Here is a 144179-nt window from a genome sequence, read left to right as displayed (position 1 = left end):
TCAAAAATTAAAAAATATGTTTCTTTCTTTTTCTTATTCACTCCCTATGCTTTTGTCCATTGAGGACAATGTACATCTCAAGTGTGGGGAGGGAAATATCCACTCTTGTGAATATTTGTTTATATTTGTAAATGCTTATAATTAGATAAAATGCCTAAAAATTGAAAAATTTCTGAAAAATTCAAAAAAAAATTTGCATTGTATATATATGTCTTGTCTAACCTTTGGCATGGCGCATTGACCACTTGAGGCAAAAGGAGCTAGAAGAACGCTTGGTATAATCCTTCCTATCTCTTACTCCTTTTACTATTCTTTCTTTTTGGTATCTTGGATATTTTGAAGGAGAATGGGAATTTTGTTGCCTTGGGTGTCTTCTTGGGAGACCGTTTGGATTGTTGGTGTTGATGTACTGCCAGGATTAGCCAACTTGTTGCACGTTTCGTATCATGTTTGTTTAAATTTCCGCATGCATTTGTTCACATGTAATTATATGTTGAATTTCCTTCATTTTGCATTGAGTTTGTATATAAAATTTTTAAGGAAGAACATGGTCAAGGAAGGGAACCAAGTACCCCCATGATGAGCCAATGTGCCCAATTGTGCCTTTCCTCTCCTCGTGACTCGCACCCGTGGCCTCTTAGTTATCCGAGGGAGGAGGGCTTGACCAATGAGTTTGGACCGATCTTGTGAGACCTAGGGCCGTAGACTAGACCTTTGGCTCGACTTAGCTACTCAAAGGTAAGGGTAGAGCCTCCTAGGGTGGGTACATTCATACCCCGCCCTCATCTAGGTTCGAGAGTAGGTCTCCTCGCGAGGCGTGTCACATCATTACGCATAAGTGTGTCGCATCGTCCTTAGACCATGAAATTGCATTACATTTTTTTGTGCATATGATATGAAGCAAAAATCAGTTTTTATGAGCCTCACGTAGCCAAATAGCCTTGTTTTCTCCCCTACATTGTTTCCCTTTTTGATTCACCCCCTTTGAGCTTAGACTTTTCATTTGGCAAACCCACCTAAATAGCTACATTCCCATAACCACCCTTCCTTAATCAAGAATTGGTCGGTTTTTGTAGTTGTGTTGTAGGAGGTGATTTGGGGCATAGTGATGGATAGTATACATATCCATTTGGGTCGGAATTTGGTATGATTTGGCATTATATATAAATAAGAGGTTTTGAAAAAGAAATAAAAAACAAAATAGAAAAGTGAAAAAGTCATGAAAAATCAAAAAAAAAATGAGTTGTGTTGTATATATTTGTTTGTTGTCAAGAAAAAGAAAAAGGCAAGCAACACCCCTACTCATCATTTAAAGGGGTAGAAAGAGCCGTTGCTAAATAAAAGGGCAAATTGATGTTTTTCCAAAGATGAGTCGGGTTTACACATTTTTTTGCATGGCTTGGGAAATCGAGCCGTTGTTACGGTGTAGACGTTACCACTTGTTGAAATAAAAGGAGCTTTATCGAATTTTTCCTACTTGAGTTGTGTTCATGCAATTTTTGCATAGTTTTGGTCATCAATGCTATGTTAGGGCATAGACGTGTCTCATGTGTTGCAATAAGAGATGGGATGTGATGTGTCGATGATTCTTGATTTGAGCCCCACATGTCCAAATGGTGCTTGCACCAATCCCGTTTCGACCTCCTCCTTAGCCCCGTTTTAACCCTTGCTTCATTTCGTGTGCATTCTACCATTGTTGCATTTCATAGGACATAGGACGATCTTACACATTAGATTGCGGGCACGTTTTCGCTAGTTGAGTTAGTCGAGTGATTTTGGTTACTATTTGTCACAAAAATCACCCTGTTCTTTCATTGAGTGACGAGTGAAAACCGTGAGGATGTCGTTGCCTTAGTCCCCTTAGTCATGGGTCCTTTGGTCGAATCTTGTGTCGGCTTTGTAATTCTCGGCGGTTTTGTCCTATTTCCCCTTACCCCGCTCTTGAATTTGTTTCTTGAGCATTGGTCACACAAGGGTTGCTTTTGTCACATTTAGGGGGTTGGCACCTCAATTGGCACTTCTGAGACGGTACTCCCGACCAAGACCGTGTTTTGTTGCTTGAAAAAATTCGGCCACTTAGATGAGGAAAGTGGATCATTTTGTTAGATGCATTCTATTTATTGATTACGTGCTTTCATGATGAATGTGTCGAAAGTTTTGTAGCAAGACCCAACTTGCCTTGCAATAGGGCACTCTCCCCTCATGGGTGTCAAATTGTGAGTTGAAGGGGCTTTGAGTGCGCTAATACTCGATCGGCTTAAGTAGTAGTTTAGTTGAGTGATGCTTATATTGTGCATCCACTCTCCATATCTATCATAATAATGCCTTGTACATTGATTTTGGACTTACTCGAGGACGAGTAAGGTTTAAGTGTGGGGAGGTTGATATGCGACTTATTTACACCTCATTTCCCTCTTTCTTTTATGCATTCCAGCTCATATCGAGTCGGTTTCGTGTGCCTTTACTTGCATTTTGTGCCCAATCCCCGTACTTGTTGTTTCGTGTATCCTTTTTGCAGGAATCGAGTCGAGTATAGAGGAATTGGGGCAAGAAAGGCATTTTAATGCCTTTACATGAAGAAAGAGGAGATGAAGGAGCTGAGGATGATCCTGCTGGCTGTGCGGCCCGCCCCACCGGCGGGGATGTGGCTATGAGGAGAAAAAGGAGGAAACCAATGAGAAGATGTTCTCTGCACGGCGGGCGCGGCCAAGGCCTGCCCACGGCAGGAACACAAGTCCAACACTTAGGACTTTTGAAGAAGTTTTTGGGCAAGATTTTGTAGGACGCTGGCTGCACAAGGCATAGGCAAAAAGCGCACGGCAACCTAACAGAGGGGCGCTCTTATGAAGAAATTGAAGAAAATTTCAAGAAGAAGAATTCTCTGCCGGCAGTAGCCTACCTGCGGGGATTACGCAACCTTTATTTTCCTCAGTTTTTGAAGAACGCGCTGCCGGCACAGAGGAGGCGGGGCCCGCCCGCCGGCACAGGAACACGCAGCACGCAAAATGGGCTTTTTCTCTTTTCCTCCCTTAATCCAATGATAGCCTATAAATACCCCCTCCTTAAACCCTTTGTACACACAACTCTAGATCTGAAAAACATTCCATATTTATTGTAATCTTTCCTTAATCAAGTTCTAATCTTTCAATAATTATTAGTAATATTTAGTAAGAATTAGTTAGTTCTAGTAATTGTCAATTGTTTACACTTGTTTGTTGAAGATTGTATTGGGGATTTTGAAGGGTTTTCCTTCTTATTATTCAATCAAGCAATCATCTTTCCTTGTGTTGGTATATTTCTTCTCTTATTCACTTGTTAACCATTTGTTTACATTTTCTCTTGTCTTTCATAATTGTTATAATCATCATCATGTCTTCTCTTTATGTTAATTGTCCTTCTTCTCTTATTAGCATGATTATCGTCAATATGAGTGAGTAAATACCCTTCTAGGGTTTAGGGGGGGTCTATATGGAATTTAGGGGCATGATTGTATGATTATTTGGGTCTTGGGTGAATTGTTTATCTTTCTTGTTCATGCACACAAGGTGTTTGATGAATCGCATGAGTGAAAGTTTATGCCTTTTTTCATTATTGCTTAATTCCCCCATTGAATGAAAGTTTGTGGTGGTCTTGTTGTATGATTAGGAGAAGCGTGATACTTGACGAGAGTTAGTTGTCACCTTCGAGATAATCAAGACATTGATTTTATATCTTAGGATGAACTCTTATCATTGACCCCTTGATTCATCATGTTTGCCCTTAAACCATTTAGATGACCCCGAAAGCCCTAGCCTTTAATTAATCATATTCATTTTCATCAACTTGTTTGTTCATTTGCTCTAGTAATTAAAACCAAAACCCCTTCTTTTAGTATTGATTAAACTTGACTCTAAATTGAACCTAGTAGCAACCCCCGCCGTCTGTGTTCGACCCCGACTAAATACTACGCTTTTTCGGGTTTTACAAATAGCTTTGATAGAAGGAAACCGCGACAATTTCTTACCTATCAGCAGTCGATCGACTGGACTGCAGTGTACAGTATCTCCTGGAAGGCGTGGTACGGTCGATCGACCATAGGTAGCGGTCGATCGACTTCTTTAGCTGACACTTGACTTCTAAATTCTCGTGGATTTGTCTTTCGGGCCTCGAAATGCGCACCAATCTCGTTCCTTGAGTAAATACTTCACGTCAAATGCAATGCAAGATACTCGGGGACGGATTTGGCTTAAAATTCTACTTATTTCCGCATAAATCTGCAAAATTACATAAAAATACGAAAGTAGACGAAATGGGGCAAATAGTAGCATAAAACTACACAATTGAGCTCTGAAATGCGTGTAAAATAGGGTGTAAAACATCATATAAATGACACGCATCAATACCCCGTTCTTCTTCATCATAGAGACCTTTCTCTTGAACTTTCGTAGGTGAGCATGAGCATCTTCTTCAATGTGTCCCCCGAACAAGTCTTTTTCAATCAACCCGACTTGGGCGGGGTACATCTCAAAGTTGTTGGGAGCCAAAGTGCCAAAATTAATAGGGTTACAAGAATCATTATGGTTAGGGCGGTTGTGGTCACGTAGAGCCATTGAAGGTATTTGAGACGTGGTGATTGAGGTGGAGTTGGAATTTGAATATTGTGAAATGGGTTTTCTATTGGGGTCTCAATTGTGTCGTTTGGTTGAAGTGGGGTTGTGGTGTCAATGATTGGTAGGGTGTGTGGGTTTGTTTGGTCTATGTTTGCTTGAGGAGGGTTCCTAACTCTAGCAAGGGTCCGGGTCCTTAAGGTCCTAAAGAGCCTCTCGGGGTCGGAGTTGAAGAGAAGAGCTTGATGATTCCTCCTAGGCATGCACTCAATAAACCGTTAATCTCCTAGTGTTTTTACACACTAGGAGAAGACAAAAATCACACATTATACAATGAATCACACAACTACTAAAGAAAACTAGCAAGTGAGGTAAAACTAAAGCTAAGACTATTAATAAACTAAATATAACCTAACGCCATCCCCGGCAACGGCGCCATTTTGATGAGTAAGAAATATGTTGTATATAGTATCGTCGTTTCTTATCACCAACGAAATTTGTAAACCCAATTTAGTAGTATAAATTGGGGTCGAACCACGAGGATGGTGGGGTTTCTACTTAGCTTAACACTAGTCTAGTTTAGTCGGGAAAATGAAGGGAGTTGATTCAAACTTAAACAACTAAATGTAAATTAAGACAAACAATTAAGATGAAGTGTAAACGAATAATTAAAAGACTGGGGCTTTTGGATTCATCTAAATGGGGTAAGGATAAACATGGTGATTTAATGGGTTGAAGGTGAGGATTAGCCTAGGAAAATAATCAATGTCTTGATCTTCCTAAAGATGACACATAACTTTCATTAAGCATCAATTCTTCTCCTAAACATACAACAAGACCCTCTATAAACTTTCATGTATAGGGGAATTAAGCAAATAATGAAGAAAGGCATGTGCTTTCACTTATACAATTCATCAAACACCTTGTGTACATGCATAAGAAGGCTAAACAATTCACCAAAAACCCAAATATTAATCATCCAATCATACCCATTAATCCCATTTAGACTCCCCCTAAACCCTAGGAGGATTTCTACTCACACATATTCAAATGATACATGCAAATAATTGGAGAAAGACAAATAATCAAAATAGAAGACATGGTATAAATTTCAACAATGATAAAAGACAAATTGAAATGTAAACTATTAATTAAACAAAGTAAATAAGAAGAGAAATATATCAATTGCTAGTAAAGGTTGTTACTTTGATTGAATTAAAGAAGAGATTCTTCAATATCTCCAAAATACAACCCAAGGATTCAAATGTAAACAATTGAAACTAAGTAGATCTATAATAATTAAGTAAGTAATTAAGGTTTAATTAGAGAAAGATTAATACTTGATTTATAGTAATGCATAAATATTAGAGAGTTCTTCAATCTAGGTTAATGTGTTACAATGATTAAGGGAGGGGGTATTTATAGTACCCCTTTTAATTCAACACAAATGAAGGAAAAGAAGCCCAAAACTGCGACTGTGCTCCCCTGCCGGCACACCGGCTGCCGGCCTCCTCAACCGGTAGCGCCTTCTTCAAAACTTGGACAAAAATCTGACTTGGGGATCTCTCTGCCGGTGGACCGGCTGCTGGCCTGCCGGCAGAGAGTGCTCCTTCTTGGCTTTCTTATTCCTTTCTTCAATAAGGGAAGTGTGTGCCGGTTGACAGGCTGCCGGTAGCGCGCACTCAAAATTTTGGCATCAAAAACTCATCTAAAATTTGGCTAAGTGTTGGAGGTGTTCCCTGCCGGTGGACCGGCTGCCGGCTTACCGGCAGAGAACACTTCCTCAACCTTTCCTTCACTTCTGTGGATGGGAGGGATGTCCCTGCCGGTGGACCGGCTACCGGCCTGTCGGCAGAGATGTCTTCTCAACATTTTTCCACCTCTTCTTCTCAAGTTGACATGATCTTAAGTACAAGCTTGCTCCTTCTTTCGTCTTGCCTTATCTTAGGCCTATTCCCTACAAATTGAGACGGGAATTCATAGTTTTCGAAGATATAGGATAAAAGGGCAAAATGCAAGCGACTCAGGGTCAAATCGTGCCAAATGGGGTCAAAAATCATGAAAAGGAAGAGGCGAATTGGTAAAAAATAATCAATCATCACCACTTTTACAAAACCTAAATCATTTCTAATCACCTCTCTAATCATCTTAATCACCTCCTAAGAAAGTTTGTCTGACTATTGGGCATCCGGGATCCTTAATTCCGTATCAATCGCATTGGTAAGTCTTTGTCATCCTTAATCAGTCTTTATAATTGTTTTCGGAGATTTGTCTAAGCCCTAATTTGATTATTTGGGGGATTTTGAGTAATTAGTTATAGATCTTGATTAGAGTTGCATGTATGTCATTGTATAGGTGACGATTTCATAGAGGAGCGATTCCAGATCGTCTTTCTTTGCCTTTTGGATTTCGCGAATAAGGTAGGGTTTCCCTACACAGTGTGTTTATGCAATTAGTTGCTTGGGTCTTATTGATTGAGTAATTGTTTACTATAATCTTGTGATTTGTATATTGTGTTTGTGGTTATTGGAGATGTTGGGTTGGATATTGTGAGCCATGTCCGGAGATAGTTTCACCATCTTGTTCGCCTCTTGTGACTCCTGTCACAAGGGAGATGTGCACATTAATGAGATTGGGTTCGCTCGTTGTGATGAGCAAGAATTTGATGTCCATGATGCGGTTTGGCATCGGTTGGGGTGGGTTACCTGTTGCAATGGGAACTCGGCTACTCGTTGCGATGAGAGCCTTTTGTGGATCTTAGAGTTTGGAGATGGTAGATTATTGATTGAGTGGCATTGCTTTGTTATTCTTGTGTTTGTAGTGTAATTAATTGTGTAAATGTACTGCCCCTTCAATGTTTTCAAAACTATGGCCAACGAGTTTATCACATGTTCAGCTTCCACTGTCATCTAGTAGCACGATGCCAAATCTGGCAATCAATAAGGAGCGTATCACAACGGTTTAATGCATTTAATAACGACACTTAGATTACCGTTTTCCAAATATTGGCAGAAACCTAGACCGTGATAATGAGAATAACGGTTTCCTACGAAAACCGTTGTTATTATAATGTGACAACGGCTACTTAACAAACTGTTAACAAAAACGTATAACGGTTTCGAAAAGCTCGTTATAGAATCACTCTTATCAACGGTTGTTAGACAACCGTTACCAGTTTACGAAAACGGCATTTCGAAAACCGTTACTTAATTAGCACCAACAACGGTTTGTGGTACCCGTTGTTATGTTATAGATACAGATTTCTTGTAACCGTTATCATTTTCAATTATGAAAGAACGGTTTTTCAATTCAACCGTTGTCACTATTTGATTAGATTTCTCAGTTTGACCACTGCATGCAAAACTTTATCAGAACTTTAATAAATATTCAATTTGACCAAAATAATTCTATAAATATGTCTTTATAATGTTTTAGGTCAAAATTTAAATTATCAAACATTTACTCTTTAATTTCTCTCTAAAAAAAATATGGTTGGTGTATCGGAGCTACAATCACATTCTCGTTACGGACAGCCTTTTACTTGCATTCTCCATAATCTCCCGGTTCGTTATGATGTGAATGGAAAGGGTTTAAACCCTAATTTTGGGTGGTTGACGCAAATGCTTCATGACTTTGGTTTCACTGCGGTTAAAAAATTGTACCCTGTGTCTACAAACAAGTAACGTTTTGTAGGCTTTGCTTTTATCGAATTTGACGAAACCAACTGCCATGATAGTTTTCGTCAGACAAGAAAATTAGGGGCTAGATTTGCGGGGGAAGATACGGGGAAAGAGGACTTCTATTCGGATGCTAGACAAATGAGCCCTTATCTATGAGTTGCGACCCATGTTGATCATCTTGTGCTGAGACATTATATGAGGCATCACATTCTTTCCACCGTGCCTGTGTCATGGGAGAAAGATGTCATTCCACCTGCACTGCCCGTTGATGATGAAGAGTCAATCTACGTCTTGATCTATGTCGAAATTGGGCATGAAGATTATTCTAATACTCCATCAGATTCTAATTAAGTCTTTGATTATTATCTGACATTATGAGTTGTATTTGGATTTTGGTGGTTCTTTGAATTAAAGTTTAATTATTTATGTTTTTTGTTACGTTTTTTTTACCCCATCCTCTGGAATCCAGAGAGAATATCACCAAAAAAATTCTTATGTCCTTCGGGAGTATGGTACTCCTTACACTCAAAGGCGATCCACCAAATAAAATATTATAATGACTAACTTTCTACTTATAATAATAATAAAAAAGAATGAAAACGGCATAATAAGTTAATAAGAATTGAAACCGCTATAATAATAAGACAAAGTGATAACAGTTCTTTGTTAAGCCGTTATCATATAACATATATCAACAACGGTTATTTTAAAGCCGTTGTCATATTACACCAATTAACAACGGTGTTTCTTAAAACCGTTGTAAAAACAGATCCATTGTGAAAATTGAAAAGTTTGTGATTTTAGTTTACCAATGCATGCCCTATTATTATTGGTTGTTTGACCATTATTCACCTCATGCATGCATGCATGCACAATTATAACGGTTCTTATAAGAACCGTCTTAGATTATGCAACTCTAAAAATAAATGAAATTTCAAAGGTATTAATAATAGAATGACTGATGGTGAAGAAGTCATCTTTGTCGTCGTCGTCGTCATTAATCTTTATAGCTTAAAAAAGGTAATTTCATTTTCATGGCTACTGGCTTATATATGGGTCGTACATGGATGATTGATGGTGAAATTGGTGATCCCATTTATAATGATGGAATTGCTGAATTTTACAATTTCGTTAGTGAAAATTTTCATCTCCACTCATCAATCCCTGCCCTTGTAATAGATGTGGTAATATTAGGGTTTTGCCTATCCCAGATGTCAAAATACACTTAGAAAAGAATAGTTTTAGTAGAGATTATAGGTGTTGGATTTTTCATAGAGAATTAGAGGGTGAAGATGGGGAATCTGATGTAGAGGTAAATAATCATACACTTAAAGCTGCTGGTTTAGATATAGGGGATAAGGGATATGATGTGTGTGTAAACAATCGTTCACCTACACCTGAAGTTGTTTTAGGTGAGAAGTTTGCTGAAGATGATGGATTCGATGATTTTAAAGCTACCGGTGATGGGGAAATAAATGTTGATGATTTAAGTGAGAAGTTGAGTCAATCAGAAATGTCTTTATTTACTGGTTATAAGAAGTATACCAAATTGTCCGCGGTGGTAAAGTTATATAACTTGAAGGGGGCAAATGGGTGGAGTGATAAGAGTTTTACGGATCTTCTAGCTTTGCTATGTGACATGCTTCCTGACGATAATGTTCTTCCGAGTCAGACATATGAGGCTAAAAAAATGATTAGAGAATTGGGCATGGAATATGAGAAAATAAATGTTTGTCCCAATGACTGCATATTGTACCGCAAAGATTATGAGAAATTATCATATTGTCCACGCTGCTCTATATGGCGTTATAAGACTAAGGGAGGGATCCCAGCTAAGGTGTTGTGGTATTTTCCAATAATACCAAGATTCATAAGAAGAAGATGCAAGAATGTTGACTTGGCATAATAGTGGAAGGATTGAAGATGGAAAATTAAGACACCCAGCGGATGGTCAACAGTGGAAAGAGTTTGACGCTAAATATCCTGACTTCGCCAAAGAAGTAAGGAACTTGCGTCGAGTGCTCTCCACAGATGGAATGAACCTTCATGGAAACATGAGTACCCAACACAGTACTTGGCCATTTGTGTTAGCCATCTATAATTTTCCCTCATGGGTTTGCATGAATCGGAATTATCTGATGTTGTCTTTGTTGATATCTGGCCCTCGACAACCTGAAAATGACATAGATGTGTATTTGGAACCACCTCTAGTCGATCTGAAGATTATGTGGGAAAGAGAGATACCAGTGTTTGATGGTTATAAGAAGGAAAGTTTCAATCTGAGAGCTATGTTATTGTGTACAATAACTGACTCTCCGGCGTACGACGATCTTTCTGGACATACTATAAATGAGAAAGAGGCTTGCCCATTGTGCCGGGGGCGGGGGGGATGTTGAATTAGAATATTTGAAGCATTCTTGCAAGCATGTTTCCCTTACGGGAAATCTTCGATGGTTATGCCCTGGTCATCATTATCGTAAGCTTCAAAAGACGTTTAATGGGTGTCCTGAGCAACGTGGGAGTCCTCAGATTTTGAATGGTCATGAAGTATATGAGAAAGTGAAAGATATTGAGATAACGTATGGGAAGAAGGGACCTAAGTTGTCTACTCGTGGTTATAAAAAAAACCATATTTTTTACCAAACATCCGTACTATTGTAACCTCCCGGTTAGACATTGCCTAGATTTTATGCACATTGAAAAGAACGTTTGTGATAATATAATCAATACTCTGCTGAATGTTTCGGGTAGGACAAAAACAACAAGGCAACTAGGGATGATATGGTTGAGATGGGTATTAGGCCCGAGATGACAGCTAAAACAAAAGGAAATCGGATTTTTTTGCCGCTTGCAGCTCATACGCTTTCAAAAAAGGAGAAAAAAGAGTTTTGAAAATGCTTGCATGGTATTAAGGTGCTAGAGGGCTATTCGTCTAATATTAGAAGCCTTGTTTTGTTGCAGGACCTAAAACTTACTGGTTTAAAGTCACATGACTGTCATACATTGATGCAACAAGTACTAGTTGTGACCGTTCGTTCCATTCTACCTCTAAATGTTCGACATGCTATAATTAGATTTTGCTATTTCTTCAATCAATTAATCAACAGTAAAGTCATTGATCCCGATGAAGCGAAAACTTTGCAGGACATCCTCGTCAAAATTCTTTGTCAGTTTGGAATGTATTTTCCCCCCTCATTTTTCACTATCATGGTTCATTTGACTGTCCACCTAGTCCGGGAGGCTTTGTATCTCGGGCCAGTGTATTTGAGATATCAGTACCCATTCGAACGATTGATGAAAGTTTACAAGGATTACACATCTAATGGCTATCTTCCATAGGGGTATATGGCTGAGCGAGCAATTATCGATGAAGCTTTTTCGTATTGTTACGTGTACCTCTCCTTGGATGAGTTAATTGGAGCTATAACGAATCGTCATAGTGACTGGATGAATGAAAGGGGTGTAAGGGGTCGTGTTTCCAAGGATATGTCATCTGACATGCGACATAGAGCTCTTACATACGTTCTTTTTAACGATGATCATGTCCAACCTTACAGTATAGAATACCAGCGTTACCTTAAGGGAAAACACCATCATAAGAATGAAAGGTGGTATGCAAATGAGCATTACAAGCAATTTAGTGACTGGTTTAAGGATACTATTTACGATGATGATAACCCAATTGATGATTGCTCACCCAGCCTACGACATCTCGCTTTCGGTCCTAATGCCAGTGCAACTTTTTATAACGGATATGCGATCAATGGGTACACTTTCCACACCCGCATTCAAGATGAGATGATCACAATGCAAAATAGTGGAGTTTGCATAGATTCTGAGGCAGTATACTTTGCTAGTTAAAGGATAAAAATCCTATTTTGGGTACAATGCAATATTATGGAGTTATTCAAGAGATATTGGTTTTAGACTACATGGATTTTGAGATACCTCTATTTCGGTGCAAGTGGGTTGACAACAACAATGGTGATAGAAAGGATGATTTAGGATTCACATTAGTAAATTTTGACAAGGTTGAAAATAAGGACGATCCTCTTATATTAGCGTCATAAGCAAAACAAGTGTTTTATGTTATTAATCCTGTGAATAAGAAGTGGTCAGTTGTTCTATCTTGCTATCGCCAAATTCCAGATGATGAAGACATCGAATTTGAAGGACTTGATCACATTGATATATCGCAATTTGGTAATGATGTTGAAAATGTTAACATTCCAAACATATATACACAAGATGATCATGATGAAGGTATTTGGGTTAATGAAGAGACTAGCAAACCCAAAAAACATTCCCGACAGCCGTGAAAATATCAGGCAATCCAAACAAGATATCTTACGTTATGTGTAATTATTGTCTTGTTGTTATATATCGAACTGCTGTTGTAAACTTTTTCTGCTGTTGCAGCGGGCGGGTTAGGGAAAAATGGTACCAAATGATGCTTTATTTCTTGGCGGTAAAATCAAACAAAATGAATTATAAAATACAACGGTTATACCTAAACCGTTGTTCAGGACGTGTACAGTTATAACGGTTCAGGCCGTTGTTATCTATATAAAAATGATGCTTTATTTCTTGGCGGTAAAATCAAACAAAATAAAATATAAAATAAAACGGTTATACCTAAACCATTGTTCAGGACGTATACAGTTATAACGGTTCATGCTGTTGTTATGTATATAAAAATGATGCTTTATTTCTTGGCGGGAAAATCAAACAAAATGAAAATATTTAAGAGAACGGTTATTTATAACGCGTTGTAGATAGTACTAATCAATTATTGTTTCAAACAAAACCGTTGTTTGTTTATAAACAAAATACAACGATTTTTCTTATACCGTATTTATTAGTTTCCATTAAACAAGGTCTTGAAAGTGTTGTATTATTCACATATATATACTCTGAGCTTCCCCTCCCTCACATAATATCCTCAAACATTGAGCTTGCCCTCAACCACCAGCCTACCCCATCGTCGTCGCAGTCATCGCCATTGCCGCTGCCAGATCAATCCGGATACTCCTGTTTAAAGAAGTAATAAACCCTCCTCTCTAGAGATTTGTTTGTTATTATTTGTTTATTGATTTCTGCTTTAGATATGGTCGAAAAGTGGAAAATAAACGATGGAAATACGTCAGGCGACGACTCAGGTGATGAGAATAATTTGCAATACACTGCAGGTCGAATGCGCCACATGCTTTCCCTAGAAGCAATAATTTCAAAGATACCTAATCCTTTATAATGGGATAAAGATACGGGGCTGCCATATGGTGAGAATGCCGGGTATTTTGCGAGTTGGATTGGTTATTGTGTAAGACAGTATGTGCCTCTCGGTACGCCGTGTATCAGTGAATTGAGTAAAATACGGAACACCATGCCAATAAACAGAATAAAAGTATGTATATACAACAATAAATGCTTTATCTGAAATTAAGTTACTACTTGATATGTGTATTAGCCGAAACACTTGTACCAACTATGCTCATCATATATGTAGTTAGCTTACGTTGTCCCCGAAAAGTATGATAAGTACCTAAAAAAAAAGACAGGGAAAGCCTTCAGATCTTGGAAGTTGAATATTGCTGAGAACCACTTATTCAACAAGGAAACCGGGGAGATGAACAAGAAACCACCAAAAAAGAAGTATCCGTATGTCAGTCAGGACCATTGGGATATCTATATCGCTTATAGGCAGCCTGACAAGTTTAAGGTAACTTAATAATAATAAGTCAAGAAGTATACTTAGTTTAGTGTTTGGTCATACTTACGTTTCTCGATACAATTTATTTGATGAAGGCTATGAGTGAGTGGAACAAGGCGAACATTTCAAAGAAAAAGACCGTCTTTTACGGCTCCTGAGGTAGTTATAGATTGATTAAGACGAAACTTATAAGTACATATTTCTTATAGTATTAGACTATTTGTAATACTACGGTTTTATGGGTCTTAGGGTACTCTATCGAGTGGGGCTTACTCTGTCGAGTAAGTATGGTTTTACGCAAAATAGTAGTCTGTCTGATGGGTACTCGATCAATTACGCTTGGCACTCGATCGAGTAAGGGTCACTTGATCGAGTAAGTGACTTACTCGATCGAGTAAGTCGATTAACGGGTGATTTGCGACGGGTTTGTTAATAATGCGGATTGATATATAATATTCCGTCACCTTTTTCCTTAAACACTTTTTATAACCTAAAATCACAAAAGAGAAGATTCAAGTTACGTTGCTTCATCCTCATCGCATTATTAGCAAATCCCGGTGCTAGGAGTGTCGGTTTTCGTCGTTCTTTACATCTTTGTGATCCTTGTGTCGAGGGTAAGCTTTACATATAATTTTTATATCGTTTTGTTTAAGTTGGTTAAACCCTAATTGGGTAATTTGGGGGTTTTGGCGATTTTTGTGATTGTATGCATGTATGTATGTATAGGAGGAGGTTTCGTTGAGGAGAGATTCTGAGTTAGCTGCTTGATCATCTTTTATCAGTGTTTGTATTCCAGGTAGGGTTTCCCTACTCGGTATTAATTACATGGCATGGTTGATATTGATGTTGTTAGTATTGTTGTTGTTGAGTAATTATTGTATTGGATTCTTATTTGGTGGTTGTTGATAGAAGTATTGCGATTACTGTATAACTGTATGTGATCTTCGAGGTGCGTCCCTGGCTGAGTGGAGTCACTTGCGGGAGTGGCTTCACGCCCTTGATTCGCCTTTTGTGGAATCCGACACAGAAGGGATGTGCTCATTAATGAACATGGGTTTATCGCTCGATAAAGATGAGCGGGGCTTAGGTGGGAACGGCTGCGGTCCCCCACTGGCGGCGAGGAGTACCTGTTGCGATGGGTACTCTGGAAGGGCTACACACTTTAGTGTGTAGTCAGTTATTTGGAGATTAGAGATGGAGACTGGGTTGTGTTGAGCTGTTTGAACTGTTTGTGTACTTGTTTCATTGTGGCATTGTTTTCGTGTAATTAGTACTGACCCCGTTAATTGTTTTAAAAACTGTGGTAATCCATTCAGGGGTGGTGAGCAGTGGTTGAGCAGGTATGAGGAGATACGCTTGGGTCAGCTGGGATGAGTCACCACGCTGCAGTCTTAGAGTCTTCCGTTGTTTTGGACTAGTTGTTTAGTACTTTTGGATTTGAGAACGTTGTATTTCACTTTTATCAGTTTTGGCTTTGGACATATAATCATTTAAACTATATTGTTAATTAAATATGTTTCTTCATTGTCATTTGAGTATCATTGCCTCAGGTAACCGAGATGGTGACGTTCTCATACCGTAAGTGGTCCTGGTAAGGCACTTGGAGTATGGGGGTGTCACAAAGTGGTATCAGAGCGACGATCCTGAAACCTGTAACCAATGAACCTAATGAACATAGGGAGTCAAATTAAAATGAACCCGGGGTAGAAGTTGTAGGAGCTAATGCAAAGGCTTGGGAGATGTCCTAAAGTTGCGAACTCACCCTACAATTTTGAACCGATCACATGGGGTACGTGTCGGGATCGTTATGTATTATTCTTGTGCTTTGCATATCTATATAGTAGTATGTGGTGTGAATTGGTGGGTGTATGTATGTGGAAGGTGGGAATGTGAGATGAAGGATGATAGTTATGTGAATTGTGTGTTGGATGATTATAAAGCATGAAAGTATAATGTTTGATGTGTAATGTGGCATGTTAGATTTATGAGAAGTGCTTTGTTGATATATATAAATTGATGCGTAAGTACATATGTTGTTGTTATCGTTTTGCTCAGAGTAGAGAAAGTTAGGAGTGTGAGTTGAATATGCGGGTAGTGTATACGAGTCTGCATGACTCGATCGAGGGGGGGGCACTCGATCGAGTAGGCGAGAGGCTTGATCGAGTGGGTGTGACTCGATCGAGTAGTTAGTTTTAGTTTTCTGGGCAGAAGTAAGTTTTTGGGCGCTCGATCGAGTAGGGGGTGGCACTCGATCGAGTAGGGTCGACTCGATCAAGTGGGTAGTCAGCTCGATCGAGTACGTTATTGGGAGCTTCTGGTCAGGTTCTGGAGTCGAGGCACTCGATCGAGTGGAGGGGGTAACTCGATCGAGTGACCTCAACTCGATCGAGTGGGTTAAGGGGCTCGATCGAGTAGGTTCTATACAGGTCGTATGCGTGTTTGAGATGTGGGATGTGTGTTTATGTTTACCTTTCTCTTATATAGTTACAAGATGCCGCCAAAAAGAACCGCGTTGTATGCTAGAGCTGAGAGTATGACCATTGATGACATAGTGAAGATGTTGGAGCACCAGGATGCTCTCACAGAGGCTTTGAAAAGGGTGGGAAAGGATAGAGATGTTGATCCTTCCAAGATCAGCATTCACATATCGAGGTTCAACCCTAAGGAGTATAAGGGGACAGGGGCGCCAATATTACTGGATAATTGGCACAGAGAGATGTAGAATATACTCAATCTGGTTCATTGCCCAGATGAGCTACGAGTGGAACAAGCTGCGTTCCACTTAAGGGAGGCAACTGGTGAGTGGTGGGACAAGGTAAAGGTGAGTACTTTGGATATATATCAGAAACAGGGGTTACCTGCGATACCTTGGGATGAGTTCAAGAAAGCGATGAGGCGTGAGTTTGTACCTGAACATGTGCGTAGTAAGCCGAGGGAAGAGTTCGATGATTTTAAGATGACCTCTGAGATGACCGTTGTTGAGTACTACCATAAGTTTAATGACAAATCGAGGTATGCTGAGGACATGGGACTGAGCCAAGAGAACTTGGCATTGAGGTTTGAGAAGGGGTTGACCCCCAAGATTATGGAAAAGTTACCGGTGGGAGCTCTTACGGATGTGAAGGAGGTTTATGAGCGTGCTGGGAGGGCTTAGAGGTTAGTTGAGATGACCAAGGAGAGAGGCTCTGAGAAGAGGAAAGCTGAGAGTGAGGGAGGAGGTCAATCCGGTTACAAGAAGGGTGGCCATAACCAGGCAAGGGTATATTCATCGGGTTCGAGGTTTAGTGCCAGGGCTTCCTTTGGGCGTGGTCGTGGGAGTGGTAGTAGCAGTTGGGTTATGACTTTTTTTAACTGTGGTCGTGTGGGCCACAAGAGGCATGAGTGCACCAGTGCTGTGAGTGGGGGTTTCCAGAGACCGTCACAGGGTAGTTTCTCTCAGGGTCCTTCGCAGAGCTATGATAGTAACAGGTCGGCTGGGTCGTGGAACAACAGGGGTGGTCAGAGTAACAACAACGGTGGGGCTAACCGCAATGGCGGTAATTCATAACAAAGACCGGCGACGAACAATAACAACAACCAGGAGTCGGCTGCTAAGCCGTCTACCTCAGCTAGTACTGTCCTGGGAGGTGGACAGAAGTCTAGTGGCAAGCTGTTTATGATGGAGAAGAAAGCAGCTGAGGATGATGCTCATGTTATCACCGGTACATTTCTTGTTAATGGAGTTTTTACTTTTGTTTTGTTTGATTCGGGAGCGTCACAGTCGTTTGTATCATCGAGTCATGCTAAACGTTTGGGTTTGAGTGAGTATGGGTCTGTAAGAGAGGAAGTTTTTATACCTTCTGGTGAGTCTGTGTCTTGTGAGCGGTTGTATAGAGGTGTGTCTATGATAGTCGGACAGGTTGACCTACCAGTGGACTTGTTAGAGTTTCCTTTGGAGGGTTTTGAGATGATAGTTGGTATGGACTGGTTGGGTAAGTATAAGGCTAAGATAGATTGTCATCAAAAGAGGGTTTCTTTGAGAGGTCCTAAGGGGATTAGTGTGTCTTATCGGGTGTTTGTTGTCAAACCCAAAGTCAAGTTGATTGCAGCAGTGACCTTGAAGTCCTATCTGAGGAAGGGATGCCCGTTGATCTTATGCCATATGAGAGATGATAAAGTGGAGAGTCCGTCAGTTATGCAGATACCAGTGGTGGGAGAGTTTCCAGATGTCTTTCCTGTAATACTACGGTTTTCTATGTCTATGGGTACTCTATCAAGTGGGGCTTACTCTGTCGAGTAAGTATGTTTTTATACGAAACAGTAGTCTGTCTGATGGGTACTCGATCGAGTATGTGTGGCACTCGATCGAGTAAGAGGCACTCGATCGAGTAAGTTACTTACTCGATCGAGTAAGTTAGTTTACGGGCTGAGTTTTGACGGGTTTTGTTAATGATGTGAGATTAATATATAATGTTTACCATCACTTTTCTTAAACCTTTTTTAACAAATCTAAAAACCTAATTGAGAAGAAAGAAGTTACGTAAGTTGATTCATCGTATCATTAGCAAATCCCCAAGGCTAGGAGAGTCGGATCATCTTGTTCTTTACGTCGTTGTATCCTTGTGTCGAGGGTAAGCATTTCATATAAGTTTTATAATGTTTTGTTAAAGTTGGTTAAAACCCTAATTGGGTGATTTGGGGGTTTTGGGTGTTTAGTTTATATGTGGTTGTGATTGTATGATTGTATGTTTGATAGGAAGTAATTTCAGTAAGGCGATGTTGATTAGCTGATTTTGACGATCTTGGTGATTGCTGTTCCAGGTAGGGTTTCCCTATTCAGTATTAGTTACATGATTGTGTGGTGATTATTGTTGTGACTATTGATTACGTATAATGTTGGTTGATCTGGTTGGTTGTGGATTTTCTACTGTTGATTGGTTTGTATCTGTCTGTGATCTTCGGGGTGCGTCCCTGGCTGAGTGGAGTCACTTGCGGGAGTGGCTTCACACCCTTGATTCGCCTTTTGTGAAACCCGCCACAGGAGGGATGTGCACATTAATGAACATGGGTTTATCACTCGATGGAGATGAGCGGGGATTTGGTGGGTACGGCTGCGGTCCCCCAATGGCAGTGTGGAGTACCTGTTGCGATGGGTACTCTGGCAGGACTATACACTTTAGTGTGTAGTCGGTTGTGTGGAGATTGATTATAGAGACTGGGGTTTGTTGTGTGTTGAGCTGTTTTGGCATTTGATTTGTTGTGGCTTGTTTTTATGTAAATAGTACTAACCCCATTTAAATGTTTTAAAAACTGTGGTGATCCATTCGAGGGTGGTGAGCAGTTATTGAGCAGGTATGAGACGATGCGTATGGGATAACTGGGATGAGTCACCACGTTGCAGTTTAGAAGTCTTCCGCTGTGTCTGACACTTGATAGTATTTTGACAGTAGACAGTTTTGCGAACTTGTATTTCTTTTAACAGTTTTGGTATTGGCATGTAATCGAGTTAAACATTATTTACTTTTAAGTATGTTTCGTTATTATCTTATGATTATCATTGCCTCGGGAAACCGAGATGGTGACGTCCTTATACCTAAGTGGTCCTGGTAAGGCACTTGGAGTATGGAGGTGTCACATTTCCAGAAGATATTTCGGGGTTGCCACCTAAGAGAGAGATAGATTTCAGTGTTGAGCGGAAACCGGGAACAGGGCCAATCTCTAAGGCACCGTACCGTATGGGTCCTAAGGAGTTGGAGGAGCTAAGGAAGCAGCTAGATGATCTGATTGAGAAGGGATACATTAGACCTAGTGTATCACCGTGGGGAGCACCAGTTTTATTTGTTAAGAAGAAAGATGGGAGCTTGAGGTTGTGCATCGACTATAGGGAGCTGAACAGAGTGACAGTAAAGAACAAGTATCCTTTGCCAATGATAGATGATTTGTTGGATCAGTTGAGCGGTGCAGCAGTCTTTTCCAAGATTGATTTGAGGTATGGGTACCATCAGGTGAAAATTAGAGAGGAAGACATACCAAAGACAGCTTTTACGTCGAGGTATGGTCATTATGAGTATGTGGTGATGCCGTTTGGGTTGTCTAATGCACCTGCAATGTTTATGGATTTGATGAACCGGGTCTTCAGTCAGTTCTTGGATCAGTTTGTGGTGGTCTTTATAGACGATATCTTAGTCTTTTCTAAGACTAAAGAGGAGCATGAGGAGCATTTGAGGATAGTGTTACAGATTTTGCGAGAACATCAGCTGTATGCAAAGTTGTCTAACTGTGAGTTCTGGTTAGAGGAGGTTGCCTTTCTGGGGCATGTGATTTCAAAGAAAGGGGTAGTTGTGGATCCTGCAAAGATTGAGGCAGTTACCAAGTGGGAAGCACCAAAGAATGTGGCAGAGATCAGAAGTTTCTTGGGTTTAGCAGGGTACTACCGACGATTCGTGAAAGATTTCTCAAAGATAGCTAGACCTATGACAGCTTTGATGAGGAAAGAGAATAGTTTTCTTTGGGATGAAAGTTGTGAGACGGCGTTCCAGACCTTAAAGGAGCGTTTGACCACAGCTCCAATCTTAGCATTACCTGAAGGGAGTGAGAACTTTGAGGTGTATACAGATGCTTCAAAGCATGGGTTGGGTTGTGTGTTGATACAGAATGGGAAAGTGATTGCCTATGCTTCTAGGCAATTGAAACCTTATGAGGAGAACTACCCTACACATGATATGGAGTTGGGTGCAGTTGTGTTTGCTCTCAAGATTTGGAGGCACTATCTTTATGGGGCGACCTTTAAGGTGTTTTCAGATCACAAGATTCTTAAGTACATCTTCACTCAAAAGGAGTTGAACATGAGACAGAGGAGGTGGATGAAGCTGATTGGTGATTATGACATGGATATCATTTACCATGAAGTGAAAGCTAATGTGGTTGCAGATGCCCTGAGTAGGAAGAGTGTGCATTCTCTATGCACAACTATGTCTTTGATGAGGCTGAGAAATGAGGTGGGGAAGATAGGGATACATATGATCCAGAGAGGGGATGCTAGAGGGGATTTGATAGTGGAGCCGGACCTTTATGATGATATTCGCAGGAAACAGGCTTTGGATCCCAAGATTGAGGAGTGGAGAGCTGGGGTAGAGAAAGGGACAGTGTCTAGATTCTCTATTCATACAGATGGTAGTGTGAGATTTGATGGGAGATGGTGTGTTCCTAGTGATGAGGAGTTGAAGAAGATAATCATGACAGAGGCTCATTGCACACCATACTCGGTACATCCAGGTGGTGACAAGTTATACAAAGATTTGAAGAAGACTTTCTGGTGGCCGAGGATGAAAAAGGAAACAGCTGAGTTCGTGGCTCGTTGTTTGACATGTCATAGAGTGAAAGGAGAGCAGCGACGACCACGAGGTAAGATTCAGTCTCTTGAGGTACCTTAGTGGAAGTGGGAGTCCATTTCTATGGATTTTATAGTTGGTTTGCCGAAAAGTCAGCAGGGTAATAACATGATATGGATTATAGTAGACCGACTGACGAAATCAGCTCACTTTGTGCCGATGAAATATAATTGGACCAAGATGCAGTTGGCTTTGGCTTATAGGAAGCATGTGGTTCGTTTGCATGGGGTGCCTAAGGATATAGTGTCTGATAGAGATGCGAGGTTCATATCACCGGTTTTGGAAAGAGTTGCAGGAGATGATGGGGACTACCTTAAAGATGAGTACCACATTTCATCCTGCGACAGATGGCCAGACGGAGAGGACCATCAAGACTTTAGAGGACATTTTGCGAGCTTGTGTTATGGATTTTGGTGGTAGCTGGGAGCAGAGGTTGGATTTGATTGAGTTTTCTTACAACAACAGCTATCACACTAGTATTGGCATGGCACCATTTGAGGCATTGTATGGGAGGAGATGTAGGAGTCCAATCTACTGGGATGATAGTGCTGAGGCAGTTGTTTTGGGACCACAGATGGTACAGGAGATGGTTGAACATGTTAAGCTGATTAGGCAAAGGATGAAAGCGGTCCAGGATCGACAAAAGAGTTATGCAGATCTACATCGTCGGGACATAGAGTTTCAGGTTGGGGACAAGGTTCTCTTGAAAGTGTCTCTTATGCGTGGGGTCATGAGATTTGGTAAGAAAGGCAAGCTGAGCCAGAAATGTATAGGACCATATGAGATCTTGGATCGTGTGGGTGAGGTGGCTTATCGGTTAGCTTTACCGTCTGCTTTGGTTAGAGTGCATAATGTGTTTCATGTATCTCAGCTACGGAAGTATGTTAGTGATCCATCACATGTGTTAGAGGTAGAGAACATCGAGTTGGATGAGTCTTTGTCTTATCTTGAGGTGCCTGAACAGATTATTGATCGAAAGGTTAGGAAAACTAGACATGGGAGGCGGAAGAGGCTATGAGGGAGCGGTACCCGTCTCTATTTGATCAGGCATGTGTGGTTACGAGGACGTAACCTTGTTTCTTTTAGGGGGTAGGAGATGGTCGCATAGAGTTTTTGCATGTTTTATGTGGGTCTTGGTATAGTTAGTAGTTGTTTTGAGTCGGGTTGAGTTTTGTTTTGGGAGGTATGTTTTGGAGCTTTGTGTCGAGTTTTGTTTATGTTGTTGTGTCGGGTTGGCGTTAGTGTGTTTTTGTTTTGTCGTGGTTTGAACTTCGGGGACGAAGTTCTTTTTAAGGAGGGAAGACTGTAATACTACGGTTTTATGGGTCTTAGGGTACTCTATCGAGTGGGGCTTACTCTGTTGAATAAGTATGGTTTTATGCAAAACAGTAGTCTGTCTGATGGGTACTCAATCGAGTAAGCTTGGCACTCGATCGAGTAAGGGTCACTCGATCGAGTAAGTGACTTACTAGATCGAGTAAGTCGGTTAACGGGTGATTTGTGACGGGTTTGTTAATAATGCGGATTGATATATAATATTTCGTCACCTTTTTTCTTAAACAGTTTTTATAACCTAAAATCACAAAAGAGAAGATTCAAGTTACGTTGCTTAATCCTCATCGCATTATTAGCAAATCCCGGAGCTAGGAGTGTCGGTTTTCGTCGTTCTTTACATCTTTGTGATCCTTGTGTCGAGGGTAAGCTTTACATATAATTTTTATATCGTTTTGTTTAAGTTGGTTAAACCCTAATTAGGTAATTTGGGGGTTTTGACGATTTTTGTGATTGTATGCATGTATGTATGTATAGGAGGAGGTTTCGTTGAGGAGAGATTATGAGTTAGCTGCATGATCATCTTTTATCGGTGTTTGCATTCCAGGTAGGGTTTCCCTACTGGGTATTAATTACATGGCATGGTTGATATTGATGTTGTTAGTATTGTTGTTGTTGAGTAATTATCGTATTGGATTCTAATTTGGTGGTTGTTGATAGAAGTATTGTGATTACTGTATAACTGTATGTGATCTTCGGGGTGCATCCCTGGCTGAGTGGAGTCACTTGCGGGAGTGGCTTCACACCCTTGATTCGCCTTTTGTGGAACCCGCCACAGAAGGTATGTGCACATTAATGAACATGGGTTTATCGCTCGATAAAGATGAGCGGGGCTTAGGTGGGAACGGCTGCGGTCCCCCACTGGCGGCGAGGAGTACCTGTTGCGATGGGTACTCTGGCAGGGCTACACACTTTAGTGTGTAGTCAGTTATGTGGAGATTGGAGATGGACATTGGAGTTGTGTTGAGCTGTTTGAACTGTTTGTGTACTTGTTTCATTGTGGCATTGTTTTCGTGCAATTAGTACTGACCCCGTTAATTGTTTTAAAAACTGTGGTGATCCATTCGGGGGTGGTGAGCAGTTGTTGAGTAGGTATGAGGAGATGCGCTTGGGTCAGCTGGGATGAGTCACCACGATGCAGTCTTAGAGTCTTCCACTGTTTTGGACTAGTTGTTTAGTACTTTTGGATTTGCGAACGTTGTATTTCACTTTTATCAGTTTTGGCTTTGGACATGTAATCATTTAAACTATATTGTTAATTAAATATGTTTCTTCATTGTCATTTGATTATCATTGCCTCGGGTAACCGAGATGGTGACGTTCTCATACAGTAAGTGGTCCTGGTAAGGCACTTGGAGTATGGGGGTGTCACACTATTAGGTGTTTTGGTTGGATGTTATATATATTCATAGTAGTCATACATATTTTGAGAGAATATCAATATGATGAATGAATTGTAGACAAAGCTCGGAAAAATCAGTCGTCACGACGCTTGGGTGGAAGGTCACACTCCTAAGAATGAAAAGACGGAAACTAAATAAGATAAGGACATCAAAGAGTAAATTGTAAGTTTGAATAATGTGGACATGGGCCACCCGTGGCGCGCGCGGAAGCGCTTGAATAAGCGTGCATTTGTGGAGTCGCCACCAATTGTTATGGGAAATTTGAACCGTTCGAATACCTCTTGTCGTGTCAAGACACAAAATAGTGACATGAACACTAAGAACTCGTCACCCTTAGCATTCTATGTCTAGAATGACTCTCGTGGATGCCAATGAACACGGATGTTCACAGAGATCTGGAGTAAGGGGTGAGGGTACATCTTAGGAAGTCCTTTTACTGAACACCTAATCCCGCCCGCCTCGATAGCGTGTGAATTAAACTATGTCGGTTAAGAAATAGTTTAGGCAAACAATTGGGTCGAAGTCGGTGTTAGATTCATTACATGTGAAAGACAAACAAATCATACAATAAATAAATACAATGAATAAAAAACGATAATTGAAATTACAATGAATTACAATGGATTACTTGATTTACGTCAAAAATACACTCAAGACGGAAATTTGAAGAAAAGAAAGGAAAATAAAAGGTTAAAAATTAAAGTGACAAAATAGGACAGATTAAGGGTGATATTACGATTAGTAGTTAATTAAACATGCAATTAAAGGCTACGTCAAAGCGAGAACGGAAGTTCAGGGACAGAGATCATGTCAAAATAGGCGCAACATCTGCTGCGTCCCTTAGAAGTGGCGCAGCTATTCCTGCGTCTGTTCTTGAGCTGAGCTCTGGCTGTGAAGTCACAACCGCGGGTTGTTAATATTCTTTAGTATGTTTTACGATTGATTATCGATATTAAACTCAAGTGAAAGTGATTTAGCATGTTAATTACTTCTGGAACCGTCATAAAAGCGATAAACACGAGTTAAAATGAATTGAAACGGGTTAGAAACGAATTAGCTTTATTTACGACAAACGGAAACACAAAAGGAACGAACTTTCAAAGAATAAAACAATTTGAAATCAAATAAAGGAATTATGGACAAAGGACGAATTCCAGAGACTTGATATGAACAAATCGAGCTTTAATGACGAAAACCCGCAAATATTGAGTTATAAGGGATTTAAGTCGAAAATAAAGCGTGATAATTGAAAAGGAATATTAAAACGTGGTTTATGTACAAAGGAATGAAATGAAATAAGAAAATAAGACAAAAGGAACAAAACCACAGAGACCCGAGGAAGAAGAAGAAGAGCAGGAGCAGCGGCAGCCTCCGGAAGAGGCGCAGCAGGTGCTGCGACCCTTCGAAAGGCGCAGCTGCTGCTGCGTTTCTTCTCAACGTCCGGTTACTGCTGTTTCGTAAAAACAGTTTGTAATAAAGGTTTTTTTAAAATCGGTTTTAAATATACTTTTGACGTGAATCTTACATTAATTGAGTACAAAAATAAAATACAATAAAAAGATGGGATTTACACCCTCAGACTAACATATTTGACGAAACGAGATTAACTAAGTTAACGTTTAGTGATTGCTCGACTCGAATGTATGTAGAAAGTGACCTCGTTGGAGGATTTTAGATTAATTGATTGATTGATGTGTAGTGGTCAAATTGGTCGGTCATACAACGTGACTGGGACTCAGAATGATCTGAGCTTACGTGGTCGATTAATCAAGCACGTAGGCGTAGAAAGCTTAGGGCACGGTCTAGAATGTAAAGAGAGAAGAGAAGGGCGGACACTCGCGTGAAAAATATGGATACCGAAGGTCTCTATTTATACTAAATAATGTGAAGAGTTTTGGAATAACTCAAACTTAGGAAAGAAATCACGGAAATATTCCGTAAACAGCAAAAGAGGGTTGGAGAAGAGGCGCATCAGCTGCTGCGTTCCTTACAAGAGGCGCAGCACCTGCTACGTCATTTCCCCAGAGGTTTCCTCCTGCGGAAGAAAGATTTCCGAATTTCTTTTATGGAATTGCGGTAGATCTCTACTTCCTTATTCCGTAAAATATGATTTATGGAAAATATTTTACCAAAAGATATAAAATTTAATTATGGAATAAATATCCGGAATATTCTAGAACATTCCGATTCGGCATTTTTAAACGGTATCTTAGAAAATGAAGCGGTTTTTTACCCGGACTCCAAATGAACTCTAATTACTGTCAAAATGACCGTATCGATGCGTAGATGACGACCAAGGGATAGACACAAGTATTTAAGCTATCACCTGACGAAAACTTACGGACTATCATAAATCGTTCCGTGTACCAAACATGCGGCCCAATCATCACTGAGTGGTTGGTGGAAGGTGTAAAAATGAGGTATCACAAATAAATATGTCACTCCTATCACTGGTGGTTGGAGTTATGTAATTGTGAGTTGTTTAATGGTTTTATGTGTATGTAGAGGATCTGTGAGAAGGAGGTACAGGAAGGAAAATAGAAGCCTCAAGGACGTGATAACATTCTTGCTAGGGCAGTCGGCAAAGGAGAGCATCCAGGTTGTGTGAGAGGGGTATTGATGCATGTTGGTATCACTAAGTATTTTGGGAAAACTACTCGAACGATAATGAGTGGTGATGATTCCAAGAAGGTAATCGTATAAATACTGTATTTAAACCAAAGTAATTTATAAATATATATGTTGACATTAATTTCTACTACACAGCTACTAAAAATAGCAAGGTTGATGCTGAGAATGTTGGAAACTGGGAAAAGCCATCAGAAAAAGAGTTGGATATGGTTCAAGAAGTCATAAAGGAAGCTGAGGAGGGGGAGGAAGAGGAGGAGGAAGAGGAGGAGGAAGAGGAAAAAGAGGTAATAATATTTATGTCTTATATATAGTGTGTTATATGATTTGGAAAATGGTCTAAACCATCTGGTAATCCGAGCCACATTGGGCCGACTAATCCGGATTTCGGGGCGTGTCCAAGGATTACGGTATTTAAACCCCTCCCAATCACAGTTGTGGGGGATCGATCCGCAGACCTCCCTACCAAGCGCAGCCCCATGCTACCACTGTGCCAACCAACGATTGGTATATGGACAAGTGTTAATGTACAGAAAGAAGTCAATGATAACATGGCAAGGGAGAAGGAAATGGCAAATAAGACTGAGGTGGGACCCGAGGATCGATATCAGGCAGTTGAAGAGGAAGAGGAAGCCAAGAAGGTCGTGACACAGGATGAGGTGGAGGTAGTTGATGATCAGATGTTCTTCTCAACACCGAAAAAGGTAATAGCTGCTAGTTTATAACTATTCATATCATACACGTTTTTTACTTATGAAATTTATTAAAGGTAGTGAATGTATGTGTACTAATTGATTAAAGCTGTCGTGAAGGGCGATAGCAAGGTGGCTTGTCGTCTGTTCTATTTATAGGGGAAACGGAAAGTTGTTGTTGCCAGGGGATACGTGTTCAATTACGAACGGCTTCAACAAGTTAAGGTTCATGGTATACCCCTTCGTGACAAATGCAGGAAAGTGGAAGTGTCCCAATTATATAAAGACAAATATGAGGAAGTCAAAGTACCATTTCTGTAATACCCGTCCTTTTAGGGACCCGTTGACTGGCCTTAGACACCTGCCTTGGTCTTCGGAAACCTTAAGAGCGATGACTTGCGACGATGTGAGTCTTGGATGCGTGTTACTTGATCTAGCTAAGGCTACTCGATCGAGTAGCTTGGGAGCTCGATCGAGTAGATGCCACACGATCGAGTAAGTTAGTCACTCGATCGAGTAACGTGTTTGCAGCGGGGAATTATAAATCGTAAATCGTGAAACCCAAATCATTTCTCTACCTTTCTTCCTAAACCTAAATGCCATCATTTCACTCCTCCTTCACCATGGTTCACCTCCTTGAGGCCTTTGTGAGTGATTACACCTTAGGGATGGGATGCTTGAGTCGGGTAGCGGTCTTGACGCCGGATTGGTCTGTATAGGTATGTTGTCATCATCATCATCATCATCATCGTCATCCTTGATTTCAGTTGTGGTTATAGTAGTAGTAATAGATGGTATGATGACTGTTATAGGTGGTATTGCTGATTGATTGTTATCTTGTGATTGGACGCGAAATCGCTGCGGTTGCTAAAGGTAGGTTCGCCTACTAAGTACTATTAATTGTCTAAAGAGTCTTACGTTGGTGTAGGTTTGGATTGGTGTCATTGTAATGGTTGGTTGTGGTAGTTGTTTAACTTTGTGTTGAAATAGTAGTTGGTGATTGTTGTTTGTACAGCTGGTTGTGATTGTTGTCTATGGTTCTCGAAGTGCGTCCTCGGCTGAGTGGAGTCACTTGTGGGAGTGGTTTCACGCCCTTGATTTGCCTTCTGTGGAACCCGCCACAGAAGGGATGTGCACATTAAGGAACATGGGTTTATCGCTCGGATAGGTGAGCGGGGCTTAGGTGGGAACGGCTGCGGTCCCCCACTGGCAGGACTGGACCTTCGGAGAGTCAGAGGTGTGTGGTTGGTTGGAGGAGGTGTGGTGTGTATTGTTGTAGTTGTTTTGTGTATGCTTTTATACCTCTTATCTCAGTTACTGACCTTGTGTGGTTTTTTTGTGTTGTCTCTTTGTTTTGTGTCTGTCGTGATCCACTATGGTGAGCAGTCAGTCTTAGCAGGTCGCTGTTTGGATCGTAGCTGGGTACTTGGAGGGATGAGTCTACCACGAGTCATGGCAGAGATAGTTCCACGTATTTGATAGTGGTCTTGAGTTATATCTTTTATATCGTCTGTTGGTTTAAATCACTTAATATAACATAAACGTTCTTTTATCGACATTTGATTACTACTATCCTCGGGCAACCGAGATGGTAACGCCCTTATCTCCTAGGGAAGGTCTTGTTAGGGCTCCTTGGTAGATGGGGGCGTTACAATTTTCTAATGAGGAGGTCACTTATTTGAAAGAAGTCTTAAGCTCTTATGTGCAATGGCCTGACAACCTAATCAATGTTGTCATCCCCGAGGTACCTATATGTAGACGTTAATTATTACTTGTTCTTTAAATATATTAGGGTACGAATATTAATATATTGTAAGTACTTTAATCTTTACATTTGCAGAAGTAAAGCAGTGTCATGGCGGCAGCTAAAGCAATTAATACTACGTCAACGGACAAGATCACCGAAAGGACTACGTCTTCCCCAAAAACAAAACCACAGGATATACAATATAAGCCAGCTACTTTTGTTGCAGTCAAGCCTGTTTATGATTCTTATTATGAATCATGTGAATATAAGAAAAAAAATGAAAACTTCTTCGCTGAAGGCTTTGCACAAGTTGGTTGTAAAGAGGTCACCTAGAGGGTATGTAGTCATGATTAACATTGAAGAGGAAATTATGGGCGCGGCTGATATAGCCGTACTGGACCCGAAGCAACTGATGGAATTTGTCGACCTTGACAATTTAGATGTTGTTCACACTTTGATTTGGATGAAGTAAGTTTTATTAATAAAACTATTTAGTCATTTCAATTACGAATAATGATGTTTGTTTAAATTATCAATTACAATAATATTCTTCGTTCCATGTCGCATAATAGGTACCTGAATAATCAGTTCGCTGACTTGAAGGTCCAAATTCACTCCTACGGATTCTTGAGTCCTAAGACGTTCTATGTGCGCATAATTTCATACGAAGAACAATCAATAGTATCGCTCGTCGGTTGATGTCGACCAAAAAACTATGGCTTGCCTCCTACAATGAGAATATGTATGTATAGTACGTGATTATTGTAATGAATCACGGTTTTATAAATTTATTATTAACATGCTTATATACGTGTAAATGAACTAACAGTTCAATGTCCCAAATTGAATAGGAAGCATTGGGTGCTACTGGAAATCCAAGTGGAAACAAAAACAGTGTACTAGATTGACTCTCGCGAAGGCAAACCCTCTGACAGTTGTGTAAGGATGATAACTGAGTAAGTTTACAACCTTCAATAATGTCATTTGTTATTGTATGACTTAGCCATATATATGCAAATAATAATGACATGTGTGTATATTTATGAATTAGTGTTTTTGAAGCAAAAAAAAGATTATATCCACTTGGAAAATATGAAAGCAACATTGTTCCCAATTTTATCACGCCATCAGTAAGTGTATTCTTAATAATTACTCGTATCATTTAATTTATGTTTATGCGAGAGGTTGATTATGTAATTCAGCTGATTTGTGTGTGATTTATATAATAGTCTCCTAAAGCACCAGACGACAAACAATGCGCCTTTTACGTTTGTCAGTCCATGTGGGAGGTTATCAACGGAAAACTTTCTACCATTCCGATACGGGTTAGTGTGATTTAAAAATTATTTCAACCGTAAATTGAGTTCAATTCTGTAGACTTCCATGTATTATATCTATTTTGATTATGTATATTTTGAATTGTAGTTTTCACTAATACTCAACAAAGCCCCAGAATATTCGCCAGAGGACATCACCCAGTTGAGAAATATGTGGGTCAATTATGTTGTTTCATTAGCAGAGCCTCAATAGTTTGCTCATACTTTATGTACGTGTGTGTATATATAGAGCCATTGTGTATTGGTTTCTTTTGTTTTTTTGAGGAAGTTGTGTTTTGGCTTTTGATCATCCTGTTTGTACTATTTTTAAAATGGGTTTAATTGATCACGGGATGTAATATTTTGATGCAGGATTGAATTTTTACAGTGCATAGTTGCTGGAATTAGACCTGTCAAACGGGTCGGGCGGGTCAAGTCCCGGGTCGGGTCAGAATACGGGTCGGGTCATACGGGTCGGGTTAGGGTCAGAATACGGGTCAAGAAATAATTTTTAACGTCTTTTTTAAACGATTTTTTTAATTTAAAAAATATTTTTTTAAAAAGTAAAATATATTTAAAATTATTATTTTATTCATATTCATCATATACAATAATTATATTGATATAATTATTAAAATAAAGTTTTTTTAATAATTATTTTATTATTAAATATTATAAAAGTTATATAAAATTGACTTTTTAGTTGAATTTTAAATTTTAAGTAATAAAAAAATAATTTTTTAACTATATTTTTAAATATAATATATAAATATCAATATTTTTAATAAAATTCATGATTTTCCCTTGACCCAACGGGTCGACCCGTTCGGGTCGGGTCTCGACCCTAAAATAACGGGTCATTTCAGGTTCGGGTCAAACGGGTCACGGGTCGAAAAAACCTGGATTGTAACCCTAAAAAAACAGGTCGGGCGGGTCGGGTTGAGTTTTGACAGGTCTAGCTGGAATGCTATTTTTCAGCAGTAGTTGAAAAAATAGCATTCCAGCAGCTATTACAAACGCTGCTGAAAAAATAGCATTTCAGCAGCTGCTAGAACAAGCTAAAATCATTTTTTTTATAAAAAAAAAAAATTAAAAACGATAACGGTTAAAAATAGCCCGTTGCAAACAATTATTTGACAACGGTTTTATTTAGATAAATAACCGTTGACATCTTTTCCCTCCCATTCAAACAGCCAAAAATATAAGATAACGAACGATAACCGTTGTCGAGTTCAAAACTTTTACAACGGTTTGTTTAAGAAAAACCGTTGTCAAAGTTTCATTAATAAAAATAGATAACGGTTACATACCTTTGTCAATAGATAAATATAACAACGGTTTTGCACGCAATAAAACTGTTGTTAAATTTTGACATTTAATTAAATAAGATAACGAAATGAACCGTTATCATATATAATATTTAACAACGGTTTTGGAACCACTAAATCGTTGTCAATAGTAAACTAGGACAACGGGTTTGAAACCGCTATTAAGATTTAATAACGGTTTCTTAAAAGTATACCCGTTGCCATAAACATATTTAACAACAGTTTTATAACGGTTCTTGAGTTGTGATTACGTTATTATAGATCCGTTATTGATTTTATATAACGGTCGTGTGTTTGTACAACCGTGATATATATTTAACAACAGTCGTTACAATAACGGTTCCGTGTTTCTATTTAATAACGGTAATTGCATTATCTGACCGTTATTGAAAGTCTTATTTGGCGTAGTGTAGACTTTACATAGCTAGTGGTTTAAGTTGTACTTTACTTTCAGTTGAGAATTTTGGATTATGTAACCTTGGCTTAAACTTCATCATTTACATTTCTTGTTTCATTATGGTATCTCTGATGCGTACTACCTCGGGTAACCGAGGTGGTAGCACTCTCACTTGCTAAGGTAGGCCTTGGTAAGACACTTTGGTAGATGGGGGTGTTACACATAAAACCTCCACGGTCACTGACCATACAACCTCATATTAGTGCCACATCTTCTATCATTGGAGATCCTCAACCAACCCCCAAAGCTACCACCATAAACACAAAAAATTTGCTCCAAAACATTTCAAATCAACTCTCACCCCCTTAAAAGCACTAGACTTAGTGTTTTTAGTTATGACGAGGTTGATTTCGAATGCGAGGAAGTGAATTTTTGTTTCTGGTGGTAGTTTTGAGGGTGGGGATTTCAAATGGCAAAAGAAAAGGGAAGACGAGGGATGTGTGTTGAATTATTTTGGTAATGTGGTGTTGGAAGGGATGAGAGAATGAGGAAAGTGTATGAGATACCTAGAGGGAATGGATTTTGAGGATATGAAGTGTAAACTCATTTTCAAATATGAGTAAAGGAAATGGAAATTTGACCTTCCAACCAAACGTCTCCTTAGTGGATACCCTGGTATGATCTCTTTAACTGTTTTGTTTGATACACAAGTCCAATTTAAATAAATTAGCCCAATCAATTAAAAAGAATGACTCCCTCTATCCCGGTCTTTTGTTTATCTAATTTATTTTAGAGTATCTCATTCATTTATCTACCATCTAATTTGGGAATTGTTTTAGTAGGTAACTTGATCATCCACAAGTTTTTTTGTCCACTTGCTTGTCATTCAATATCATATCTACAAATGTTCTCTTACGCTCTCCTTAGTCTTTGTGTCAAAATCAAATGTATATAAAGGATCGGGACATAGGAAGTAACTGCAACAAGACTTCGCTATCGACTTATGTCAAATACTAAATATAATAAACATTGACTAGTCAAAGATACAAATAAGGCGCAATTGTAAATAAACAAACTAACTTTGCTCACAAATTCTTGTTTCAGACGGACACTTTTGGTCTTATTTGTCAGACGGATAAAATGTTGTCATTTTTTAAGAAAATGTAACCAATTAATTCACAAAATGTTATGACTAGAGGTGTCATTTTTTACCCTGAAAATTATGTGAACAATAATGGTAACATGTTATCAAAAAATAACAACATTTTATTGTAAAATAATGACATGTTACCCGTCTTATTTCAGACCAAAAACAATGGTCTTAAGAAAAATGGACCGAACTTTGTTGGGTTATATTAGTAGAGTTCTCTATATAATTCATAATAATCGCTTTAACCTCAACAACTTGTACAAAGTAATATTTTTATTCAACCAAACCCCATGAATTTTACAATCGATTCTAAGAACAATTCAAAGTCTAGTTCATGTTTGGACTTTGCCAAAACTTTCGTGTTATGATTATGTAAAAGAAACTTTCAAGTTTCAATTCCCCATATATTTCTTTGAGTTTATATTGTGTAAGACAGTTTCACACTAATTTGTGTAAAGAAGGCAAAGTCAAATCGGTTTGGAAATAAATTGGGCCATTTTGGTTAGACGAATCCAAAAAGCTTATCCGTAAACTTATCTAGTAATAAGTCTCATTATTGTGCTTTAAACAAGCTACTGGAATATTTAAGCCCATCATGCAAACGTGCCCTAAATTCAAAAAAAATTATTTCAATTGACCATTTGACCATGCGTACCATTAGGACATTGATTACCCTTTTGATTTATAATTATTGCTGTATTAATTTATTTAAGATACGGAGTAATTTCTTTATGGAATATAGTTGAGTAACACTTAATGGAAATGTTAGGCAAAGGTCACATGAGTTTGTTTAGTCATTGTTGGGGAATTTGGTTGCATTGGTTGCCCACATTTCACTCACTTTTTAAAATCAGTTTACCAACGATGATTAATAATTTGTCCAAACTTGGAGGACTTATAGTAATGCTTGTTCTTAAATTTTGGGTTGTCAACACTCACCACCTCATTTCCATCAACCCCTAAAATTTAAGAATGTTTCAAAGAAAAGATTTGTTCTTTTACGCAAATTATAGAGTGAGCAAATTATATGGTGGGATAGTTTTACACTGTAAAACAGTTTATTTTTGTAAGAAAATTATTCATTTATACTAATAAATAAACTGTTTTTTTTTTCAAGTAATGAAACTGTCTCACAATATAAGACCATCTTATACATACAATAACTATTGATTTCCGTAAAAAGTTGTTCCTAGTTTGGACATGGTATGCAATAGCACAAATTCTCATTATAGACAGGAGATATCCGTCTATAGTTATAGACGGGCCAAATATCCATCTACTTTAGGCATAAGACAAACAACAAGTTGTATGATGGGGCCCAAAAATGTAATCGATTTAAACATATTTGACACGTTTTTCACTTTAGACGGATATATCCGTCTATAGTGAGACTAATTGATGCAATAGTTGTAAAAAAAAGGTCATCGTCATTTATCATAAAATTATCTTAATTGATTTGTTTTTTCTCTCTAATTTTAGTTATATGGAGTTATTTCAGCAAATTATAATTACTTTGCCTAAGAGAATAACAAAAAAAAAAACTAAATATTAACCTTATAGTTAATAGACAGGTAATTATTTACTATAATTACTACTACACCTAAGAAAGAAGAACACAAACACACCTAAGTGTAGTCCTTTGAACTCCACAATTCTGTCCGCGTTTCACAGTTTCTTGTTTAAGAGTTAAGACCTTGTTAATCATATAACTTAAAGACAATTCTCAAAACCGACCGATTAAAATAGAGATGGAAATAAAAAGAAGTTGTGAGAAGATTTAAGTTAAAACGATCTTAAACAAGACCAACTGCTTAAGTTTAAGTCTTGGTGTACTATGGCTTAGTATGTTTTATAGATTTCTAATTATAGGCATTGCTAAATATCGTCATTGCTATATATCACCTTCGATTAAGAGAGTAAACATGAGAAATGTGTAGAGGTGAAATGAAAAAGAAAGATGGAGTAGATTTAAAAATGTAATGAAAAAATTCAACCATATATAATAAAACACTGATAATTTTTATAGTGATTAAATAAATTTATCGCAAAACAATTTTTTAAATTTTTTATAAACTATTTTTCTAATATGGATCATGATCTCCTCATCAAAAATTCCGTTTTCACAAACTTATTGCTCCTTAAAATGGAGGAACTTAATGTTACAAAACTGTGAATAGTGACAATTCTAACCGAATCAAAAATTAATTTTGGATTTTTCTACATGGCGATCCTGAACTTTTTTGAATCACACATGGTAACCCTACAAAATAGAAAAAGTTTTTGGTAACCCTGAAGTCCCTTAAATGTAATTAATGTGACCCCGAACTTTAATTCCGTTAAAATGTGCCGTTAAGTGTCATATGTGGCGAATGACATGGCTAATGTTCACTGATGTGGCTAATGACTAGGCTGTTTTACTAATACACATAGGAAATGAATAAATTAAAGAAAAAAAAAACCAATCCACCACAATCACAGCCTCCGCTATAACCACCACTACCGTCGCCACCCCACCTTTCACCAACCTTCGTCGAACTACCGTCGGCGCCTCCCCACCCTTCACCGTCCGCAGCTGCCCGTCAAAACACCAATCCCGCCGCCACCCGTTTAAACCCGACACCCTTAATCTTCTCCCCCACCCTTATAATCTCATCTCACTCCCCTAAAAACACTAGATCTGGGTTTTATGGAGAGGGGAAGGGGTTTCTAAGGTGGGACTGTGGGCCTGTGGGGTTGGGTGGGGATGGTAGTACTTTTGGCATGGGGAGTCTCAATTTGTTGATGTCGTTGCTACTCGTTGATGAATTCTGGGCTGCTTCTGGTGTCGCCATGGTGGAGGTCCGCGAGAGGGGGGTGCTGGCGTGGTGGTCTGAGGTGGTAGCCACAGTGGTGGTGTGAGGTGGTGTAGAAGATGTTTTAACTTGTGTCGTTTTTGTTTGTTTTTCATCTTACATTATTCCGTCTCGCAATCCCGCCTTGCAATCCCGTCTCGCCTACATAAATTAATAAAATAATAATGATACTTATAATATATTAAAAACCCGACTACTTATTAAATCTAACTAATACGACTAACTAATTAATCCCGCCTTGCAATCCATGTCACACGCCACATCAAGACCAAATAGCCACATCACACACCACATCAGCACTTAACGGCGCAAATTGACGGAATTTTAGTTAAGGGTTACGGTGATACATAATAATGTACTTTAGAGTTACCATTTTTGTTTTCTGATTTGTAGGGTTACCACGTGGGATCTGAAAATGTTCGGGGTCAGCATGTAGAAGAACCCATTAATTTTGTTTGCTCTTAATAACTTATTAAAAAAAAATGTAAAAATCAATTAAAAAATGTTTTAATATTTTCAATATTTTGAAATTATATTGCTTTTGTCATACTCTTAAGTAAAGTCATACCTACTTTATTAAATTCCCTAGACGGACTTGAAACATTTTGTTAACCATAATTAAGTCTTCGTTTTTTGTAATTTAATCAAACTAATATTTTATTAAACTTTTTAATTTTTTATTATCCTCTGTATTTATTAATTACTTTTTCCATTTCACAATTTTTGGAAATAATTTGTTCAACCCTTTTTCTTCTCTTTTTCTGCAAAAAAATACCCAAATTTTCAGACAATCCAAAAAACTAATCACTCAAATTAAGTAATAATTTTCCCAATTTTATTTTTATTTTTACTTTCTGTAATTTTGTTCAAAAGTATGACTTTATTTTAGTAAAAAAAGATCTTAACTTTGGTAAAAAAATTCAAATTAAGAAAATATCTTGAAGATTTTAATTTTAATTTTGTAATTTTTATGCTTATTTAAGAATATTTTAACTAGGGTTTATGATTAAATTGGTTAATTTGCTGAAAGTTTCAATTTTTGAGGGTTTATAAGTATATATGATCAAGCTTTAATGCTAGTATCAAGCTTTAGATTAGCTGCACTGTTAAAATTGAAGGTAGATTAGTGGGTAAAATCTTAGGGTTTTAGGTTTTTACTGTTTTTGAGTTACTGGGATTTAGTTGGGTAATTATTAGAGTGAATGCATGGATGGTAAGGAAGATATAAGTTCTGGGGTTTCAATGAGAGCTGATGGAGCTCCACAGGGGTTTTATATGGCACCTAGACCCGAAAACCCGGTCCCGGGTATCCATCAACAGACTGGGGCTCCAAATATGGGAGCTCCTAATATGGGGGTTATTGGGGTGAAAAAGAAGATGGGTAGGCCTAGGAAATATGCTCCTGATGGTTCACCATCGACTGCATTGTCGCCAATGCCCATTTCAGCTTCTATACCCTTGACCGGAGATTTGTCCGGTTGGAAACAGCCTAGAGCCAGAGGTTTTCAGGCCTTAAAGAAGCCACCTAAAGTGGAGTTTGAAAATCTAGGTAATGATTGAAGTTTGTATGTCGTGTATGAGACAGTCTTACATGTGAGACGAGTCGTGTATTGCTCATTTGATTGCATTTAATGGGGTGGTCTAACATGCAAGACCGTTGTGAATATTTGTGATATAGTTTACTTCTTTGATTTTGTGATGCATTGTACAAGGTTTTGTATTGGTGATCATGACTTAATTTTTGAATTGGGTATTAGTCTAAAGATATATTTGCTAATGCTTTGGTAGAGAGCTTTGATCTGTGATTTCTATTTTGTTTTTGGCGGTTCTTGTGCTCATTATATGTGTATTGATGTTGAATGATTTGAAATAGCTCTGACCTTATGTTGGAAGTAGTGGATGGTAATTGGTAAATGCGAAATTGAAATTGTTGCATTCCTTTGGATTCATTTAGAGTAGTAATTGAAACGGTGTAAATGATGGTGGATGGTGAAAAAAATGTGGTTGTGTTGTTTGAGAATTGAAATTTAGATATCAAATGTGAATTAAGATGTTTAATCTGTGTAAAGCCTTAACAAGGAACAACCTGATAATCTTTCTGCTCAGATTAGTATGCAGGTCTCTATTTATGAGTTATGACACCATTTTAACAAAAGTTAGTAGTATCGGCTGCTTTAGCCTCTTAAAGTAGCAATTCCGCTGAGTGTCATTGAACTGATAGCACACAGTAGCTTGGAAGCTGCGGGTGTAGTACTGCAGTGTTACTTATTGTATTTTCATTCAGGGAAACAAATGGGAGGATGATTGGTTGCCTATGATTTCTGGTTGTGTGCTTACATTCTTTATAACTTGACCATGGTCATGAAATCTACATTTGAATGAATTTAAACATGGTAATTGCTTTATGTTTGTTTAAAAATCAAGTATGGACATATGAATGAGAGCTATTTCATAGCAGCGACCAAATTCTTAAAAATTGAGTTGCTGTGATTACAATAAGGCTTAGAATTTGGATGAGGTTAAATGCATGTAACATCTATCATACCTGACATTTTTTTTTGACTTTGCATCAATGGCTTTATTTACTACATCTAATATTCCATGGAAACAATTGATGAAGTGACCACCTTTTTAAGAAACAGTCGATGAATCTGCCAGTCTTGTGTAGAAACAATGTGTATTGACTCTCATTTGGGTTAATTCGGATTTGTAAGTAGGTGAACATGCTGCCTCTAGGGATTTTTTCTATTTCATATAATCTTCTGTGTGGAAATAGTTGATGTAGCTACCCACTTCCTTAGAAACGAGTGATGAAGTATCTATATATATTACACTTACTTTCGGAAAGTTTAAGGCTTGAAGAAGAGAATTTGAATTGTATAGATTTATTTATCAAATCAAGTTCTGAGTCATGACCCAATTCCCATATCGCTGTAATGGTACCGCCTATTGTGGTATGTTACTGTTAAGTACCAGTTGTGAACTTTGATTTACCAATATGTAGAGTCTAGATAGTTGCAATCTTGCACATAAGTGAGGTTTAATTTATAGGCGAATCAAAAATGTATTTTGGATTCAGATGGATCCTAAAGAGGTTGAATTTGCTCCGAAACCAAAGTCGATCATCTTTAACTAACTATTAAAATATTAGCGTGGAGGATCACAAATGCAAATATTTTATGCAGTACACAAGCATATTGCTGTTGGAGATGTTTTATTTTTCTTAAATGTTCTTGAATTAGGTCAAAATTAGTAGCGTTTGTCAGGTGATCTGCTTGCATGTCTTAGCATTTGTTATTTGATGCTTACTTAGTGGCTGACATTTGGTTTGGTATAACTTATTCAGGTGATCGGCTTGCATGTCTCGTAGGTGCAAACTTCACACCCCATGTGATCACTGTAAATACAGGGGAGGTATGTTACTATTTCAATACAATTCAGTGTTCAAGTGTTATTGTCTGATAATTGAGTTTGACTTCAGACTGCTGTAAACTGTGGATAAAGCTTCTTATAATTGTTTCTATCACTTGTCTATGTTTGATTTCTACATCATTGTCTAGAGGCGCATGCCTTGGCCTAACCGTGCTTAGTCAATGCCTTAAACGTGATTAGTTAATATTAGCAATTCTATGAATGATTATTTTTACTTGGACACTTATTTATCTTGTTTTACTTGGACACTTATGTATCTACTGTGGTTATTTACTCATTTCTGTCTTCTAACTCTTCTCCTATCTGGTTCGGCATCAGGATGTTGCGATGAAGATCTTATCATTTTCTCAACAAGAATCACGTGCTATATGTGTTCTGTCTGCAAGTGGTTCGATTTCAAACGTCACTCTTCGTCAGCCTAACTCTTCTGGAGGCACTCTGACATATGAAGTACGCCTACTTTTCGTTATTGTTTTGATCAACAAAGTACGTGTATGCTCGCTCATTCAAGTCAGTGTCCTCATAACCCAAAAATTGAGTTATGACAAGTCCGTCATACCCATACCTGATATCCGTAGTGGCGTAGTCCATATCGGAGCCTGCGTAACATATATGTGGACATATATCCATTCCCAACTTTGAGAAACGTATATCCGGCCGGACCTGTTTATTAGATTTCCGGTTTTTGCCTTTTTCTGTTTGTGTATTCAATCAAAGTTTTTTTTTTTTTTTTTTTTTTTTTTTTTTTTTTTTTTTTTTTTTTTAATGTACAGGGCCGTTTTGAGATACTATCTTTGTCTGGATCTTTTATGCCCACTGACAACGGTGTAGTGAAGAGCAGATCTGGAGGCATGAGTGTCTCATTGGCCGGACCTGATGGGCGTGTCTTTGGTGGAGGACTAGCTGGCCTACTTGTTGCCGCTACCCCTATTCAGGTATGATTATAATCAAATGGGTTATTCTAAAGTAACAGTTGCCATATTTGTTATGGCTTGTTTAGGAACAACCTCTGTTTGCACTTTGCAGACACATTGAGCCTCCCTTAAGCTCCGCCTTTGGGGCAACTGGAGTAATCTTATTGCTTGTTATCTGTTATTATGAAGCATTTTCATTCGATAAAATCGATTCGAGGGAAAGGGTTTACGTAATTTTTTGTGCGCAATTCCAATGTTTAATGTTGATGTCTGTCTGGGTTGAGTGATCAGGTGGTGCTAGGGAGTTTCTTGCCTGGTCAAAATCAAGACAACAAACCCAAAAAGCCGAGAATCGATTCTGTGACCCCTGTCATACCAGCTGTCGTTAACCCTGTTCCGGGAGGAGGCTACGGAATGCAGAAGGTTAACTCCACATCCCCACCCTCTTTCCATGCCGGAAATCCACCTTCTATGAACTCCACCCTGTTCCATAGGGACATAGAAGGTGACAATAATGCCTCCAGTGACGGAGATTCTGATAATGATGATTTTGACGATGGTGACGATAATAGCCCTTTGAACTTGGAGATTTCTGGCTGACCCTCTAAGTTTACCTCGGGCATTTCTATATTGTATTTTTAGCCTTTTAGTTCGGTCCATAGATTTTACCATTTTGCCCTTGGCTTTGCTCCTCCTTACTGGTTGGAGCCGGAGTTATGTTGCATGTACCATTCAAAGGTTAGGTTTTGTAGCTTCACATTAGTATCTGCTTCTAACCACAGGACGTGCTTCGTTGCTCATAAGTAGGACTAGTCAGCTTTGTAGTTTTATGGTTTTACGCTTTGTCGGTTTTTTGGAGAATCGCTGATGTATGTCGCCATGTATGATGTGTATTACTCATTTTTCTTTCCAACTTTTCGGGATTAAATCAGGCTTTTGGAGCAGGGATTCGTGTGTATTACTCATTTTTCTATCCAATAATTTATATGTACATAATGAATATGTGAGGGTAAAATGGAGAATGGTGTTCTCAGAAACCCATCTATTCCGAAAGCTACAAGGACAGTATTGTGTGCTTGTGTGAAGACTGAAGAGTAGTGTTGACCTAATGATCTTTATCATATACTCCCACAATTTCAATCATTTGTTTATCTTTGATTAAAATACTACTAGTATAGATCCCGTGCTACAGCACGGTATTTGTAGAGTGTTGAGTTAGAGAATGTTGTCATTAACTTATTTTTACACTTAATAAATTTACTATTCATTAACTCATTTTTACATTTAAAATGTCATGAAATGTATATATTAATAATTTTTATTATCACAAAACTAATAATTTTGTTTTGTAAACTTCTCAACTTATTTTAGTGATTTTTTATTTTCACGAATCTAATAATATTAGTTTTGTTTTTGTTTTATAGACAGAAAATATACGTCAAATCATTTTCTAACAAAGATTATCAATGTGTATTTAAACTTTTATTTTATGCTAATTAAAAAACTGTTTTAATTTGATATAAAGTTATATTTTAATGAAAAGTTAATAGTTTAATGTTCATTTGTTTCCTTATTTAATTAAATGAAGTTTAGAGGGAATTTTTTTTCTTATTTAAGTAAATTGAGATAGGAAGCAAACCTTTCTAGAATCTTATACTCTGTATATGGTAAATAATATAACTATAAATATTGTAATTCTGTTTGTGTACAAATTATAATATAAGCATAAAGTATTTATGGTATAGAATTAATTAGGAGATTATATTGTGTCTGAGGCGCAAAACTTAGGCGGGAAAATTCTAGCTTTGTTAATCTTTTAGTATATAGGAGATTCACAAAGTCACAATGCATATAAGGTAAACAAATGACTGAAACGGAAAGAATACTTGCTTATGCATAACAATCAGTCGATACAGTGATTCAATTGCTTAATAGCTAGCTACTCGTGTAAGAATTCTACATATTATGATTCATCAAATGTCTTTTTGTCACGAAACTTTCCATTGATATATATTCCCTCTGTTCCGCTCATTTGTTTACGTTTGATTATTCATCATGGTCAACAATTTGATAAAAGAAAATTGTCAACGAGTACCTCCGATCAACTATGACTTTGATCTTAAATCTCCAAAGGGTTATTTTTTCCTTTTATCAAATCCTAGATATTGTTGAATTAATCAATTTGAAAAAAGGAAAACTTGGCTAATTCCAATTTTTAGTCTACTGGTTATTCTCAATTGAAGGTTTTTACAACGAGAAAAAAAGATACATTTTCCAAAACCAAATCTCATGAGTACAATATGTACAAATTTATAAAATTGAACGTCACATGCAAAATGACCGGTATCATACAAATTTTCCGATTATTAAGGCTCTGTTTGGTAAAACTGACTGAAAAGATACCTGAAACATGAAAAGGTACCTGAAACCTGATAAGGTGACTGAAATTAAAAAGGAACCTGAAAAGCTAGCTGAAAATTGGAAACTAATAAGGTAGCTGATTAATTGTAAAGTGTTAAGGAGAGAATACAAACCTACTAATGCTACAAGTTGGACATGGCGTAAGATTTGTCAAGTTAAGGAGAGAATGAAATATGGATTCATTAATGGACAATGGAGTGCAACTCAAGGAGAATATCAGGTATCCAGTGGCTATCAATGGTTAATGGGTCAGCAACAGGCAGTTCAGTGGTATCCTATGGTGTGGAGTAGAACTATCATTCCCAGGCATGCTTTCATAGGATGGTTGGTAATGCAGGAAAGACTGATGACTAGGGACCAGTTGCTGTCTTTTGGGGTTATTACTGAGGCAGAATGTGTGATATGCTCTAATCAGACTGAGACTCATGCCCACCTGTTCTATGAATGTATGTTCAGCAGGCAATACTGGGACCTGCTCAGTGGTTAGTTTGGTATCTTGTTTCCTCGGAGTAATGTTGTTGACTGGTTCCTGAAATGGAGATGCCCGTCTCTGATGAAGAAACAGATTGTGGGAGCTGCTATGGTGGCTTTATGGTATCACATCTGGAATGCAAGGAATATCACTAGGTTGGAAGCGAAGGTTATGACACCTAGATACATCTTGATGCAGGTGAAACATGATATCCAGTTAAGATGCCGCGAGAGGAGATGGACACTAAAAGCAATGAAACTGCCTTGGGAACCATCTTTTTTGTAGCTTTGTTTTGATGTATATGTAGTAATACAAAATGAATATGGTAAACATTGGTGAAGATGTAATCCTCGTTTATTTCCCTAATTAATATATTTTCACAGTTTCACCAAAAAATTGTAGAGTATTTGGTAAAACTAACTAAAAAGGTAACTGATTTTTTGTAAAATGACATAAAAGGACATTAATAATTATAATAAATTAATTTTTTTAAATAAAGAGTAAATATGTAAAGTAGAACATTTCAGTTACCTAAAACTTTAAAAAGCTACCTGGAGCAGCTTTTCATTTCAGGTACCTGAAAAGTCATTTCAGGTACCTGAAATGACTTTACCAAACAGCACTAGTTAAAACAACTACCTAAAATATTAGTCAAATCAGGTTACTTGGTCAAATCAGGTACCTAAAAGGCTAAAATGCCTTGCCAAACATAGCCTAAATGTCCACACTCTCCAAAAATGCGAAAGTTTGTAGAGACTAGAGAGTGATGGGCCTTTTAACGAATAATACTCCAAAACTAACAAGCTCAAATTTTTGGGCTTTAAAAAATGAAATTTTATAAAAACTTATTTAGGGTTCATATAAATTGAACATCTTCATGCTCAATTCAAATATTTCACCAAGTATTCCTCACAAGTCACAACTGCAACTTTCTTTTAGCGAAGAACAGCAAAAATGACTTTCTGGGGTTTGTATTTTTGCACATAACTCTATGATTATCTGCCCAAAAATAGTCTAAACATCAAGCTCTATTTATTTTTTGATATAAAGATTCAATTTTAATTTTAATTTTGTTTGAATTTAATTGAATTTCAGGTGTTGAAGTGAAACCAGATGAACCCTTTACCTTAAAGTCTGAAGATTTTGGTGGGACTCTTATGTTAACTCAGGTATTCATCATATGTAAAGTTACTGCTTTTGTAATTTATATTTGGCCTTTTACCTTTGTGGGTTTATCTTAGTTTATACACTTTCCACCTAGGTCATCTGTTTACCTTCTACATTCATTGTGAGTGGTATTTTAATCAAAGTTAAACAAATGACTGAGACGGTGGGAGTATATGAATTTATGAAATTAGGAAGTAGGAATGTGTACTTGGAAAATTATTGACAAAATTTGATTTTTGAAGGTTGGGTGGTTTAGTGAGTTGTGAATGATGTAATAGAATTATTGAAGTGTACTTGCTGTAGTTTGATTTTACATGTAATCTTTGTGGTATTTCACTGCTAGTGTAACATGCATTATATCATTGACGGTTTCAAAGAAGAATTCATTTTAGCGGACCCCAAATCATTCTCGGGACTAAGGTTGTGTGATTGTACGCATTGGTTTATGTTTGGTGATTTTGTTCACTGGATATGGCTTTTTGTAGTACCATGGGTCAACTTTTTCTGGTAGTTTAAAGCTGTTATTGAAGTGGTTGGAATATGTGCTAGTAGTTGTGAACTTTGGATTTAATGGGTTGTTATGTGCTTGACATAGTTATCTTTGTGGTATAATTTAGGCAACATTGGGACACGGTTCATCATCCGAGAAGAGCATTCTTCAAGTTAAAGTAGGAGACAAGAATCCAATCTTTATCTGCAGTCTATTACCTGAAAAATCGGAGAGTTTCTCATTGAACCTTGAATTTGACGAGGAGGATGATGTGACGTTTTCCGTACTGGGACCAACTAGCATTCACCTCTCTGGCATGTTTCAAGAAGCAGAACCAGAAGGCGAGTATGATGGAGATGAATTTGATTCGTATCCTTTCAATTTACTTTTTATGTCCTCCTAATGGGTTTTAATTTACATTCAACCACCTCTTAAGTCGTAACCAGTCTAAGATGAGTGCATATGTAGAATTGTGATTAGTGGATCTTTTTTAGCAGATTTGTGTTGGTCATTTATGCGTTCTTTCTCACAAGCACATAAATTAATTCCTTAACCAAGGATTCTACAGTGATCCTTTTGGTGAAGGTATTGCGGAGACTGATTCAGAGGACAGTGAATTTGAATCTGAAGATGATTCTGAGGATGATCTTGATGATGATGATGATATGCCCTTGTATCCACCTTCAACTGCTCGCAAAAGTGGAGGTATCTTGAACTTTAAGAATTGTTAATTTGCATATGAAACATTACTCTGCTTTGAGTTCCTTGTATATCAGCATGCGTTGCTCATTTGTTTCAAAGGCTTGGCTCCTTCTGTTAGCTGGTTCCACTGTTGTTTTTAAGCTTCATTTGTTCAAGACACATAGGTGATAGGTGTACCAGATGTAGCTAACTATATTTTGAAACATTTTCCATCCTATTCAATTCGCTGTCATAAGATTGCCTGAGCTAGTTTATATAATCAACTATTAAAATTGCTGTCTAAGTATTTTGGGATCAGGCTCTGACACAGTCACAATAGATTTATGTTGCTAACAGTGGTTCTGCTTGAGTGCTTGGAGATGTGTATAGCATCACCAGCTTTAGTAACCTTGTTTAATACTTTAATTCCTATGGGTGTACAGAAAATGTGTACTTGGTCGCTGTTGTTTCGATTTTTTTATTACTAGATTAGTAAGGTTGTTCTACGGTGTTTTCTATGGCCAGCTACTGTGATCATCTTACCAGCTTGAATGATTTCTGGGAAGCTGTAGGATCAAATTATGTTTCTCATTGTAGTTACTCTTGGCATAAGCGGCAATATCTCTTAGGAAGTTAAGGCTCACATATTTTTTGAAGCGATCTAGTTACTCTTACTCGTGCTGATTTCATATTATGTGATATGCTTCTTATCCTCGATTTGTTTTGTTTGTGGAGGGGTACATTACATGTTTATTATTGTGTCTGTGAACCATGAGGAACTCCATATATATATGATTTATTCTTCTTTTGGTAATTATAGTTGTTATAGAGGAGATAGAGGATGAGGAGAAGCCTGTAAGCGTAAAAGCTGGAAACAAACAAGCCAAGAAGAATAAAGAAAATGCAAAACTTCAAGAGAACACGGGAGGTAAAATAATCGAGAAGGGCAAGGCAAAGGAAAAGAAGAATGGTGCAAATGATGATGGCGAGGCTACTGGCAGTTTGAAACGAAAAGTTGATGCCATGGATAAGGATCAAGAACCAAAAATGTGAGAATATAGAAACATGTGTTTTTGTTCAACTTTAATGCTCATTAGTCGTGAGAAGATTACTAGTGTTGCGTGTTTCTGTTCTTGTCAATTGTCTTCTGTATCTGAATCTGTGTGTTTGTCATATAACCTTCTGCAGTAATGGCACTGATGCTATTGAGGGAGATTCTTCTAAGAAGAAGAATAAGAAGAACAAGAAAAAGAAAGCTAAGATAGAGAATGATGAAACGGTAGCAAACTCGAAGCAAAATGATACCGATGTTGCAACTCCGAAGCAGGTCAAGGATAAAGAAGAAAATAAAACTTCTAAAGCAGTTACGGAAACAAAGCAGCCTAAAGATAAGCCAGCCAAAGTCAAAACTTTTCCTAATGGGCTTATTATTGAGGATGTGGAGATGGGTAAACCAAGTGGTAGAACAGCATCACGTGGAAAAAAGGTAAATACATAGTTACGACTTACGAGTCTTCTGAACTACTCCCTCGGTCCCTCCATTTCATTTATATTCCTCCCAGATTTTTATTGGACTTGCAGTTGTATTTAAGATTTAGAGCTGTATGGAGTAGTGTTATTATCGTCCCTTGACATGAAAAATTTACATGTAGATATTTCGCATTACCATTGCCATTATGTCAAGTTCACACTTGTTTCCTAGATATTGAAAAGAGCCATGTATTTTCGGATGAACATAAAAGAAAATGATGACATAATAAGGGAGATAGAGGGAATGAATACTTCTTTCAGTGTTCACCCAATCACCCTCAATTCTATCAATTTTGCAGGTTAGTGTTCGCTACATCGGGAAGCTGAAGAAGGGTGGCAAAATTTTCGACTCTAACACTAGCGGAAAACCTTTCAAGTTTCGTCTAGGTAATTTACATTATTCTTCAATTATAGTGCGAGTTTGAGATTGCTCATTGCCATCTCCTAATTTTTCCTTTGCTTTGCATAACAGGGGCTGGTGAAGTGATTAAGGGGTGGGACGTTGGTGTTGAAGGTACATTAGAATCTTCTAACCCTTTTGAAGAGATGAAAAAAACACATTTTTTTTTCTTTATGTTTGATAATTTCGATGATCATTGTCAGTCTCATGTATGGAATTTGATTCTCAGGCATGCGTGTTGGAGGTAAAAGAAGGCTCACAATTCCACCTACTATGGGGTAAGGATCTTATAATGCTTACTTATTTTTATGTGTATTGTTTCCCTCATTACTTCAAGCTTAAACGATTAAACCAAGCCTCTGTTTTTGAAAATGGGTACATATCCCACTTGTCTGAATAAATGACAAAAAAAAAAAATAAAAACGTATACTGGAGGATACGACAACAAAATAAAAAAAAATAAGAAAACCGTATACTTGAGGATGTCTGGCTCCACCACAGACAGGTTCCTGTCCTAAAATATCCTTACAGACATGGCTTGAAATCATTACTTTAATAAATCTACATGTGTTTTGGCTCTTCTAAGAGAGTTGCCAACGATTCAATTACCCATGGCCATAACCTTGACTCCTTGGGTTTCATTTCGCGCATTCATAGTATTGCTCGTCTTATTCCAGCTTGTCTGATTATATATAGTGATTCGGTCTGATTTGGTGGTAATTTGGGATTGTGCAGTTATGGTTCTGCTGGTGCCAAGCCTCAAATCCCTGCCAATGCTTGGCTGGTGTTTGACGTTGAATTGGTCGAGGTTGCTTGATAAGCCGCCCCTTGCTGTATCAGCATTGCTGTTAGTTTTGGTGTTTGAGGCGAACTTGGTTGCATATCCCAGTTAGGAGTGAGTCAATGTGATGAGAGAAAATGTAGTAGTTTTATGCCTATTAGAAATTGTAACATCGTATTGTCTTCCTACATTATTTATATTTTGAATTTTGTTATGATGTCCAACATCCTTTTTTTCCATCTATCTACGTCATATATGACGTCTATTTAGTATTTTACACTGTAGGGAAATTGAGCTTAAACTCTTGATATGTGCGGTGCCTGCCAGTGACTAGCTGGTGTTGGTGGGATGGGCTCTGTGGTAGATAGTGATTGTAGCGAAGAGTAGTAAATAGGTACGGAGTATAGTTTTCCTGCTTCTCTCTTTTTAAACCCGTCCTATAAGGGAGTTTTGAAAAAACAATATTAATATCAATATTAATATCAATAGTTGGGAGTTTTATTATGACCATGAGTGACCTGATCGGAAGAGAATTTGTCTTGGGCTAATATTCCCGAATTATTAAATTAATCAACAAAAAGATTACGTTTTTTATTTAATTTAATCAATAAATTGGATTACTTAGTGGTGTCAATGTGTCATCTATCTCTATCTATCTTTAATCACGCTAAAACTCTGGTTCTACAAACCTCTATCTACATATTCTTGTGAATATTATATATACGCACACGTTAGAAAAACCGAATATATACAAATACATATCTTATAAACGGCCGTAAATACGAACAGTGTAGTAGTAATGTGTAATCCATGTTGTGGGTGTTGTGGGAGCATAGAGCAAGGTAACATTGGAGTGATTGAGAGATGGGGTCGTTTCGAAAGATTTGCTCAACCCGGTTTTCACTGTTTTAACCCTTTTTGTGGTGAATTCCTTGCTGCTATTCTTCCCTCTACCTTCACCTATCTCCCACTTTCCATTCATGCCAATACCAAGGTTCACTTTTTTCCTTTACATTCTCATCTTTGTCATTTTTCATCTCTTTGATTTGGTTTTTCCTCTGATAACTCGAAATTGTAAAAAAAAAAAAAAAAAAAAGAATATTTGATTGCATTAAGGTACAACCCTGGTATATACGGATTTACTAAGATTTGTATTGTCCTTTGAATTTTCACTCAAGTTCGATGTATATTACGGTCTTATTTCACAGGATAATGTCGAAATAGAAATTGAATGCTCGGTTCAATATCGTGTAGCTACACAGAATGCTGATGATGAATCCTGGAGAACAGATTCAGGAATATGTTTTCGATGGTATCCTTAATGATCCCCACTTTTTGTATTGTAGTATGGTTTATGTTTTGCTTCTTTACTCTACTAAATTCTATATGGTGTTGTAGTGGTTCGCGATATTGTTCCGAAGATGAATTATACTGAGCTACTTGAAAGAAAATATGAGGTTGCTATATCGCTATCAGAGGAGCTACAGATGGTAATTACTTTTGAATCCGAAAACTTGCATTTGTTAATTCAAAACTAATTTGGTCCTCGACACAATTTTCATTATCAATAATTTTCAAGTCCGAAACTGCCTCTGTGTTATTAATTCAGTCACGTAGAGTAAGACTCTCTGAATCAGACTCCTTAACCCGTAAAAAATTCCTTTGACCCAGCATTCGCGAGAGCTCTTATAGCATATTAGCATTAGCGTGAGATTGTTGCGATAGTAGTTTTCTCTGATATAGTTTCTGCAATCATCAGTTTTCCTGTTTTATAGGATTTGAGCTAACGGTCTTCTTTACTGTAGTCAAAACTACTATAGTCAGAGCGGAACTTTATGCAGGAAGTCATGAATTTTCTGTGAAATGTGTTACAGGTTATGGGAGAATATGGGTACAGCTTAGAGAATGCTCTGATAACTAACATTGTGCGCAAAGTGACGGATGAGGACAATAGACAAGATGATTATCATATCATGGACAAACCGCCCTTGCCCATCGTGATCGAAGAGGGCTCAACTGCTCAGCATATTGCCCACGAGGACAACAGACGAGATGATGAGACTGTCGTGGATGAAGAACCCTTTCCCTGGGCCCCCGAAGAAGTCTCATTTGCTCGCCATATTGCCCACGAGGACAATAGACAAGATGATGAGATAGACGGGGATGAACAACCCTTTCCCCCGAGCCCTGAACAAGGCTCAATGGTTCAACGTATTGCCCACGAGGACAATGGACAAGGTGATGAGACTGTCATGGATGAAAAACCCTTGCCTTTAGACTCTGAACAAGGCTCAATTGCTCGACATATTGCTCACGAGGGAAAAACAGAAGATGATATGATTGTCATAGATGAACCATGGATTCCCTCGGTCCCTGAACAAGGCGCAGTTGTTCAGCATATTACCCATGAGGTAAAAAAAAAGATTCGGTTCCCTTGGTTGAATCGCCCTTGCCCTTTGTCTATGAACAAGGACCAATTGCTCGGCATATTGCCCACGAGCAGAAAAGGCAAGATGATTTGATTGTCATGGATGAACCAGAACCACCGCTGGCCGCTATCAATGAACAAGGATCAATTGCTCACAAGAAAAAAAGACGATATGACGTGATTGCCATGGATGAACCACCTTTGCCCCCGGTCATTGGACAAGGCTCGAAACCTCAACATGTTTCCCATGATGAAAAGAGAAAAGATGACTCGACTGTCATTGATGAACGTCTCTTGCCGTCTGCCTCCAGCCAAGGTTCAGTCGCTAAACATACTGGCCACAAGAAAACGATAGAGGAACCATTCATGCCCTTTTTCCGTGGACTCGGTTCAATTGCTAAGCATATTGCCGACAATAAAACAGGACCACATGAACCGTTGTTGCCCTTCTCCTTGGGTGCTGGAAGCGGCTCAGTTACCCGACATAATTCACACAATAAAAACAGACAAGATGATTCGAATGCCATGGATGATGCACCACCATTTTCTGGACACGCTGTCTCAATTGCTCAGCATATTACTCACCAGGAAAATAGACAAGATGATTCGAATGTCATGGATGAACCACCATTGCCCCCATTCCTTGGCCACGCCTCAATTGCTGGGCATGTTGGTCATGAGAGAAATAGAAACGATGATTTGAATCCCATGAATGAACCACCCTTGCCCCCTTTCTCATGGTTCGGTTAATGTACTCGACTTATTGTCCATAAGAAACTCTGGCAGGCTAATGGAAACTTCTGTTTGATCAGAGAGGCATTTGCACATTTACACGAAAGACAGGTTTTCGTCTTATTTTGTTTTCGTCGAGAGCTGTTTTATTAAATAAGAGCAAGAGTAAAATTATTCTTCTGAGTTAATATTGGACTACAGTTTGTATCAGAAGATAGATTCAGGGAAATGCTATAGCCCAGAGTCAATAGAATAATCCAACATTTCATTGATCAGTGGAGTAAAATCTGACCTACAGACAAAGAACCAACGTTTGAATGCGGTACAAGAGTGCTAACTGCTAATGAGCTCAAGTTTATTGATTATGATTAAAATGTAAGAGCAGTTAGGCCCTGTTCTTTCTGGCTTATTTTCAGCTCAGTTTAGTTCAGTTCAGCTCTATTCAGTTCAGTTCAGCTCATCTCCAATCAGTTCATCTCAGCTCACACTTCAGTTCAGCTCCACTAAATTCAGCCAATTTCAATTTTGCGAATCTTAAACTTAGTAGTTTTTATTAATATTATATATTTATTAATATTAGTATGATTTTTTTTAATTATTTTTTTATTTTTATTTTTATCTTTTTTTTTTATTATTATTATTATTTTTATTATTATTATTATTATTATTATTATTATTATTATTATTATTATTATTATTATTATTATTATTATTATTATTATTATTATTATTATTATTATTATTATTATTATTATTATTATTATTATTATTATTATTATTATTATTATTATTATCATCATTAATTTATTATTAATTAATCATCCTCATATTGTTATTATTATAAATATTATGGTTATTAAAATCAATAATATTCATATTAATATAATTAATACTACTACTACCACTAATAATAATAATAATAATAATATTAATAATAATAATATGAATATTAATTAATAATAATATTGTTAATAACATTGTTAATTTTAATATTACTATTATTAATACCTAATTATTTTTTCATATACGGACGTTACTCTTTCAGATACACTTTTTCATAACGTTCTATTTTGTACCATTTTCACCTAAAACTGAACCAAAAGAACTCTTAAATCAATATTTTTCCCTAAAACTTAATTTAATTGCTCAAATGACTTAAAACTTACAAGATGACTTCTAATTTATCAAATAATAAACTAATTTATTTGTTATCAATTATTAATATTATTTATTGAGTTTTAATTAATCAACCAAATTTATTTATTTGTTAAAGATGAAATTAGGGTCTGTCAATTTTTATTTATCTAATTAATTAAATTAGGATTGTTGGTGCTTCGTGATGGCTACCTAATCAGTCAAATTAGGATGATAAAGGGCTAGACTTTGAACATCAATATAGTAAATCGGTGCTCCATTATTTCATCTAATTAGATTGATGGTGAACCGTGGTTCATGGTGACTACTTATTATTATTATTATTATTATTATTATTATTATTATTATTATTATTATTATTATTATTATTATTATTATTATTATTATTAATCTTCTTCTTCTCTTCTTCTTCTTCTTCTTCTTCTTCTTCTTCTTCTAATAATAATAATAATAATAATAATAATAATAATAATAATAATAATAATAATAATAATAATATTAATATTAATAATAATAATATTATTATTATTATTATTATTATTATTAATTATTAATATTAATATTATTAATATTAATATTAATATTAATATTAATATTATTTCAGTTCAATTCAGCTCCAATCAACTTAGTTCGATTCAAATTTCACTCATCCATTCGATTTAGTTCACCTCCATTCCATTCGATTCATTGGCTCGGCTCCATTCGATTCGATTTAGCTCAACTCAGTTTAGCTCAGTTCAGTTCAGTTCAGCTCCATTCAGTTCAGCTCAGTTCAGTTCTAAGAAGACAGAAAAAACAGGGCCTTAGTCTCTCGTGTAAAGTGGTTTTACACTATGATGGTGTGGAATGGATCCAAACATAATCATATTAGTAGGTAAAAGTCGTTATTAAAAATATCCATTTTACAATTAATGGCAGAGTCCCCTAATTACAAATCGCAACGGTAGCAAATAAGACATTCCATAAAAAAACTCAAAAAGGTTCAAAAACTGATAAAATCTTTATTTTCCAGCGGGGACGAATACCCTGGTAGAGTATTGGGGCCAAGAGTTTAGTGGCTAAAACTTGTGCAGGGTGGCATGATACTATGCCTTCTAGACTTCGAGCATGTCACTCTCGGATGGCTAACCTTGTATACTGTAGAGAACCAACAAATCTGCTCAAGTCTTGTCCGGAAGTACATGGGAAACGTGAGAAGAAAGAAAAAGGATGACCTAGGCTAAACATAGAGTATGCTACATTGTACTATGAATAGACTAGAATATGATGTGCATCTTTGCACACTACCAAAAAGTAGTTGTAGTAGTTGCATATATTCTCTACTATGTTTTGTAATTCATCATTTATCAAATATCAATAACAAAAACACATTCAATGCTTGCACAAACAATAGCTCAACAATGAAGTCTTCTACTCCTGATATTAGCATTTATTCAACATGGTATTAGAGTCCTCAGGATTGAGGAGACTGATAAACAATATTGTTGAGCATTTACTGCAAGAACAAGAGACAAACTCAGTCTATATAAAGCCGAGTTTGTAGTGAGGAGAACTTGCATCAAACTTCTTCTCCCATTCTCTCTTTGAAATCATTTAACATTCAAAGAATGGAAAATCTTGATAACACAATAATCTCTGATGACTCACTCAACAGTATCATAACAACCCCATATGGTAACTTGGTACCCACTGCCAGTGCCATCCTCGAATCATCTAACCCACTGTACTTGCATCCAGCTGAGAGTGCTCACCTCATTGTGGTAGACAATAAGCTCTCTGGAATTGACAACTACTATGAGTGGAAACGTCAGATGGAGATTGCATTAACTATTCCATATGTAACGGTTAAAAATTTACTTTACTTATATGACCTCATAAATTCCATATTTGTTTATTCACGCAAGGTATTGAAATTGACAAAAAACATGCGCCTTCGAGGCGGAGATTCGTGTTCCGAACTTGCTCAGATAAAGGAGTTTTCAGAATGGATACTAAAAGTTGGAGACGGGGTAGCTGGAGATCCGAATGATGGAGAAGTTGAATTAAAGTTGCCGAATGACATTTTGATTCAGCACACTGGAGATCATATCGCGTCGATTGTAGATGCCATTTACCCATCCCTCGAGAATCAACTATCGAATCCCGAGTATCTTCAGGAGAGGGCCATCCTTGCACCTACACATGAGATCGTTGATTTGGTTAATGACTACGTATTATCTCGAATAGATGGACCAGAGAAAATTTACTTCAGCTCAGACGAGGTTAGTAGAGATGAGAGTAATATTGGGGTCCGTGATTTGTACTCCACAGAATTTGTTAACTCTATTAAGTGCCCGAGGCTTCCAAATCACGAATTAAAGTTGAAGGTTGGTGCTATACTTATGCTTCTTCGAAACATCGACCAATCTCGCGGATTGTGCAACGGTACTCGGCTGATAGTGACAGATTTGGGATCACGTGTGATTAGAGCAACAGTTTTATCGGGTAGTCTTAAGGGCGATAAAGTGCATATTGCCCGTATTACACTTACTCCATCTGATTCCAGTAAGTTCCCGGTACAGTTTGACAGAGGACAATTCCCTGTTGCGGTGTGTTTTGCAATGACAATAAATAAGAGCCAAGGACAGTCACTAGCACATGTTGGGCTTTATCTTCCAAGGTCGGTGTTTACGCACGGTCAGCGCTATGTCGCTATTTCAAGAGTCACAAGCAAAAAGGGATTGAAGATTCTGATTTGCGATAATGATAAACGCGTGTCCAATAGAACAAATAACGTAGTGTATAAAGAAGTTCTTGAGAAGCTATAATTCAATTAACTTATGATTGTACCCCGTAACAACTTTTTGTTGTACTTATTTCTTTCCAATTTGTCTACTTTTGTTAAGTCTTATAATTTTGAGACTTTTTTTTATGTATTTCTAGAATTCCGAAATTAATACTACCATGAAAGAGCATCCCCTATTAACAACCCTACTTCTCAACCCTAAACGACAACCCCGCGCAATTTGCACGGCCATAAAACTATTCATTGCAGATTTCACATTCTTACTTACTTTGTAGAATTTATTTATTTTTATATTCATTGCAGATTTCACATTCTTCTAATAAATCTTCTATAAAAATCTAAAAATTTTACATTTAAGAGTAACTTCGCAAGTAAATTATTTTCTTTTATAATCAAATTACTGTTTTTTATATTTATTGGAAATTTGCCCTTTTTTATATTTATTGGAAATTTTACTGGAAACTGTGAAAAAAATTTTTGCAAGTAAATTAATGCTTTTGTATTATTTTTATCTACTTTATACTCCGTATATATTACGGACTAAATGGGTAAATTATTTGTTAAATTCTGCGTGAACAAAGGTGAAATCATCTACGGAGTAATTAATTGGAAGTATGAACGTGGTTCCTAAAATTTAGCAAAAGGCAAATGCAACTTTGACTTGATGACTTTCGACCAGAAGGTAACTCAGAGATCACTGTGGTTATTTTTTTTTTTAAGGAAAAGCTACTTATATTAATTATGAGATACCTACAGCGTCAATAGCAACAAGAGGCTCAATGCATGAAGGGACAGTCCCAACCCAAAACCGCGTCGAATATGAAAGCAGTACAAAGTGAGCCAGACCATGAGCCACAACATTACCGTCTCTACAAGTGAAACTAAACTTTATACAATCAAAAGAACTAGCTAAATCAAAGACAACTTTCCCGATTTTACTAAAATAATTTGCCGGAAATCTCTCTATCATTAGCATGGTAATTAAGATCAATGAATCTGATTCCAGAACCACATTATCCAACCCCATCTGTTTCGCTGTCAGTAGGCCGAATTCAGCAGCTTTTGCTTCCGCAATTTCCGAACTCCACATATCTCTGACTTGAAAAACACCCAGACGTTCCACCTTCCCCGTATGATCTCGCACAGCCACACCAAGACCGCTGCCCATTGCACCTAACACCGCTGCATCAACATTAATTTTCCATTCCCCATTAGCAGGAGGCCGCCAAGCCACTCTATCCTCCCCCATCCCATTAGTGACAAATTTACCACGCACAGTGTACAACTCGCCATGAATGCCAGAAACTCATAGCTTTCTCCAAAACGACCTGAGGCTCAACTTGTTCATCACTATGATATGCTTTGTTACGGCCATTCCAACACGCCCACAATACTACCATGAACCTGCACACTTCATCATGCTGCAATCGCTTCAATATGAAATCCACAGTATTTACCATCCTTCCACCACCCCCGGCCTCAAATAGCTCATCATCCATACTCGCAACCTCCCAGACTTCCTGAGCAAAAGGGCAGCCAACTAAAGCATGAACCTCACTTTCAATATCTCTTAAACAACGCTGGCAAGTCGGATCCGCTTCCACAACACATTTCTGCACATTAATCCCGCAAGGGAGAGCCCCTTTGCAAACTCTCCATATGAAATTTTTGATTTTAGGAGGTAGTTCAAGCTTCCAAATACGTGACCATAATCCACGCCCCTCACTTGATGCACCACTTCCCTTTTTGATCTCCTTTTGAGAACGAATGAAGTGATAACCTGATTTAACCGTATAGCACCTATCCCGAGTAGGATTCCAAACCAGATTATCACACTCATCAGTAGCACACAAAGGAATACGGAGAATTTCACGAACCTCGAATTCATACAAATGTAGTCGGAGAAGGTCCTCATTCCAAGCTTTTGGCTCATTCACAAACCAATCGGCCACAACATTGATTTCCATTCCATTAATAGGAGATATTAAACGCGACGATGACTCTGAAATGCTCCACTGGTCTTGCTAAAATCTGACTTTGCGACCGTCTCCAATAAGCCATATACTATCCTTCCGAAATATCGGCATCGCCTCCATAATACTCCGCCACACAAAAGATGGATGATGTCCAAGGGAGGCATCCATAATGTCACCCGATGGGAAATAACGACCCGATAAAAGCCTAGAAACAAGTGATTGCGGTCTATCATATATCCACCATAATTGCTTGGTCAGCATAGCAAGATTAAAGGACTCAAAATGTCGAAAACCCATACCACCATCAGCCTTTGCACCACACATCTTCTCCCACGAAATCCAATAAATATGTCGTTTACCATCACTATGACCCCATCAGAATCGAGCTAAATCACCCTCAATCTTAGAGCAAAAGGTAGACGGAAATTTAAAGTGTCTGATATGATAGGTAGGAATCGATTGGGCAACTGCCTTTATAAGGATTTCTCTACCCGAATATGAAAGCAACTTTTCTTTCCACCTCTTTAATTTCTTCCAAATTCGCTCTTTAATATGATTAAAGGCACTAGATTTATTGCGCCTAATCACAACCGGGATTCCAATATATTTTCCGGGTGAAGTAACAATTGTGGCATCCAGATTATCACGCACCATATTCCTCACACTCGCATCCGTGCTTGGACTAAAGAATAACTCAGATTTTTGCATATTTACTTGCTGACCAGACGCCGTCTGATAAATATCAATGACCCTTTTAATTTTATCGGAATTTTTCTTATCAGCCCGACACAAAATAAGAGAATCATCCGCGAAAAAAAGGTGTGATAAACAAGGAGCGCCGCGACAGATATAGATCCCATATAAATTCTTGTGCTCAGCCTCCCTTGAGATAAGCCGCGAGAAAACATTAGCGCAAAGAATAAAAAGGTACGGTGAGATAGGATCACCTTGACGAAATCCCCGCCTAGGTCGAATATAATCCGTTGGAACGCCATTTATCAATACTGTAGACCTGACAGTACGCATGCACCGCATTATCATATCCATCCAACGAGGCGCAAACCCCATTTTCATCATGATCTGCTCCAAGAAAACCCATTCAACCCTGTCATATGCTTTACTCATATCTAATTTAAAGGACATGTAATCATTTTTTCCATGGTTATGTGACTTCAAGAAGTGAAAACTCTCAAAGGCCATAATAGCATTATCCGATATCAGACAGCCTGGAATGAAGGCACTTTTTTCAACATCAATCAAATCATCCAAAAACCCTTTAAGCCTTCCAACCAGAACTTTTGAAATAAGTTTATACACCACATTACAAAGGGATATGGGTCGGAAATTACTCAACTCAGAGGCTTGTTTACATTTTGGAATAAGAACAATATGCGTATGATTAATATCGGTCATATCCTCCCTCCCGTCTAGGCATCCAATCACATAACGTAACATCTTTGCCAATAATATGCCAATATTTCTGAAAAAAATTAGCATTTAAACCATCGGGCCCAGGCGCCTTACTTGGTTTCCTTTGCTTAAGTGCAACCGTAACTTCCTCCATAGCAAAAGGCTTAATCAGGAAACACACGGAACCACACAAGACAAAGCTTCATCCATATGATTTGGGTTTGAAGAAGAGAACATTCTGTTAAAGTGCTCCATTGCAAGGCTCCTTAAGTTCTCCTCACCCGTAACCCAGCTTCCCTCCTCATCTTTAAGCCTACTAATATGATTTCGCCGTTTACGATTCGATGCTCTAAGATAGAAAAATTTTGTATTCTTGTCACCCTTTGTCAAAAAGCTAACCCGAGATAGTTGGCGCCAAAACACCTCCTCCACAATCAATAACTCATCTAGCTTCGCACACATACTCTTACGTTCAACAACCGTAGCAAGGTCATGAGAACACGAGTCAAGGAAATTCATACGGTTCCTCATTTCCTCAATTCTCCTACGAAGGTCCCCAACCTGAATTTTGCTCCATTGCGCAAGTCGTCTCGAACAAAGGTCCAATTTGTACATAGCAATGAGACCGAGGTTTCGCCCCGTTGTTTCCAACCAGGCACCACGCACAACATCTTCACAATCTTCCCTATTAGCCCACATATCCTCAAACCGAAACCTCCGTCCCTTCTTCTGATTTGTAGCACTAAACATGGATAAACTCATGGGGGCATGATCAGATTTGTCATATTCCAAATGAGACAGAGTAGTAGTCGGGCATGCTTCCTGGAAGGATGGCGACACACGAGCCCTATCAAGCCTCTCGAAAACCGCTTCCGAACCTCCCCTTCTACTCCACCACGTGAAAGGCTCCCCAGAGATACCAATATCCATAAGCCCACACTCATCCATCGCTTCTCGAAACTCATCCATAGCGCTTTGATCCCTCGGCGCACCTCCACTGTAACACCCCCATATACCAAGAAGCCTTAACAAGACCTTCCCTAGCATATAAGGGCGTTACCATCTCGGTTGCCCGAGGACAGTAATTATCAAACGTCGATAAAAGAACAATTAAAGTTTATTACAAGCGATTGATACTGTCGTTATGTACTAAAAATAAATACCTAAGTACTACTAACAGAAGTCAGGGGTAAGTAGGGTCGATCTCCACAGGGAGGCGGTCACTATCTACTTGTCAATTCTAGTCTGTGTGTGGTCACAGTTGGGAGTTTGAAATGTTTGAATTAAACTAAATAAGATTAAAGTAAGAGAAAAGAGTCAGAGAGATTAACAATAAAGGAAAGGGAATTAGGATTGTCGGGTCATCAATGAATGTCAGATAGTTGCAACTAAGATCATAGATCGGTCAATTGTATTGGTCTAAGGGGCAACGAATATCTCCTTCCGGTCTCAATTCGCCCTAAAATACTATTAGCTTAGCTTCCGCCCTCACTAAAGCATCCTATTGTTCACTGCGCAATTCACCCCTTCCAACCTTCCGGTCTAGGTTAAGGCTTACCAAGATTAATTAAGCTAAATGCATCGATTCAAGTAGCTAGTTACAGTTAAATGCAGTGATTAACAACAGAGACATGATAACAATGGAAGATCTGTAAACCTAATTAGTAATTAACAATAATTCATCGAATCCCCTAAATCCTAGCAAGAGATTTAGCTATGCATAATGGAAAATAAAGCAAGAGCGAAAAACAGAGAAATAATAGACATCGCGAAATAAAAAGAGAGTAAAGGAAGAGAAAGAGTAAAAGGGAGAATGACAAATTAAGATCCGGCAAATAGCGAGAAGAGTAGTATTTAGGAGTGTATGAGATGTAAAAAGTGTGTTTATGACTTAATCCCGACTTCCTTTATATAGGGAAGCGAGATTTTACAAACATAAACCTAATCACGGACTAACTAACCCATGTATTAAAGCAAACTACTCGATCGAGCAACTTTATATCACTCGATCGAACAAATCCAAACTAAAACCTCTCGATTGAGGACTTTAGGTACTCGATCGAACACTATCAAGAATAAGCAATTCGATCGAGTAGAAAAAGGACTCGATCGAACAAGATTGTACTCGATCGAGTACTTTCCAGCGCACAATTCCTGCTTCGCGCACTGAGCTTCAAACGGCTTCCATTTTTTCATTACTTGGGTAAACATGGCATTTCCGATGGCGTTGGAAATCTAATAGGACAAGATTTCATCTCCAAATGGAATCACCTGAAAATCAGTTGTAGAACTAGAGATATGGCTATTTAAATTAGGCACTAGTAATTTGAAGTTCTTCCTTTGCTCGCCTAGCTATCTTACTTCTTTGCGCATCTCAAAATAGTAGTCTTAAGGCTCCAACTCAACTCATCTCCTAAATGCATGCATAAGGACATGTATTAAGCTTGTTTTAGCTTCTCTTTGGTTCATTCCTTCAAATAAGACAAGAGAAACCAAAATAGACAATTCGGGGGACATTTGTAGCTAAACACTACACAAAATGCATAGAAATGCATGCAAATGAAGTACAAAATGGCTATATAAAATGTACGCATCGCCGATTCACCAAAACCAAAGGCATACAAAAGGTACAATTCAAACTACTATCATCTATGTGAACTATACTTCTGTCGTGACTCGTGAAAGATTCATCCCGCCAAGCACCCAGCTATCATCCAGATCACAACCTGTTAAGACCGATTGCTCACTATAAGGGATCACGGCAGACACAACAGAAACAAACAAGAAGACAAAAACACACAAGGTCAGTAACTAAGGAAAACACACCAACAACTGCCGACACAATACAGATACAACAAGACACGCGCAAGCCACATCACTTCCAATCAATCACCATCACCGATTGTCCATTGGAGCAGCCCTGCCAGTGGGAGACCGCAGCCGTTCCCACCTAAGCCCCGCTCTTCATATCGAGCGATAAACCCATGTCCATTAATGTGCACATCCCTTCTGGGGCGGGTTCCACAGAAGGCGAATCAAGAGCGTGAAGCCACTTCCGCAAGTGACTCCACTCAGCCAGGGACGCACCCCGAAGATCACAGACAATTATATAACGACAATCATAATACTCTACCAACAATCACCAATCAGAATCCCGTACGATAATTACTCAAAAACGACAAGGACAACCAATTACCTCAACCGATTCACCATACCGACACTAATCAACCAAATCACATTCACAGACACGCTAGACAACGAACAGTACTGAGTAGGCGAACCTACCTTTAGCTAACCGCAGCGATTCCACGTCCGATCACATGATACCAAGCAACCAACCAATACACCTATACAAACAGTACAATCATCTATCACCATTACTACAACCCTAACTGAAAGCAACAACGATGATGATGACATACCTATGCATAACATTCCGGCATCAAGACCGCTACCCGACTCAAGCAACCCATCCCCATGGCACAAGCATCTTCAAGGGCACCAATGGAAGGGACTATGGTGAAGGGAAGAAGGAGAGACGACATTTAGGTTTAGGGAAGAGAGGGGGAAATGATTTGCGGTTTCTCAAAACACGACTTATAAATCCTCGCTGTAAACACGCTACTCGATCGAGTATCTAACTTACTCGATCGAGTGACCCCTACTCGATCGAGTAGCCTCGCCTAGATCGAGTACCACACTCTCAAAGCTTACCACGTCACAAGATCTCCCTCTTGGGGAGTCCCAAGGTCTAGATCGGTGTCTAAGGTCAGTCAACATCAGTCAACGGGTCAGTAAAAGGACGGGTATTACATCCACGCTTATCATGCTCAAACAAGATTTGGTTTAAATCACCAATCACAACCCAAGGAAGGAACGACAGTGGTTTTAAATCCCTCATAAGCTGCCATGTCCTCCATTTATCCTCATTTTGTGCCCAGCCATATATACCGGTAAGTCTCCACTCACTAATCTCGAACAGACCACGAATAATAACATCGATATGATGGGCTGTTGACGACACGACTTCTACCTCCATTCCATCCCGCCAGAGTATTGCCACACCTGCTGACCGTCCAATGAAATCAATACCCAGCCCATCATATACCTAGACGTTGTATAACTCCCTGCATCGCCTGATTTCCCAATTTAGTCTCCAACAACACCACGACCACCGCATTTTCCCTCCGTAGCAACTCCCTTAACCTAGCAACTGTCGGGTCGTTGCCTAATCCCCGACAGTTGTAGCAGAGAAGACTCATTGTTCCCGGCGGGGTTGCAACCCTGCAACCTCCGCCGATAACCCAACATTAGATTGTGAATATTCCACATCACGATCATTAGCATCACACTCATCCCTTACCGGTTTGCTCACTTTCAGAAACTCACTAGCTTCTCCTCCGTCATTCCAACTCCCAGCACAACAAGAGGCTGCCCCCATAATGAGGGCAGTAGGAACCTTCTCGCTGCTTACACGTTTCGTAGCTGCCTCAATACTACCATCCTGCTCCCCACGTGCCCGCTTCCTTGAGTTGATCTGCGCTCCCTTAACCACTTTACGAGGAGTGATCTTTATAGATCGTCGCCCATTTTTCGAGCTTCCTCCAACATCCTCCACTCCAACAGCCTTACTAGGCTCATCAACCACTCCTCCAACTACCGGAGACTCTCTATTCTCCCCTTTAAAAACTAACAACCTCAAAAAATTCACCTCTTGCTCCACACACATATTTTTAGATTTTGAAGTGATGGACACTGCTTGTAGTTTCTTTACCATATTTTCAACAGCCAGCCCTTTCTCATCTTTCCCAATCGTCTCAAAAACTTTGTTTAGATTCCTTCCAACATTAGATTTCTTCTTACTCGTGTCTTCCATTCTTACTGGCTTCCAGGGTGAAGCCCTAATCCACGCCCCAAATTCATGATCCCCTTCATCATAGGGGCCGTCTTCACAGTCTTTCTCACCATGCCCCAAAGATCCACTTCCATAGCAAAACAGAGGAATATATTCATACTTCACTGAAAAATTCACAATCTTACCACCCCTCATACGAATGACCACAGATTTCTTCAGAGGGGAGCGAACATCAAGGAGGATTCTAATCCGAACTGTTCTATCAAGTTGTGAGAAGTTCGACGAATCTTTGCTCACAAACACCCCTAACTGGTTTCCCAGTTTACGAATGTTTTCCTCCACCCCTCGTCCATCTAAAGGCAAGTCGTACACACGCACCCAAAAAGGAACATAGGATAAGGGTACGTCCCATAAATTACGATCAGTGTTGGGATCATTAAGACTCCAAACGAAAGAGTCAAAATGCCAGGGTTGGCCTTCCATAACCCTTTCCTTATCCTTAAAGTCAAGAAAGTGAAAAATAAAAGTTTTTGAATTAGAATCCAGAATATTACCTTTCACCTCATTCCTTGAACTCCATAACTTACACATCGTCTCAATTGTGGCTTTTGTGTTGACAATTTTTGCACCCCATAAACGACCGATAAGATCATAATTTGAAGGTTGTAAATCATAAGTGCTCTCGCCCTTTTCCTAATCGAAACAATTATTTCCTTCTTCCACCTCCTCCCCATTTAAGCTACTGTCCCAAGAGTGGGACGAAAACACCAGGAAAACAGGACGAAAAAACCGCTCACAGGAAAACCCAGAGGGACGGTTATTTTTTATTTGTTTGTTTTTTCCTCACTCGTTTCTTTTATTCTATATGACAACTCAGCACTGTGGTTGTTTGTTTTATAAAGAGGATATTTACCAAATTTTAAAATATTATCTTATACTAATATAATATCTTATGATATATTTCAAAACGTTCTTCCCAATAGGAGTATAATTCACTTTGGTTACTTTTAATTTAAAGAAGAAAAAAGAAATTTTGGATAATTTGTTTTCATTTTCCAACCTGCCTCTCCTCTTCTACAATCTTTCAACATCCCCCTATCACCACCCTCTCTCAGCCACCCATCTAAACCTTCGATAGCCACCATCATACCGATCAGTTGCAACCCACACGCCATCTCCTATGACCACCGTTGTCGATCGCTCCACTTTTAGTCATCCCCCACCACTAACAATTTCCGCCACACAACCATCGTGATGTTAATTTTCTGAAATTCTTCGCATATTTGGTAGACTTAAGTTTTTACATTGAAATTTCATAATAGTTTTTACATTGAAATTTCATAAAAACACATCTATAAAAGATTGCCCACCAATAGGAATTGATAAATTTGATTTTAAAATGATTTCCTTTCAAAGTATCTTTGATCAACTACCATTGACCATTGACTAATGTTTTCATTGGTATGTTTTCGTAAATTTAATAATAAATATGAAATTCTAATCATAGTATTCCGTCTGTATTGTTTTATTGGCTACAAAACAACAACAAACAACACAACATGCAAGATTATTGTACCTTTATGAAAACAAAATTAATGCTGAGTTGTTTACCAGTTATATTATAGTATTATTATTAATAGTTTGAGACAAGACTAACTTAGTTTCAACTGACAGTAGTAAACTTTCTCTTTTCCTCCTTACTAATATTATATTTACTACTCCCTCCGATCCACACCAAAGGTAACATTGACTTTTTGGCACTATTCATGGTCGTAGAGAATCTTCGATATTATTCTTAATCTATAAGACAAAATATATTCATGTGAGATCTTGTTTGATTCACCGTCATGAATGCTATAAGAATATCAAATTTTTATAATTTTTAATAATGTGTAGCTAAAGATATTTACGTTGCAAAACGTGTCTCGACAAGTGTGAAAAAGTCAATGTTACCTTTGGTGTGGATCGGAGGGAGTATATTATAACATTAACTTAAAAGTAGATATATTTTATGCATGAAATTTTGTGTTTTATTGAATCCTCCTATTTATAGATTTTATCTTAAAAATGCGGTGCTATAGCACGGGTTCTACACTAGTTCTAAATATTTGGGTAGAAGGGATTCAATAACATTAACTGGGAAGATATCAATTATAAATATTAAATTTTAATTTTGATTTTCAACTTTTTTAGCTTCCAATTATAACAAAATGAATGTAAACAAAGATTCTATGTCATATTCAATCATTGTTATGTGTCATTACGTTACTCGTGGTGTATAGGAGATTCTATACACTGAGTATAACCATAACCTTTTCTCTATTTATTGTAATCGTAAAACTCAATCAATAATGATCACCGTACCAAATTATACTATCTTTATAGTTTATACACATAGGTTTCCTAATAAAACTCAATCAACTGTGCTCCTTCAATTTCCTAATTAAATTTTAATTTGTTATCTTACTTGTGATTCTTAGTACAGTATTATTATTAGTATAAATACATCCATTGTCAATAAAAATAATAATAATACAAACTAAAACTCTGAGTTATATTTCTGATATACTCTCCTTGTATTTCAAAGAAGATAGTCAAGCATGGGTACGGGTACCACATCAACTGATGGAGCCATACGACAACACCAATTCCACAACGAAACTCAAAGAGTGATGGTAGCTGGTAATTGATTTATGATTCCTGAGGGAGTGATGGCCATCGGTTTTGTATTACTAGTCATGATATTAGCACCGGGTGCTCCAAGCTTCAAAACCGAGCTTATCTCACAAGGCGTAGCTTGTTTGACAATCTCTAACAATTCAACTTCTAATATTCGTAATTTCGTGTCAGTGGACCTAAACCTAACGCTTAACTTAACGAACAGAGCTAAGCAACTAATAAGGATGGAACCTGTTCTAGTGGCTATTAAGTATGGTGATGAGTTCCTTTCCTCAACAAAGATGGACCCTTTTTACGCAATGTCCGAAGAACGTAAGACCATTCAATTGGACATAAGCATTAGGGCTTCCAACCTCCAAGATGCTACGGTTTATTCAATGGCTAAAGTTTAGGCCATAAACCAAGCTGTATGTGGAGTTCACATTAATTATTCAAGGTCGATGTTGGATTAGTGAACCACGTCACAAAACATCCCATTATGATGTGGGCATTAAAATACCCGTGAGGATGTCAACGTCAAGTTTTCATCAGCAATTAACTTCACAAATGGAAGCATGATCGACCGTAGCACTCATGTGATATACAAAGAGCTAGACCTATGTTTATTACAATTTAGTTTCAAATTAAATAGCTCGTCTCTATTATTTTTTTCGATTTCATCGTTCATTATATTACTCGTTGATGCTTCTCATCTTGGTTTATCAATTTTGTCTACTCCCTCCGTCTTAATTATTTGTTCACCTTCAAGTTAATATCAGACTTGTCTACAGTTTGTATTGGGGGCGGATTCAAGGAAACGCTATAGCCTAGAGTCAATAGAATAATCCAACATCTCATTGCTCAGCGGAGTAAAATCTGACATATAGACAACAAATGTTCGAATGCAGTTACAATAATAAAAAACATAAGGTCTTAGCCACTTTGCAGTTTGTAAGAGGTCACAAGTTTGTGATGAAAAGTGTCCGTCACAGATGAGAATTTGTGTAATTAAAAAAAAAATCTTTTTTTTTTTAAATTTCTATCCAAATAAATTTGTACAAGTGTGCTAAAAGAGACCAAGTATACTAATTATACCCGTACAAAGTTACAGGGCATATGCAAAAACACTCATAAATGAACTCTATAATCTTATCTTATCTTATCTTATCTAATATCTATCTGTATTATTAAATGAAGTTTTTTTTGGAACGATTACAGATAGCTCAAGTTTTCCAAACGACTTTAAAGCAATAAATTATTTAATATGTAAAATAAGAGATAATATATAAGATATTAAATTAATTAATAACTTGTTATTGGATGATATCAATCCAAAAGTAAAATAAAAACTAATCTTTGTTGTGAAATTAAGGGAGGAGGGAATTGTAGAGAAAGTTAGAGAGAATATCAGAGAGACAAAACTATATGCTTATTCTCTTATGAGGGGTATATATACACATACAATGAGGTAGAGTTTCCATAAAATAATACACTATAGAAAATTCCAAGATATGAACATTCATATATAATAATATTTCAAAATACTCACCCTTAGATGTCCATTACTGAAGAAGATGTCTCATTAAAAACCTTACTAGTAAAACCCTTTGGGAAAAACACTAGAAAAGAAAAGAGTACATTAATCTTCAAATACGCATAACAATCTGCCTCGTTAAAACCTTTCTATGGAAAACCCAGTGGGACAAAATCATGGTTAAGGAAAAAGAGTATAGCGCGTGCTACTCCTCATGATAATTACATAACTTGATGTAGCTTGAAATGATCCATGCTTTGACATTACTTCTTGATTGTTGAATAGAATTCATCGTAGTCGATAAACTTGCTATATTCAAATTCTTGATAATTTTAATCTTCATATTGTTTCGCAACTCATAATCTGAACATTGTCTCATGTTGACTCTTGAATCAATACTTCTGCCCTTATAATAACTGTTCTTCTCAATTGATGACATCATATTATATGTCTAGCTAGAATAATTTTCATCTCAACAATCATGATTACCATTACTATAGCGTAATAATGAGCTTATAGTACTATCTCGTTAAAAACCTTGCTAGAAAAAACCCGCTGGGACAAAAAAACCTAGTCGAAGAGAAAATGAGTGTAGCCATCATTCCTTAATTCGCTGTCTTAAGGAGAATCAATCCGATAATTATTGAATAATTTATCTAATTCTTTTGAGCTATTTTCTTTGGTAAACTATATATGTATAGACTGACATTTTCATTGTAGATTTCCACTAAATTATTCTAATCGTTATGATACTTCTAGACCATAAACTAATTTCACCTGTTTAGTAAGAAGCTCATTCAAATCTAAATTCTAATATGCTCAAACTTCAGGTTCAGACAATAATTATTCAAGTAAACTTTTCAGGAGTTTGAATATTCCATTTTTAGAAATAATCACGTTAACCTTTCAATCGTGTCTTATAGGTTCATATATAATCATAAGTTCCCAAAACTCAATTGATCATACATCGTCATATGATGATCATTTAAGAGCCTACTAGAGAGAGTTATCCTCGTTGGAGTATATCAGAGTATTTCTCCGTTTCCACATTTATACATTTAAAACAATATTATAAAACATGTTCATGCATATGATATAAAAGTAATTCTAAACAACAGTTATATAACAATACAATAATAATTTATATATATTAAAACTAATTAATATGCAATGAACTTAATCTATAAATGCACATGATGATGACTCGATAATGCAAACTATACAGTTTTATTTTCCAATATTCGTAATTTCGATTGACTCCAAGTCAATGGATGGACTTCAGATCCATGAGCTCATTTATAATCATAAATTATTATATGTCAACAACCAAAGATTTGGCGATAAGCCAAGCTGTGGAGTTCAAATTAATTATTCAGGGTCGATGTTGGAGAAATTCCGATTATGAAGTGAGAATTACAATACCCGTGAGGGTGTCAATGTCAAGTTTCCATTTGCAATTAACTTGAAAAACGGAAGCATGGTCAACCGCAGAACTCATGTGATGTACAGAGCTAGATATATCTATATATGGTTTATTACGACTACGATTTAGATAGTATCAAATTAATTTGATCGTCTCATGAAACTGTATTATTTTTTCGCGACTTGATCGTTCATTATATTACTTGTTGATGCTTCTAAAAATTTAGTGCGTGCTCGTTTTTTAAAAATGCGAGAGAGAATCACCTAGGGTAGACAAATACAGAGATTGGTACAACAATGATGATCATATATCTAACCTCAGATAATGGTATGTCCTCAAGGCTCGGGTTGTCGTGGCATCAAAAGCATTCCAACTCGCCAGCGAAGGAGCCCTAACAGCACAAAAACGAGAAGCACTAATACTAGAATAAAAACAGCAGCCATCCACTAAAGAAGACGCACCATACGTTCTCCAGAGTCGAAAAAGCGATGCGAAGAATCCACCACAAGATTCAATATAGCAATAATAAGACCCCACATAGCGACTTTAGTATCCCTTTCTCTTGTTTCTATTCAGTATCCCTATCCCTTGTTATTGGATGTAATTATGCCAAAGATGCTTAATGCTTGCGAATGAAGTACCGGGATGTGAACGTACGGATCAACAGGGTTACCGGGAGAAGAAACAGTGTTACCAGGACAGGTAAGGTTGAGCTTTGCGAAAGAACACTCACAATCGTTTCCGATTTGCAATTTGAGCCGATTTGAGCGTGGGGACAGTCATAAGGATTTATCCTTAGAAATATGAACCCATGAGGACGGGGATGGTGGAATCATCCTGGTAGTTACGGCCGTCCGGATTTGAAATTTTATCATTCGACTCGGACGGCTGTTGAGACGTCGGAAAGTATCATCTTGATACAAACGGTCGTGCGGAGGAGATGACACTTTATGAATGGTAGGATTGAGATCACCGACGGAAATTTCTTGGTCCGAACGACGATTGATATCACCGGCGGAAATTTCTTGGTCAGATCGCCGGTTCGGATCTCTGGTGGAATCACGGCTTTGGATATCTTCGGCGATTTCTTGGTCCGAAAGGCGGCTGATATCACTGGCGAAAATTTCTTTGTAAGATCGGCGGTTCGGATCTCCTGTGGTTTCTTGATCGGGAGGGCTTTTGAGATCTCCGGTTATTTCTCGGTCCGAACGGCTGTTGATATCACCGGCGAAAATTTCTTTGTCAGACCGGGGGTTCGGATCTCTGGCGGTTTCTTGATCGGGACGGCTTTTGGGATCTCCGGTTATTTTTTGGTCCGAACGGAGGTTATCACCGGCGGAAATTTCTTGGTCAAACCGGCGGTTAGGATCTCCGGCGGTTTCTTGATCGGGACGACTTTTGACATCTCCGGTTATTTCTTGGTCCGAACGGCGGTTGATATCACCGGCGAAATTTCTTCATCATACCGGCGGTTCGGATCCCCGGTGGTTTCTTGATCGGGACGGTTTTTGAGATCTCCGATTATTTCTTTGTTCGAACGACGGTTGATATCACCGGCGGAAATTTCTTCGTCATACCGGCGGTTTCGTGATCGGGACGGTTTTTGAGATCTCCGGTGGTTTCTTTGTTAGAAAGTCGGTTGAGATCTCCGGCGGAAGGATCTTGATTAGAACAGCACTCGGAATCTCCACTGGAATCATTTGGGATCAGAACTCCACCGACGTTACCGGAATTAGAAGCGTCTTTATCTATAAGAGGTTTGAATTTTGAAATATTGAGTTTGAGGTTTCCCACTTGTTTGGGTTGTGGAAGATTGTAAAGTTTAATTTGGAACCGTTGGATCGTGTGTATATATGTCATGAGAGAGTATATTAGTTCCATGGAGCCGATGGGGAGAAGAAGGATTTTAGAGGAGAAAGAGTGAGTTTGAGAGTTAGTCACATATGTAAACAAGTGAGTTTGAGAGTTTGTTTTTTGTATAGGAGGGGTAGAGCTGGCAAGTCTGATCCGATCCGACCCAAGTGACATGATTCGAGTTCGAGCAAACCCAACCCGATAGACACTACAACAAAATGTCACTTGCGCCACGAATTATGCCACGGGAATTTATAATTCGTGACTAAATTTTGCTTAGCCACGGGAAAAACTTATTCATAATTTTGGAAAAAAAATTATGCCACGAGATAACTTTTCTTAAACATGAGATTTAAACATGTGATCGCACTTTTCCTTTCAAACTTTACCATTTTTTAGCAATCTATTATTCTTTTCAATTTATTGTTTTTTGGTGTTAGTTGCAGATGGAAGCGCTGTACATGAAGCTTTACGAGAGATACTCGAAACTGAAGGTTAATTTCTCAACTTTTCACTTCAATTTCGGAATTTTAGGGTTTCAATTTATTGTGAGTTTTGGTGAATTTATGAAATGTATATGATTTATCACAAAAACTAGCTTAAGACCCGCGTAAATTTACACGGGTATATTTGTAAACATTTTTTAAAGTTATTTTAAAATAATATGTGTATATACCTGAAATATCTAAATATGAGTAAAATATTCATAAGCATATGTGAAGAATTTAACTTCAATTTATTGATCATAACTTGTAAAAATGAATAAATATTTATGTTAATAAACTAATCAGTACTACAAAAAAAACCGAATTATCACACGTTGATGATAGGAATTCGACATAGCTCAACAAAAAAAAAACCAAATTGAAATATCTCGACCCCGATTTAGCCCAATATGTAAATTCGTTCATAGTCACTCTGAACGCCTCGTTTTCCATCAGTTTGGGAAAGTTCCAAATTTTATGAATCGAAAACATGAGATAATCCACCAACTTAATCTTTGCATCATAGTTCAGAATTCATACGTTTTTCAAATAGTAACCGAGCATCCACATACATTGAAAATTCCCTGATTAACTACACTACAAATATAAATAAATAACGACATACCGTGCAATTCGATTTTAAAATAATTTTTTCACACTTTTGTGTGCCAACCGTGAGTTACTATTTATTAAAACAATGATTTACTATTTATTAAACTAAATCATAAAAAAGTATATAAAGTGTTGCTTGTGGTTTCAATTCAGATTGCGTAGTTATTATGTGCGACCGTTGTATGATAAGACTGATAAAAGTGACCAATTTATAAGAAATAATGAACATTTTATGTAAAAATTGTTTGTTTTTAAAAAGTGGTCACTGTTAATAATAAAATAGTGGTGGCAACTTTTTAATATAAAATTCTAATTTTTTACCATAAAATGGTCATTTTTATGTCGTCACACCATACAACGGTCTCATAGTATAATTTGCGATTGAGAATTGGCCAATGACACTCTAGAGTGTAGACCCCTTATTCATGTTCGATAATGCTAAATATACATCCCAATCAAAACTCTCTAGTGTAGACCCCTTATTCATGTTTAAACAATGTCAACTTACTCATAATCAAATTTCTGTTAGGTTTATATACCTGTTATTAGATTCCTCTAATAGTGAACTAATTAACTTCTTAATTATTTTTTCTTTAGATCTAGTGCATGCATAACAAAATAAGAGATTTATAAGGAAAAACAATGTCCTTTACATTGTATATAGGTCCGAAATATAAGGCACATATAAGGTCACCTTCCTTATTTGTTCTTGAGCTTAATATGTTGGATGATCCTCCAAAAATCTCAAAGTAGAGATCCTCCTTAAATTGAACTCAAGGTTAATCCCTTAAACTAGTATACTAATCAACTAGATTAATACACTAGTACCCTTAAAATTAATTCTAATATTATCACTATTACTACACTAGTAATCTTATTTTGATATTAGAATGGAAGACCAAATTAATGTATTTCTAAAAAACTTGTTTTAGAGAGATTGAGAGAAGTAGAGAATATTTTGCATGTAGTATATTGTGAATGAATGATAAGAGAACCAAAATCTCTTTAAAAAAAAAAAGGAGGGCCGGATGGAGTAGTCCAAAGAGGGCATCTTACTTTCTCCTTTTTGTCTTCACAAGAAATGGATGTGTAAGATATGTAAGAGTAGGTGTAAGGCTAGTTATAGGTAAGCATCATCATGCTATTTTATCAAATAAAATAAAACAACAATAATCCATCAATACTCCCTCCATTTCGGTCCAACACATAAAATGGACTACCATTTTATTTTGTTAATTTGTCATTTGTCACACAATATGTCACATGTAGTATGTTACATGTTATTAATTAATTTAATGCATATTTATCACATAAATATAATTTTATAAATTAATTAAATTACATACAACAAATTGAGTAGTGATACTTGATCACATAAATAAAATGGGTCATTTAATTATAATTCACAACATCTTGTAATTATAATTAACCATTCATTCTTATCTCAATTGTTTCTCAAACAATAATCAATTTTACTAATAAAGTATTTCAATTACTAAAATAAATCTTATTTAGTCCCATTATAATAAGATATCAATATTCTCTCTCACAAGTAAATTGTTCAATTTTAAGGAATTGATCAACTTGTATCGTCATACAATTAATCAATTTTTCCATTAAGGGAATTGTCTTTTAGGTGTGACCTTAAGGGATCAACTGACCACCACCGTCAAACGACAGTAATGTCAAACACTAATTAGCCAATCATTACCGATTAATGATGATCAATTGACTATATAATGAATCATCCCTTACGTATTCTTAATATGAGATTTAAACATGTGATCGCACTATTGTTGAGACAAGTGTGCGTCACCAATTCTCTTGTCCTATTACAATCTCCCACTCAATGCAAGGTGTCTCGCAGGTCGTACTTACACTTGATCATATCTTGAGTGGTTTCCTCGATCTGGAGAGTAACTGTCTAACCGGAATTATCTACCATTGATACCTTCCGAGTGTGACCACGCATTTCCAGTTCACTACTCCTCGAGTGGCCTTGAGATTTCAAACAACCCTGACAAGGGGATGGACAATTCCTATCTCACTATTCCCTTTGTTCAGCCACAGTTCATCATAACCCAAAATATACCCATTTGACCTCATTTACGACAGTCGTAGAGCATAAATCAAAGCTAATCAGAGATTTGTGCCAACTTGGGCGAATGGTCTCTAGTCAAAAGAATTGACTCATAAGAATACTATAGCAGCTCTTGCCACAACCAAGCTATATGAATTACCAGAACTCTATAAGTGGTCACTGTCCGACAGAGTGTCCCATACAGTCTGCCTATGTGATCGACTAGTCATCCCGTATGACTCTATGGCACTTGAACTTTCCATCAATCTCATCACACTCTAGTCACTTCGAGACGTCACCTCATATAAGTAACTAGGGGCGAATACCATGTCAATCCAGTTCACTTTAATGGGGTTCAATTTGTCTCTATAACCCATTTGGATTTAACAAAGTAATGGGTGAGTTTTAATAAAACTCAAACGATAAATGCGATTATCACATATGAATAGTCAATACACTATTACTACTTCATATCTTATAATCTTTAGTGTACCTTTTACACTAGTCGAAATGCAATAAAAGCTTGGCAAGTGGATATACCCTATATCCATATATTCCAACTTTGTCAATTGCTATTTCTTTCTATTCAACATTATTTCTAATAACTTGAACTCATCTCTAAGTATTTGTCTAGTCTTCTTACTAGACTTGGACTCTTTAACTTGAAAGATGCTCCCACTGTTATCGCATAACATGTGATAAAGTCATTTGTAAAGGGATTCACACTTAATCCCTACGTTGACCATTTTATCACAATTTACTTAGATTCCCTTTTTAGAATTTGCAATGCGCGAAACTAAATTACTTTTCTAATATCTTACTCTTAAGTTAATAAGACATCCTAGGATTTCAACAAATCCCTTTCGGTTTGGAAACTAAAGTTTGTGCAACCCTTCAACATATAACTTAGTTTATCATCCAAACATATGAACGAATCCATAATTCTTCTCAAGAATCTCAAGGATGTTCTTTAAGGCTTTCACAAGCCATATCATGGCAATTATCTTGTTATTGACTTATCATGCTCTAGGCATATGTCACATCATAGCATGTGCGTCTGTTGGCATACATGATCATTCTAATGGCGGAAACATTAGCAAACGATTTCATGTAATCAACAACTTAATAGGTTCGGTGAGGGACTATGACTCTATCATAGTGATTCCACTTCCATCAACATGAATAACCTATTCAACCTTGTTGATGTACAACAGATACTTAAGATCTTATCCTCATAAGACTCTCAACTCTATGCCAAAATTCTCTCACATAGATTCAAAATCTAGAACACTTTGCACCTTTTCCAAGTCTCCAATCACTCTTTCAGAGAAGAGAGCATTGGTACATTATTCTCAATAAGTAATATGTCATCAACATATAAGACATGGAGAAATATTTCTAGCACCCACTTAACTTCATGTATAATCATGATTCTTCAATCATGTGAATGAAACCATTCTCAATTATCACATGAACGAAAAAGTATAATCTTTTAATGCTTGCTTAATACCATTCTAGGATCACTTAGGAAAGCTACGCATAAGATGTTAGCATTCTTAGATCTTTATCTAAGGTTTTGTGTTCTAAACACGTGCTTCTCTAAATTCCCATTTTAGAAAAGCGTATTTTTAATATCATTTGTCATCCTTCATCAAAATGAAATGTGGCAATTCCTAACATAATTTATCTTGATCAAAATCTTCATGTCAATCTTATGCTTTAAGTACTCTAAAGCTCTATTTACCTTTAAAGAGACCCTCGCTTTAAAGTAAATCTACTCTTGAGTAACAATTTTTCGGATTGTAATGTTATGGCTCGTATGTAACAAGGTCATAATACTATCACTTTCACAAAGCAATATTTTAACCAGTAAGACATGTGCGCTAAACTCCCACTGAACTATACTCCCACTCTATCTTTATAGATTATAGTTCCATTACTTTCACAAAATAACACTATAAGACATGTTTGTGACGATCCAATCTACTCCCACTCTATCTCTCAGAAATACATCTATATTCTTGAGAGATAGTTTTGTGCGTTACAAACATATATATGGTGGAGTATTATGAGTTTTTCTAGATTAATGCATTAGCTCACAAAAGGCCATCTCTATCATGACAGTTTGATTCATGTAATATGCGAGTCTTATCCATGTCATCTGTTAAATAGACTCTCTATTTTAGGTATCTTCTGGTTGACCATCCATTTAGAATAATGTGTCCGTTTTGTATCGCAAATTCCCTACTTTATGAGTTCAATAGCTCATCACAACTTTATAATTGGTCTTACATAAGTAAGTTGTTACTTTAAATAACAATGGCATAAGGAGAATCAAATTCATAGCTTATGGACTTATAATGATCAAATCATTATAATTGTCTATTTTGATCAATTTAAGTCGAAAATATTACGTTTCTCTATGCAAGTAGTGTATGAAGATAAATTTTAGAACAAACGATACAATAAAGTAAGTGACTTGGGTTGCAAACCAAGTCACCAATATCCAAAATACAACCCGTGTTTAAAGGATACAAACAAATTTCAAAGTTCAACATGAAAATAAAGACAAAGAAATATAAAGTCAAGCTTCCATAGATCTAGCTCCATGGGCGGCTACCTCTAGCTTCCCTCAAGATCCTTCAAGCTTGCTTTTCTTTGCCCTTGTCCTTGCTAGGATGCCCTAATTACAATAAAAAGGGTAATCATCACAACATGTATCAACATACCAAAGTTGAGATTGAAACATAAAAGATAGGGATAGTCATATACCTCTTTGGAATAACCTTTTCAGCTTTGATGTCGCCAAGGTATTTTGAACAGTTTCTCTTCCAATGCCCAACACCACAACAGTAGTGGCACTTGTCCCCGGATGAGGCACTGTACTTGGGCTTGGAGGAACTAGCTTCACAAGCTTTACCTTTGTTCCTGTTGGGAGTTCGCTTCTTTCCCTTGTTCCCACTTTTCTTGAAAGTTCCCTTGCTCTTATGATTGACATTGAGCACATCTTTGGTGGAGCTAACACTTAGCCCCATATCCCTTTCGGCTTGCACAAGCATTTTGTGCAACTCATCAAGGGAAACTTTCTTGTCTTGCATATTAAAATTAACCCGGAATTGAACATATGCTTTGATTTTGTTAAGGGAATGAAGAATCCGATCAGTCACGAGTTCCTCGGGAATCTCCACCTTATGCATTTTTAAGGTCATGCCCCATCAACTTGAGCACATGAGGGCTAACTTTTTGGCCCTCCTTAATGTTGAGATTAAAGAATGCGGAAGCCGCCTCATATTGTATGACCCGTGGAGCTCATGAAAACCTGTTCACAAGTTTCATGTAGATCTCATGAGCGGTGCTAATCTTTATAGCACTTCTTTGGAGTTCGGCCTCTATTGCAAAGATCAACACATTTTTAATCGCGGCCGACTCCTTTGGTAAGCCTCATAGGCTTGCCTAGCGGTGGTGGTAGACCTAGCATTAGGTTCGGCGGGAGATGCCTCGGTAAGGTAACGAAGCTTGTCGTCACCTTCCGCGGCCAAGCGAAGTTGCGCGTCCCAATCGGCGAAATTGGACCATTCTTTTCTAACTTACAACGATCCATGAAGGATCAGAGCCAAGACACATTGGTGAGCTTGTTGGAGCTAGTGGTTGCGGATGAAATTGGAGTTGTCATTGCAATTGAGAAAACGATTTTGACTACAAAATAGGAAGTGAAGGAATTAATGAACATCTGTCGTTTTAACAATACTTGTAAACATTTTAAACAAGTGTTTAAACATTTATATAGTGACCTCTACCCAACTATCATAAATGATTCCGAGATCCAAATTCATATTAACTCGGGCACGGCGAGCCGATTAATCCCTTATCAATATAACTCGGTGGATTAACCTCTTAATCGATTCTACTTCTAGAATTCTCGGTTGATAAAATTACTCTAATATTTATCTTTAGCCCGGAACACATGCGACTACGGTCACGAATACTTCCGTTGAGTTCAATCCAAATTTCGATGTAATAACATTTTATTACCCAACGTAACAAGTATAGCACCCCGGTGAGCCGAGCCTACTTCCTTATGAAATTGGGACTCATGGTTTATACTATTTGGTAAGGCTAATTCTCAATTATTAATTAGTGAGAGGTCTTGTCAATTTATTATCTATCACGTTTAAGTGAACTAAAGTAGTGAACTACGATAATTATAATTGACACGGTCGATGACTCGATATGAAATACATGTGTTGTTATGGCGATTTGGCAATGCATGCAACATATTAAAAGAAATGCAAAGCAATAATAAAATTCATAGTATGACTTTCCTAAAAATAGAAAATCAAATAATTTATTACATATTCGGAAACTAACTCCTTTGGTCCCTTGAATCTTCAAGTGGCACGCCTTCCAAGAACAATGTCTTTGTCGAGACATCCTCTCCGAATGGCACCGTCTTGAAGCAATTCCATAATTACAAATAACAATAAAAATACAAAAATATTCCTATTATACATTTGTAAAATGGAAAAATTAATAAAAATAAAAGTGATACGAGATCACATTAAATTACAACCGAATCAATATTCCCTTTCATTACGGGTAATATCGATTAAAACTAAGGCCATACTAAGATAAAATTACATAATTCAAAATTATATAAATAAAAGACATTCAACAATTGAAATATGAGCATTATAATATGTATCTACTATGCCAAATTATGTGCCTAATCGCCCTATTTAACTTATATCGTATATATAACCCGCTTTTATGGAAATGCGTGATAATAACTTCTTAAAATCACAAATTAACACTTAAATCACATCTAAGCTCAAGTTAATTATCCTAACACTCTTAGGACTCAAAAATTAGTCATCACTAAATTTTTGACAATAATTCAACTTGATTTAATTTTATGCTCATTTTTTACCTTAAAATCATAATATTTATGAAACAAATCCAAATTAAATTACAATAATTTCAAATTTCAAATTTTAAATTTTTGAACATTCTGTAATAATTCCATGACACTCATAATATCAAAAATCATGGTTAAAATTTTCGAATTAATTTTGAGAAAATATAGTTGTATTTTATCGGTTTTATCTCTAAAACATCTAAAGTATACAAAAATTAATCCAATCAATTTTACAACCTTATATATGATTAGTGGGATATTTATGAAACCTAAAATAATTTTCTCATGCCATGCATTTCGTTTTAGCTATTTATGCTAAAATAGTCACTATTTATGCCATTTTTAAACTAAAAATTCATAAATTATGCTAAATGAGATCATTTCATCTCAAAATTTTCATACACTCTATAAATCATGCATGTGACAACAAATTAAATTTTCATGACCTATTTCAAAACTTAACTATTTGTAACCACTTTACCTCTTTTAATCCATTTTTATCTCACAAAAATCATAAATCATGTAATATTAATCAAATTAATACGACATTTTACACACAACTTATAAAATATGCATTTGAGGTCATATAAAATTTTCAAGGTCAGAGAGTAAGTTTAACCATTTTTAGTCATTTAACCTCCATTTATGCTATTTTTACACTAAAAATTCATAAATCATGAAATATTAATCATGTTAATATGATATTTTACAAGCAATACATAAAATATTCATGTGAGATCATACTAAAATATCACCCCCATTAGTGAAGGTTAACTTATTTTAGTGAATAAAAGTTCATTTTACTCATAAAAATGTAATAAAATCACTAAAAATCATTAAAATGAGCAATAAATTTCCATAAATCATAAAAATGACCTAAAAAGTTTTACACAAATTCTTGTTTGTGACGGCACATATCCGTCACAAGCTGAAGACGGATACCATTTTACCTCACAAAGTACCCACTTTTTCTCTCTCTGCAACACTATTCATGTGGTCCCCTTTCTCCACTAACCCATTTTGTTACCATTTTATCTCACAAAATATCCGCCACAAATGATAACCCGTCACAAGAGAGACCAATTGAAAGTTTTAGGACCAGAATATATAACATGTATAATTATTTCGTGACCTACACTTATAAATCACAAATTTTTAGTTTTATATGTTAACATTTTAACTCGGAAAAACAATAAGCGATTATGCATGCAATATCTAATGCTCTGATATCACTTGTTAGGTTTATATACCTCTTATTAGACTCCTCTAATAGTGAACTAATTAACTTCTTAATTATTTGTTCTTTAGATCTAGTGCATACATAACAAAATAAGAGATTTATAAGGAAAAACAATGTCCCCTTACATTGTATATAGGTCCGAAATATAGGGCACAAATAAGGTCACCTTCCTTATTTGTTCTTGAGCTTAATATATTGGATGATCCTCCAAAAATCTCAAAGTAGAGATCCTCCTTAGATTGCACCCAAGACTAATCTCTTAAACTAGTATACTAATTAACTAGATTAATACACTAGTACCCTTAAAATTAATTCTAATATTATCACTATTAATATACTAGTAATCTTATTTTGATATTAGAATGGAAGAACAAATTCTTGTATTTCTAAAAAACTTATTTTAGAGAGATTGAGAGAAGTAGAGAATATTTTGCATGTAGTATATTGTGAATGAATGATAAGAGAACCAAAATCTCTTTAAAAGAAAGAGGAGGGCGGATGGAGTAGTCCAAAGAGGGCATCTTACTTTCTCCTTTTTGTCTTCACAAGAAATGGATGTGTAAGATATGTAAGAGTAGGTGTAAGGCTAGTTGTAGGTAGGTATCATCATGCTATTTTATCAAATAAAATAAAACAACCATAATCTATCAATACTCCCTCCATTTCGGCCCAACACATAAAATGGACTACCATTTTATTTTGTCAATTTGTCATTTGTCACACAACATGTCACATGTAATATGTTACATGTTATTAATTAATCTAATGCATATTTATCACATAAATATCATTTTATAAATTAATTAAATTACGTACAACAAATTGACTAGTGATACTTGATCACATAAATAAAATGGGTCATTTAATTATAATTCACAACATCTTGTAATTATAATTAACCATTCATTCTTATCTCAATTGTTTCTCAAACAATAATCAATTTTAGTAATAAAGTATTTCAATTACTAAAATTAATCTTATTTAGTCCCATTATAATAAGATATCAATATTCTCTCTCACAAGTAAATTGTTCAATTTTAAGGAATTGATAAACCTGTATCGTCATACAATTAATCAATTTGTCCATTAAGGGAATTGTCCTATAGGTGTGACCTTAAGGGATCAACTGACCACCACCGTCAAACGACAGTAATGTCAAACTCTAGTTACCCAATCATTACCGATTAATGATGATCAGTTGACTATATAATGAATCATCTCTTACGTATTCTTAATATGAGATTTAAACATCTGATCGCACTATTGTTGAGGACACATATTCCAACAATTTCAACCATATAAATTGCCATTAACTAACAAAAAAATTTGAAAGATCCGAGATGGTTTCTAAATAAGTTATTGATATAACACTAATTTGTATCCATTTATGCGTTTTCATTATCTTTATGTTGTTAATAATGACACAAAATGACTCTTTATTATTTAACTTTGTATCTATTCTTATAATAAGTGTACTCGATTTATAAACTGTGTTTTCTCCTGTTTTGTTGCCCTTTGTATTGTTTTGTATTATAAATTATTATAAAGTAATCTCATAATAATATTGTGTTGATGTTTGCAGATGATATTGTGTTGATTGATGAGACGAAAAAAGGGGTGGAGAGAAAGTTGGAATTGTGGAGGCATACTTTATAGACTCGTGGGTTTAGGCTAAGCAGGAGTAAGATCGAGTATTTGAGGTGTCAGCTCACTAACTTGGCGGGGTCGAGATCGACAGAGGTGGGGAGTATTATTTTCGATGAGAATGTTGTTGAGGGGTCAGATTTTTTCAGATATCTAGGATCTATTATTCAAAAAGATGGGGAGTTAGACGGAGATGTGGTTCACAGAATTAAAGCGGGATGGCTGAAATGGAAGAGTGCTTCAGGGTTTTTATGCAATAAAGATATGCCCCAAAGATTAAAGGGAATATTTTATCGCACGATAATGTGACACCCCCATACTCCAAGTGCCTTACAGGACCACTTAAGGTATGGAAACGTCACCATCTCGGTTACCCGAGGCAATGATAATCATAAGAAAATAACGAAACATACTTAAAAGTAAATACGGTTTAAAGTGATTACATGTCAACTCCAAAACTGTTAAACTGAAATACAAGGTTCTCAAAACGGTCTACTGATAAAACTATCAAAACTAAAAAACATCGTCTGACACAGCGGAAGACTTCTAACTGCCACGTGATGACTCACTCCAGCTATCCCATACGCGTCATATCATACCTGATCAATAACTGCTCACCATCCCCGAATGGATCACCACAGTATTTAAAACAATTACCGTGATCAGTACTGGTTACATAAAACAAAGCCACAATGAAACAAATGCCAAAACAGCTCAACAACACGACAATTCTCCAGTTTCCATAACCAATCTCCACACAACTGACTACACACTAAAGTGTGTAGTCTTGCCAGAGTACCCATCGCAACAAGTACTCCACACCGCCAGTGGGGGACCGCAGCCGTACCCACCAAATCCCCGCTCATCACCACTGAGCGATAAACCCAAGTTTCCTTAATGTGCACATCCCCTCCTGTGACGGGTTCCATAGAGGGCGAACCAAGGGCGTGAAGCCACTCCCGCAAGCGACTCCACTCAGCCAGGGAGGCGCCCCGAAGATCACAGACAGTTATAGAACAATAATTATACTACACTATCAATAACCACCAAATCAGAATCCAATGCCAATACGATAACAACAACAACAGTAATCACCAACCACACTTATGTAATTAATACTGAGTAGGGAAAACCCTACCTGGAAAGCAAACACCACAGACGGTCTTAGCAGCTAATCAGAATCTTTCCTCAACGAAACCTCCTCCTATAACATACATGCATACAATTACTACCATAATCACATATACCCCCAAAACTCCCAAATTACCCAATTAGGGTTTTAAGGGAACCCAATGAATCCCAACATAAATGGTATAAGGAACTTACCCTCGACACAAGGATCACAACGGCGTAAAGAACACGATGATCCGACTCTCCTAGCCTTGGAAATTTGCTAATGATGCGATGAATCAACTTACGTAACTTCTTTCTTTCAATTTAGGTTTTTAGAATGATAAAAAGATTTAAGAAAAGTGATAGACGTCTTTATATACCAAGATTGCATCATTAACAAAACCCGTCAAAACTCAGCTCGTAAACTCACTCACTCGATCGAGTAAGGCACTTACTCGATCGAGTGCCTCTTACTCGATCGAGTATCCAACTTACTCGATCGAGTACCCTACAGGCAGACTACTGTTTTGCGTCAAAAACTACTTACTCGACAGAGTAAGCCCCACTCGATAGAGTACCCAACACACATAAAACCGTAGTATTACAGTCTTCCCTTCTTAAAAAGAACTTCGTCCCCGAAGTTCAAACCAGAAACAAGAACAAATACACCGACACCTTCCCGACACAACAACATAAACAAAACTCAATACCAAACTCCCACCTCTCAAAACAAAACTCAACCCGACTCAAGGCAACTACTAACTGTACCAAAACCAACATAAAACATACAAAACTCTATGAAAACATGCAAAAACTCTATGCGACCATCTCCTACCCCCTAAAAGAAACAAGGTTACGTCCTCGTAACCATACATACCTGATCAAACATAGACGGGTACCACTCCCTCATAGCCCCTACCGCCTCCCATGTAGCCTCCTCAACCTCATAGTTAGACCAAAGAACCTTAAGCAACATTGTCTCACCATGTCTAGTTTTCCTAACCTTCCGATCAAGAATCTGTTTTGGCACCTCAAGATAAGACAATGACTCATCCAGCTCGATGTTCTCAACCTCTAACACATGTGATGGATCACTAACATACTTCCGCATCTGAGACACATGAAACACATTATGCACTCTATCCAAATCAGGCGGTAAAGCTAATCGATAAGCAACCTCACCCACACGATCTAAGATCTCATATCGTCCTATAAAATTCTGGCTCAGGTTCCCTTTCTTACCAAATCTCATGACCCCACGCATAGGAGACACTTTCAAAAGAACCTTGTCCCCAACCTGAAACTCTATATCTCAGTGATGCATATCTGCATAACTCTTTTGTCGATCCTGGGCCGCTCTCATCCTCTGTCTGATTAACTTAATGTGTTCCACCATCTCATGCACCATCTCTGGTCCCAAAACCACTGCCTCAACACTATCGTCCCAACAAATCGGACTCCTACACCTCCTCCCATATAAAGCCTCAAATGGCGCCATGCCAATACTGGTGTGATAGCTGTTGTTGTAGGAAAACTCAATCAAATCTAACCTCTGTTCCCAGCTACCACCAAAATCCATAACACAAGCTCGCAACATATTCTCTAGAGTCTTGATGGTCCTCTCCGTCAGGCCATCTGTCGTAGGATGAAATGTTGTACTCATCTTTAAGGTAGTTCCCATAGACTCCTGCAACTCTTTCCAAAACCGTGAATGAATCTCGAATCTCTATCAGACACTATGTCTTTAGGCACTCTATGCAATCGAACCACGTTTGTCCGATAAGCCATAGTTAACTATATCTTAGTCCAAGTATCTTTCATTGGCACAAAATGAGCTGACTTGGTCAGACGATCCACTATAACCCATATCATGTTATTACCCCGTTGACTCTTCGCTAAATCCACGATAAAATCCATAAAAATGGACTCCCACTTCCACTCATGTACCTCAAGAGACTGAATCTTACCTTGTTGTCGTTGCTGCTCCCCTTTCACTCTTTGACACGTCAAACAACGAGCCACGAACTCAGCTGTTTCTTTTTTCATCCCCGACCACCAGAAGGTCTTCTTCAAATCTTTATATAACTTGTCACCACCTGGATGTACCGAGTATGGTGTGCAATGAGCGTCTGTCATGATTATCTTTTTCAACTCCTATTCATTAGGAACACACCACCTCCCATCAAATCTCACACTACCATTGATACCGTCGTCAGGTACCAAAAATAAATACCTAGTTACACTAACAGAAGTCAGCGGTAAGTAGAGTCGATCTCCACAGGGAGGCGGTCACTATTCACTTGTCTACTCGGTCTGTCTAATGTCACAGTGTGGGGGTTTTGATTTGATTTAACTAAGCTACTAAGACTAAGGCAAGAGAAATAAAGATAAGAGAAATTAACAAGGAAGAGAGAGGGAACTAGGATTTCGGGTCATCAATGAACGCCAGTCAATCGCAGTTAAGGTCACAGATCAGTCGATGTGTCGGTCTACGGGGCAACGAATATCTCCTTTCGGTCTCAATTCGCCCTAAAATGCTATTAGCTTAACTTTTGCCCTCACTAAAGCATCTCATTGTTCACTGCGGGTCTCACCCCTTCCAACCTTTCGGTCTAGGTCAAGGCTTACCAAAATTAAAAGGCTAATTGCATCGATTCAACTAGCAGGATACAATTATAGCAGTGATTAACAACAAAGACTAAAACAACAACGACCAATCTATAAACTAATTAGCAATTAATATTCATCCATTGAATCGCCTAATCCTAGCAGAGAAATTAGCTAGACATAATAAAAGTAAGAACAAAAGCAAAGGGGAAAGAAATAAACATTAAATAAAATGAGAGAAAAGGGAAAAGAGAATGTTACAGTGGAAGAGATCCAGAAAATATAGAGAAAATAATATCCAGTAGTAAAACAGTTGACCAGAGAGAGAAGAGAGTTCTAAATGATGTCTCCCCTTCCTATTTATAAGAAAAATAGGATTTTATTTAACCTAATGACGGATTAAAGCTAAAAGCCCGGGCCCATAAGAGAAACCACTCGATCGAATAGAAAATCTACTCGATCGAGTAAAATAAAGCTCAAACCACTCGATCGAATAGAAAATATACTCGATCGAGTAAATCCTAAAATGCAACTACTCGATCGAGTAGAAAAAGGACTCGATCGAACATAATTGTACTCGATCGAGTACTTTCCAGCGCACAATTTCCTGCTTCGCGCACTGAACTTCAAACTGCTGCCATTTCTTCGTTACTTGGGCAAACATGGAGATTCTGGTGGCGTTGGAAAGCTAAGAGGACAAGATTTCATCTCCAATTGGAATCACCTGAATATCAGTTGTAGAACTCGAGATATGGCTCTTCAAATTAGGCACTAGCAATTTGAAGTTCTTCCTTTGCTCGCCTAGCTATCTTACTTCTTTGCGCATCTCAAAATAGCTACATTCCTACTCCAAATTCACTCTTCCTCCAAATGCATGCTAAACGGACGGTAAAAGGTTTGATTTCACTACTTTCTGGTTCATTCCTGCAAATAAGACAAAACAAACCAAAGTAGCATATTCGGGGCATTTCGTAGCATAAAACTACGATAATAGCATAGAAATACGTGCATAAAAGGCCTAAAAGGACTATATAAAATGCACGTATCAAATCTCCCCAAACCAAACCTTTACTCGTCCTCGAGTAAACTAAATGCAAACTAATGGAACGGAAAAGATAACTCAGAGCTAGCTATAACTTGTCTACTTAAACCAATTTAATGCAAGCAAACTAACACTTATAGCAAACAGTCAAATGCAAACGAGTTGTAAGATGTTTATAATAAAGCTGAACCGTTGACCTTGCAAGACTTTTAATAACGGACTCTCACGGGTCACTCTTCTCTCATGAAGCAAAGGGTGAACATATATATGTAAGAGAGAAAGAAAAATAGTCGCTCACCTAGACTACGACCCACATAAACATGCATGCAACTAATATGATAGACAATTCTAGCTACCGTACACACATTCCAACCAAACAAGGTCCCACACACCCGAGGGCTTACAAAAATATGGTAAAGTGAGGCAATGGGTAAGAAAAGGCAAAACATTTATGGGAATGTGGAGGTATAGGCGGCCAAGCTAGTACCTAAACAAAACCATGTGACAACATCCATTTCCAACTCAATTATAGATTTAAGCACGGGTGCCCTTCATTTGGCACAAACTCACCAAACCGAACTGAAAATACTCCTCAATAAATGTAAATAAAGCATAGGAGCGAAACCGTCAACAATACAAACTTTTTTTTTTCCTTTCTTTTTTTTTCTATTTTTTCGGTTTCTTTTCTTCGCATTTTTTCTTTTTTTTTCGAATTCTTTTTTTTTCATTTTTCACGTTTTTTTTCCATCAACCTCTTTTTCTTCATAAATTACCAACTCCGAATCAACAATACAAGCCAAACTTGGCACAATGAAATATATACCGCAGAAACATACACTAAACTAGCTTGGCAAGGCATGCTAAATTTGGAATGTAGTTAAGGGTCAACAGACAAATTTGGCTAATGTGGAGTTAAATGGGTAAAAATGAAAGAAAAGGAAATTGTAAGCACCTCCCTGCATGTAACACCAACCACTAACCCGAATGTATGTAGGCAAAAAGCAATTGAATTTCATATACGTGTAAATTAATGAACATGTTATGCAAGGAGTATACTACTCACAATCCTACATGAAACTGGTCACAAATGACACCAGTTTATACGGCTCTAAATCTTAGAAATTATAGAGTAGGTTGCCAATTTATCGGTCAAGTCTATTCGTTCAGCTAAATTTCAACATTAACTCGTAGATATGCAAAAAGACAGTGCTAAAGGATAACAGTTTAATGCAAGGCTTAAGCAAAAAGACAAATATAGTGCAATTTCATCACTGAAATCCACCGTTCCGACTCAACCTATATGCAAAAATAAACGTGAAATTTTTTTTTGAATTTTTGAAATTTTCAATTTTTATGAGATTTTTGAATTTTATTTTGAAATAAAAAACAATGCAAACGGAATTGTAATAAACGTGAAACAGAAATGCAATAAAAACAAAATGCAGACACAGATATGGATGCATAACCTCCCCAAACCAAACCGTACAATGCCCCCATTGTACCAAAACATGGAAAGGAAATGCAAACTAGAAGAGAAAGAGAGTAAATACGGAAAGCTTACAAGATAACGCGAAGTAGGGACCTCCCCAAACCAGCCAGCAACGTGGGAGGTCGCTAAATAGCCCAGAAAATCGTCACAGTAAGCGAATCCAAGTCAAAGGGCATCCAAAACAGCTCGATCGAGGGAAATAGTGGTCGATCGAGGACTCCTCCCTTCGCAGGTACTCGATCGAGTAAAATAAAAGTACTCGATCGAGTAAAACAGCAGCAATAGTTCTCGATCGAGTACAAAAAGTACTCGATCGAGTGATCCTGCAAAGACACAATAAAAACAGCCCGCAAAACTAACAAAATAAGCATAACTAAAATAGTCTATGGTACGAAGACCAATTATTACAACTAAAACTGAAATAAAATGCAATGTTTGAAAAACAACTAAAATAAAAATCTCCGGGTTGCCTCCCGGGTGGCGCTAGTTTCAGACAGGTCCCAGCTCGACCTTCTTTTCTTCGAGCCTTTATTTAATTAACTGGTCAAAACAGTTCAAAGCGCCAAGAAAGAATCGATCAAACAATTTGCATGTGCTACACAAAAATGTAAGTAGCACCACAGTGGAATAAAGAAATAGGAAATAAAAATGTACGACCGTTTAAGTCTAACAAATTTCCTATGACAACTCCTAAATTTGTCCACAAGATATAAGAGCTCAGGAGCAATTAACAAGAAATTAGAATATCGTTTCAGATTAACGAAATTGAAATGATAAGGACGGTGAAAAATTGTTAAATTGCATGACAACTGGGAAGGGGCAAAGCATTAAAATGCGAAGCATAAGTCAAATGAGGCAATGTACTATTTAAACAAACAATAATAGAATTATCGTCTACTACCTCGGGTCGGTTGCTCTCACTGACGGAATCATTGACAAAGGAAGATATTACCTCTTCCGTGCTAGGAGCAATTACCGACTCAGCTGCCTTCTCAGTGGATTTCATCCCGTAAATCGCAGCCTCAAGTGCGTCCAACTCGGCTTTGAAAAGGGGAGATTCACCGTAACCATTATTATCATCAAAATCGTCATCTAAAACAAACCCACATGACGAATCAATGCTCTCGCTGGCCAAATCAGTCGATCGAGTAGAATTGTTACTCGATCGAGAGCTTTATTCACACAAACCATTCGATCGAGTGGTTAAATATACTCGATCGACTTCCTCATCATAGAATTTACTCGATCGAGCAATGTGGACTGTTCGATCGAGTGGGTTGGGCTGGACCGTGGTGAAGTGCTTGAGAAAAGCTTCATCTTCATTATCACCTTGAATTTCCGAGTCATAAATGTCTTCATCATCACTAGATAACTCGGGCCTTTCATGGGAAAGACTACTAACAGGAAAAACAGCATATTCCGTCTCTGAGTCGCTATAATATAACTCGGCAGCTAATTGAGCTACTTGAGATTCAAGTAGCTTGAGGTGAGCTTCCTTAGATTTATCGCTGTCTTGCATTCGAAGCATAAGTGCTTTTAATATAGACTTCAACTCGGCAGCCCCTTCATTCTCTTCAACGGGAGGAAGGGTTTGTTGTTGCGGTGGCCAGACAAAAGGAGGCTTGTGATAGCCTCGTTGATAGGGTAAATGCGGCGGCACAACTACAGAGGAATGGCTAGCTCATCCACGAAGCCTGAACTCGTAGACCTCGTCATTTGCTGCCATGCAAAAGGCTGCATTGTGCTCAGCAGCACCACATCTCCCGCAGTAAATCACCTGTTGCGCCATATAATGGGACATAGGTGATAGGTCAAAGGTACTCAAGCCTTCCCTTTGACGATCTTTTACCTAGAACTATCTAGGTAGAACCTGTAAGGCCTATCAAAACAGCACTAAAGAAAAATATTAGAACGACCTCAAGGGAAAAATCCCTTGAGGCTAAAAATAGACAAAATTAAAAAAATAAATAAATAGTTGCCTCCCCGGCAACGGCGCCAAAATTTGATACCGTCGTCAGGTACCAAAAATAAATACCTAGTTACACTAACAGAAGTCAGCGGTAAGTAGGGTCGATCTCCACAGGGAGGCGGTCACTATTCACTTGTCTACTCGGTCTGTCTAATGTCACAGTGTGGGGGTTTTGATTTGATTTAACTAAGCTACTGAGACTAAGGCAAGAGAAATAAAGATAAGAGAAATTAACAAGGAAGAGAGAGGGAACTAGGATTTCGGGTCATCAATGAACGTCAGTCAATCGCAGTTAAGGTCACAGATCAGTCGATGTGTCGGTCTAAGGGGCAACGAATATCTCCTTTCGGTCTCAATTCGCCCTAAAATGCTATTAGCTTAACTTTTGCCCTCACTAAAGCATCCCATTGTTCACTGCGGGTCTCACCCCTTCCAACCTTTCGGTCTAGGTCAAGGCTTACCAAAATTAAAAGGCTAATTACATCGATTCAACTAGCAAGATACAATTATAGCAGTGATTAACAACAAAGACTAAAACAACAACGACCAATCTATAAACTAATTAGCAATTAATATTCATCCATTGAATCGCCTAATCCTAGCAGAGAAATTAGCTAGACATAATAAAAGTAAGAACAAAAACAAAGGGGAAAGAAATAAACATTAAATAAAATGAGAGAAAAGGGAAAAGAGAATGTTACAGTGGAAGAGATCCAGAAAATAGAGAGAAAATAATATCCAGTAGTAAAACAGTTGACCAGAGACAGAAGAGAGTTCTAAATGACGTCTCCCCTTCCTATTTATAAGAAAAATAGGAATTTATTTAACCTAATGACGGATTAAAGCTAAAAGCCCGAGCCCATAAGAGAAACCACTCGATCGAATAGAAAATCTACTCGATCGAGTAAAATAAAGCTCAAACCACTCGATCGAATAGAAAATCTACTCGATCGAGTAAATCCTAAAATGCAACTACTCGATCGAGTAGAAAAAGGACTCGATCGAACATAATTGTACTCGATCGAGTACTTTCCAGCGCACAATTTCTTGCTTCGCGCACTGAACTTCAAACGGCTGCCATTTCTTCGTTACTTGGGAAAATAGGGCGATTCCGGTGGCGTTGGAAAGCTAAGAGGACAAGATTTCATCTCCAATTGGAGGCACCTGAATATCAGTTGTAGAAATCGAGATATGGCTCTTCAAAGTAGGCACTAGCAATTTGAAGTTCTTCCTTTGCTCGCCTAGCTATCTTACTTCTTTGCGCATCTCAAAATAGCTACATTCCTACTCCAAATTCACTCTTCCTCCAAATTCATGCTAAACGGATGGTAAAAGGTTTGATTTGACTACTTTCTGGTTCATTCCTGCAAATAAGACAAAACAAACCAAAGTAGCATATTCGGGGCATTTCGTAGCATAAAACTGCGTTAATAGCATAGAAATACGTGCATAAAAAAAGGCCTAAAAGGACTATATAAAATGCACGTATCAACCATCTGTATGAATAGAGAATCTAGACATTGTCCCTTTCTCTACTCCAGCTCTCCACTCCTCAATCTTGGGATCCAAGGCCTGTTTACTGCGAATATCATCATAAAGATCCGACTCCACTGTCAAATCCCCTATAGCATCCCCTTTCTGGATCATATGTATCCCGAACTTCCCCACCTCATCTCTCAATCTCATCAAAGACACAGCCGTACAAAGAGAATGCACACTCTTCCTGCTCAAAGCATCTGCAACCACATTAGCTTTCCCTTCATGGTATATAATATCCATGTCGTAATCCCCAATCAACTCCATCCACCTCCTATATCTCATGTTCAACTTCTTTTAAGTGAAGATGTACTTGAGGCTCTTGTGATCTGAAAACACCTTAAAGGTCGCCCCATATAGATAATGCCTCCAAATCTTAAGAGCAGACACAACTGCACCCAACTCAAGATCATGTGTAGGGTAGTTCTCCTCATAAGGCTTCAATTGCCTAGAAGCATAGTCAATCACTTTCCCATTCTGCATCAACACACAACCCAACCCATTCTTTGAAGCATCTGTATACACCTCAAAGTTCTCACTCCCTTCAGGCAATGCTAAGATTCGAGCTGTGGTCAAACACTCCTTTAATGTTTGGAACGCCGTCTCACAACTTTCATCCCAACGAAACCTGTTCTCTTTCCTCATCAAGGTTGTCATGGGTCTAGCTATCTTGGAGAAATCCTTAACGAACCGTCGATAAGATCCTGCTAAACCCAAGAAACTCCTGATCTCTGCCACATTCTTTGGTGCTTCCCACTTGGTAACTGCTTCAATCTTTGCAGGATCCACAACTACCCCTTTCTTTGAAATCACATGCCCCAGAAAAACAACCTCCTCTAACCAGAACTCACACTTGAACAACTTTGCATACAACTGATGTTATCGCAAGGTCTGCAACACAATCCTCAAATTCTCCTCATGCTCCTCCTTAGTCTTAGAAAAGACTAAGATATCGTCTATAAAGACCACTACAAACCGGTCCAAAAACTGACTGAAGATCCAGTTCAACAAATCCATAAACACTGCAGGTGCGTTAGATAACCCAAATGGCATCACTACATACTCATAATGACCATACCTCGATGTAAAAGCTGTCTATGATATGTCCTCTTCCCTAATCTTCACCTGATGGTAACCCTACCTCAAATCAATCTTAGAAAAGACTGCTGCACCACTCAACTGATCAAACAAATCATCTATCCTTGGCAAAGGATACTTGTTATTTACTGTCACTCTGTTCAGCTCCCTTTAGTCGATGCACAACCTCAAGCTCCCATCCTTCTTCTTTACAAACAGAACCGGTGCTTCCCACGGTGATACACTAGGTCTAATGTATCCTTTCTCAATCAGATCATCCAACTGCTTCCTTAGCTCCTCCAACTCCTTAGGACCCATACGGTACGGTGCCTTAGAGATTGGCCCCGTCCCCGGTTTCTGCTCAACACTGAAATCTATTTCCCTCTTTGGTGGCAACCCCGGAATCTCCTCTGGAAAGACATCTGGAAACTCTCCCACCACTGGTATCTGCTCAACTGTCAGACTCTCCACTCTATGATCTCTCACATGGCATAAGATCAGCGGGCACCCCTTCCTCAGATAGGACTTCAAGGTCACTGCTGCAATCAACTTAACTTTGGGTTTGACAACAAACCCACGATAAGACACACTAGTCCCCTTAGGACCTCTCAGAGAGACCTTCTTTTGATGAGAATCTATCTTAGCCTTGTACTTTCCCAACCAATCCATCCCAACTATCATCTCAAAACCATCTAAAGGGAACTCTAACAAGTCTACAGGTAGATCAATTTGTCCAACTAACATAGAAACATCTTTATACAACCGCCCATAAGATACAGACTCCCCCGAAGGTATAAAAACTTCCTCTCTTACAGACGCATACTCACTCAAACCCAACCGTTTAACATGACTCGATGATACAAATGACTGTGACGCACCCGAATCAAACAAAACAAAGCTAAAAACTCCATTAACAAGAAATGTACCGGTGATAACGTGAGCATCATCCTCAGCTTCTTTCTTCTCCATCATAAACACTGACTTGCCACATCGGTCTTCTCGCCCACCTCCTAGACAAGATTAGCCGAGGTAGCACGCTTAGCAACCCCCAGTTTTTGTTGGTGTTCGTCGCCGGTCTCTGATATGAATTACCGCCATTGCGGTTAGCCCCACTGTTGTTACTCTGACCTCCCTTGTTGTTCCACGACCCAGCTGGCCTGTTACTAGCATAGCTCTGCGTCAGATCCTGTGAGAAACTCCCCTGCGACGGTCTCTGGAAACCTCAACTCACCGCACTGGTGCACTCATGTCTCTTGTGGCCCACACCGCCACAGTTATAACAGGCCATACCCCAAGTACTACCACCACTACCACGACCACGCCCGTAAGAAACCCCAACACTAAACCCCGAGCATGATGAATATGCTCTCACCTAATTATGGCTACCCTTCTTGTAGCTGGACTGACCACCACCCTCGCTCTCAGCTTTCCTCTTCTCAGCACCCCTCTCCTTGGTCATCTCAACTAACCTCTCGGCCCTCCCAGCACGCTCATAGACCTCCTTCACATCTGTAAGAACTCCCATCGGTAACTTCTCCATAATCTTGGGGGTCAACCCCTTATCAAACCTCAATGACAAATTCTCTTCACTCAGCCCCATGTCCTCAGCATACCTGGACTTCTCATTAAACTTGCGGTAGTACTCAACCACCGTCATCTCGGATGTCATTTTAAAATCATCAAACTCTTCCCTCGGCTTACTACGCACATGCTCTGGCACAAACTCACGCCTCATCGCTTTCCTGAACTCATCCCAAGGTATCGCAGGTAGCCCCTGCTTCATAAACATCTCCCGAGCACTCACTTTAACCTTATCCCACCACTCACAGGCCGCTTCCCTCAAGTAGAACGCAGCTTGTTCCACTTTCAACTCCTCCAAGCAATGAACTAACTCGAGAATATTCTTCATCTCTATATGCCAATTATCCAGCAGAATTGGCGCCCCTGTCCCCTTATACTCCTTAGGGTTGAACCTAGCTATGTGAATGCTGATCTTAGAGTCATCAACATCCTTATCCTTTCCCACTCTTTTCAAAGCATCTGTGAGAGCATCCTGGTGCTCCAACATCTTTACTATGTCATCAACGGTCATACTCTCTGCTCTTGCATACAACGCGTTTCTCTTTGGCGGCATCTTCAAACTATATAAGAGAAAGGTAAACATAAACACTCATTCCACATCTTAAAACACGCATACAACCTGTATAGAACCTACTCGATCGAGCTCCTCAACCTACTCGATCGAGTTGAGGTCGCTCAATCGAGTTGCCCCTCCTACTCGATCGAGTGCCTCGACTCCAGAACCTGACCAGAAAGCTGCTAAAAACATACTCGATCGAGCTGCCTACCCACTCGATCGAGTGCCCAAAAACTTGCTTCTGCCCAGAAAACGTAAAACTACCTACTCGATCGAGTCAAACCCACCCGATCGAGCCACTCACCTACTCGATCGAGTGCCCCCCACTCGATCGAGTCATGCCGACTCGTATACACTACCCGCATGTTCATCTCACATTCCCAACTTTTTATATTATTAACAAAACGACAACAACATCACATGCACTTACGCATAAAAATATATATATTAACGAAACACTTTTCATAAATCTATCATGCCACACTACATATCAAACATTATACTTTCATACTTTATAATCAACCAACATACAATTCACATAACCATCATTCTTCATCTCACATTTCTCACCTTCCACATACATACACCCACCAATTCACACACATGTTACTATATAGATATGCAAACACAAGAATAACACATAACGATCCCGACACGTACCCCATGTGACCGGTTCAAAATTGTAGGGCGAGTTCGCGAATTTAGGACGTCTCCCAAGCCTTTGCATTAGCTCCTACAACTTCTACCCCGGGTTCATTTTAATTTGACTCCCTATGTTCATTAGGTTCATTGGTTACAGGTTTCAGGATCGACGCTCTGATACCACTTTGTGACACCCCCATACTCCAAGTGCCTTACCAATACCACTTAAGGTATGGAAACGTCACCATCTCGGTTACCCGAGGCAATGATAATCATAAGACAATAACGAAACATACTTAAAAGTAAATACGGTTTAAAGTGATTACATGTCAACTCCAAAACTGTTAAACTGAAATACAAGGTTCTCAAAACGGTCTACTGATAAAACTATCAAAACTATAAAACATCGTCTGACACAGCGGAAGACTTCTAACTGACACGTGATGACTCACCCCACCTATCCCATACGCGTCATATCATACCTGCTCACCATCCCCGAATGGACCACCACAGTTTTTAAAACAATTAACGGGGTCAATACTAGTTACATAAAACAAAGCCACAACAAAACAAATGCCAAAACAGCTCAACAACACAACAATTCTCCAGTCTCCATAACCAATCTCCACACAACTGACTACACACTAAAGTATGTAGTCCTGCCAGAGTACCCATCGCAACAAGTACTCCACACCGCCAGTCGGGGACCGCAGCCGTACCCACCAAATCCCTGCTCATCACCACTGAGCGATAAACCCAAGTTTCCTTAATGTGGACATCCCCTCCCGTGGCGGGTTCCGTAGAGGGCGAACCAAGGGCGTGAAGCCAGTCCCGCAAGTGACTTCACTCAGCCAGGGACGCGCCCCGAAGATCACAGACAGTTATAGTACAATAATTATACCACACTATCAACAACCACCAAATCAGAATCCAATGTCAATACGATATACAACAACAACAACAACAACAATAACAACAACAACAACAACAACAACAGTAATCACCAACCACACTTATGTAATTAATACTGAGTAGGGAAAACCCTACCTGGAAAGCAAACACCACAGACGGTCTTAGCAGCTAATCAGAATCTTTCCTCAACGAAACCTCCTCCTATAAGATACATGCATACAATTACTACCATAATCACATATACCACCAAAACCCCCAAATTACCCAATTCGAGTTTTAAAGGAATCCAACGAATCCCAACATAAAAGGTATAAAGAACTTACCCTCGACACAAGGTTCACAACGGCGTAAAGAACACAATGATCCGACTCTCCTAGCCTTAGGAATTTGCTAATGATGCGATGAATCAACTTACGTAACTTTCTTCTCTTAATTTAGGTTTTTAGAATGATAAAAAGATTTAATAAAAGTGACAGACGTCTTTATATACCAATATCGCATCGTTAATAAAACCCGTCAAAACTCAGCCCGTAAACTCACTTACTCGATCGAGTGCCCCTTACTCGATCGAGTACCCAACTTACTCGATCGAGTACCCTACAGGCAGACTACTGTTTTGCGTCAAAAACTAATTACTCGACAGAGTAAGCCCCACTCGATAGAGTACCCCAAGACATATAAATAGTATTACAGATAATTAGGCCTGCCTTACTTTACGGTCCTAGTGTTGGGCCATGAAAAATTGTCACATTCAAAAGATGAGTGTGGCGGAAATGCGCATGTTGAGGTGGATGTGCGGTCATACAAGGAACGATCGATTAAGGAATGAGGTGATTGGAGAAAAGATAAAAGTGGCGCCAATAGAGGACAAGATGATGGAAAATCGACTAAGATGGTTTGACCATGTAAGAAGGAGACCTATGGACGCACCAGTTAGGAGGCTAGAGACTTGGAGAACAGAAAAAGGTTCATAGGGGTAGAGGGAGGCCGAGACAGACATGGTTGAGAGTGATAGAGCATGATATGAGATTTATGGGGTTTGAGGAGAATATGGTGAGAGACAGAGAAGGCACAATGGAAGGAAAGGATACATGTGGATTTTAGTATTTGATGTTATTTGACATATGTAGTGTTTTTATTTAATTTTTTTTAAAAAAATATTTGTTCTTCTCTCCTTTATTACACCCTTTTTACCGACCACTTTCTTATATATTTTACTTGGTTTACTTTTAAGGTATTCCGGATCCTTAAATTCTACTTCGGTTTTCAAAATCGTTTTAATCTTTATTCTCGATTTAAATTTTAAATTTTTATAAAACAAAATCCGGACTTCGATTTTAAAACCTATAAATTTACCTTGACTTTGTATTATGTTTCGCTCTCCCTTTTGTTTTTCATTTTTCCCTTTTCTATTTTTTTCCGCATTTTAAGGTGTGCGTTCACCCATGGGCGGTTCAAAAGAATGATTCACGTCAGCCGACCCCAAATCATTTTGGGATTAAGGCTCTGATGTTGTTATTGTAATCTCACAATAAATTTATTCTATATATTACTCCCTCCACACATAAGTTTGCACTCCATTTCTCTAATATATGTCGGTCGCCAATTTGGATAATATTGCGTCGCCCGTGGATTTCATACGGATTTTTGGATAAAAAGGTATAGTCGCCAAATTGGCGACGGCTAGTGGTCGCCCGTTTTTTTTTTCTGTCGCCAAATTGGCGACTGTAGCATGTCTGTCGCCTTTGTCGTGTTTTCTTGTAGTGTATTTTATTGAAATGGGCTGAAAATAGGTGAGTGGAGGGAGTATATAGGATTTGAAAATTGTTTTAAAAAACCGCAAATTTTTAAAATCAACTATGATAGATAGATGTAATTTTTTATAGTGTTAAGTTATTTTTGTGTTATGGGGGTCATTTAATGTTAGATATATTAACTAGTAAACTCAAGACGGTCCTAAACAAGACTATTGATTTGTTGTTTATATTTGTCTTATGTTCATTAATGGCCGTTTTAGAGATAATTTACTTTGCGAATTCCGTGTGATTAATGAAAGTTTTTTTTTTTATAATATACTTCTGTAAGTAGTCGACGAAGGAGAATCAAATGGCGCAAATTAACCATGAGCAGAAAGTCGAGTGCAGCGAATATGTTTCTGGTAATTCTAACTTCTCATTATGTCACTGAATTATTCTGGTTATTCACCTTAGAAGCTAACAGAGGGGAATTAACTGTTTTCTTAATTATTGAAGCTGCCAAGGCATACATATAGAGAATTTGACGAATTTAAAAAAGAGATTGTCTGAAAATATCGATGAATTATGGAATGAAGTAGTATCGGTGAGGTACTTGTAGTCCAAGCTATTGACAATCTCTTTCTAGGGAAAAGTTTGAGCATGGATTTTGTAAAGTGCTTATCTTGTGACATTTCTCTTTTATTTCGTTGCAGAAGTGCTATGGATCAACAATTTCACGAATTTGAGGAGCGTTTGAAGGAGGAAAAACAGAAAAGTATGATCATTTAACTGCAAAAATGTTCTTTGTTTGTGCGCCTGCGTGTGTGTTCTAGGATGCATGTAGTCTGACATGTATAGGATGATGGGAGGTATATGAATACATAACATTGGAGTTTATGGTACATAATTTGTACGGATTCCTAGCTAATTTAAATGATGTGACATCTTCTTTACTTTTATGCATACATTTGGACACCATATTTTTTTAACTTAGTTCTGTCATTGACCATCCCCCTCCCATTTATATTATCGGCTTTTGACTTTTATGCATATATATGTAGCCATGTTGGTGATGGTACATTTTCAAGTTTGTAATGCTTGATTCATCAAAACTATTTTCAGAATCTTTTTTACGAAAAATATGTGACTATTGTATATTAGAAGAAAAAGGCGGTCTTGATTCACCACCAAAGGCAAACAGTGACAATATGGAAGGCGTAATACTGTTGGATGCTATTATTATGGTATTTGGAGTATATCTCTAGTTAAGGTGTGGTCATGTGGACCACAAATGAAAATCTTCTCAAAATAATGTCGTTCATCATGTTCTAGTGAAAAATGATCATATATACATTGTTGTATATGCAAAAATGTTTTGCCTTCAATAATGTTTTAAGTTGTTAAAACATATACTCGTACGTATGTAACTGCTGTATTGTATAACAACAAGCTCTTTATTTTTCTTAACTCGATTGGGATGAGGATGGTACTACTTAAAATGCCTAGACTTGATAGGATAGGCATGGGTGATGTTATGAACGTTCCTCTTACGATTTTTGCAGATCAACAACTTGTTTTAGAGGTGGAGCAATTATGGAACCTGCAATTTGAGAGGATTGTCTCTAACAATAGAAGTGACCAACATGAGGAGCAACATGTAAACAAAAGAATCGTAGCCCCACTGCATCTCACAGTCAAATTGACGAAACACCCATGAGAATGACTAGGAAACGTGCTAGGTTATTAGAAAAGTCTGACCCTGCCACAAGTAGTCAGCTCTCAGGGATGTTCATTTATCAGGGAGAAAGGAGTTGTCGACAGATCCATCAAAAAGTGATCCCTCCAAAGTAGATACTTTTCAGACATTTGTTAGTTGTCCCATTTTTCATAACACTGATTCTCTTTTCATCTTCTGAATATTTCAAATTTGTGGACATGCAGACAAAGTGTTGTCAGATTATCGTCGTGAATGGAAGTTTGCCCATGAAGTTCCAATCATGTTCAATTTCATGTTATGAATCATTAATTTGCCATTTTTTATTGTTGTTCTGCCTTGCATTGTGTCACTGTTTAGGTCCTTGTAAATGCATGTTCTAAGGTCTTCTCGAATATTTGATTGGCATGAAAGTCTTCGCTGCTGATCGACCTGATGGAAAGTGTCTGAATGTTGTTCATCCACCCAGCAGTAATCTATACTTTTGTTATCATTTGGGGTTTTAAAGAGATCTTTGCAGATTTATTTGACTTGCATTTATCATTAATTTCTTCCCTTGCCACATTCGCCACATTCTGGCTTGGCATCCGGAAGAGGGACTAAATATCACCCTGAGCGAAACCACCTCTGATGTGTCTTGTCAGTCGTATGATGTAAAATTAGTCGCATTTGATTTATCAAAATAACTACTCTGTAATTTCTTGCACTGTATTAAGATCTCGAGACCCCACAAGTTTTTGGGTAAATGATGTTCTAACATTTGACATGATTGATTAGTATGATTACGCATGTTTTGCTGACAAGAATTTCTTTTTGAACCATGTTGCCCTTTCTAATGTAACTTCGGTGTATATTGGGTTATTGCAGGCTGTACATTCAGTTTGACATGCGTAAACAACTCTGCTCTTAGCGAAGTAGAGCTACTGTACAATGTTATCTCCTTGGGGACGTTTTCTACCGTGGCTCCAGAATGGATGAGGGAAGACATAATGTTTAGCATGAAAATGTGCCCTATTTTCTTCAAAAAGCTCTCTCTTGTTGTCAAGCGCCAATAGCTCGTCTTATCAAGCACAAATCTGAGTTGTACTGATACGATTATGGATCCGTAGTTCAACTAGGATTAGTTTTTGATTAACTTTATTTAGTAGGAATAATTATTATCTATTAGGATTATTAATTGTTAAGAGTAATTAACAAAGCCATTTATATTTTGGCAGTAGGAATAAAGAGTCGATTTCGACCGTCAATAGGAGTTAGTTAGGTGTGAAATAGTATGTCGATTAGGAGTCTTTAGAAGTAGTATAAATAGTTTGTTTTGTATTATATATTAATCAGACAAGTATAATGTTTTGAACGGTATTTTCAAATCTCGTTTAAAATTAAGATCGCCGTCTTTATTTAAACACCATTGGATCAAGGTCTCGGCGGATACTACCCTATTTTAATTAACAGTTTATCAGCCGTTTATTCCTGATTCAAACTCTGTCTATTTGGATACGACCCTGTTGATGGTGTCTGATCCATGATCCACTTCGAGTTATAGAGTCCACAGGTTGAACCTTATCGCAATTGGAAAGATTGCAAAGTTTAGTAGCGGGATCAAATCAAGGATACATAAGAGGACCGTCTCTACTTTTATACTCCTGTAATTAATCCATCCTTTCCCAATTGAATCCGTTTCTTTAGGCAATACCAGAGCATCTTGATTCTTGACCCTTGTTATTGACAAGACATCAGTTTCTAGTAAGCATTTGGTACTAAATTAATCGAAACAAGGTATAGAAGAGCATTTGGGTTGGTCCGTACACAAATTCTAGAATAAGACGGTCTTATATATAAGATGATCCTTTTGTATAGGAGAATCATTCATTTATTGCTATTAATAAATTAGTATTTTTTTATTTAAAGGGACCATCGCAATAATTACTAACTCCACCTCGAGGATTCAAACCCGACTATGAGCTTTTTTTTCTTTTAAAATTTAGCATACGTTCTTCCTTGTTCCTAGACATCCAACTCCAACATATACTATTTTAAAGCTATTAGAAAGAAACACTGCAACAAAGACTGATCATCACACACAGAATATAACTGAATTAGCATAGAGGTAAAACGATCAATATACCTAGGGTGAAAAAAAAAATATATTATGAATGTATGATAGATACAGAGATACAAATGGTTAGGACTAAAAGTAGAAACAAAAATTACAGAAAATTAGGTGTGAGACGGTCTATTCAGAGACTTGCTCTTCTTATAGGTGATTTCACGTTAACAAAGTAAATAAAACCTCACGTATGAGATAACCTTTTATTTAATTGTACAAGTGTATTCTGCAACTCCAAATCTACAATTGCTAGAATTACATCGTGAAATCGCAAGTTGGAAGCTTGAACACAAACAAAAGTCTGTACTTATTGCTGAAATCTGGTATAAGCGTATCATCCTCATTGATCATTGAAAAGGTACAAAATCAAGTACAGTTCCCAGTAATTTCAACTCTCTATTCCCTAGTATTAAGGTCGAGTGATAAAAATAACCACATATGAGCTCGTACAGCAAAACTACGAATCTGTCGCACATCTCTACACATTTACAAGTCTTACAACCCCATTTTCTTGGGTCTCAAATAAGTGGAGGCCCGACCAGGCATAACAATCTTCTGAAATTCTTTTGCCCGTTTCTCTCTTTCCTTGTCTTTTTTCCTTCTCTCGTCTTCTGCTTGTTCCTTCCTCAAATTCTCCATTTCTTCTTCCATGGCAGTTTTCTCCTCCTTTTGTTTCTTCTTATGCTCCAACAACGACGTGTCGGACTCCTTCACTGAGAAAAACATTGGCCCTAACTCGGCCAGCCATTGTGGCTCCACGGCCGTGACACATTGCATGTACTCTTTAGTGGTCAAAAGCAACTCATGGTAAACCACATACTCCGGTGTGTAACCCAGCCCATAGAGAGCACTACTCGGGTGCAAATGGCACGGGATTCCGTTCCTCGTGTTAACATATTCCCCAATCCCCTTCTGCTTTGCGGAGTTATGGAAATAGGCTGAGCAAATCGCTTGCCGAACCACATCCCAATCAGCAGAAGATGTAAGTTTTATTTTCAGCTGCTTGAGGATATCAAGAAGCTGAGATCTTACCTCCCTAGCCTTGCGCAAAGCTTTCACTTGGAGAAAATGGTCACCGCACCAATCTCCCCTATAATCATTGATTTTCCATTGTTGGTAGACATTAAGAAGAGTCAAGTGGTCAGACTCAGGGACGAAGAATTTTTCCCGAGCGGCATCACTCTCTTCTTCCCGGTCTTTAGGGCGGAAAAAGACGGTTGGGACCGAAAGCATGGACACGACAGTCAACACCTCGTCGAGGCAATCCAGCTGTTCACCCATTAAGAGCATCTTTGCTAGGGGCGGGTCTAACGGGAATTCCACCATTTTCCAGCCGAGGTCCGTTAAGTTCCCAACGTTATTAAGTGCACCCAGCACCCAAAGCTGGTACATTGAATTGAGAATGTTCTCCTGTGGAGGTGGGTCCATAAAATCAAAGTGCAGCAGGTTCTCGATCTTGAGCGATTTAAGAAGTAAGACCACATTTCCAAGGTTGGTTCTCTGTATCTCAGGCACTGGACTAGGAAGCATCTCATTTAGATAAGCACTTTCGGTATAGAGTCTATAACAGGTACCTGGGCCGGTTCTCCCCGCTCGTCCGGCACGTTGGTCAGCAGCTGCCCGACTTACCGGGAAGACTTGGAGGGCATCCATACCCATTCTCGGGTTGTAGACCTTCATTTTTCCATAACCAGTGTCAATGACATAAAAGATCCCATCCACTGTTAGAGAGGTCTCCGCAATGTTAGTAGCCACAATGCATTTCCGAGCTCCGTCCTCAGCTCTCTGGAAGATTTTTGCTTGAAGATCGGCAGGCAACTGGGAGTATATAGGCAATATCAAAAGTTTGGCAACTGCCTTTTGAGTAGAAGTGACTAGTTGTTCCATGCGCTCAGCAAGGGCATAGCAGGCTGCCTCAATCTCATCTTGTCCGGTCATAAAAATGAGGATATCACCAGGAGGTGAAGTTATGTGAATAGTCATTGCCTGTTTAACCGCACCTTCAACATAATCCTCACAAGGTGTTTTACTGTACAGGGTATTTACAGGAAATGTCCTCCCTGGAATTTTGAAAATAGGGACACTGAAACAAAAGAAACATATGAGATATATGGTGAGTTCATATTCTGTAAAGAAAAGATAGAAACCATGAAGAAGTCTCTTAAGGCTGTCAAAAAAAAATCTACCGAAGTTAGTGATCACTGGCTCATGCCATTGACACCGAACTAACCAACAAATCCCAATTCAAAAATAGAAGTCATTTTTTTTTTTGGTTAAAAAATAGAAGTCATTTAGTTACCCGCTAAAAACATATCAACAGTGGAATTACTATTCCTGGGCGTCAAAAATTGAAGAGAATGCTTGCCTAATCCTCTTTAGGTAAGTATTCCTACGGGAAATTCCATTTCTTGTGTTTAAACAATCAACTTCTGTCAATTGAAGTAAATATAAAATAATACGAAATTCTAGACCCTCAGACATTGTAAATTTCTACAATTAACCAAACCACTTAAGCGACATATATTTAGTGAAGGAGAATAATTATTACCCTCCAAAAAAACTCGAGAACTTGTCAGCATTCAGAGTTGCTGATGTTACAATGAGCTTGAAATCTCGACGTTGGGCTACCACCTTCTTCAAAATTCCAAATAGAACATCTGTGCTCAGTGACCTTTCATGTGCTTCATCCATTACAATGACACTGGAAGAATAAATAATCTGACATTAGAAGTCAACAGTTAAACAGCATGCACAAGCTCCTGAAATTCTGAAACATACCGGTATTTCTCAAGCTCGGAATCTTTCAATGTTTCACGTAGGAGCACACCATCAGTCATGTACTGAGATTTGTAAAAGAGAGTTAATAAACAAATTAGAATAAAAGGAAAACAACTTAGAAGAAATTCTAGTAAAAGATGGTAACCTTGATTTTGGTGTTAGGTCCAGTAACATCTTCAAAGCGGATAGCATATCCAACTTTATCACCCAATTCAGTATCCATCTCTTCACTAACCCTTTTTGCGACACTCATGGCAGCGACACGTCTGGGTTGTGTGCATCCAACGATACCATATGAAGTGTAGCCATCCTCATGCAAATACTGTTAGATGGTAGTAAAATTACTAAGATCAATCAACAATGAAGTTTAGGACTAGGTTGTTTAGCTGCAAGACAAAACTATTAAGAAAGGTGGAACATACAAAGACATGATACCCAGACAAAAGAAGAATAGACTTAGCAAACCCAGACATTTGGTAAAAATAAAATAATAACTTTTTCCATCCATGTCAAATTGTCAACATTCAATAGACTTAGCAAACCTTGATTGTTTCATTAACTTTCAGTATGGCCATGCAGTGTACATACAAAGACATGATACCCAGACAAAAGAACAGGCCCATACAAACCTGTGTCAATTGCGTGGTCTTCCCTGAGCCAGTTTCTCCAACGACGACTATGACTTGATTCTCACGAATGAGCTGTACATCAGAGAATGAAAAATGAGTGACAAAATTTAAACAGCAAACCAAACCAGGAACCACAATACCAAATATTTATCACTATCTATGGATCATATACTCTCTACAGTTTTCTTTCCTTTCCATCTCAATTCTACCACTATTAAGAAAAGTGGAACATTTGACCAAATTACCACTACCACCCTCACCTTTCCCTACCAGCCCGCTACTCTCACTCATACACCAAAATACAACATTGCCACCCAACACCATCTACACCCTATCACCCTCACCATTTCCTCTTACCAGCCCATTAATCTCACTCATACACCAAAACACCACCGGACCACCCAACGCAATTCAACATCATCTCAACTGACCACCCTCAACCACCTACCAAAACCACCAACAACCAAAACCAGCATCCATCAACACCACCACCATACACACTACCGACTAACCTCGAGCACCTTCAAACACCACCAAGCACAACCGTGTCTCATCACCACCTATCAACCTACTACCCCCCCCCCCCCCCCCACAATGACTACGCTACATCACCTACCATCTTCTTCGAGGGATGGAGGCATGGAGGGACATTGACTTTTGATCTGACGAAACAACCAACCTAGCCAAGCAGTTGTCAGGGAACGAGAAAGAGGAAATGATATTGAAGATTGCAAAGTAGGTAGTTGGGGTTTTCAAAGGAGGAGATCTGGTAGATTTCGAAGGCTTAGTTGGAGTTCGAAGTTAAATGAGAATTTCGAAGGAGGCTGATACCGTTTTCGTGGAGGAGGGTTTCAGGAGGGGAGAAGAGTTTCACCCTTCAACGTGATGGCCAGGTAACGTGGTGACCAGTGGCATGATGGGTTGCTGGTGGGTCAAAGGGGGGAGAGAAGGGGAGGGTCAATTATAGGGTTTCAGGAGGGGAGAAGAGTTTCACCCTTCAACGTGATGGCCAGGTAACGTGGTGACCAGTGGCATGATGGGTTGCTGGTGGATCAGAGGGAGGAGAGAAGGGGAGGGTCAATTATTCTAATTTGGGTGAGTGGTTATCAGATTACAATTCCATGAACAAGGAACAGCGTACTCCCTGAAAATGCCCCATTTACTTTTTGCACAAAGATTAATGTTGTGATTGGAGTTGTGGGTTTCACCAATAAAATAAAGTGCTTCTAGTAACAAAAACATACCCAGGATGGAAATGGGGTAATTCTAATGAATAGGCAAAAAATGGAATATGTGGCATTTCCAAAGAATTAGAGGGAGTATATTGTAATTCTAGTAAGTCGACTAGGACATATTGGTAGGACACCAAATAATTTGCTAAAAAAAGGAAAGATAAAGATGTGGGAAGATAAAAAACTTCCAAAATGGGATACAGGAAGAAAATTTTAAAAAATGAAGGGAGAGTAATTATTACCAAGAATGATTCTTAAAACTATCAGGCACAATTCATTAACTACTGGGATCTTGAAATATAAAAATGACCCAATTCTCAGTGGATATTAGTATATTACAAATGGCTGAGAGAGTTTGGCCACTTTAGCATTTCACAAAAGACAATGAGGCCTTGGTTTTATGACAAGTATAACATGACTATTAGGGTCTGAACTCTGAACTAAGTCACTCTATACATGGCATGATGGCAGCATTGCTATCCCCCACCCCCCCTATACTGACTTTGTCAATTCACATAACCTTGTATTCATATACTATACCCGACAGGCCAACACGATACAATCGTCCTAGTAGAATACATGAAGGGATCATAAACAGGAATCCAGTTCAGATATGGTTACAGGAAATTAAGGGTGCATATCAACACTATAACTGGAAAAGAAAAATAAGGCGAATCAGCAGCAGAATGTGGCGTAACAATTATTACCTGCATCAATTCGTCTCTTACGGAGAATATAGGAAGATATTGCCGCTGCTCCGACATTGTTTTTGTCCTTGCAAAATCACTTACACCTTCGTCCTTCTTCAGATGCTGTGCAAACTTCGCATCTTCCTTAAAGTCAATCTCCCCATCTTCACCAACTTCTGCTTTATCAGCATCAATCTGGACATGCACCAATTAAGTAATATTGACGAAATCATAGGGGAAAATGCGCTAAGAATAATACGACATATTTGAAGATAAAATGTACCTGCTCAGCTGTCTTCTCAACACCTAGGATGTCACCAAGTTTAGACCCCGCAAGCTCCCAAAAGCGTTGCCGTGACTTATTCATGCTCTGCTTTTCACGAATTTCCCGTACTAATGCAGACCCTTTACGTGAGATTATAGCCATGTCTGATGTTGGATCTTTTATAGGCATTACAGGCTCTGCTTGTTTAGTGTAAACCACTCTACCATCCAAGAAAGGAGGTTTTGTATCTGCATCACGCGCAAAAAAGTGTTATTAGTAACTTTAAAGAAATTTATTTTGTCTTACACTACTTTCTCCTCCAGGCTCCAACAATGTCCCTTTATTTCTATTTTCAATATGATTTGAATACGAGGGAGAATTTGACTTACCATGGACTAAAAGAATGACTTTGTTTTCCTCTTCATTGTCAATTTCAGTTTGAACTTCAGTGCCTCGAACAGCACCTGACCTTAACAGTTGCCTGTCTTCCCACTGTTGCTTGTCAGCACTCATCTGTGATACCTTCTTGCTTTGAGCACGTGACATTAAACTTCCATCGCGCCTCACCTACAAAGCATCCATCAATCAAATATTAGACCTATCATCAGATCTGAAATCATAGAACAGAAACAAAAAAAATTGGTGAAGTTATAACACCCTATATGAAAATGTGAATATTTTAGTTTCAGCATACAAGTTCTACTAAAACATAGATAGAACATTCGGTCACTCCCAATCGAAACTGCAAAAGGCTACTCGTACCCTTCCTACTGTCCTGGTTTGACCAATTCCATAAGACCTATAATTTATCATCAGATCCAAATATCATAGAATAGAAACAAATAAATTGGTTATAAAACTCTATATGAAATTGTGAATATTTCAGTATCAGCATACAAACTATACTGAAAAAAAAGATAGAACATTCGGTCACTCCACAATCGGGACCATAAAAGGCTACTCCTGCCCTTCCAACTGTCCTGGTCTGATCAATTCTGTAAGGGGGGATTTTTAAATTTACAGGTCACTTGGTTTCAAAGAGAAGAGAACATGATTTGCTGTAGAATTTCACGCACGCATTTCAAGTTTTACCACAAATGAAGAGAACGAAGTAAGAGACTTTGACATCAAATCCAAAATGGACTCAACTAAGCATAAATCAATTTTCAAGAGATTTCATGAATAATCATGCATGGTAATTTTTGATGACAGCAACAGGACATAGAGACATATCATAAACTTTCTTTTCTTTTTTTTTATTGTTTAGAAAAAAAAAACCACAACATGCATACCTCTTGTAACAAGGTTTTTATGCTAAGCAACGTTAACGTAATCTAATCGGCCACAGATAATTGACTAAAACCTATAAATAACATTGATGAAGAAAACATAATCAAGACAAAAGATACTCCTTGTTTAGAAGATGAAAATATTAAATACAAGATATGAAACCAAACGATAATCAACACAAAATATTGTGAAATGACATGAAGTCTTGGACATACCAGTCGTTTGGCCAATTCCACTTCTTTCTTCTGGTTTGTAGTGTCATCACCAAGATAAAATGATGAGCTGTCAGCATCATAAATTGTGCTTCCTTCCTCTCTGTCATACCTTTGCCAATTTAAAACACAAAGTGAGAACAATCTCATCAACAAATTTATTTTTTCACCCCTCAATAGTGACCTTGCTACTCGAAATGTCCTAACCATTAATTGAATTTTGTATTTTTCTCCTTCAACATATAACTCATTTTAATGACGCCGAACAAGGGTTTACAATCTTTATATAAGATTAAGAAGGTTTTTACCCATACAAGATAATTATGCTAAGCCGTTGAATTAAACTCAAACAGAAGACCAACCAGAAAAAACTACATCAAATCAAGCCTAGAAAGGTTGTGATCACAGAAGGAGAAAGATAATAGCAGATGAAACAACTCAAATATGGTGGAAGCTTCACTCACCATGCACGATCTGAATTGTACTCCATCTCCATGCGCATACTATCTGTGATCTCAGTATGTTCCAAAGCCACCGAATTCCTATCGCCATCAATATCCTAGAATAAGTTTAAACAATAAAATAGGTGATGAGAAAAAAATCTTTAAAGAAAACAAATGACATTGGTATGAAAACAGAGAAAATTGTGCCAAAAGAAGCTAGTCTAAAATAGCACAAATTGATATACAGAAGTATAGTTGGTTGTAAACATCATACCCCAACGTTTACTGAAACATCACCCGCAACTCTCTTCTGATTTGACCTTTCTCCATACCGAGAGTTTGAAGATCGTACAGAGGAGCCAGAAGCACGGATAGGTACAGGAGATGGGGCCACATGATCCCAAGGGGAAGAATAAGCACCTACACAAGTTTCAATACAAATGTGAACTTCAAAACTCATAGAATAGCGAGAACAAAATACTCTACGACAATTTTAATTGCACAGTTTCCAACAACGATCTAGCGACTTGCTTAAGAAACCATACCAGAACGTGGAGTTTGCCAAGGAGAAACCAGTCTAGCATCCGGTGATGCCCCTACCAACATTGGAGACGGTGATGGCTGATACCTCTTGCTAGAAGTATGACGACCATCTCGGCGTGGAGTATCCTCCCATTCCCATCTCCCATCATCCCAGTCTGATCTGCCTGCAAAGCGTGCACATAACTTAGTTGTTTCAAAAAATGTGAAAAGAGAGTCAATAATGCACAACTTTGCATCCATAACTGCTCTTGATGTTGCTAACAGCTATAACTTGCAAAATTCATCCTAAAGAAGGAAAACGTCAAACTTACCGGGCGTGCTCCTAGATCCTTCGTGTCTAGTTCGTTTTCTTCCATATTCACCACTATAGTCTCTTTCATATCGTCCTCCACTTGAGTGTCTCTCATATCGTCCACCATTGTACTCTTTCTCGGACCGCGTGCTACTAAACTCCCTCTCATACCGCCCTTGTCTAGCATCATGACTCCACTCTTTGCTATCACCATCATGTCTACCCGCTCCCATTACTCTTTCACTCCTAGAGTCTCGTCTAGTGTCATTCCCGTCGTAGCTTGAATACTTACTTTCTCGAGAATGATGCTTGTCATACTTATTAGTAACTTCATCTTCTCGAGTTACATTACTTTCTAGAAAATAGAGACCAAAAAAATAGTTAGAATACATCTCACTTGTAAAAGTTGCACTCATGCAAATTCCTACGCCTGCCTTTAAGCTCAAAAGCATAATGCATCAAGTCAATACTTCCATAGGGATTAAAAAAAAACTAAAGAAATATGAGAAAGGAATCCATCCTTCCAGATGAACAGAACAATTGAATGCAAATGTTTCATTATGGATACATCCCTTCACACATATCCCAAACATGACAATGAGTTGTTCGGATAGCAGAGTAGGAGGGAAAGGGAGGGTAGAGGGATAGGGGGAAAGATAATGGAGGGGGGAAGAAGGGGATGGGGGATATAGTATGGGTGTTTGGATATAACTTCTCTCCAGATCTTTTCTATTTCTATGGTGAAGGGATTTTATTTTGCCTTGGAGGAGGGAAAATGGATCCCTCCTAATCTCTCCTCCTTCTATTGCTAATCAAACAAGGGATTTTATATGCCTTGTTCCCCCTCCCTTTCCTTCTCCTCCAAATCCCCCAAACCAAACAAGACCTAAATGAAAAAAATCATTTCCAGGATACCTAATATGTTGCTCAAACTCTTCGTATTAGTTCGCATACCCAAGTCTCTCACATAACACTCACTCAAGCATGACACTCAGACACCTCAAAAAGAGCCATAAATATGAAGCTTTCTATGAAATAGCTCTTCGTATCCGTATCAAGGAATCCAACCGAGTCTAAGTAACATAGTAGAAACGAACTCATATATGCGAGGGGAAGCACAAGCAAAAAACAATTTACCTGGCTCAGAAGCTTCGCCAGCAGCAGCATCACGATATCTTCTATTCGGACGTCGTTTATCAGCTTTATGTGCATTCTCCCCAGCTTCATCAACAACGGTCACAACAGACTTCTCTTCCTCAACAAGGGAAGCGGAAAAAGAAGTAACTCCCTCTCCAGGAACTTTAAAACCACCACTTACGTTTAATCCTCCCCGCTTGGCCAAAGCAAGTGCATCTAAACCTGATGAAACGTAACATACCGGTTTCAATACAGATACCATCTAAAGGTTGTATTTTCTAGGTCTTATTATTGCTAATTTTGCTAAAGCTTCAACAATTTTTATAAACAATACAATTGAGCAGTAGTACCAAAAACAGCTAATTTGAAGCTATTACAAAATAAATAGCAAAATCAAGTGAAAGAGAAGACGGATAAGCGATAAAGCGTACCAAGGCGGGACTTCTCCGGGCGTTTAAAAACAAGACGGTCTTTTCCAGGTAAATACAATCCGCCAGCAGTGGATTGCTCGCCTTCCATTGTCACCATCGTGCTGTCGATATCGGCTTTCTGTAATACGATTACATAATAATCAAATACACACTAAGCAGGTAGGGGGGCAGATGTCACTAAACTATATATAAGGTGGAAAAAAAGCTTACTAACCTCCATGAATGACGTAGTGTTATAGGGGTTGAGATCTTGAGCAGCCAAATTGAATTTGCCCCCAAATTTTCAACTGTAATACAATTTAAGGACGGAGAAGAAGAGAGGATGAGAAAACAGGAAGGATGGAAAGAGAGAGGAATCGAAGCTGAAGAATCGGGAGGAGAGGAATATGTTAGCTAAACAAAAAATCAATCAAATAACTTAACCGACTACAAAAACTCGGAGTTCCACGGAACAGGATGATTTTATGCCCAATATTTTTTTACAAATCACAAAAAGGCCCAAAAAATCAATTACTCTAAGAAAAAAAATTGATTTACAAAACCAACAATATAAGGTAAGACGCATAACATAGGTAAGTGTCCATTTTCATCCCTGAGTCGTACCAGTACCGGATTCCACCCCAAGCCACCACTATCCATAATCCTTCATCCCCCACCCTTAGTTTGAGGAGGCGCAAGGCGCAACGAGGCGATGAGGGGTCAAAGCGATGAGGCGCAAGGCGCAAGGCGAATGCGCACGCCTTTTGAACGCGAGGCGCATCTTTTTTTGTATGAGCCTCTAAACTAATTCTACACACTAAGCATCACTAAAAACATAGATTCACATCATAAATATATTAAAGGGAAGAAAATTACGTTCTATATCACATATCATTCGTTAAATTAAGCGTTAAATACTTGTACCTAATTAACCATTGTATCCAAAACAGCACATAAGGCAAAAACATAAAGGCAAACTACTCTAGAAGTTAAAAAATGAAAAGATAAGAGAGCAATTAAAATTACAAGCGTGCGAGAGAGAGAAAGTCGGTAGAGGAATTAACAAGTATATAAGCAAGGAGAGAAGAAGAGGGGGAACTGAAATTATAAGAAAGAAAACATGAAAGGAAACGGATGCTTAATAACAAAGAAAAAGCAAGAGATTTAAAAAAATGTGAAGAAGAAGAAAAAGAGAAACTTGCAGTAGAAAATTGAAAGAAGTAAACGCTGATTAGGTTGTACTTCTAAAAAATTAGGGTTAAAAGAGTGTTATTTTGTAATAAAATAAAACTTTATTAAAAAGGAGTTAGCGTATGTGCTTGACATGTGACTATTTATGAAACAAAGCTTGTCAGCGCCTCCAGTTAAGAAGGCGCGCCTTTTTGCGCCTAGGGCATCACCTTGAGGCGCTCGCCTTTTAGGGCCTTTTGAACACAGACTCGCCTAGTTGCTGTAATGCCCTAGCATCATCGCCTACCCTCGCCTCGCGCCTAGGCGCGCCTGAGGCGCGCTTTTTTAAACTAAGCCCCCACCTTACCTAATTCGTATGGTCGGGTAGCGTTAATCGACAGCTATAGTCCATAATTTTTTACTTAAGTTACCAAACACTAAAACCATATTTTTGTACAATAATAAAGTAAAAGTCTAGGCTAACAACAAGAATTAAAAACCTAAAAAACTTAAGTTTTCATTATACTATATGAAGTTTTCAAGTTAAAAGTATGAGTTTTGAAGATTAAACTCTTAGATAAAGATTTTGGGTCAATTTAAATTCAGTTTTAAACTTAAAGTTCTTGGTTCCAACATAAAACCCAAAATATTTCAAGTTAAACAAAAGTTAGAGCTTGGAAATGCTGAATTTTAATATTAAAATCTGGAGTTTCAAAATTAAATTCCAAACCTAATTATTGAGCTTTTGATAGAAAACGTCAAACCTAGCCGTCGGCGTTCTTCTTCATTTTGTGCAATTGATCGGTAGGCAGAAGGCGTTGCGGAGGGGATCGTTGTGATAGGAAGGTGGAGTGCGGAGGTGGTGGAAATTGGAAAGCGTAAGGTTTATGGTAGTTGATGTCAAAGATTGGATTTGTATTGTATTCAAGAGGTTTGTAGCATATTTTATTTTATTTTGATTTTTTGTTGGGCTAACTCATTAATTGGGCCCGTCCTATAGCATAGGACGGTCCTATAGGAGAGTTACTGTTTACAAATCCCCTACTACTAAGAGAATAAAAATTATCTTAGTTTTCCCCCCTAAAGAAACTTCTTCTTAATTGGGCATATTTCTTTGGATACTACTAAATGGATTGTAAATTGTGGACCTTATACGTAGCCCACTTATTCTATCTCATCTATCAAAGTAAAAGTTATTTTAATCAATACTTTTGGACTCTACATGTCATATTATAAGCTAGATGAGTGAACTTGATTTCGTATAAATTTATATTTATATTTTACCTCTTTTGTAAGAAATTATCGGTTATTTATTATGTAAATTTTTGTCTTAGTAATATGGACTATTTTTTGAAGGATGTAAAAACACTTATGTATTTTCTATTAGAAATAAAAAAGTGAAAATATTATTTTAATAATTCGTAAATCGTCTTTTTCGACGCGAGGAATAGTTTTTTTGCTTTTAAAGGTCAATACGCGTTTTAATAAAGTTATACAACTAACTTAATAATTATTCATAAATTAGTTGCATGTAACGGTATAAAGTTATTGTGTTATTTTTAATAGTAAAAAAATAACTTAACTTAAAATGTCTTCGTATGGTAGTAAACTTTTTTTTAACCTCTTATTAATATTATATGTAGATTATAACATTAAATTAAAAGTATACTTCATTTATGCTAATAATTTAATTGATGATATCTCTTTATAAAATAAATCTAAAAAGTATCGTGCTATAGCACGGGAACTACACTAGTTCTTTACTTCTTAGTATTGGTGTCCATTTAGCCTTAAAAATTTTTTTTAATTAAAGAAAACTACTCTAAACTTGTATACTCATAAATTTTTTTGAAGGCGGTATACTCATAAATTTTCACATATTTTAAAATTTCACATACGAATTTTACTCTTTCATACACACTTTTTCATTAATTTTCCACATCATACCCTTTTACCTAAACCTAAACAAACTAAGGCTCTGTTTGGTAAATGGCATATTGGCCAAATTTCAGCATATTGGAGAGGTTTAGCATGTTTGACTTACAAATATGCTATTTAGAGCGTTTGGTTAATGGCATATTGAAATAACATATTGGGGTCCAATATGCTATTTTGCAATATGCTGCTCCTACTAGCATACTAGTTTAGGACCCGTGCAAAGTTGCACGGGCAATATATAGGTGACATACACTAATATGTTAATCAACATTAAAAAAAATTATAGTTATAATATCATGTGTTCTACATTTCTTTAAACCTCCACGAAAGTATCATCTATGAAGCTACCTAATAATCTATGAACCGAACAACATTACTTTATGATTAAGGTGGTTGTTAAATGTTAATAGTTGTCTTTGACGGCTATCATATTGGAGTTTTATGTTGTGTGAATTGATGAGAAATATCGAAGAGAGGTGTTCAGAGAGGAAGAGAGCTAACACATTAAAGCTAAGGTTGGTTACATTGGAGAATAAATATGGAGTTCAGTCGTATACTTTAGAATTTCATGAATGTAAGAATACAAAAGCGATTAGTTTAATAATACTCTTAAAAATATGGCCTTTTTTTTGTTCCTTTTTTTAAAAAAAAAAACAAACAGCCGTGACACTTTGTAATTGGTACCCGTTTATTACTCCAACTTTGAGTACTATCGATCTTTACTTAGCTCGACTATCTTTAGATCAGTTCAAAATAACTTCGCAAGGGTTTCAAGAGAAGGATAAGAGTGAAAGAAAATGGGAAAAACAGATATGAAAAAGCCAAAGGTCTGTCTATCAAATAGTTGGTAATCTTCACACATTGAGACATTGAACCGCCCTTAATTTCTCAGTAGATGAGTCATGAGTCTTTCTCCGTTCACTGCTCATTTGTTTTGATCTTATGTTTCATAGTTTTTTTTCTTCTTCACCTTGTCCCCAAGTTTTTGTGCATATATGTAGTAGTTTATGTCACATATATTCACTCCAGAAATTTATTCAGAGACAATTATAGCCAAACTCAGGATAATGATGAGTAATGTTCAAGGGAAATAACATCTATCTATGATACTAATCAAAGCAACGAATCTATGAAACTCGTATGAAATAACATCATCATATATAAAAGATTTCCAAATTATTTTAAGAAAAGGGAAGGAAATATGATTAAATTATGATACTAATAAGAGAAATAAACAATATACGTACTAAATTAATCACCCTTACTGGCAAAGAACAACCACCCCAGATTGTAGGTGAGGCTCAAATCAGACATGAATTGACCTTGTCGTTCTGGATTTTGCAACTTTTACAGCTTATTTAAACCATTTTTAAACAAAATAGAGACAAATGAAAAATAAACTTGAACAACCTTCCCATGTAATTAAACACAAAGTGGTATTACAAAGCACTTCATAATACTCAAACTCAAAGAAAAAAAAAAACAGGGAGAAGGACTAACATGAATACACATGCTACTTAAAAATACAGGGATCAACATTGATACAAAGCCTACTAATTATTCCACTTGATCCAAAAATAAAATGTAATCACATTCATTAATTAAGTTGTCTTTTCTTTAGGCATTGTAAAACTCATATCCTTAGGGTCAGTTATTAACACTCACCACGAAACATAATTAGCTATAAATTAGTTAAACAAAACGAAATATAAGAATAGATAAATGCATATTTGTTCATAATGGATTCGAAGAAAATGTGGATACATTATCAGAACTGAAAGCATTGTTTGTTAAAGCTAAAAGGCTACAACAACTTAATAAGCCGTGTGTGTTTAAAAGTTGAGCTTGAAAATATGATACTTATTTGAAAATTTAGGTAAGCCCGAGTTTTATGGATATAATACAAAGTTCTCTTTTTTAACGGGAAGCTAAGAGTAAGGGGGTACTCCCTCCGTTCCAGTGATATATTTACACTTCCTTTATTATCATTTGAACAGAGGGAGTACAAACTACAAACGGTGTAAGAGACCCATGGCTTTTATGTATGTGTTACCAAAAGTAAAGCAGTAAACATTAAAAGTGGCTTAGTATTTGTGTTCGATAAGTATGAATATTGCACCAGAATATCAGCACTTGCTGATATGAAAACATAAAGTCGGCTTCCAAAACACAATTTTAGCGTTTAATCGGGGACTTGGTACAACTATTATGCACATTCATTATATTTTCAGTAACTTCTACGGAGTAATATGTAAGTCTAACATCTCTGCCCTGCGCTTTTGATTTATAATTAAAAAATTAGAGAATTTATTTAATGTTAGAGAACGATGGTGCATTTATGCTTTAAAAGGAGTTCAATGTGAAAATTTCGTTTGCACAATAGATATACATATCATTAAACAGAGGCAGAGCTAAATTCACCGTAGCATACATTAACAAAAATGCCAGAATAGATGAGTCGTGTCGGTATTAATTGATTATCTAAAAGCAATAATAGTCCATGTAAAACGATGACGAAAGATAATCCGAAGTTCTGAACCATTATACTCCACGTAAAACGATGACCCATAAAGTTTGATACGGATAAAAAATGGTAATCACAATTCAATACAAAAAAAAAAAGGTAAAAGAAGCAAATGGGCGAGACTTAGGAGTAAATAGGGTAATCAAACCTCTCAAAAACTGAAATGGTTAGACTGATTGAAGAATAATCCCAGATTGCTCGTTCTCCACACCATCAACACTTGAATCTCGAAAAGATGAAACCCTAATTAGTTAACAAAATAAATATCAATCTAGAATATTTTGCCTGATTTCACCAATTATCAATATATGAAACCCTAATTAGTTAACAAAATAGGTAGTATTTGTTTAAATTGAAAGTGTAAACGACCCTCCAAAAACAAACAACACAAAAAATCAAGACAAACCCTTAACGAATATTAAGAATAGCAGCGTACAATTTACGGCGGATCGAAAAGGATGGTGGAGGATCACAGCTGAAGACGATGGCGGCGGACGATGATACAGGAACCTGCGGTGGGCGAACTATGGATGAGCAAGGGAATGGGGGTTTGGTTTGATTTGGGGTTTTTGTTATGTCGAGTTAGGGATGAGGGGTTTTAATTTTTCCTTGCAATGGTTTGTGTAATTTTGCGACGGAATTAGACAATTTATGCCTTTTATTATTACTAATCGCGCTTTTTAATTAGATAGATGGAATCTTAATTAAAGGTGTCCATCGCAAATTCCGTCGCAACCAAAAGTAGTCCATCGCAACCAAAAGTAGTCCATCGCAAATTCCGTTGCAACAATTAGGCACCCAGGAATTTTCACACGCCAACTAATGGTCGTAGCAAATTCCATCGCAAATAAATGAGGTCATCGCAAAATCCATCGCAAAGTAGTAATTACCGATGGATTATCATTCCATCGCAAAATTTCTGTAGCTATGGCTAATTCTTTTTGTAGTGGTAGTTCCCAACGATTTCCACTTTATTTTTTATATCATATCGTAGATAATGATAAAAAATCTTAAGAGCTCTTTAAAACAATATTTATGAGACTCAAAAAATTTTGGGTTGATACATAAGTTCCAAATATGCATCTTATTTATAATCATAGGATCACATCACCTTATACTAATATTTCGGTGTGAGACAATTCTACTATTTATATGTAGTATATTCACCACACCTACTAATTTTCCAATGTGGGACAAAACATACTAAAAAGTACACAATTTTACGTATTAAGAAGTACACCATCTTTAATATGTGCAAATAATATGAAATTTATACTCTAATGATAGCATTTTTTAACATAAAGCTAATTATATTATTTTCATAATTTTTTTAACAATATTTTTTTGCCAAATGAAATGTAAAAGTTTGATATAAAAATTGGAAATATCACTTGAATATAATTTAGGAAATATACATATTATAATAATTAAAAGATTTTCCACTTTATTTTTTACATCAAAAATTATACTTTCCTAAATTGATTTTTGATGATGTGGACGCTCTCAGATCGCTCGAAAAAACTCTCTTTTATATATATACTAGTTTGGATGCCCGTGCGTTGCAACGGGGTAATTAGCTTAGCAAAAAAAAATGGTTATAAGGTCTTAATATTTACATCTTATGTCTAATCATTTATTTAGATATGATCAAAAGTCAACACATCTTATTTAAGAGATGCAAATGATGTTGGTTGATACCTAAGTTCCAAGGATGCCTAATATTTATAATCATAAGACCACTAATCTTATGTTAATCTTTCGATGTGGGACAATTCTATTATTTTTATATAATCCTGCATTATTTTTCAATGTGAGACATATAACAACATACTAAGAAGTACACAATTTTATATATGTACAAATTATATGAAATCTACACGCTAATGATATCATTTTTAGCACGAATCAAATTATGTTATTTTCATAATTTTCTTAATGATATTTTTTTCCAAATGAAATGTAAAATTTTTTTATATAAAAATTAGAAACATCACTTGAATATAATATAGGAAATAAATATTATAATAATTAAAAGATTCTCACTTTATTTTTTACATCAAAAAAATATTATTTATGATACTTTCCTAAATTAATTTTTAACATCACCCACCTTATGATAATTTTCTGATGTGGACAATTCAACTATTTAAATGTAGTATATTTACCACACCTACGTTATTTTTCAATGTGGGATAAATAACACACGAAAAAGTACACCATCTTTTTTGCACCTATTTCGATATCCAACCCGATTTAATAATGAGAAAATATTATACTATCTATTTATATTCGTACGTTTTTTTTCCATTTTTTGTCATAATTAAAATATGTACAAATGATATGATTTAAATTACATTTTTTTTCCTAACACGACTTTTAAGGTGTAATTGAGGGAGCAATCAAATGTATAAACAAATGCAAAATGTTTTCTTTTTCTGGTGCGATTTTGATTATTGGTTAAAAATTATGATATGTTTTAGTTACTCAAATGTAATGAGGCATAATAATTACCTATATTTGAAAGTTAAAAATATTTAATTCTACTATTTATCAAAGTAAAAAAGCTCATTATTGATTTGTTTGTTGATTCAAGATCTTTTTATGCAACACTTGATTGTATTATAATTCATAAATTTTCTATTTTATTGCCGAGATTATCATTATATGACACATTAATAACCAATTTATGTATATTTAGCATCCATTTTATTTTTTAATTATGATTTTGTCTTAAATAAAGTTATTATACTATCGATTGTCTTAAAATAAATAATATAGTATCACTAATATAGTAATATATAATCGCTTTTATAAATATCTACGTGATTAATATCTGTATAGTATTGTTGTAACTAAGGTTTGCCGCTAATACAAACTCTTATAAGATAATTTTCAAGCGATTCAAAAGATTTTTGGTTGATACCCCTAAGTTTCAAATATGACTCATATTTATAATCATGTGATACGTCACCTCATGATAATCTTCTAATGTGGGACAATTCAACTATTTATATGTAGTATATTTACCACACTTACATCATTTTTCAATGTAGGAAAACAATATACTTAGGACTTGTTTGGTTGACATAAGGGAACTAAAATTCCCGGGAACTTCAAGTTCACATGAATTTCCAATTCATGTGAATTCCCAAAAAGTGTTTGGTTTGCATGTGGGAAGTTAATTCATGTGGGAAGTTCCAATGACCAAGGGGGGGCTTGGTGAGTGACTTCCCACATAATGGAGGAAGTAGATTCATGTGGGAAGTTCTACTTCCCATGATTTTGGCAACCAAACAACATCATGGTTTTACACTTCCTAGGAACTTTAAAATCCCATGATTTTAATGGGCAACCAAACAAGCCCTTAGAAATACACTATCTTTTTGGCACCTAATTCGACATCTAACCCAGTTTAATAATAATAAGAAGAAAATACTATACTATTTATTAATATTCGTATAGTATATTTTTTTAACTTCTATCGTAATTAAAATATGTGCAAATAATATGATACTATATTCTAATGTTAGCATTTATTTAACACGAATCTAATTATATAATTTTTCAAAAAAAAATTATGTTACTTTAATTTGTTAGACATAATATAAAAAATATATATATCATATCGTGAAGATAATGATATAAACTCTTAAGAGCTCTCCAAGACAATGCTTAAGATACTCAGAAGTTTTTGGGTTGGTATTTAGGTTCTAAGGATTTCTTGTATTTATAATCATATGATCACCCACCTTATGCTAAACTTTCGATGTGGGACAATTTTATTATTTATACGTAATATATTCACCACACCAACATATTTTTCAATGTGGGACAAATAACATACTTAGAAATACACCATCTTTTTCGCACCTAATTCGACATCTAACTCGGGTTAATAATAATGAGCAAATACTATACTCCCTCGATTCAAGACCAAATACAACATTCCTTTTTTTTACACTATTCATGAACGAATAGAATCTTTATGATTATTCCTTGCAATACGTAAGACAAAATATGGTCATGTGGGATCTTATTTGCTTCACCTATAAAGTACAATGAGAATATCAAATTTTTAATTTTTTTATAATGTAAACTTAAAGATATTTACGTTGTAATTTGTGTCTTGGCAAGTGTGTAAATGAAAATGTTGTATTTGGTTTTGAATGGAGGGAGTACAATTTATTAATATTCGTACGTTTTTTTTACTAATAATTTTTTTGGCAAATGAGATGTATAAGTTTTTATATAAAGATTATAAACATCATTTGAATATAATACATAATATAGAAATATAGAAAAAATATTAATATATCATACTGTGAAGATAATGATATAAACTCTTAAGAGCTCTCCAAAACAATACTGAAGAGACTCAAAAGGTTTTTGGTTGTTATATAGATTCCAATGATGACTCCTATTTATAATCATAGGATCACCCACCTTATGTTAATCTTTCGATGTGAGACAATTCTATAATTTATACGTATTATAATCATCACACTAACATTGTTTTTCAATGTGGGACATATAACATATTAAAAGAAGTACACCATCTTTAATACTCGTATGTGCAAATCATATGAAATTTATACTCTAATGAAAACATTTTTTACCACGAATCTAATTATATTATCTTCATAATTTTTATAAGAACTTTTTTTGCCAAATGAAATGTCAAAGTTTTTATATAAAAATTAGAAACTTCTCATGAATATAAATAGGAAATATAGATATTATAATAATTAAAAGATTCTCCACTTTATTTTTTATGTGGAAAATATTATTTATAAAACTTTCCTAAATTAATTTTTGATGATGTGGACGCTCTATAATCGCTCGAAAAAACTCTCTTTTATATATATATATAGATAGATACTAGATTTAATGCCCGTGCGATGCACGGGCCGCTTGTTAGAATTTTTTTAATAGTTATACCTAAAACGTTATTAATTTCTTAATTTCGAGAACGATTTATACGTATGACGTGCTACTTGGTAGAATCGTTCATAACTATCTTAATTATACTTACTTCAATTGAAAAAGATAAACAACCATATGGTAATTTCCTAACCATATGCGACAAAAAACATATAAACATATTTCGCATATTTCATTTTTAACAATAAACTATTAAGTTTTTTTTTTTATATTAGTTTGAGATTGTCATAAACTAATAAAAGTGTACCACAAAAAGGTGTCATATCGCGTTGTCTTAAGTTATTCATAAAAGTTATTCATGTCCAACTCTTTCGAGGTGGTTTGATAGCCGGTGGTTTCAACTTACTGATAGTAGGAAATTTGTCGTCTACTCCCTATATCAAAACAATTTGTAAAACCCGAAAAAGCGTAGTATTTGGTCGGGGTCGAACACAAGGACGGCGGGGGTTGCTACTAAATTCGATTAAGAGTCAAGTTTAATCAATACTAAAAGAAGAGGTTTTGGTTCTAAATACTAGAGCAAATGAACAAGCAAGTTGATGAAAATGAATACGATTAATTTAAAAGCTAGGGCTTTCGGGGTCATCTAAATGGTTCAAGGGCAAACATGATAAATCAAGAGGTCGATGGTGAGAGTTTATCCCAAGATATAAAATCAATGTCTTGATTATCTCAAAGGTGACAACTAATTCTCATTAAGTATGACACTTCTCTTAAACATACAACAAGACCCCCACAAACTTTCATTCAATGGGAGAATTAAGCAATAATGAAAGAAAGGCAAAAGCTTTCACTTGAGCGATTCAACAAACACCTTGTGTGCATGAACAAGAAGGATAACCAATTCACCAAAGACCAAAATATTCAAACAATCATGCCCATAAATTCCATAAAGACTCCCCCTAAACCCTAGAAGGTATCTACTCACTCATATTAAGGGAAATTATGCTAAATAGAGAAGGAAAGCAAATAACACAAAGAAGAGACATGATGATTGTTATGACAATAATAAAAGACAAGGGAAATGTAAACAAATGATAAACAAGTAAAGGAAAGGAGAGGAATTATACCAACACAAAGAAAGATGAATGCTTGATTGAATAATAAGAAGGAAAACCCTTCAAAATCCCAAATACAATCTTCAAAACCAAGTGTAAACAATTGATACTTACTAATGCTTACTAATTTCACTAAGTAATTGCTAATTATTAAGGAAAGATTAAGGCTTGATTAAGGAAAGATTAAGGCAAAATGTGGAAAGTTTTCAGATCTAGGGTTGTGTGTACAAAGGGTTTAAGGAGGGGGTATTTATAGGCTATCATAGGATTAAGGGAGGAATGGAGAAAAAGCCCATTTTGCGTGCTGCGTGTCCCTGTGCCGGCGGGCCGGCTGCCGGCCTCTTGTGCCGGCAGCGCGTTCTTCAAAAACTGAGAGAAATAAAGGTTGTGTAATCCCCTGCTGGCTGCCGGCTGCCGGCCTGCCGGCAGAGAATTCTTCATCTTGAAATTTTCTTCAATTTCTTCATAAGAGTTGCCCTCTGCCGGTTGCCCGGCTGCCTGTGCCGGCAGCGCGTTCTCACATCTTTTGCCCAAAAACTCCTTCAAAAATTGCCTAAGTATGGACTTGTGTTCCCTGCCGGTGGGCCGGCTGCCGGCCTGCCGGCAGAGAACATCTTCTCAGCTTGTTTCCTCTTTTTTCTCCTCAAAGCCACATCCCCTGCCGGTGGGCCGGCTGCCGGCTTGTCGGCAGAGGATTGTCCTCATAATCCTTCATCTCCCTTTTCTTCATGTAAAGGCATTAGAATGCCTTTCTTGCCCCAATTCCTCCATACTCGACTCGGTTCCTACAAAAGGATACACAAAATAACAAGTACGGGGATCGGGCACAAATGCAAGGAAAGGCACACGAAACCGACTCGTTATTAGCCGGAATGCGTAAAAGAAAGAGGGAAATGAGGTGTAAATAAGTCGCATATCAACCTACCCACACTTAAACCTTACTCGTCCTCGAGTAAGTCCAAAATCAATGTACAAGGCATTATTACGATAGATATGGAGAGTGGATGCACAATATAAGCATCACTCAACTAAACTACTACTTAAGCCGATCGAGTATTAGCGCACTCAACGCCCCTTCAACTCACAATTTGACACTCATAAGATGTTGATTTATCTAAAACTAAGATGCAAACAAGTTAAATTAAACTAAATGGGATTGTATTCAATTGATGGAAGGCTAAGGTCTTTGGGTTCACAAAGGGCAATTAGGGGGAGAAACAAGGTCTAACAAGAGAAGGGTAATAATAGTGGTCAAGGGTTTAAGACTAATTTCTTAGTCACCTTAAGCTCCTCAATAAGTTGTCACTTGATCGAGATGAACTAGCTACAAATAAAGCATAAAGACTACCCAATAGCATGAGCACCAAGACGGACCGAATGCATCAAAGAGATGTTCTAACTTTCATTAAAACTCATCTATAAACACTTCTATAACCATCTAATAGCACAATGCACCAAGGTAAGCCAAACATGTTAATAAAATGTCCAATTTTCATTGAGGCATTTCCACAAACACTTCAAATGCATTAAGAGTAGAAACCACATAATCACCCAATTCAAAAGGTTAACAACCCAAATTCATCCCCTTAATTACCCAAATCCCCCCATGACCTTAGATAAGACTACTCACACATGTTCATGGGTGAGAATTCAACAATAAATTGCAACAAAACACAAGTAAACATTGTAAACATGATAAAGATTACTACTTTAGATGAATAATGATAAAACAACATAAGAAATGTAAACAAATGAAAATAATGTAAACAAAAGATGAGAATTGTACCAACAAAGTGGAAAGTAACAATCTTGGATAATAATGGAAGAATGAATTTCTTCTAATCTTCAAATACCACCCAAAATACTAATTGTATACTAATGAGAGATGAAGAATTTGCATAAATAAAAGAAGAATTAAACTAATAATTAAAGAAAGATTGCAAATTTTATTGAATGAAAATAAGAAAGGAAATATTAGGGTTCTTGAGTTACAATATTTGAGAGGAGAGGATGAACTAATCTAATTTTCTATCTAATTGGTAGTGTGTTTTAATGTGGTGTAATAGTAGTGTATATATAGCATCTCTACTAATTAACTTACTACTACTAACAATGATAATAATAATAATTCTAATACTAATAACAATACTAATTACAATGATTAATAATAATAATAATAATAATAATAATAATAATAATAATAATAATAATAATAATAATACGGAGTACTACAAAGCAATGGACAAAACAAAACAAAAACATCGACACAATGAAGCAAAGGACAAAAACGAGCAGAGGGGCCCCTGCCGGAAGGCCGGCGGCCGTCGAGGTCACCGGTAGCGAGAACATTAAAGCAAGAGGATGAATTTATGCATTGGTGGTGGGTGTCGGCATGGCGGCTGCCGGTTAGCGAAGATAGAGAACATGGTAGTCAGAAAGCGTGTTTATGCGGGTTTGAAGAAGGGAAAGTGTTGCGTGCCGGTTGGCCGGCCGCCGGTGGCTAGGCCGGCAGCGAGAACTTTACTTCTTGGGCATGGTTGTGTTGGTGGCTGCCGGTTGGCCGGCATAGACAAACAAGGGATTGTTGATTGCATTTATTGATGTCGATGGATGGAGGGTATAGGGGAGGTTGTGGTGGCTTCCACGGTGGTCAATGGTGGTGATGGGAGGTTGGGTTATGAATTTGGAAGTGGGAGGATGTTAGTGGTGGTGATGGGTGGCTGCCACGGTGGCCGGAGGTGGTAGTTGTGATGGTTGAAAGATGGGTGCGTGAAATGGTTGTATTTGTATCTTTGTGGCTAGGGGTAGAAGAAGGGTTCGTGGTGGCTGTTTTGGTGGCATACGGTGGTCATGGGTGGTTGGTATATGATGTTGGAAGTGGAGGGTGGTCAGTGGTGGTGAGTGGTGGTTGCCACGGTGGCCAGAGGTGGTAGTAAAAACTCAGCAAAGACCGTCTGAAATTAGCAGCTGCTCCTTTACTTAGTTTATTTTTCCATGACTTAGCTTATTTTCACCTCCGCCATTTCTTCTCATAATCCCGTCTTGCTCTTCCGCCTCACTTTCCCGTCTTGCCTGCACATTAAATTAATATAATAATAATAATAATACTAATATTATACATAAATACAATTAATTATTTATTATAAACTAATGCGACTAATTATTATAAATTAGTAAATAAATGAGCTATTAAGACATTTAAGCACACAAAATCGAGTCGGAATAAGGTATAAATGCAGGGTAAAATACAACTAAAATGCTACTTATCAAATCTCCCCACACTTAAACTTTACTCGTCCTCGAGTAAGCTCATTAAAACTAAACAGAGACCCATAATATAAAAGACTAGATAAACTAATAATATCCGATGAAAGGCAATTAACGGGCCTTCTCCGTCCCTTCAACTCACACCGAAGCACAATGAGGTATGCATTCCGATGCAAGGCAAGTGGGGGCTTGCGGAAAACTTTTGACACATCCAACATTTAAGCACGTAATCAATCATAAGATGCATCAATCAAAAAGTCAAACCGCTTTCCTCATCTAAGCGGCCGTTTTGCTTCAAAATTGAAAGGTCTAGGTTAGGTGAAACCGTCTCAAAAACCTCAACGAGGTGCCAACTCCGTAAACGTGGCCCAAGCAACCCAGATATGTTCACAAAAGCCAAAGAAACACATTCTAAAGCGGGGAAAAGGGGAAGCAAGGCTAGTCCTCCAAGAATGACACGACACGCGCAAGGTTCAACCAAAAGAGACCCATGGCTAAGGGGACTTAGACCATCGACAACCTCACGGATTTCACTCGTCACTCATTTAAAGACCGGGTGTTTTTGTACAAAAAGTAGCCAAACACTCTCCTACTACGACTCGTGAGAACGTGTCCGCAATCCAATGTGTAAGATCGTCCTACGTCCAAATGAGATGCAAAAAGTACAATGCACAAGCCATGAAATAAGGGTTGTAACGGGGCTAAGGAGTAGGACGAAACGGGATTGGTGCAAGCACCGTTTGGACATGTGGAGTTCAAATCAAGAATTGCCGACACATCACATCCATTTCTTATTGCAACACATGAGACACGTCTACGCCCTAACATAGCATGGATCACCAAAACTATACAAAAATTGCATAAACCCAACTCAAATTGGAAAAACTTTGAAAGTACTCCTCTTATTTCAACAAATGGTAACGTCTACACCCTAACAAAGACTCGGTTTCTCAAGTCTTGCAAAAATTGTGTAAACCCGAATCATTTTGGAAAAACATCAAATTGCCCATTTATTTAGCAACGGCTTTTTCTACCCCTTTTAGTGATGAGAAGGGGTGTTGCTTGCCTTTTTCTTTTCTTAACACGTATATATACAACACAACTAATTCTTTTTGGATTTTTCACAACTTTTTCACTTTTCTATTTTGTTTTTCATTTCTTTTTCAACACCTCTTAATTATATACAATGCCAAATGCAAACCAAGCTCCGACCCAAGTGGATATGTATACTATCCACCACTATGACCCAAATCACCTCCTACAACATTACTACAAAACCGACCAATTCTTGATCAAGAAAGGGTGGTTATGGAATGTAGCTATTTTAATGAGTTTGCCAAATGAATAGGTTGAGGCTCAAAGGGGGTGAATCAAAAAGGGAGATAATGGAAGGGACAAAACAAGGCAGTTTGGCTATGTGAGGTTCATATGCATGTGATAACAAATTTTATTTCATAACTTGTGCACAAAAAATGAAATGCAAATCATGGCCTAAGGACGGAATGACACACTTATGCGTCTAGACATAACACGTCTCGCGAGGAGACCTACTCACAATCCTAAGTCAGGGTCGAGTATGAATGCACCGACCCTAGGAGGCTCTAATCCTCACATTTTAGTAGCTAGGTCGAGGTCTAGGTCTAGCCTACGGTCCTCTCGGTCTCACAAGGCGGCCAAAACTTGGTGGACATGCCCTTTTTCCATATGCTAACCATGTGACACGGGTGTGAGCCATGGGGAGGGGGAAGGCACAGTCAAGACATAACTCATCATAGAGGGTATCATGCTCCCTTCCTAGACCACATTTTTTTCAAAAATTTATATACAAACTCAATGCAATGAGAAGGAAACACAACGCATATATACATGTGAAACAAATGCATGCAAGAAATGGAAATGAACATAAGGTAAACATGCAACAATTTTGACTAATCCTAGCAACACATCAACACCAATAATCCACAATTTCCCCAAGGGAACATCCAAGGCACAAAATCCCATTCTCCTTCAAATATACAAGATACAAAAAGAAAGAACGGTTAAGGAGTAAGAGATTAGAACGAATTTACCAAGCGACTTGTAGCTCCTTTTTGCCTCAAATGGTCGATGTATATGCCAAAGGTTAGCCAAACATATATATACAATGCAATATTTTTGTATTTTTCAGAATTTTTTCAATTTTTAGGCATTTTCTTGCTTTTTCTTAAATTTACAAGTATATATGTATATGTACAAATATAGACAATATTCACAAAGAGGATATTTCCCTCCCCACACTTGAAATTTACATTGTCCTCAATGGAATTAAGTATAGGGAGAGAATAGGAAAAATAAACAACATATTTTTGGTGGTTTTTGAATTTTTGGAAATTAAAGAACATGTTTTTGGATTTTTTTGAATATTTGAAAATAAATAACATGTTTTTGTATTTTTAAATGGAATTTCCTCCCCACACTTATTTATTTACATATTTCCAATGGAAATAAATGTGTGGAGGAAATTCGGAAATGAAATACATGTTTTTGTTGATTTTTGATTTTTCAAATTTTTAGTGATTTTCAAATAAGTATGCAATGCATGATCTATTCTATATGCGGAATTGAAATATGATGCAACTATACTATATGAATGTAAAGAGAGCTAATTTAGATTAGCTCCATTTCGAATCATGTCACTAAATGCAAAATGTGGTAAAAACTTAATTAAAGAGGAGAAGAATATATACATTGCGGTGGTTCTTAAGTAACTCCACCAAACCTCTTCATTCAAAGACTTCATTCAACCGGGATCAATATCCCTAGATCCCACCAACCTTCTACCTTCAATACAAGGATCAATAACACATGAACCCTTGTTCTTCATCATCAAAGCATGCAACTTACCCATGGCATCTTGAACTTCTTGCCATTTTCGGTTCATTTCTTCTTCAAGCTTTTCCTTAGTCTCTTTGTCAACACTAGGGTCATATACCCTCTTTCCTTTCGATCTTTTCCTCCATCTTTTGGGTTTCCCCTTTTCAATTTTTGGTTTTGATTTTGGAGGGGCATTGGTGCTAGAATCGAACTCGGTTTCCCAAGTCTTGCCCATTTCCCCACACTTATCTTTAGCATTCACTTCTTCTTTAAAGAACTTATCCGGTGGCTCATCATCAACTTTTGGCTCACAAGAAATTAAGAGCTCCATGTTCTCATCTTCATTCTCATGGAATTCTAAAGTTTCCACGGCAAACGTGTTTTGAACCACGGTTTTCTTTGAAGCATGTGGTAGCTTGAATTCAACTTTTTCCTCCTCGACTTTGAATGACAATCGTCCCTCTTTGACATCTATGATTGTTCCTCCCGTGGCCAAGAATGGCCTACCAAGAATGACACGAGAGCGTCTTCCCATAGGGATGTCCAATACAACAAAATCGGTAGGAATTGAAAGCTTACCAACTTGAACCATGATATCCTTGAGAATCCCATTTGGAGATTTGATTGTTCCATCGACAAGTTTTATTGTAATGGAAGTGTGGGTTAGGCTTGAAATATTCAACCTCTTCACAAGGGCAAGTGGTATGACACTCACACTTGCCCCTAAGTCACACAAAGCACTATCCACCTTTTGGTCACCAATGGTACATGGAATTGAGAAACTCCCGGGGTCATCAAGTTTGATGGGGATTTCTTTAGATTTGACCACATTGCACTTCTCACTTGAGGCATCAACCTCATGGCTACTAATGTCCACTCTTCTAGAAATGACTTCTTCTTGCTTGGCCAAAGAGTGTTCTTCCATCATGACCACCTCTTCTTCTTCCGGACTCTTCTCAACTTCTACCATCACATTTGGTGATTTCACAATTTCTTCAAGCACAAATTCTTCACTCATAGTGGTTGGTGAAGTCATAATCATCTCTCCCTTACCCGGGTCAACTTCAACATCCAAGCTTGTACCATGAATTGTCATTATTTGCTCAAGCACATAGTCTTCTATGCTCTCTTTTTCGGGCTCACGGTCAACTTCTTGGAATGTTTCCATAGCCATAGAAAAGGGAGTAGTGTAAGATAACTCCTCTTGACTCGGCAAATCAAATGACTCTTCTCTTTCCTCTTCAACTCCAACCATGATAGCATTAACTTCCTTTGCCTTCATAGGGTCTCTTGGATTTTGCCCTTGTCTTAGAAATACACCCGGTGGTTTTTGAGAACTCATGAGAGCTTGGGAAGCCACTTTAGCTTCAAGACTCTTGATTTGTTGTTGGGTATTACTTGCCAAATCCCCTATCAACTTCACCAAGTTTTCATATTTATCATCTCCCATGGTATTGCTTGCTTGGGGTGGTGGCTCTTGGTTGAAAGGTTGGTTGGAAATTGGAAGAGAAAAACCATATCCTTGATCTTTAAAGTTAGAATTTTGGTTGTTCCCTTGGTACCCTTGATTTTGCCCTTGGTTGTACCTTTGATTATTGTTGTATCCTTGATTGAACCCATTGCTGTTGTTCCATTGATTGAATCCTTGGCCAAACCCTTGGTTAGCTTGGTTTCCTTGGTTTCCTTGGTAAAAGTTTTGATTACCTTGGTTTCCTTGGTTACCCTTATAATCTTGATATGCTTGAGATTGGTTGGCAAAGTTTTGGTTGGATCCTTGGTTGTTGTTGAATGAGGGTCTAAGTGGACGGTTGGAAAAATTGTTAAATGCTTGGAAAGCATTCACCTCTTTCACATTGTTCCCATCAAAGTTGTTGTAATTGTTGGCACACAAGTCATATGTGTGACCACTTCCTCCACAAAGTTCACAACTTGAGACTTGAGCCACTTCCTCCATGGGTGCCCCATGTGAGGTTGCGGCTTGGTGCACTTGATTTGTTTGAAACTTCTCAAATTGTTTTGTGAGTAAGTCGAGCTTGACATTTGTCTCGGACTTGGAGGAGTTTTCCTTAGGAAACTTCTCATTCCTTCTTAGCATGTTTCCTCTAGAACCATAGTTTGCTTCCGAATCTACCATTTTCTTGATCAATGTCGTGCCCTCTTCATCACTCAAGTGATCAAATCCTCCCCCCGCGGAGGCATTTACCATCTCCTTGGTCCTCGGTAGCAAAGTTTGGAAGAATGTTTGAGTGATGTACCATTCCGGTATTCCATGGTGGGGGCAACTTGCTATCAAGTCTTGATAACGGTCCCAAGCTTCACCCAAAGACTCCCCATCCTCTTGTTGAAATGTATGAATCTCATTACGGAGCATCGCGGTCTTTGAGGAAGGGTAATATTTGGCCATGAATGATTTAGCCAAGGCATCCCAAGTAGTGAAAGTATCCGGTGGGTGAATGTTCAACCATCGGTCCGCTTTGCCCGTCAATGAAAACGGAAACAACATCATTCTCAAGGTGTCCTCGGACACCCCATTCTTTTTCATCATTGAAACCTTCCTCTTAAACTTTCGGAGGTGAGCATTGGCATCCTCTTCAATATGTCCCCCGAACAAATCCTTCTCAATCAACCCGACTTGGGCGGGATGCATCTCAAAGTTGTTGGGAGCCAATGTGCCAAAATTAATTGGGTCACAAGCATCATTGTGGTTAGGACGGTTATGGTCACGTAAAGCCATTGGTGGTGGTGGTGGTGGTGGTGGATTTGGTATATGAGAAGGTGGTGTTTGAGGTGAGCTATTTGGAAATTGGAAGTTGTGAAATGGATTTTCTAATGAAGGCTCAATTGTGATGTTTGGTTTTTGTTGAGTTGTGTTTTCAATGAGAGGTTGGATGGGTGGATTTGCTTGGTTTATGGTTGCTTGAGAAGAGGTTATAACCCTTGCAATGGTCCTATTCCTTAAGGCTCTAAAAAGCCTTTCGTGGTCGGAGTTAAAGAGCAAAGCTTGGTGGTTCCTCCTAGGCATACAACTTGTCAAACCGTAAGACTCCTAGTGCTTTTACACACTAGGGTAAGGCAAAAATCACACACACTCTACAAGAAGCACACAAACTACACAAACAAGCAAACAACAAGTAACTAAGACTAAGCCTAAGACTCTAACTAACTAAGCATAACCTAACGCCATCCCCGGCAACGGCGCCATTTTGATATAAGGATTTGTCGTCGCTTCCTTTATCAAAAACAATTTATAAAACCAAATAAAAGTAGTATTTATTCGGGTGTCGAACACAAAGATGGCGGGGTTAGATACTAGGTTTGTTTAAGTCTTTAGTTTAGCCAAATAAAAATAAGATATTGATTTATCTAAAACTAAGATGCAAACAAGTTAAATTAAACTAAATGAGATTGTATTCAATTGATGGAAGGCTAAGGTCTTTGGGTTCACAAAGGGCAATTAGGGGGAGAAACAAGGTCTAACAAGAGAAGGGTAATAATAGTGGTCAAGGGTTTAAGACTAATTTCTTAGTCACCTTAAGCTCCTCAATAAGTTGTCACTTGATCGAGATGAACTAGCTACAAATAAAGCATAAAGACTACCCAATAGCATGAGCACCAAGACGGACCGAATGCATCAAAGAGATATTCTAACTTTCATTAAAACTCACCTATAAACACTTCTATAACCATCTAATAGCACAATGCACCAAGGTAAGCCAAACATGTTAATAAAATGTCCAATTTTCATTGAGGCATTTCCACAAACACTTCAAATGCATTAAGAGTAGAAACCACATAATCACCCAATTCAAAAGGTTAACAACCCAAATTCATCCCCTTAATTACCCAAATCCCCCCATGACCTTAGATAAGACTACTCACACATGTTCATGGGTGAGAATTCAACAATAAATTGCAACAAAACACAAGTAAACATTGTAAACATGATAAAGATTACTACTTTAGATGAATAATGATAAAACAACATAAGAAATGTAAACAAATGAAAATAATGTAAACAAAAGATGAGAATTGTACCAACAAAGAGGAAAGTAACAATCTTGGATAATAATGGAAGAATGAATTTCTTATAATCTTCAAATACCACCCAAAATACTAATTGTATACTAATGAGAGATGAAGAATTTGCATAAATAAAAGAAGAATTAAACTAATAATTAAAGAAAGATTGCAAATTTTATTGAATGAAAATAAGAAAGGAAATATTAGGGTTCTTGAGTTACAATATTTGAGAGGAGAGGATGAACTAATCTGATTTTCTATCTAATTGGTAGTGTGTTTTAATGTGGTGTAATAGTAGTGTATATATAGCATCTCTACTAATTAACTTACTACTACTAACAATGATAATAATAATAATTCTAATACTAATAACAATACTAATTACAATGATTAATAATAATAATAATAATAATAATAATAATAATAATAATAATAATAATAATAATAATAATAATAATAATAATAATAATAATAATAATAATAATACGGAGTACTACAAAGCAATGGACAAAACAAAACAAAAACATCGACACAATGAAGCAAAGGACAAAAACGAGCAGAGGGGCCCCTGCCGGCAGGCCGGCGGCCGTCGAGGTCACCGGTAGCGAGAACATTAAAGCAAGAGGATGAATTTATGCATTGGTGGTGGGTGCCGGCATGGCGGCTGCCGGTTAGCCGGCATAGAGAACATGGTAGCTGTGTTTATGCGGGTTTGAAGAAGGGAAAGTGTTGCGTGCCGGTTGGCCGGCCGCCGGTGGCTAGGCCGGCAGCGAGAACTTTACTTCTTTGGCATGGTTGTGTTGGTGGCTGCCGGTAGGGAAGGCGGCTGCCGGTTGGCCGGCAGAGACAAACAAGGGATTGTTGATTGCATTTATTGATGTCGATGGATGGAGGGTATAGGGGAGGTCGTGGTGGCTTCCACGGTGGTCAATGGTGGTGATGGGAGGTTGGGTTATGAATTTGGAAGTGGGAGGATGTTAGTGGTGGTGATGGGTGGCTGCCACGGTGGCCGGAGGTGGTAGTTGTGATGGTTGAAAGATGGGTGCGTGAAATGGTTGTATTTGTATCTTTGTGGCTAGGGGTAGAAGAAGGGTTCGTGGTGGCTGTTTTGGTGGCATACGGTGGTCATGGGTGGTTGGTATATGATTTTGGAAGTGGAGGGTGGTCAGTGGTGGTGAGTGGTGGTTGCCACGGTGGCCGGAGGTGGTAGTAAAAACTCAGCAAAGACCGTCTGAAATTAGCAGCTGCTCCTTTACTTAGTTTATTTTTCCATGACTTAGCTTATTTTCACCTCCGCCATTTCTTCTCATAATCCGTCTTGCTCTTCCGCCTCACTTTCCCGCCTTGCCTGCACATTAAATTAATATAATAATAATAATAATACTAATATTATACATAAATACAATTAATTATTTATTATAAACTAATGCGACTAATTATTATAAATTAGTAAATAAATGAGCTATTAAGACATTTAAGCACACAAAATCGAGTCGGAATAAGGTATAAATGCGGGGTAAAATACAACTAAAATGCTACTTATCACTTACCTCCCTCACTCGAAAGGATGAGATAGGTTAATCCTACCCTAGAGGATCAACCTAGGTTTCTTACCTAATCAAAAAAAAAAAAAAAAAAAAAGAGTATAAAACTCGCATATATTATAACAATGATGAAAAATAAAAATAGTTATGTCACGTTCAGCGTTATAATTACTATAGTTATTATTACATTAATACTTAGGAGAGACGCTATTTCACTAAATTAGTGAGAGACCATTTTTCCGTACTCCTTCTTATGTTTACCGTAACCTATTTGTTGTTGATCATGACCCAAAGTAACACTTTAATTTCGTACTTAGCTATTTACATAATAAATGTTTCATACTGTCATGTTTATCATTAAACATGATTGATTTGTACCTATTTTATAGTCTATATTACCATTTTTTTTCTTTGAATGTCCGTGAAAATAACGATAAAACTTTCTGGAAAAAAAAACTAAACAAACAAACTAAAGCACAAACAGTTAAAAGAAGGTACTTCAATTAAGGAATAACGATCAAAAGCGGAAATATATACTACGAATAGTGTTGTAGTCCGTATGTGAATTATTGGTCTTTACGTGATCTTAAGCCATAAAACTATTATTTTTGTGTATTTTGAACTTGTAGAAGCTCCAATATTGTCACGTTTAGCATATACTCGCTTATACGTGTTTGAGTATTATGTAATTCCCATCGCTTAGCACTTATACTAATTAAATCATAGACGATGTATGATGTATTAATATGTGAATTTAAATTATTCTCAATTTCATGAATCTTATAATCTCGTTATTAGCAGATTCATATAATTATACTAACTCTATTATCTTATTTTATACTCCGTATAGAAATTTAGAATAATTTGTAAAGTTGGAGGTTCTATTTCACGTAAAGAAAATCTCACAACAAAAGTATTGAATGACGATACTCTTTCTCGTCTTTTGCCGTGACAGTGCTCGGGTACTTTGTCCAATCTTCAACCTTCCAATTTTCTCAACGGAACTCTGGATTTGCCTTGATACCATGCTCGGGCTTATATGATAAAAAAAATGATCAAAACCCGAAAATAACCATTACGATGAAATTATCAATAAATACAACAAATAACTTGTAAGAACATCGTTTTGGATACCTTTATAGCTTTATCTCCACCAAATCGACCAGAAAACATGTACGCGTCCCGCCTAATAAAAGTTCCTTACCGCGCTGCGGATCGGAATTCACTTATATGATTGTAAATAAAACCATAAAACTTTTTAAATTAGATAAACACTCTTTAAATTTCCGTTTGATCATATCGATTCAATTCTTGCACCCTTTCAACAAAAGACTCTAATGATCTACAAATAAGCTAATAGAAATAGAAAACAATAGAAAAATATGGCTCAGGGACTGAGCAACAACCTGATTTAATATTGAAATATCCTTTTCATGCCTTTTCTTTTAAGTCGTTGATTTGCTTGCAGCTTGCTAATCTTCTTAGTCGTCTCTTCTTATGCCTTCATAGCACGCATCTGCAAAACTACGGAGTTAATTTCAGTATCAGCAAAACTTAGTACAAAAATCTGATATGATACTCTTCGTAGCAGTAAACACGCAGAGTCCTATGGCAGCATGTAAGTTTAATAGCCTAAGGTTCGCAAATTACTTTCAAAAACATATATCACCGATGGAACGAACAATCTAATTCCATAAAAAAAAATCATATCAGCTGCAAAACTAAATTAAAGGCTACTCAGTTAATTAGAGAACAAACAAATAAAAATAGAAAGAACGACAAAGATGAGGAAATAAGAATCAGGTAAACAATACAGGATATATATACATGCACATTTAGGTAATTGGGTTTATTTAGTATTGTTATTCTCATACAATTGTAGTTCGCGAACAAATCAAATACTTATAACAGAGTAGTAATCAACTTCACGTCATACCGTATATAGGATATATTATTTTTTAATATAGTTATAATTATTTAGCATTATTTATTTCGATTAGGTGTTTTGCCAAACTTGGACTCTCTATAATCGCTCGAAAAAAGCTAGGTAAACAATACAGGATATATATACATGCACATTTAGGTAATTCGGTTTATTTAGTATTGTTATTCTCATACAATTGTAGTTCGCGAACAAATCAAATACTTATAACAGAGTTGTAATCAACTTCACGTCATACCGTATATAGGATATATTATTTTTTAATATAGTTATAATTATTTAGCATTATTTATTTCGATTAGGTGTTTTGCCAAACTTGGACTCTCTATAATCGCTAGTAATCAACTTCACGTCATACCGTATATATGATATATTATTTTTTAATATAGTTATAATTATTTAGCATTATTTATTTCGATTAGGTGTTTTGCCAAACTTGGACTCTCTATAATCGCTCGAAAAAAGCTTCCTTTATTAATATAGATAGATAGATATATAGAAGATTAGGTTAGCGGATTGGAAAGAAAAAATATTGTCTTATTTACCCCCTTAAAAAATACTAACATTCCTTTTATATATTTAATAAATAATTTATTCATATCCTTATTTGTCATTTTATAAATAATCTAAACAATCTGGTAATCTAAAGCTGTCAATTACCAAACACCTCTAAAACAATTCTGCTAAATAAATCTGCTAGTCAAACCCGCTAAATCATTATGCTAATCAAATCTGCTTTCTAAATCTGCTTCTGCTAATATTAATCCGCTGTTTAACAAACAGAACCTAACTCTTCATTTTACCTAAACCTAAACAAACTAACTCTTATGTGTAATTTTTTCTCTAAAATCAAAACTAATTGCTTCTAGGAATCGAACGATGGATCATAGTTATCCGATTAGTGAATTAGTTAGTTTACTTGTCAATTAGTAATATGTTTAGTTTAGTTTAATTTAATTTAATTCAATTTAACGATGTTTATTTGGAAATTAGGGTTTATGATGGGTGGTGTGTTGATGGATGTAGCCGTGGTTCACGGTTGCGAATTGGATACTGGTGAGGGTGGTGAGTAGAGGTGAGAGTGGTGCGCGTTGGATGAGGGGTTGTCGGCGTGACTAGGACACTTGCTTTTCAGATGTTATCGTGACTGAGAATAGGAGTACTTAGATCATATCTATTCAAATGAACAAAGGCTATAACTTAAACAAATTACGACGTTAAATTATTGGAGTACTTAGATCATCTCCAAAAGTAACACAAATTGTCTTATTTTTTTGGGGGGCCTTCTCTAAAAACAGTGGATTCCCAAATAATGGAGAGGTCAGTGCATCAATAAGAATGCTCATTTGAGAAAAGAGAAGACAAAAAGGAATGTTGTTTCTCTCCTTTGCGGATGCTCATATACACCATCTATATCTATATCTATATTCTATATAAAATCTATATCTATATCTATCTATCTATATAAAAGTATAATCAATAGGTCTTGTTATAGACGGGTAGGGCGAACAGACGGGTAAAGACCTCTAATAAAATGGGTAGGGGGACAAGGTGGGGCACCCCCATGTGCTTCTCACTTTATGGCAAATGGGTATTTTGTGAAGGGAAATGGTATCCGTCTATACGTATAGACGGATAGTGTCCGTCTATAACGAGAATTTGTGAAGTATAATAGAAGAACCATTATACATTAGTTGTACACATGTCAGCTCCTCAAACAAAAAATTTCCCGCCTAACGTTACACTAACCCTAACTAGTTTAGGACCCGTGCAAAGTTGCACGGGTATATATAAATAATATATATAAAAAAACATGTTCTTATAGTTAAAACATTATATTAGTTTGAATATACGTATATTAATAATTTATATTACATGAGAGTTATGGACTTGACAAATAAAATTTCAATACCTCCATATTATTCAATCCTCAAGAGTAAATGATTCTAATTTATGGACGTTTGTCAAAAAAAAAAATGATTCTAATTTATGGGAACGATTTAAACAACAATTATGACTTCATTTCATTTGCACTTGATGGGTGTTGCATCCTTTGCGATTACAAATGATCAACTATAGAGTAGGTAAAGATAACTGCGAATATAAAGATTTCCGAGAAAAGAAGCTGTAAATTCATTAATAGCCTAAAATTAATTCAAAATATATTAGTCATAATTAACAATGCTAAACATCTCATTAATAACAATTCTTTAGTAGATCAAGCCATATGAAATGACAATTGGTACATTATCAAGCTAATAAGGTACAACGATCTCTCACAACCATATTTTCAGGTATTTGAAGAGTTAATAACTACATACACCATCATAAACATAATAGCTTCTAAACAAAATTAGATACTCCATTAAATATATGCAAGATGCTGCAATACAAAAGCATACGTAATAACTATTCCCGCTTAAAAAAAGATCAAATGATTACAACTTGTATTAGCCTATGTATATTATAGAGTAGTTTAATTGATGTTTTGTGAGAGGTTTAGTCATAAAGGTAACCGGGAAAATAAGCAACAATCACAACACGATCAATAACTTTAGCGCCATGAAACCAAAGTTTTATTTGAGAATAGATGAAAAAGAGTTCAGTGAAATGACAATAGATCAGATGGTTGAAACAAACACCGGTAGTTTTGATCTCCGAGGCTTGATTGCCTGGAATTACTGGATAAAGAAAAACTGTATAGCATAAATAAGAGGACACAAATTCTTGTTTCATACGGACATTTTTCGCCTTATTTTTCAGACGGGCATATGTGACCATTTTATAGTTAAATGTAACCACAATGGTATAGGCAGTGTTACAGCTTATGGTGACTGGTTTTTCAATAGTGGTCATATTTAAATGTAAAATGGTTACAAAATCCCGTCTTATTATTTCAGCCAAAAAGGTCCGTCTAAAGCAAGACGCACTAATAAGAGGAAGTTGTTAAATAAGGGACAACATTTTGAGAAAGTTACTGCCTCATTGGATGTGGCGGATGGATACAAAATAAAGGCTTAAAGCCTTAAATATATAAGTGAAGTACATATGCATGACATTCATAGATAATTAAAAAAACTACAGAAAACACAAAATTTCTGAAAGTTTGAGTAGTACACAAGATTTTCATATCTCTGTATTTTCTAGTTTCTTACCACTGCAAAATTTTGTCCCTCAAATATATTGAAAATTGGGAATAAAATAGATAAATAAAAAGAATATGATACCAAAAAAAGAACAAAAGACCTATGCAGAGTAGTAGATATGACCAGAAAAGATGCAGGTTCTTGTACCAACCTGTTAACTATGTGCCATCATCAAAAATTCAGGGTCCGTTTGGATACAATTTTAGGAGGGAAGGGGAGGGGAGTGGGAGTGAGGGGAGGTGAAGGGAGGGGAGAGAAGGGGAGGGCAAATGAAATGTGGGTGTTTGGATAACAAAAAATATGAAGGGAAATGGAAGGGGAGGAAGGAGGGAGATGAAGAATGGATGGAGGATTGAAGGATGTTGGTGGTATAATTAGAGTCCAAATAATGTTTTCTTTCCAAATCTTGCCACCATTGGAAAGATTATAGTTTGTTCTATAGGAGGGAAAATAAGTCCTCTCATTTCTCTCCCCTTCCATTTCCTTTCTCCCATATTTTTTATCCAAACAAAGGAAATTAAATCCCTCCCTTTCCCTCCCCTCCTCTTCTCTCTAATTCCTTCAATCCAAACGAACCCTCAAAGTACATGCATGTACACTATCATTTATCTTTTCAATAATTTAGTACAAAAAACCTTCCAAAGATGAAGTTATATCAACTATTATGACAACAAAGAACTGTAAAAGCTTAATTACCTTGCAGAATTTCACAAGACAGATACTTAAATCGAGTATAGCAGACCACGTACCTCAAGAGTGAGTAGACAAAGCCAGTGTGAAACTCATGATCTGTAAGTTAGAGTCATAAACACATAATTAGACTAAATTAACGTATTCCTTCACTTATAAAAATGGAAGACGAAACCAAGGTTTAGTTATCAAAATCCCAAGAGTAGTTCGTAGGAGAATTAATAGTTACAAAGCTGTAAGTAACTGAAATATACTAATCCTAAAAATTACTCATGACGGAAACTATTTACCTCTTTATTTCCGAAAGTGTGATCTTTACACAAATGAAATATGTTGATAATTGTTTGGCGGATGAGGGAGGCAGAAATGCAGGCTTCAGGCTTCTTTTTGATGATGCAGAACCATAATTAGGACTTTAAAAATACCCTAAACACATGTGAAATTGATAATTAAATCACTACACCATTGGCATCAAAGTGCTAGCAAAATTTAGATTTTACCAAAGCATCGTCAAATAAGACGTTTATTTCTAATAAATTAACAAATACAATTCTAGAATGTTCAAGGTAGAACATTACACAATAGTTATTCATTAAAACCATCAATAATCTAAAATATCCAGTTTCGCTCAATTTCGAAATGTAAGGAGCGTTTTTTCAACATAAAATCATACACCAAACATAAAATCAAATTAATTCAAAACAGCAGTAAATCGACTATATTAGTGCATATATATACTTTAAGAGTGAAAAGGAGATCAACTTTTATGAAAATATCGCACAAATAATTGAAGATCGGAATTTGAGCAAAGAGAAATCATGAAAGTAATTGTATACCTATATTCTTCAGTTCTTCAGATATATGGCTAGAGAAATTCATGTAACTTAGTCGTTCTTAGAGAGGAACTATGAAAGATAGCTTAACGACGGAAGATGAGGAAAGGGGCTGTTCAGTTTCGACTGGAGGTGAAAAATCACAATGAATAGTTTAGGGTTTTTAGTGGGGGACTTGGGCGGGAAGTCGAAGAACAATAGACTGACACGTGTATAATTTTATGTTGGGTGGTTCTTGTTTTATAATTTTATATAGATAGATAGATAGATAGAATATAGATAGATAGATAGATATAGATTGTTTACAGCGCAGTAAATATTCTCCTTCTGTTCATGCTCTTCCTCTCTATCATTACATTAACCCGGCCTAATTGTTATATGCAGTATATATTCTCCTTCTCTTCATGCTTTTCCTCTCCATCATCTACATACGAGTACTTATGAGTTGACTCTTTCTATTATTCCACAATTGATTGGTTAATGAAGCAATTAACAACAGACTTATGGTATTAAAGATCACAAATTACAATCACAAGAGGTAAGTTATTTCCTATGATTTTTATCAAGTTTAGAATTAGTTACTGCTTATTGTTCATTGTTAATTTGCTTATGTTTTAACAGGATTACAAGTGTATATTATTGGTTTGAAATCACTCATCTATTGTATTCTTTCCGAAATTTTATTGACATATCTATTGTATATTTTCTCCAGGCCATGCCAAATCCTTATTTTCTTTAATCCCTCGATTTAGCCCTTGAATTTTTATTTTGTATGATTCTACATACTCTGCTTCCCACAATTTTATTTTAGTTTAATGTTAATTGCTCCTCACATATTTTGTATGGAACTGCAGTATAAAGATAACTGTTGAAACTTGAAAAGTATCCATAACTCCATGGAAAATGCAAAACAAGTGGGAAAAACGATTCGCAAGCATGTTCATATGGGATTTTTCGGACGTTTGTACTGTGAGTCTTTGAGGATAAAACATCTGATCATTTCTTAGTTTAGGAACATTGTCACCTAATAAGTGTTAGTTTTTTCGTATTTCATTATTGATTATGTGGATTACAACAACTTGGAATACATATCATTTACCAATTGCTTAATGATCCATGATTGAAGAAACACAATTCGGATTTTAGGCGGCCATCGACTTTTACAACAGCTATGACAACTTAACACCTACAAGGACGATAATTTATCTACAAGATCAAATCCTATATATGAAAGCTTCCGCAGAATTTTAATCGCTCCTTCTAAATAAAAGATAAAGAACTATACAATAAGACGGTCTTACACGATGAGATGGTCCATTTGCTTACAAAAAATATTCATTAATGCTAAATAAAATGTCCTTTTACATATAGGACCGTCTCATATATTGTCCAAGATGGTCTCATACATTAATTTCTGATAAAATATATGAACAAATTAATTTTATGGATATGTTAGTTTATTCTAATGGGTAATTACATTTAGTACTACTACTCCATATAAGAACGATTATTTGGCCATTTTTGTTGGGTTACTTAGCTATTATAATTTTGAGTTGTTGCTAATGCGTGTTGAATTTACGATAACTTAATATTCTGCCATAAGCTAACTTTGATTGAGTTGATTGTTTCAAGACTGTATATTAGCAAGTCTAGGTCTTTTCTGCCTATATTATTGATTACAGTACTTTGTTCTTATGAATTGCTTTTCCCCTATTAGGAGAAGTTATAGGCTGGGTTTTGATTTTTCTGGTAGCCTCAGAGATGAGGACTGCCTTAGTGTCATTCAATAACCAAGGGGATTGATTGCCGACGATACGGGATCAAAGCAACTTCTCTTACAATTCACAAATAACATTAGTGTAAATTTTTGGTTTTGCCTACCTTTTTATTCATGTTAATGAGATTGGTTGTTCATGTTTCTTTCTTTTATGGTAGTCAATGGTGGGGTGGATTCATGGTGTTGAAAAAATATTTTAAGAGGATGTTA

At 37.1% G+C, this 144179-nt stretch overlaps 9 protein-coding genes, 1 long non-coding RNA gene and 1 other non-coding gene across 14 annotated transcripts; 6 read left to right on the top strand and 5 right to left on the bottom strand.

The window, feature by feature from the left end:
* Positions 1-36775: 36775 nt before the first annotated feature.
* On the top strand, positions 36776-41481 carry LOC141618207 (AT-hook motif nuclear-localized protein 7-like). The gene is made up of 5 exons (XM_074435315.1): positions 36776-37740; positions 39538-39605; positions 39942-40073; positions 40397-40558; positions 40829-41481. Exons 1-5 carry the CDS (start codon positions 37398-37400, stop codon positions 41135-41137), a joined length of 1014 nt encoding a protein of 337 aa, XP_074291416.1. The 5' UTR covers positions 36776-37397; the 3' UTR covers positions 41138-41481.
* A 2793-nt stretch (positions 41482-44274) lies between these two features.
* On the top strand, positions 44275-48716 carry LOC141618205 (peptidyl-prolyl cis-trans isomerase FKBP53-like). The gene is made up of 10 exons (XM_074435314.1): positions 44275-44397; positions 44526-44599; positions 45215-45456; positions 45656-45792; positions 46589-46817; positions 46957-47254; positions 47598-47685; positions 47771-47812; positions 47928-47976; positions 48434-48716. Exons 1-10 carry the CDS (start codon positions 44385-44387, stop codon positions 48513-48515), a joined length of 1254 nt encoding a protein of 417 aa, XP_074291415.1. The 5' UTR covers positions 44275-44384; the 3' UTR covers positions 48516-48716.
* A 929-nt stretch (positions 48717-49645) lies between these two features.
* On the top strand, positions 49646-51825 carry LOC141622056 (uncharacterized). Its single transcript, XM_074438122.1, has 3 exons — positions 49646-49791; positions 49878-49969; positions 50354-51825. The coding sequence occupies exons 1-3, from the start codon at positions 49743-49745 to the stop codon at positions 50999-51001; spliced, it is 789 nt and encodes a 262-aa protein (XP_074294223.1). The 5' UTR covers positions 49646-49742; the 3' UTR covers positions 51002-51825.
* A 2576-nt stretch (positions 51826-54401) lies between these two features.
* On the top strand, positions 54402-55601 carry LOC141620748 (uncharacterized). The gene has a single exon (XM_074437541.1). It carries the CDS (start codon positions 54402-54404, stop codon positions 55599-55601), a length of 1200 nt encoding a protein of 399 aa, XP_074293642.1.
* Positions 55602-56318: 717 nt separating this feature from the next.
* Positions 56319-56828, bottom strand: LOC141620747 (uncharacterized). The gene has a single exon (XM_074437540.1). The coding sequence runs from the start codon at positions 56826-56828 to the stop codon at positions 56319-56321; it is 510 nt and encodes a 169-aa protein (XP_074293641.1).
* Positions 56829-56844: 16 nt separating this feature from the next.
* On the bottom strand, positions 56845-57546 carry LOC141620746 (uncharacterized). The gene has a single exon (XM_074437539.1). The coding sequence runs from the start codon at positions 57544-57546 to the stop codon at positions 56845-56847; it is 702 nt and encodes a 233-aa protein (XP_074293640.1).
* A 1587-nt stretch (positions 57547-59133) lies between these two features.
* LOC141620744 (uncharacterized) lies at positions 59134-59934 on the bottom strand. Its single transcript, XM_074437538.1, has one exon. The coding sequence runs from the start codon at positions 59932-59934 to the stop codon at positions 59134-59136; it is 801 nt and encodes a 266-aa protein (XP_074293639.1).
* A 38961-nt stretch (positions 59935-98895) lies between these two features.
* Positions 98896-101294, top strand: LOC141620743 (uncharacterized). The gene is made up of 7 exons (XM_074437537.1): positions 98896-98947; positions 99062-99134; positions 99239-99300; positions 100088-100182; positions 100467-100524; positions 100624-100710; positions 101107-101294. The coding sequence occupies exons 1-7, from the start codon at positions 98896-98898 to the stop codon at positions 101292-101294; spliced, it is 615 nt and encodes a 204-aa protein (XP_074293638.1).
* A 1373-nt stretch (positions 101295-102667) lies between these two features.
* On the bottom strand, positions 102668-118443 carry LOC141618204 (pre-mRNA-splicing factor ATP-dependent RNA helicase DEAH7). Of its 4 annotated transcripts, XM_074435310.1 has the most exons (18): positions 118335-118443; positions 118047-118117; positions 112502-112574; positions 112288-112405; positions 111857-112078; positions 110739-111074; positions 110430-110591; positions 110159-110304; positions 109906-110000; positions 109445-109553; positions 108329-108506; positions 107958-108187; positions 107693-107869; positions 105754-105825; positions 105270-105446; positions 105125-105186; positions 104895-105047; positions 102668-104429 (listed from the first exon to the last, which is right to left on the bottom strand). In XM_074435310.1, exons 3-18 carry the CDS (start codon positions 112505-112507, stop codon positions 102842-102844), a joined length of 3831 nt encoding a protein of 1276 aa, XP_074291411.1. In that variant the 5' UTR covers positions 112508-112574; positions 118047-118117; positions 118335-118443; the 3' UTR covers positions 102668-102841. The 4 variants fall into 4 exon arrangements, with proteins under 4 accessions (XP_074291411.1, XP_074291412.1, XP_074291413.1 ...); XM_074435311.1 differs by lacking the exons at positions 118047-118117; positions 118335-118443 and adding an exon at positions 114201-114371; XM_074435312.1 differs by lacking the exons at positions 118047-118117; positions 118335-118443 and adding an exon at positions 114167-114353.
* A 13838-nt stretch (positions 118444-132281) lies between these two features.
* LOC141624882 (small nucleolar RNA R71) lies at positions 132282-132388 on the top strand. The gene has a single exon (XR_012534685.1). It is a non-coding gene; the product is annotated as a small nucleolar RNA R71 (small nucleolar RNA).
* An 8865-nt stretch (positions 132389-141253) lies between these two features.
* On the bottom strand, positions 141254-142313 carry LOC141622055 (uncharacterized). Its single transcript, XR_012532852.1, has 3 exons — positions 142196-142313; positions 141650-141785; positions 141254-141458 (listed from the first exon to the last, which is right to left on the bottom strand). It is a non-coding gene; the product is annotated as an uncharacterized LOC141622055 (long non-coding RNA).
* Between the last annotated feature and the right edge of the window lie 1866 nt (positions 142314-144179).

The sequence above is a fragment of the Silene latifolia genome, chromosome X (assembly GCF_048544455.1).
Source record: "Silene latifolia isolate original U9 population chromosome X, ASM4854445v1, whole genome shotgun sequence".
NCBI classification, from domain to species: Eukaryota; Viridiplantae; Streptophyta; class Magnoliopsida; order Caryophyllales; family Caryophyllaceae; genus Silene; species Silene latifolia.
Note: the sequence above shows the minus strand (reverse complement) of the source record. Positions and strands in the feature narration are given on the sequence as shown.

Excerpts from the sequence above, each read along its gene's own strand:
- LOC141620746 (XM_074437539.1), bottom strand. The coding sequence starts at position 57,546 with ATGGAAATCAATGTTGTGGCCGATTGGTTTGTGAATGAGCCAAAAGCT.
- LOC141618205 (XM_074435314.1), top strand. Across the intron at positions 47,813-47,927 it reads GTGGGACGTTGGTGTTGAAG|GCATGCGTGTTGGAGGTAAA; the intron begins GTACATTAGAAT and ends TTTGATTCTCAG. Across the intron at positions 47,977-48,433 it reads ACAATTCCACCTACTATGGG|TTATGGTTCTGCTGGTGCCA; the intron begins GTAAGGATCTTA and ends GGGATTGTGCAG.
- LOC141620744 (XM_074437538.1), bottom strand. The coding sequence starts at position 59,934 with ATGGATGAGTTTCGAGAAGCGATGGATGAGTGTGGGCTTATGGATATT.
- LOC141622056 (XM_074438122.1), top strand. The coding sequence starts at position 49,743 with ATGCTGATGATGAATCCTGGAGAACAGATTCAGGAATATGTTTTCGAT. Across the intron at positions 49,792-49,877 it reads TCAGGAATATGTTTTCGATG|TGGTTCGCGATATTGTTCCG; the intron begins GTATCCTTAATG and ends ATGGTGTTGTAG. Across the intron at positions 49,970-50,353 it reads TATCAGAGGAGCTACAGATG|GTTATGGGAGAATATGGGTA; the intron begins GTAATTACTTTT and ends AATGTGTTACAG.
- LOC141620747 (XM_074437540.1), bottom strand. The coding sequence starts at position 56,828 with ATGGGGGAGGATAGAGTGGCTTGGCGGCCTCCTGCTAATGGGGAATGG.
- LOC141620748 (XM_074437541.1), top strand. The coding sequence starts at position 54,402 with ATGGAAAATCTTGATAACACAATAATCTCTGATGACTCACTCAACAGT.
- LOC141620743 (XM_074437537.1), top strand. The coding sequence starts at position 98,896 with ATGGCGCAAATTAACCATGAGCAGAAAGTCGAGTGCAGCGAATATGTT. Across the intron at positions 99,301-100,087 it reads GAAGGAGGAAAAACAGAAAA|ATCAACAACTTGTTTTAGAG; the intron begins GTATGATCATTT and ends CGATTTTTGCAG. Across the intron at positions 100,183-100,466 it reads ACCAACATGAGGAGCAACAT|ACAAAGTGTTGTCAGATTAT; the intron begins GTAAACAAAAGA and ends GTGGACATGCAG.
- LOC141618207 (XM_074435315.1), top strand. The coding sequence starts at position 37,398 with ATGGATGGTAAGGAAGATATAAGTTCTGGGGTTTCAATGAGAGCTGAT. Across the intron at positions 37,741-39,537 it reads AGTGGAGTTTGAAAATCTAG|GTGATCGGCTTGCATGTCTC; the intron begins GTAATGATTGAA and ends TAACTTATTCAG. Across the intron at positions 39,606-39,941 it reads TCACTGTAAATACAGGGGAG|GATGTTGCGATGAAGATCTT; the intron begins GTATGTTACTAT and ends GTTCGGCATCAG.
- LOC141618204 (XM_074435310.1), bottom strand. Across the intron at positions 108,188-108,328 it reads AGTCATTCTTTTAGTCCATG|ATACAAAACCTCCTTTCTTG; the intron begins GTAAGTCAAATT and ends CGCGTGATGCAG. Across the intron at positions 104,430-104,894 it reads TTCTCGAGTTTTTTTGGAGG|TGTCCCTATTTTCAAAATTC; the intron begins GTAATAATTATT and ends CTTTTGTTTCAG.